The sequence below is a fragment of the Engystomops pustulosus genome, chromosome 10 (assembly GCF_040894005.1).
Source record: "Engystomops pustulosus chromosome 10, aEngPut4.maternal, whole genome shotgun sequence".
NCBI lineage: Eukaryota > Metazoa > Chordata > Amphibia > Anura > Leptodactylidae > Engystomops > Engystomops pustulosus.
The window spans coordinates 99408457-99552635 of NC_092420.1; the positions used below are offsets into that span (position 1 = coordinate 99408457).

At 47.3% G+C, this 144179-nt stretch overlaps 4 protein-coding genes across 6 annotated transcripts; 2 read left to right on the forward strand and 2 right to left on the reverse strand.

The window, feature by feature from the left end:
• Nucleotides 1-1273: 1273 nt before the first annotated feature.
• LRRC40 (leucine rich repeat containing 40) lies at nt 1274-23334 on the reverse strand. Its single transcript, XM_072128398.1, has 15 exons — nt 22968-23334; nt 21504-21685; nt 18136-18209; nt 17910-18039; nt 17569-17692; nt 16638-16780; nt 14921-15093; nt 14611-14701; nt 12689-12740; nt 10916-11024; nt 10663-10770; nt 4925-5035; nt 4738-4815; nt 3760-3945; nt 1274-3084 (listed from the first exon to the last, which is right to left on the reverse strand). Exons 1-15 carry the CDS (start codon nt 23116-23118, stop codon nt 2979-2981), a joined length of 1818 nt encoding a protein of 605 aa, XP_071984499.1. The 5' UTR covers nt 23119-23334; the 3' UTR covers nt 1274-2978.
• Nucleotides 23335-29569: 6235 nt separating this feature from the next.
• On the forward strand, nt 29570-47246 carry SRSF11 (serine and arginine rich splicing factor 11). Of its 3 annotated transcripts, none has more exons than XM_072128400.1 (13): nt 29583-29660; nt 29777-29910; nt 34516-34649; nt 41182-41291; nt 41727-41819; nt 42572-42621; nt 42710-42837; nt 42949-43015; nt 43566-43691; nt 43776-43865; nt 43955-44050; nt 45157-45295; nt 45404-47246. In XM_072128400.1, exons 2-13 carry the CDS (start codon nt 29789-29791, stop codon nt 45599-45601), a joined length of 1353 nt encoding a protein of 450 aa, XP_071984501.1. In that variant the 5' UTR covers nt 29583-29660; nt 29777-29788; the 3' UTR covers nt 45602-47246. The 3 variants fall into 3 exon arrangements, with proteins under 3 accessions (XP_071984500.1, XP_071984501.1, XP_071984502.1); XM_072128401.1 differs by lacking the exons at nt 29583-29660; nt 29777-29910; nt 34516-34649 and adding exons at nt 35235-38282; nt 38710-38867; nt 40702-40817; XM_072128399.1 differs by having other exon boundaries at nt 29570-29910.
• An 8472-nt stretch (nt 47247-55718) lies between these two features.
• On the reverse strand, nt 55719-89006 carry ANKRD13C (ankyrin repeat domain 13C). Its single transcript, XM_072127857.1, has 13 exons — nt 88573-89006; nt 81418-81459; nt 77473-77577; nt 76233-76318; nt 74790-74835; nt 74190-74256; nt 73556-73700; nt 69681-69812; nt 64437-64598; nt 64210-64289; nt 63923-64021; nt 60673-60773; nt 55719-57640 (listed from the first exon to the last, which is right to left on the reverse strand). The coding sequence occupies exons 1-13, from the start codon at nt 88832-88834 to the stop codon at nt 57510-57512; spliced, it is 1458 nt and encodes a 485-aa protein (XP_071983958.1). The 5' UTR covers nt 88835-89006; the 3' UTR covers nt 55719-57509.
• Nucleotides 89007-92593: 3587 nt separating this feature from the next.
• On the forward strand, nt 92594-110313 carry CTH (cystathionine gamma-lyase). Its single transcript, XM_072127858.1, has 13 exons — nt 92594-92722; nt 98325-98673; nt 100572-100653; nt 100744-100839; nt 102274-102383; nt 104049-104180; nt 104458-104515; nt 104632-104709; nt 105476-105628; nt 106665-106786; nt 107196-107248; nt 108065-108203; nt 109326-110313. Exons 2-13 carry the CDS (start codon nt 98497-98499, stop codon nt 109389-109391), a joined length of 1266 nt encoding a protein of 421 aa, XP_071983959.1. The 5' UTR covers nt 92594-92722; nt 98325-98496; the 3' UTR covers nt 109392-110313.
• The last annotated feature ends 33866 nt before the right edge of the window (nt 110314-144179 follow it).

The following is a 144179-nucleotide window of genomic DNA, read 5'->3' on the forward strand; positions in this document are numbered from 1 at the left end:
TCTAGTGGCGAGTCTGCAAACTGCAGTGACCTCAATTTTCTTTAAGGCATCTGCAATACAACACACTGCAAGGTTAAAAATTACATTTGAAATTTTGATGCTCACAAAGAATAGGATTAAAGGGGATGTCCAGCAGGATAACATTTTGCATAAAAGGCACAAATATAACTTGACGTCCATACTTGACGTCCTCCATACTTGACGTCCTCCATTAACCATCAGAATCCATCATGATAAACCAGGGACATTACTCATAGATCCAGGTACCGTGGCTGTACCAATATTGCTATATTTGTTATTCATGGCCTTCTTCCTTCTAAAATCAACTTTTAAAAATATGCTAATGAGCCACAAGGGCTCTGGGGGAGGGATGCTGCTGCTTCACAGACTGTTACACTGCTTCCCCCTCCTCTCTCAGCACTTCCCCCTCCTTCTGCCGGATGTCATCTCACGCAGTGGGATGGGGAAGTGTCCCTGCACAGTGTAACAGCATGTGAAACTACAACCTTCTGTGGACGCAGTCACTGAAATCCTTTTAAATTTGTTGGGCCCCAGTGTATTCCTGGCCCATCGATCATGGTCCTGGTCACCTGACATGGGAAATACATTTCCTTACAGCCCACTAAGGCTTCGGACCCAGGTGGAAGTACTGCCTCAAGTTCCACCCCTGGAAACGATGCTGCCGTCTACTTCATGGTACTGCCCAGGGACACAGAAAAAAACAGCGAATCGCTATGTAACCCAATGGCTGCCCATAGTGGTGGCCAACGTCAGAGTGTGATTGGCTGAGCTGCCACTTCCTGAGGTCACCGCCAGCAGTGATCCGTTAAACTCGGGCTGTTTCCGATAAATTTCCCACTAAGCAACTTATCAGGTTCAAAATTAATCTGTAATTATGGTAACACCTTGGTCAGCAGCGGGGCCACGTACACAAAAAGAATATATTTCCCATCAATTTAGATTGTTTTTGTTCTACTGTAGATACATTGTTGCTGTATGTTATAAGGCAGAAGGCAATACAGACGTATCTTACACCTGCAGAAGGAGACTTCTCATCAATACTGCAGATGCTGCGCTCCTCTCCTGACAAGCAGGGCAAGAAGAGGTTTCTATTGGCTGCCCTGCAATGTACAGAGGATGACTATGCAGAGACCTGGCTGTGGGGGGCAGTATACCCCTGCTGATCCTGCATGCAATCACCGTCTTCTGTTGGAATATCCTTCGCATATTTCACCTTTGCATAACACAGACACAGGAAAGTTACAAAGACATGCAAACAGGTGAAAGATTTTATTTATAACATTTAGTGTCAGTCCTAGACGAGAGGCCATTTTCCTGAAGTCCATTTTTTATTTTGTCACTTATGTTTTCTATAAAGAGAGTTGCATTCCAGCAAAAAAGAGGTCCCATATCCCCCAGAACCAAAAGAAGAATCCTCTCCTCGCCTCCACTGTAAATAAAGAGATAAGTATCCAGCAAAGAGGTCATAGGTCAAAGTGTTTCTTCCTGCACTTGTTACTAGAGCTCTTTATTTTTTTTACAGACCACCCCCAGAATATCTATAGTGTTAAATAATTAAAATGTTGCTTTGTGCCACCACCACTCGATTGAGACCAATGTATGGGTTCATTATTGATTTCAATGGGAACCAAATACATATTATATATATACAGGAGCTCCCCCTAGTGGCAGACAGAATGCACTTTCATTTTAGGTTTCTGCAGGCAATTTGGAGCTCTATGCAGGAAACTCAATTAGAGATTGAAAAATATGGCCACACCTGACCATGGTTTGTGCCAGGACTGCAACTTGGCTCCATTCACCTCTATGCGGCTGAGCTGCAATCCCGCCACAAGCGGTCAGGCGTTTTTGGAAGAAAGTAACCATGTTTTTCCACCTGTAGACAGCTCCTTTAAACTCTGACCACTATAAAGATATATTTTTAAATAAATTACGTGACAATTATTTTTTACATAAGTGCTCAATGTTCTTTCCCCCCCCCACCCCCACCCCTCTCCATAGGAATATATGGTGCACAGTGCCTTATTCCATAGAAATATAGGACATGTCCTATCTTTCTACGGGCTGTGAAGCGGAACGGTGCCGCTCCCGTACAGCGCCGTGAGGTCATAGAAGTGTATGGGGGATGCATATACATTGGCTGTATATACATCCCCCATAAGTTCGTCTGAATGTAGCCTTATCTTGTATGAAACTTCAAGTACAGAATCCACTATTTACCTGAGAGCTGCATTCAGAATTCCTGAACTCATGACCATCTGCGATCTCCTGCAGGTTCATGGTTTGTCCTATCTTATACATTACAGTGAGTTTTTGGATCATGGCTGATTGGGTCTGTTAGCACCAGGCTGCAAGGGACAGCTAAAAGTGATAGAGCAGATAGTGATGTGAATGGAAGGTAAAACTAGGCTGCATCTCAGATCGAGAACAAGATAAGGTACATGCAATAAAAGGATGGAAGAATTGTAAAATGGTCAGGAATTATTACCAATCCTTAGGACAAGACGCCAATAGTCGATGAGTCACGGACGGACGCCTGCCCCCCCCCCAAACCAATATCAGCTGTTCAGCCCTTGTAAATACAGGGAATGAGGCCAGAAGCAGCTCAATGTTCCTGCTGTTACCAAAGCCACGGCCTCCATTCACTTTCAGTGAGAGAAGCAGCCACAGTGACAACATGGAGCCAACAGGTTTTACAGAGCATCAAAAACAGCTTATCTGCTCTGGAGCCTGGTGTCAGCGCCGATACATCAACTACTAATGTCTTATCATGAGGATAGACCATTAATACTAATTCCTGGCTGAGTTCTAGTATAAGGAGTCCCAGTGCTTGGCAGCGGATGTAAGGATTATATGTAATATGAATATAATAAACAACAATAAAACATGTGAAGGCATTTCCAGCAATGTATGTGATTACTCTGCATCGTAAGAGTCCCTAATCTCCGGAAAAAACATCAGGTGGGAATCCGACTTCGTAGATATTCCAGAATGGCGTTGGTCCCTTTGGCTAAAATGGCAGCGCGGGGGTTTCTGAAAGGATTCCCTTCCAAGTTCAGAGATCTGTGGGCAACATAAAATTATTAGTAAGACAGCATAGTATATATGTATCCCCCGAACAGGAAATAAGTGTCTGATCCCTGGGGGGGGGGGGTTCCGATATCCGGTCCTCTACTAATCCCACACACCAAATTAAATGGAGCTCTAGTCACCAATACAGACTCCTTCCCCATTATAGTTCTGTACATCCAATGTCAATGCTAAAGGGAGAGAACTCAATGGGGCACATTTACTTACCCGGTCCAGTCGCGATCCAGCGGCGGGTTCTCCGACGCAGATTCGGGTCCGGCAAGGATTCACTAAGATCCCTGCGCCTGATATCCACCAGGTGTCGCTGCTGCGCCGAGGTCCGCTAGAGTTCACCTTCTATTTCTTGGTGCAGGTAAGTGCGTGTCAAGCGACTTTTTTTTAAATACCGCGATTTTTCTGAATCTGTAGGGTTTGCCGACAGCCACGCCCACCTGATTTCCGTCGCATGCATGCTGCGCCAAAAACCCGGGGCAATTCAGCGCAAAATCAGAAAAATTCGGGAAACCCGACGAAAAAAAGCAATTCGTGCCCCTAGTAAATGACCCCCAATGTGTGTGACAATCGCTCTGCTCAACCTCGTGGCTAGAGGTAGTTGGTGGATCACTGTGTATTAATGTGTATCAGGAAAGTCGTGTCATGTCTTCTCACCTAAGACTTTCACAGTTTCCCAGGGCCGGAGGAATCTGCAGGAGGTCATTATTCTTCAGATCCAAGGTAGAAAGTTTGGTAAGTTTTATAAGCTGGAGCGGATCAATGGATCCAATCTGATTGCTGCTTATCAGTATAGTCTCCAGCGTGGGGATCCGGTACAGGACATCGGGGAAAGTTTTAAACCTAACATAATGAAAGAATCAAAATATCTGAATATTAAAAAAATCTGAATACATGACAATTATAAATGTTATTTTATTATTTTTTTTTTAAATGGCTACTGATACGATCTTCTCTTTCAAATGAGTAATTTACGTTCGTGAACCTGTTGAGTTGTGAAAGACCTGAAAGCTAAATTTCAGAAGAATGGAGGGACAACGAACAGCTCCCAAAGTGCTGAACTTGAGAATTGTAGCCACAGGAGGTAGAGATGGCTGCTTACTAAGCATCTATATATACTGGTTACGTACACTGATCCTTCAAGTATCTTATGGCCAGCGAGTCAGAGCAGGATAATGTTTGAGTTTCGTTTCATTTCATTTCATCAGTGATAACCATTTTCAGAAACTCAGTGATGAGGCCCCTACCAAATGCTATAATGGAGGTGCTCAGTGGACCAATGTGGCCTTTTCACTGTGTGTACACAACATCGCTGCCATCTCCAGCCAAATATATATTATAGTATCAGGAAAAACTGCTGCCCCATTGTAATCATTGATCCTGGAAGTTCTCAGCACCCTCACCCTAACTGAACCTGCCATGTTAAACTATTGGTGAAGTTGGACAATGATTCGTTATATACTTGTCAGCACTAAAATGATTATGCAGAGCGGGGACCCTGGTCCCATTGGATCCCATCTTTTGAGGTTGTATCGGTTTCTCTCCTTCATTCTCCAAACTAATGTCCAAGTTTGGAAACAAGTTTGGAAACCAGGAGTACAACCTGCAGGCGAAATGGAGGGACGTTTTACTAACCTGTTAAAAGAAAGGATGATGGACTGTAGCCGGGTCATTGCCTCCAGCTTATCCGGGAGAGACACAAGCAAGTTGTTCCTGCATTGAAAAATATATACCCCTTTAAGGTATTTAAGACAACATAGCCCTTGAATCATTCCGAGAGGTAGAAAATGGGTAATGGAATAGAATAGATCACAGTACTTACCTCAGGTCGAGGTGTGTCAGTTTCAGTAGCATGCACAGATTGAGAGAAATTGTTGTTATTTTATTAAAGCCGAGGTTGAAGTCGCACAAAGAATCCTTCAGTTCCACAATTCTGCAAGGGAAGCACAAATATAATCTGAGGACCCCATGTCTTACATTACATTGCTATATATCCAATCAATCCCTCTATGAAAGGCCGACTCTATGTACATGACAGGGTATAAAGCACATTGGAGTTAGAAAGCCTCAAGGGTCCATCTTCATTTATGCATCATAAATCTCTGAGCTAAGAGGTCTGCGCTGTATGAAGAGCTTGCACTTTAGAAAGTCATCGTCAGAGATCATAGAAGTCGGTAATGTGATCTTTCATATGTATCCCTGATGGTGCCCTAAGCCACTGAACGGTGCAACCATCTCATGTTTATGGTGACTCAAGACTTTCCCCTGACGGCAGACGTTGGGGGTGACAAGTGATGAGAAATAAGCCCCTCGCGGAGGGTTTTGGCAGGGAATTTCTCTCCATTCTGCTAAGGATTATACGCGGATGTATTGAGAGTCAGAACAAGTGAAGTGTTTCCAAAAACTGCAATGGGAGACAAAGTCTGGTAAAATACAAAATAATAGAAACATATTAATGACACTAAGTAGAAAATGGAGATATAAAATGTTTCCATCCGCAGCCCATAAACCTTCCCTGCTGGATAAAGACACCCGGGAGAAAACTTGGGAATCTCTTTGCACTAAGTGGGAAGATTTTTAAAATTCATGTCAAGGACTCTTGATAAGACAGACTCTTGACTCTGAAAGTGCTGCAAAATTATCCGCCGCTTCCCCTGGCGGCTCTTAAGGAGCTTGGAATATCATTTGGATTGGATTCTCCATATTTTATCCATTCAGGCAATGCTGCTGAGGTTTATGCACAACATTAGTCTAGAAGAGGTGGAATAGACAGGGCAGCGGCAGAAGCTTCTAAGAATTCCTAGAAAGATGGGCAACAATATAGGCAACACAGGGGCAGGTAAAGTGTCAGGGGTCAGGTGACCAATAGGGCTCGTCACCAGCCTCAGCAGGAACATGAGTGAGAACAGTGACCTACAGCAGTAATGTCACCGTCCTCCCACTTTCCATCTTACCAACTAGAATCCAAATGCAAAACTGGAGAAATTAGGACTGTGCTGGCGAACCTGTGGCACTATAGTCCTCTCTTTGGGCACTTACCGTCATCCCAGCCCAGAGTTCACTAAACAAAACTCAAGTCCTCCTCCTGCAGTCCCAGACAGCCCAAGACGTGCTGCACTCAGCACCACTAGAAAGGGACAGTCCCTGGACTGCCCGACACTGCAGGAAGAAAGAGGAGGTGTGAACAGAGCTGGAATATCATTACTGATCCTCCCCCGGGTCTTGCTGAAGAGAAGATATAACGATCCAGTTTTCCCCTCCTCCTTTCAATGGTATTAGAGATTCAATTGAAAGAAGTGACAGAACAGGCTGCAAAAAGTTACTTCTTAAATTGCTGCTAGACGGTGGTTAGACGGTAGTTTTCCTCAAAGTTGCACACAAGTTTATTCCATGTCAGAGTAAAAACAAAGTATGAAATGTTTTTAATGGACTTGCTGGAAAACCTCCTTTTTTTCCTTGATACCTGCATTATACTCACCTGAAGCAGCTCAGCGTTCCCTCTCCGTGCGAGATCTTCCTTGATTCCAGTCCACAGAACCTTCAAAATCCTGTGAGCTGTATCTACATCATTGTTTTCTTTTTTTCTCCATTAAAGAGAACCCGTCATGCAAAATAACCCCCTAAACTAAATATATTTTCATAAACTGCCATTAGAGAGCATTGCCTCTATCCCTTTATTGTCGCTCTACATGCCTGTAAACCTAAGCAATGAGGTCCTAAAGCTGTATGCAAATGACCGGTGAAATGTCCAATGAAGCATTAGCATATTCAAGCTGTCCACTCTATTCATGAGTGGGAGGCACAGCCACACCCCCAGTGCTTGACTGACAGCCTGTATAATGATGTGAGGCTGTATAATGATGTGCTTCCTGGTGCTGGTGGCCACACCCCCTGCAGCCCATGTGTGTATGAGATACTCCTATACACATGACTGACAGCCTGTATAATGGTGTGAGGCTGTATAATGATGTGAGGCGGTATAATGATGTGCTTCCTGGTGCTGGTGGCCACACCCCCTGCAGCCCATGTGTGTATGAGATACTCCTATACACATGACTGACAGCCTGTATAATGGTGTGAGGCTGTATAATGATGTGAGGCGGTATAATGATGTGCTTCCTGGTGCTGGCGCCCCCTGCAGCCTGTGTGTGTATGAGATACTCCTATACATATGACTGACAGCCTGTATAATGATGTGAGGCTGTATAATGATGTGCTTCCTGGTGCTGGTGGCCACACCCCCTGCAGCCCATGTGTGTATGAGATACTCCTATACACATGACTGACAGCCTGTATAATGGTGTGAGGCTGTATAATGATGTGAGGCGGTATAATGATGTGCTTCCTGGTGCTGGCGCCCCCTGCAGCCTGTGTGTGTATGAGATACTCCTATACATATGACTGACAGCCTGTATAATGGAGTGAGGCTGTATAATGATGTGCTTCCTGGTGCTGGTGGCCACGCCCCCTGCAGCCTGTGTGTGTATGAGATACTCCTATACATATGACTGACAGCCTGTATAATGATGTGAGGCTGTATAATGATGTGAGGCTGTATAATGATGTGCTTCCTGGTGGTGGTGGCCACACACCCTGCAGCCTGTGTGTGTATGAGATACTCCTATACATATGACTGACAGCCTGTATAATGATGTGAGGCTGTATAATGATGTGCTTCCTGGTGCTGGCGCCCCCTGCAGCCTGTGTGTGTATGAGATACTCCTATACATATGACTGACAGCCTGTATAATGGTGTGAGGCTGTATAATGATGTGCTTCCTGGTGCTGGTGGCCACGCCCCCTGCAGCCTGTGTGTGCATGTGTGTGTGTGTTTAGGAGAGATACAGCAGCTCCAGGCAGCCATGATACAGCAGAACATGTCAGATTCATGTGTAGCTGATGTCTGTGTCTCTCACCTGTATATTAGGAGGATGCAGCATGTCAGCAGATGCAGCACAGATACCAGCAATTCTTTACTATACATTACACACAGACATGAGCAGGGGGAGGAGAGGGGAGGGGTAACAGGGGTGACATCACTGCCTCTGACCATGTGACAAAATAAAGAATAGATGATTTTACAATGAATAATGTATGAAATAACTAGATAAAGGCTGGGATGGGATCCTTGTGAGCTGCTCCAACAGGTAGAGGTGACAGGACAAGTGACAGAGACCTGATGACAGGTGTCCTTTAACCCCTTCACGCCACGGCGCTTATGCCGGCTCGGCTCTGGATCAGAGCCGAACCGGCATCGGGAAACACGGGGTGCCGGCTGTAACTAATAGCCGGCACCCCAGTGTAACACCCGCGGTCGGAGTCGGCTCCGATCGCGGGTGTGTAACCCGTTAAATGCCGCGGTCAGCACGACCGCGGCATCTAACATGTCTCTGGGGTGTCTTTCCCCCACGAAAGGCCCCCCCGAACCGTTTTCGGGGGGCACCGATCGCTGCTATGGAAGTGCTGGGGTCCGATCTGGTCCCCAGCACTGCCTGCAGGCACTGCCAGTAAGATGGCGTCTGTGACGTCATCTTACTGGCATAGTGCCAGCCTATGCAAGTGCATAGGCTAACACTGATAATACCCTGCAATACATGATTATTGCAGAGTATTATCATGAACAAGCAATCAGATGATTGCTTGGTCATTTCCCATGGTGGAAAAAGTGAAAAAGTAAAAAAAAAAAAAAATGTTATTCAATAAAAAATAAAGTAATAAATCAATAAAAATGCCCATAAGCCCCATAACATATAAAGAGACATATAACCCCAAAAAAGTCTAAATCATAACAAAAACCCCACATATATAGTATCACCGCGTCCGTAACAACCCGTAGAATACAAGTAAATAATTATTGAACCCCCACGATAAACGCCGTAAAAAAAAACTGCTATAAACCTTCCAAAAATTATGATTTTTAGCTATTCAATCCCACAAAAAATGCTATAAAATGTGATCAAAAAACCATGTGTACTCCGACATGATACTGGTGCAAAGTACAACATGTCCCGCAAAAAATAAGCCATCAACCAGCTCCGTAGCCAAAAAAGTAACAATGTTATGCCACTTGGAAGACGGCAATACATAAATGATAGATTTGTCCCCACATTAGGGTTTTGTTTGACAAATTTAGTAAAACGTAAGAAAATATATTCATGTCTGGTATCCCCGTAATCGTATCGACCCATAGAATAAAGGTAACATGATTATTATGCTATACGGTGAACACCAAAAAAAAAAAAAAAAAAAAAGAGTAAAAAATCCAGTACAGAATTGATGCTTTTCTACTCCTGCCCTCAGAAAAAGTTCCTAAATTTTCAACAATAGGTGATACCAACCCCAAAATGGTAACACTGGAAAAAGCATCTCATCGCGCAAAAAAAATGGCATCACATGGCCCCAATAACGAAAAAGCGAAAATTTTATAGCCTTCAAAAGGGGCCAATGAGGAAACTAAAATCCTGGCAGCTGCAGGTCCCTCCTTCCCTTCTGCGTCTCGCTGTGCGACCATAACACAAGTAACGGCCACATGTGGGGGGTCTCTGTACTCGGGAGAAATGGCAGAACAAAGTGTATGGTGGGTTTTCTCTTTTTATATTTTGGAAATGTGTAAATTTTAGTGCTAAATGAACGTATAAGGGAACAATTTGACCATTCTAAATTTCACCTCCATTTTGATTCAATTACTATGAAGATCTCAAGGGGTTAACAATCTTTGTAAATGCTGTTTCTGATAGCTTGAGGGGTGCAGATTTGAAAATGGGTTGGTTATATAGGGGGTTTTGATGCTAAATATGTAAAATTTCATTCAAAACTGTATTTATCCCCAAAATAGTCAATTCTGAAAATCCGGAAAAGCGATATTCTTTTTGTAAGCCGCGTGACATCAAAATAAATTATCCAGACATTTCAGAAATTATGAAAATGTAAAGTAGACAAATGGGAAATGTTATTCAGCAACTTATTTAGGTGGTAAATCTATCTGCCTGAAAACGCAATGATTTTGAATTTCGAAAATGGCAAATTTTAAAAAAAATTTATCATATTTCCTTTTTTTTTGTAAGTAAACGCAAAACTTACCAGCCAAAATTTACCACTAAAATGAAGTACAACATGTGGGGAAAAAAAAAACAATCTCAGAATTGCTTTGATAAGTAACAGTGTTCAAAAGTTATAACCATATAAAGCGACGCAGGTCAGAATCCAAAAAAAATCGGGCTGAGCCTTAAGCTACAAAATGGCTGCGTCCTTAAGGGGTTAAAATTTAAGTCTGAGTCATTCCCTTAATCAAAAATGTTATTTGCCCATTTCTATTTGATTTGTGTTTTTTGGGAAAGCTGGGTAACTGATCCAAGTATAGAGAGAGGATGCAGGGGAGGTATAAGCCCAGGAGCCATAAAAGTATCTAATGTAAAGAATACAGAATCATTTGGACCGGATACAGATTTTGCAGAAGCTTTGTCCGGCCCAAGGCTCTGAGGTCCACAATTGTGGTTACACTGGGTTCCGGTTTATTTTGTGGTAAATCATACAGAACACAGTAATCTAGATGTATTTTACCTTAATGGAACCTCAATAAGCTGATTTTTGCTGAAATTTACACTGGTGATGGGGGAACCTCCGACTGCATTGAAGACGGCGTCAGGGATGACCGGAGCCTGCTTATCACTACAGGAGAAATATAGAACACAAAATGTTATCAGAGAAAAAGACTTCTTACTTAACAGGCTCCTTCCTCACAAACTGCTCTACAATTGTGAATTCACTGCTAAATCAGTCTCTTGATATACATCAGCCTGTATACATGTAATACCTGTATTCTAAGGTCTTCAATGTGGCGATAGCATGAGTATTCACAAGAGAATCACTTGGCATGGTCATGGCGGTGACACCTGGGGCTTCTCCCTGCTCAGACTTTGCCTCTGTAACACAGACAGTCACGTTTGTTAGCATTTTTTTTTTTCCTTAAAAAGGTTTTCTTCTAGTAAAAAGTTCTCTTTTAGATATGTCATGATGAGATATTATTACGATTATTAAGACCAAGCCACATTAATGGCCCACAGCGCTACTTGATGACCATTTCTCCTGCAGGGTGTGGCCACACGTTCAGCTTGCAAGGCGTTTAGAAACACAAAGCGACCGTAACGGGGAGGGGCTTGTGCCAATCGCATCTGCGTCTCAGAGGAAACCGCATCATCATACAATCACCATGTGTTTTGCATTGTTTACATGCAAAACATGTGCTGCTAATTACCCATCGCATGAGTTTCCTCCGGAAGGCAGGCATGATCAGCACCAGCTCCTCCGTGTTCATTGCAAGCGGAACTTGTTATTTAGCAATCTGCAAAACTTGGAGATTTAGGCCCCTTTCACGCGCAGAACTTGCATTGCACTCTGACCCATTGTAACCAATGGGTCTTTTCAGACTTGCATTTTTTTTAACACGCGTTTAAATCTTGACATGCTCTACTTTTGCAAGTCACGCGAAAAACGCACCATACAAGTCTATGGAGATGCATCAAAAACGCATCGCACTCTGAGACACTTGCAAGTGCAATGCGTTTTTCACGCATCAATTGCCATAGAAAAGATAGAGCTCAGTCCTGAGTCCATTTCACGCGTATTTTCTGCGCGTGAAAAACGCATTGAAATTGCATTGAAAACGCTCGTGAAAAACTGAGACACTGAACAAACTCTGACTGAAAACCGATTGCACTGTTTTTCACTGACCAAACCCTGATCGCACCCTGATCAAACTCTGACGTGATCTGAAACGCAAGTGTGGAAGGGGGCTTACAGGCACATCATTTACACTGTGAACCTACCACAGATTTTAGTCTTTGCAAAAGCCGTGAACATAGAGCAAACTCTGCATCAGATTCATGCAGCACATATTGCTCTTACTCAAGAAAAAAAATGCACTTTTGAAGGGGTATGGCCAAAATTACATGAAACTCAGCAAGGGACAGCAGATTAAAAATTAAAAAAAATTATATTCATATCTTCGAAGGTCCCCCAAATGGAACAGATCACATGTACATGATGGCTGAGCCCATCCCTGACCTCAGTGGGGCAGATTTACTTACCCGGTCCATTCGTGTTCCAGCGGCGGCTTCTCTGACGAGCGTTCGGGTCTTCCAGCGACTCATGAAGGTCCTGTGCCCGATGTCCACCAGGTGTCGCTGCTGGTCCGCCGAGTTGCGTCGGAGTTCACTGATCTCTTCCTGGTGCATGTAAGTATGGCGCGTGCAACCAAATTTTTTTTTTTTAACGCAGTTTTTCCGAATCCGTCGGGTTTTCGTTCGGCCGCACCCCCCCCATTTCCGTTGCGTGCATGCAGGCGCCGATGCGCCACAATCCGATCACGTGCGCCAAAATCCTGGGGCAATTCAGGGAAAAAAGGCGCAAATCGGAAATATTCGGGTAACACGTCGGGAAAATGCAAATCGGACCCTTAGTAAATGACCCCCAGTATACATGACCACTGAGACCTCTGTTGCAATGTGACTGGAAGTGCTATAGACCCTGCAGGTAGGTCCTCCAGAGAGGATGGTAAGTAATGTGTAAAACATTCTAGAAAAAGTACCTGGGACTTGAATTCGGCCTCGTAAATACTTCAGCAGTTCCTGGGTTCCTTTCTAGGATTGGAAATGGGACAAATAATAAATAAATAATAAGTTTATATCAAAGCATTCTGCGTATGATTACTGATCTTATGATACTGTAACAGCTCTGCAGATCATTATGGATACAGTATCTGTACAGACGATATAACATTAATGTTTCAAATTAAAGAAAGTGACGGTATAGATTAGAATATAGTGTAACAGACATAGATTTCTTCATTGTACGTTAAGAGGTTAAACCCTAAAGAACCACTTTAGGGCTTCCGGACCGAGCCCAATTCTTTAAATATGCCCTGTGTCACTATAAGTGGTTATAACCTTGAAACTGTAAAGCCATAGTGATTTTACCAAATTATTACATGTGATAAAACAGCAATAGCCATTTATAGAGCATTTTGTGGTTGCCTTGTCTTGCAGAATATAGAACTTTGAAATTTGCTTGCTTTTGCACCGCCATGTTCTAAAAGGCATAACATTTTTATTTTTTTTATAGATGAAGCTGGTTTAGGGCTTTTTTTTTAGCTGTACTAGTATTATGTCGGGGTAAATGTTACCTTTTGATCACTTTTTATCCTTTTTTTTTTTTAATGAGATTGAATGTGAAAATATCTGAATTTTTGCAGGTTTTTTTTTAAAAAAACTTTTTTTTTTACAGCATTCACTGTTCACCGTAGTGTGGTGATTTTTTCACTTGTTTAAAATGTAATTTTTATATGTGGTGGGGGACTTGTATTCACTTTGTCCCAGTGTGGGACATGAACAAGTGATCAATGCCATGTACTGAAATACTAATTTATTTACCACAATCCAAGAACATGAGAGTGTGAACTGGTTCCCATAAATTAAATCTCCAAAAGAGAAAATCCTTAAAAATTCAGTTTTTTATTGAAAATAGTTTAAAAAGACTATGCACTTGCACTTATTTAGAGATTCAGTGATATGCACATATTGATGCCTTATACTGATGAATTATATGGACCTTCAGGAGTGATCGAAAGGAATTTTTTGTGGTCATCCACAAATGTTGTAATGAGTCTTTTTAAACTATTTTCAATAAAAAACTGTATTTTTAAGGATTTTCTCTTTTGGAGAATTAATTTATGGGAACCAGTTCACACTCTCGTGTTCTTGGATTGTGGTAAATGATTTATGGAGTGGGTTCGAATAAGAAGAAATATCTTGGAATTATTGTTACTTTTCTGTTCTGTGCTGATAATTTGGTTTTGAATATTCTGCATAGGCTGACAGACACGATGTTAGATCTTGCTGTAAGCAGGCACCTACTGCCGGCACCCCAAGGCTGCCATGGAAGCAGTTGGCACAAAGGATGGCGACCCGCCGGGTGAGTACCTGGCACTGCTCCGTAGCCGTTACTGCGGGATCCCGGCTGTCACATAAAGCCGAGCTCCCACAGTGATCGCAAGTTATATGCAACGTTACCAAAGAGACTACAGGGACGTGGAGTAGCCAGAGCTGAGGTTACACGGAGCGGCTACTCCTTGCCCCAGTAGCCTCTTTGATCCTCCTACCCCCCTTCAGCTCGCAGCTAAGAAGGGCTATCCTTACATATATTAGATGCACATACCACCGGATCTACCTATTATGGTAGTAGGGTTCCTTTAAGCTATAAACTGGCTGTGTCCTGAAGAGGATAAAGATGTTGAAATTGGTTTTAATTTAACCTGGTTTGTTGTTATGTATTCTTGTATGTTGTTTTCCAAGTCTTTTTTAATCATGCGTAACTTCTATGTCAAGTCTATTCGTATTTTGTACAGAGTCTGACCTCCTATTTTCCCCAGCTGGGAACAATAAATGGTTATTATTATTATTATTATTATAAGCATCTGTTCAAAATTTATAGATAATTTCCAGTTTTACTTACACTGAGCAGATCCCTCCTGATGCCCCTCAGTGGATTTCCTTCCAATTGAAGGGACTTTAAATTTGGCAGATTTGCAAGGGAGTTTGGGAGGCTGCAGGAAAAGAAATGGTTATAAGACTTCATGCACACACTGATGTTTTGACGGTAGACAGGGAGTAGGTGCATCACTTCTATGATGCAAGGACTCATGTCCACCTCTGTGGGAACTGATGAGCACATGGGTCAGGGAGCCAGCCTGCCTGAGGAGGTAGAGTGTCCCATAACAAAGATCTGAGCAGTAATGTTGTGGTGCTGTGTCAGTAACCCTTACCTGCTCAGGTCATTATTGGTCAAGTCCAGCCGCTCCAGACCTTTAAGTAAAGCTATTTCATCGGGTAAGCTCTTCAGTTTATTATCCCGTAGTTCCAGAATATTCAGGCAACTCAAATGTGACAAGTGCTGGGGGCCCAGTGTATTTATCTGGTTGTTACCAACATGCAGCTCCTGGAGAGGGAAAGTGGGAGAAGTTCTGACACTTATTATGGAACAGATTCTAAATGTTCATGTAAAGGGTTATTCAACTACGGGCATGTATCCTCCATCTTCAGGATAAGTGTGTGTGTGATAGCTGGATCTCTGGGATCCCAGTGATCAACAAAAAAAAGGAATCTGTAAGTGCCCCAAGTGCATGGAGTGATGGTGCACAAGGTTAACTTCTGCTCTTTTTACTTCCATTGGACTTCCAGAATAGCTATACCCAGCAGTCTGCTGGACCTTGAAAGGGTTTTCCCACTAATACAAGTTAGGCCCTATCCACAGGCCACGGGCCTAACTTGCTAATCAGTGGGCTCTCAGTGAGGAGACCCCCACAGATCACGAAAAACGAGGGGTCCCACTTACCTCAGTCGGACCCCTCATCACTCCGGGAGAGGAATGCAGCAGACGACCGTGTATGACCGGTCTGCTCCATTCATCTCTATGGAGCGGACAGAGATCGCCGAGCTGGCAAGCAGCAGAGTGCTAAGACTTACTCTAGAAGCTACAGACAGATAAGGTCTTTATATCAGAGCCGACTGTATGTTTTATTGATTAGGGGAGTTTGAGAGCTGAGAGCGTCATTGTGTATTATATCCATCTCTTTCTCTATGTCGCAGATACTAGTGAATGTTCAGAAGATAAATAAAGTGTAGATAAACCCTGTACCCTGATAATATTAGCACATTGTCGCCACACAGCAGTAGAGGAATCATGAAGGGTCTGGTTATAGAGTCCCCGCTCACACTCTGGAATTTTACACTGACCATCACTGAGTGATGACGGCAATAACACAGAGTAAGGCTACATTCACACGATGTATGCCCGCCGTACCGTAGTACGGCGGGCATACATCAGCGCTGCGGAGAGGAGCAGAGGATGAGCGCTGGTCACCCCCGCCCCTCTCCATAGGAAAATATGGCGCACGGCACCGTATGTCCTATCTTTTCCCAGGCTACAGAGCGGTATGGTGACGCACGTGTGCTGCACCGTACCGCTCCCGTACAGGGCCGTGAGCCCATAGAAGTGTATGGGGGACGTATATCGGCCGTATATACGTCCCCCATACGTGTATGTGAATGTAGCCTAACATTATAAGTAAGGGGGTTATAAATAATCTTTATTGTGTAAACATCACTAGGGGATTAAAATTAGAGAACTTTCTTAAATGGGCAAACGCCTTTAAAGGAAATGTGGACCACTAAACTGCCAACAGCTGTGTTCCCAAACATTCGGCTCACCAGTGCCCGCTGCTGCTATGAAGCGAGATCCAGGAGGAAAGTAGCTCCAATGAGCAGGTTCTGCGTGTGCCAGATGTAGCCAAGGGCAGTACATGTCACCCAGCATCCACAGGACAGAGGGGAACTAGAACATTTTGGAACCTGAACCCCCAGCTGTGTAAAAGCATGCTCGCGGTTTAGTTATACCAGACTCCCTGACAGTTACACGATCAGACATTTATCCCCTATTCTGAGTATGGGTGATAAAAAGTTGTCACTGGTAAGACTCCTAACCTTCAGAATCCTGCAGTCGGGAAGCTCGGGCAGGAACGTCAGCTTGTTCTGTCTCAGATAAAGCTGCTCCAGAGAATCCATCCCAGCCATTGACGTGGGAACTTCTTCCAGCAGATTTGATGTACAGTCCAGCTGTCTGAGTCCTTCAGGATTTATAGAAATACAACAGTAAATTAGAGAAACCATAGGGTACAAGGAAACTAGATGTAACAAAACTTGACAGTGAGGTCCAACTCCATATAGAGCTGTAAGAGCTTTTGTCTGGTTCATAATCAGGAAAATGTTTAGGTATTTTTAACACGCAATTTGTCAGCAAGAAGTCAACATCCTAGTTACCATCAGTCACCACTAGAGGGAGTGTTCTGCACAATGGGGCGGATTTATCAAGCAGTCTGAAAGTCAGAATATTTCTAGTGGTTACCCATGGCAACCAATCACAGCTCCCCTTTAAAATATTCATGAGCACTGGTAAAATGGATGCTGAGCTGTGATTGGTTGCCTTGGGCAACTAGGAATATTCAGACTTTCAGACTGTTTGATAAATCTGTTTACCAATATGTTTACCACCTCTCCCTAGTGATGACTGCTGGTAGCTACAATTTTGGAGAATAATAATAATTATTATTTATATAGCGCCTGCAGATTAAGCAGCGCTGCACAAAGCTTGTCAGATCAGTCCCTGTCCCCATGGGGCTCACAATCTGATCACCTACCAGTATGTATGGAGTGTGGGAGGCAACCGGAGGACCCAGAGGAAGCCCACGCAAACACAGAGAGAACATACAAACTCTTTGCAGATCTTGACCTGGGACTAGAACCCAAGTCCCCAGCACTGCAAGGCAGAAGTGCTACCCACCGAGTCACCATGCTACTATTTATCTGCATTTTACAGGAAGTGAAAACCCATTAGCGACCTAAATGAAATTCTTACTTTTCAGGGAGCCGATTTCAGCAGGCAAGGCTTTCAGCTTGTTGTTGGACACGTTGAGCCGGGTAAGGTGTGTGAGACTTCCAAGGCCTCCGGAGATGTTCTTTAGACAATTATTGGAAAGATCCTGCAATTGGAGATCATTGCACCCATTATCACATCAACCATCGCCCTACACATTTACTTCCTTACCCACCCAACTGCAGCCGCAGAACAGGGGAACTAAAGGCTCTGAGCATGGGATCTAGAGACCGGACCCCATCACCCAACACACATCCTGCCATCACTTATCACAATGAGATCCCCCTGACACACAGGGCTACGAGTACAACCACAGAACACACCAGCTCCTCCAGATCCGTCATCTGTCCCAGCGCCTCCGGGATCTCCTCCAGCTGGTTGTGCTGTACCAGGAGGCTCTTCAGATTCTGCAGCTGCGACACCTCTTGCGGCAGAGACCGAAGTTTATTGTGACTGGTGAAATTATAAGATAAGAAAAGAATCTGGAAGTAAATCACCGGCTGGGAAAAAACACAAAGAATTCCACGAGACGCGTGTGACCACAAATACCTGATATTCAGCTTCTGCAGGTGAACCAGCTCTCCGATGGCCGCAGGAAGCTCCGACAGCAGGTTGTCATGGATCTGCGAGCACAATACAGCATTAAGTCCATCATCAGTGCCAGTCCTATCAGGAATATACATAGCAGAGCAATGCAGGGCCCTGTACACACCAGTGTGTCAATCTCCTCTATTAACTTCAATCACAATAACGCCCCTACTATAGAGGACTAGAATAATATGAGTACAACTGCAGTCCCCACCATAGAGGACTAGAATGATGGAAGTAGGACTGCAGGGACTCCCCCCACCACAGAGGACTAGAATGATGGGAGTGGGACTGCAGGGACTCCCCACCATACAGAACTAGAATGATGGAAGTAGGACTGCAGGGACTCCCCCCACCACAGAGGACTAGAATGATGGGAGTGGGACTGCAGGGACTCCCCCACCATAGAGGAATAGAATGATGAGAGTGGGACTGCAGGGACCCCCCCACCATAGAGGACTAGAATGATGGGAGTGGGACTGCAGGGACCCCCCCACTATAGAGGACTAGAATGATGGGAGTGGGACTGCAGGGACCCCCCCACTATAGAGGACTAGAATGATGGGAGTGGGACTGCAGGGACCCCCCCACTATAGAGGACTAGAATAATATGAGTACAACTGCAGTCCCCACCATAGAGGACTAGAATGATGGAAGTAGGACTGCAGGGACTCCCCCCACCACAGAGGACTAGAATGATGGGAGTGGGACTGCAGGGACTCCCCACCATACAGAACTAGAATGATGGAAGTAGGACTGCAGGGACTCCCCCCACCACAGAGGACTAGAATGATGGGAGTGGGACTGCAGGGACTCCCCCACCATAGAGGAATAGAATGATGGGAGTGGGACTGCAGGGACCCCCCCACCATAGAGGACTAGAATGATGGGAGTGGGACTGCAGGGACCCCCCCACTATAGAGGACTAGAATGATGGGAGTGGGACTGCAGGGACCCCCCCACCATAGAGGACTAGAATGATGGGAGTGGGACTGCAGGGACCCCCCCCACTATAGAGGACTAGAATGATGGGAGTGGGACTGCAGGGACTGCCCCCACCATACAGAACTAGAATGATGGAAGTAGGACTGCAGGGACTCCCCCCACCATAGATGACTAGAATGATGGGAGTGGGACTGCAGGGACCCCCCCCACTATAGAGGACTAGAATGATGGGAGTGGGACTGCAGGGACCCCCCCACCATAGAGGACTAGAATGATGAGAGTGGGACTGCAGGGACTCCCCCACCATAGAGGACTAGAATGATGGGAGTGGGACTGCAGGGACCCCCCACCATAGAGGACTAGAATGATGGGAGTGGGACTGCAGGGACCCCCCCACCATAGATGACTAGAATGATGGGAGTGGGACTGCAGGGACTCCCCACCATAGAGGAATAGAATGATGAGAGTGGGACTGCAGGGACCCCCCCACCATAGAGGACTAGAATGATGGGAGTGGGACTGCAGGGACCCCCCCACTATAGAGGACTAGAATGATGGGAGTGGGACTGCAGGGACTGCCCCCACCATACAGAACTAGAATGATGGAAGTAGGACTGCAGGGACTCCCCCCACCACAGAGGACTAGAATGATGGGAGTGGGACTACATGGACTCCCCCCACCATAGAGGACTAGAATGATGGGATTGGGACTGCAGGGACTCCCCCCACCATAGAGGACTAGAATGATGAGAGTGGGACTGCAGGGACTCCCCCACCATAGAGGACTAGAATGATGGGAGTGGGACTGCAGGGACTCCCCCACCATAGAGGACTAGAATGATGGGAGTGGGACTGCAGGGACCCCCCCACCATAGAGGACTAGAATGATGGGAGTGGGACTGCAGGGACTCCCCACCATACAGAACTAGAATGATGGAAGTAGGACTGCAGGGACTGCCCCCACCACAGAGGACTAGAATGGTGGGAGTGGGACTGCAGGGACTCCCCCACCATAGAGGAATAGAATGATGAGAGTGGGACTGCAGGGACCCCCCCACCATAGAGGACTAGAATGATGGGAGTGGGACTGCAGGGACCCCCCCACCATAGAGGACTAGAATGATGAGAGTGGGACTGCAGGGACCCCCCCCCCCCCACCGTAGAGGACTAGAATGATGGGAGTGGGACTGCAGGGACTCCCCCACCATAGAGGACTAGAATGATGGGAGTAGGACTGCAGGGACTCCCCCCACCATAGAGGACTAGAATGATGGGAGTGGGACTGCAGGGACTCCCCCACCATAGAGGACTAGAATGATGGGAGTGGGACTGCAGGGACTCCCCCCACCATACAGAACTAGAATGATGGGAGTGGGACTGCAGGGACTCCCCCCACCATAGAGGACTAGAATGATGGGAGTGGGACTGCAGGGACCCCCCCACCATAGAGGACTAGAATGATGAGAGTGGGACTGCAGGGACCCCCCCCCCCCCACCATAGAGGACTAGAATGATGGGAGTGGGACTGCAGGGACTCCCCCACCATAGAGGACTAGAATGATGGGAGTAGGACTGCAGGGACTCCCCCCACCATAGAGGACTAGAATGATGGGAGTGGGACTGCAGGGACTCCCCCACCATAGAGGACTAGAATGATGGGAGTGGGACTGCAGGGACTCCCCCCACCATAGAGGACTAGAATGATGAGAGTGGGACTGCAGGGACTGCCCCCACCATAGAGGACTAGAATGATGGGAGTGGGACTGCAAGGACTCCCCCACCATAGAGGACTAGAATGATGGGAGTGGGACTGCAGGGACTCCCCCCACCATAGAGGACTAGAATGATGGGAGTGGGACTACATGGACTCCCCCCACCATAGAGGACTAGAATGATGGGAGTGGGACTACATGGACTCCCCCCACCATAGAGGACTAGAATGATGGGAGTGGGACTACATGGACTCCCCCACCATAGAGGACTAGAATGATGGGAGTGGGACTACATGGACTCCCCCACCATAGAGGACTAGAATGATGGGAGTGGGACTACATGGACTCCCCCACCATAGAGGACTAGAATGATGGGAGTGGGACTACATGGACTCCCCCACCATAGAGGACTAGAATGATGGGAGTGGGACTGCAGGGACTCCCCCCACCATAGAGGACTAGAATGATGAGAGTTGGTCCCTGCTCAGTGTTCAGTCTTAGGGCTCATTCACATGGCCGTGTGCTCGCCCGGACTGGATTCTGGAGGGGAGATGGTTGGGGTGAGCCCTCTTCACCCCTCCTCCCTCCATAGGAGGACGAGCAGCCTATACTTTGGGGCACGGCCGCCTGACCTGGTCACGGTGCGGCCACGTGTGAGCAGAGGCCACGTACATCTAACAGCACGAGGGCCGGGAGCAGCCGGAGGTCATCGGGAAGAGACTGCAGCTTATTGGACGACAGGAACAGCTTCACCAGATCCGTCTGCTCCCACCAGCGATCCGACGCATCAAACTGCACATTGGAGTGCGCCTCCTCCGGGGTGTCCACATTTATTCTCCAAACACTCGCCGGAACTGGAAGAAAAACCAAAAATAAAAACTCAGATAATGTATGATTTACAAATAGGCGGCAGACAGTGATACAGTAAGGGTTAATATCACAGGGTTGATGGGGGGGTCGCACGTTTCTGACAATCATCAGACCCCCCTTCATCAGGCAGATCATGGACTTGTAAGGCCGCGTTCACACCTAACATTTATATTGCGTTTAACACCCCAATTCAAAGTCAAGTTTGTCCTGATTGCGCTAACAGCAGATTTACGTAAACGCAGCGACGACGCGATGTAAACCCAACGCAATCGGGGGCCCAGCTCCTCCCCGCGGTCTATGAACTGCACTTCAGGGCGCAATACAAACGCTACATGTGAAGGCGTCTCAGGGATAGTCACACAAGAAGCAGCGCTCTCCGTGCCGCACCCTCGTGCGATTTTACTCCAAAATCATCCGTACGTCTTCACAGGTAAAAGAGCTCAGAAAAGGCAAAAACTGTGTCAAACCGCACAGCGCCAGGTTCCCCGCCGGCACGTGAGCGCCGTCATACACTTTTACCTCACAAATAATTAAATCCTACTTTGCACGTATAAAAAATGTTCGATAATTGGCGCTAATTTTCATTTAGCCGCCACGGTGATGCTTCGTTCGCCTCTAAGTGATTGTTTTCCGTGTTTCTGTTCTTTTGCGAACGTGTCCACAGTTACGTGATGACGGATATTGTGGGTTAAAGTCGCAGGACCCCCCTCACCCTCCCTCAGGACCCCCCTCGCCCAGGACCCCCTCACCCTGGCTCAGGACCCCCCTCACCCTGGCTCAGGACCCCCCCTCACCCTGGCTCAGGACCCCCCCTCACCCTGGCTCAGGACCCCCCCTCACCCGGGCTCAGGACCCCCCCTCACCCGGGCTCAGGACCCCCCCTCACCCGGGCTCAGGACCCCCCCTCACCCGGGCTCAGGACCCCCCCTCACCCTGGCTCAGGACCCCCCCTCACCCTGGCTCAGGACCCCCCCTCACCCTGGCTCAGGACCCCCCCCTCACCCTGGCTCAGGACCCCCCTCACCCTGGCTCAGGACCCCCCTCACCCTGGCCCAGGACCCCCCTCACCCTGGCCCAGGACCCCCCTCACCCTGGCCCAGGACCCCCCTCACCCTCGCTCAGGACCCCCCTCACCCTCGCTCAGGACCCCCCCTCACCCTCGCTCAGGACCCCCCCTCACCCTGGCTCAGGACCCCCCTCACCCTGACCCTGGACCCCCTCACCCTCGCTCAGGACCCCCCTCACTCTTCCTCAGGACCCCCTCACCCTCGCTCAGGCCCCGTCCTGACAGGTTCAGCTGTCCGCTCTTCCTGGCCGCCCTGATCAGTCCCTGAGGCACCGGCGGCTCCTTGTCCCTGTGGTCCCTGAAGCCGGCGCGGGGGTCCCCGGTCATTGCGCCCCTCCTGAGGCGAGACATGACAGGAACGATTCAAACACGCGGAGCGCGCCCACCACAGCCGGCGGCCTGCAGTACCGGGGGGAGGCGCGAGGGGGCGCTCCTCACAGGCCGCGCTATACGCGGTGTATATACACGTTACATACTATATATATATACAGTGTATACACGGGGCTTGTATCCCGCCCGTCACCTCCTTCTGTACAGGGGAACCTAACAATATAAATGTAAGGAGATGCGGGAACGATCAGGGAACTACAACTCCCGGCATGCCTCAGCCACGCGCGCCGGCCAGGGGATTCTGGGAGTTGTAGTTTTAACATAGATGACATTTTCTCTCTCTGTGGAGAATCCTGTGCGGTTCTGCAAATACATGTTAGGCTATGTTCACACCAACGTATGATTTCTGCAATGTGCTGTTTGTAACCCATAAAAAAAAAAACGGTTCTGTACGGGTAGGATACGGCCATTTTCATAAACTGGTGTGAATGTAGCCTAATGGTGGCGTTTTGTACCCGTTTTTGGGCCGTTTTTAAGCAGACTGTTAAAAAACGTATGCGCTTCAAAAACGCATCCGTTTTTGTCCTTTTTTCCCCAATTATAATCATTGGGAAAAACGCATACGTTTTTTTTTGCGGCTTGCTCAAAAACGGGTTCAAAAACGCCACGTGTGCCGCCGTTCACATGTTCAGTTTTTCTGATGAAGTTTTTGAAGCTAACGGTTGAGAACATATCATTAACCCAAAAAAAATCTGAATGTGGTGAAATTGGCGAAAAAACACATTTGTGTCACGTTCTTGTGGCTTCAGTTTTTACGACTTTCACCGTGCGCTCCAAATGATGCGTCTACTTTATTCTTCGGTTACCAGATTTATAGGTTTTATTGTGTATTAATACGCCGCTAATAACTTTTTCATTCTTCGGTGCACGGAGCTGGGGGAGGGGGTAATTTTTTGCTTAATCAGCTGATTTTTTCATTGCTACCATTTTGAGGACTGTGCGACATTTTTATCACCTCGCATTCGGACGCTATCTTCCGTTATGGGGGTCACCGCCAGCAATAACCATTTTTATATTTTGATACATAAGGCATTTTAGGACGTGGTAATACGTGGTGTGTTTGTGATATTGAGGGCGCGTTCGCACGTTGCGTTTTGACCTGCGTTTTCATTGCGTTTGAAACGCATATACAACAGCTGATGAGAGGTGATTTGCCTAATTACATCACTGTTAACATTTCCGTTTACAAAACGCATCGTAAACACGATGTTAACACACGTTAACATTGCGTTTACAAACGTAAACGGTAATGCAATTAGGCAAATCACCTCTCATCAGCTGTTGTATATGCGTTTCAAATGCAATCAAAACGCAATGTGTGAACGCGCCCTTACTGTTCACGATTAAGTTTTATATCAGTTCCAGGGAAAGAGGGGTGATTTCAATTTTTGGTTTTATTTAAAAAAAAATAAAATTATTTTATTTTTTACTTATTTTTTATTTATCCTCTTCTATTCGCTCCACTCCTGGTTTGACATCAAAAACTGCATTTGAAAAAAAAAGACTTGTGAACACAACCTTTAACCCCTAGGCGCACCCGGTGGCTAGATGCTTAGCGCACCAGGACGCACTATAATGTCCAGCTTCTGGCACCGGCTCAGTACCAGAAGCAGCGGCTGTCAGCTGTCTATCACAGCTGACACCGCACTGTAACACCCGTTACAGCTCCGATTAACCCCTGTTAATCCTGTTAACCCCTTACATGCCGCGGTCAAGCATGAACGATCCATGTCTGGGCAACCCCGAAGACTGCCTAGTGCTCCGGGGCTGCCCGATGTCCGAGGCAGTCAGATCCCTTCCGAGCCTGACTGTAAACTGTCCGAGCATACGTCTGCACCGCCAGACCGTGTACACTGCTCTACAATGTAACAGTATTGTAGAGCAGTATACAGGCAGTCCCCGGGTTACATACAAGATAGGGTCTGTAGGTTTGTTCTTAAGTTGAGTTTGTATGTAAGTCGGAACTGTATATTTTATCATTGTAATCCCAGACAGAACTTTTTTGGTCTCTGTGACAATTGGATTTTAAAAATGTTGGGTTGTCATAAGAATCAGGAGTAACACTAAAGCTTCAATACAGACACTTGTGATAACTGTTACAGCTGATCATTGTAGCCTAGGGCTGAAGTACAGGAAATTACCAACATCCAGAGGTCCGTAACTAGGGGTCGTATGTAAGGCCCCTTCCACACTAGCGTTGCATTTCACGTCAGGGTGCAATGCGTGAAAAACTGACGTTTTTGGCTGCGTTTTTGTTCCATTTTTCCTTGGAGTCATTAGCATTTTTGTGTTTTTCACGCGCGTGTTGTTCGTGTTTTTTTTGCGTTTTTCACGCGCATTTTTTAAGTCAATGGGAGACTCGAGCATTTTTCAAAGGGACCATGGTTCAGGAATAAAATGTGTTATTTAATTGAAAAAGAATGTCTTCTGATAAGTTATCAGATGTATGCAAACATCTGCAATCTATTCTTCACTGTTCTGCGCGTATATTATCTCCCGACAAGTTATCAGATGTGAAGAACAGTGAAGAATAGAATAAAAACAGTGAACGCAGGATCATTTAAGTGAAGAACACAGTGAAGAACACAGTGAAGAATAGATTACAGATGTTCGGCACATCTGCTTACTTGTCGGGAGATACGCGCGGAGCGGTGCGAACAAAATAGCATGTGAAGAACAATATATATGTGTGAAGAACACATTGCAGATGTATGGAAACATCTGCAATGTGTTCTTCACACATATATATATTGTTCTTCACTGTGTTCTTTACTGTGTTTTTCACTTAAATGATCCTGTGTTCACTGTGTTCACTGTTTTTATTCTATTCTTCACTGTTCTTCACTGTGTTTTTTTAATGAAATGCTCGATCGCGAGCAGGGGAATTATTCATGTCACCTAGCAACCCATCCGTTTAAAACGCATTGCACTCGCATTGCACTTGCAATGCTTGCGAGTGCAATGCATTTTTGATGCGTCTCCATAGACTTGAATGGGGCGGGAGAAACGCGCGTGAAACGCAAAAGTAGAGCATGCTGCGATTTTGACGCGCGCCAAAACAAACGCTAAACACTACACATTATAATAAATAAAAAATAAATACATAAAAATATAAGCCCCATAAATGTCACTTTCCCATAAAAACACTTAATAAAGTATACAAAAACACAAAAAAAACCCCCACATATTTGGTATTGCCACGTCCGTAACAATCTGTATAATAAAACAGAATCGTTACTGGACCCGCACGGTAAACGCCGGAGGAAAAAAAAAAGGCAAAAAAACACGTTCCGAAAAAAGATCATTTTTAATTAATACCTTTAAAAAAAATACTCTAAAAAGTGATGAAAAAATGTTCCACACTCTAAAAAAAGCCTACTAAAAAGAACAACTCTTCTCGCAAAAAAGAAGCCCCTAACCAAATGCGTCAACCGAAAAAATAAAAAAGTTCTGCATATGAAAAGATGGTGAGGCTAAAATGAACAAGATTTTCTCCAAATTAGTTTTTATTCAATAAAATTGAATAAAATACACAAAACCCCCACATATTTGGTATCGCTACATCAGTGACAATCTGCATAATAAAACAGAATCGTTATTGGACCCGCAAAGTGAACCCCGTAAAAAAAACGACATAAAAAAACGCTCTAAAAAAGATAATTTTTGATTAATACCCTTTAAAAAATGCTCTAAAAAGTGATTTTAAAAATGTTACGCAATCTAAAATAAGACCACTAAAAAGAACAATCCTTCTCGTAAAAATAGATCTGTGAGGCGAAAAATAAAAAAATTATGCCTATGAAAGACGGTGATGCTAAAATTGACAACATTTTCGCCAAATTACTTTTTATTCAGTAAAAATGGGGAAAAAATTCAAAAAACGATATAAATTAGGTATTTTCGTAATCGTGGCGACCCATTGAATAAAAATAATATACTATTCTTATAGTATGGATAACGGCCAAAAAAAAAAACACAAAAAAATCTTCCTAAAAATTGATGATTTTCATTTCCAATCTCACCAATTAGCTATGGACACCCCAAAATTATGTACCAGAAAAGTGCATCTCATGTGGCAATAAAAACTTAGCTCGTATAGGTCCACAATAAAAAAAAACAAAAAAATTATAGCCTGTACAATGTGAAATAGCAAATCTGCTCTGGATGGCTCCTCCCATTCCATGCTCCTCCCCCTGTTCTATGCTCCTCCTTCTCTTCTATGCCCGGCCGTGCGCCCATACAGCAGGTTACCACCACATATAGAGTATCCGTGTACTCGGGAGAGATTGGGTAACAAACTTTGTGGAGCCTTTTTTCATTTAATCCATTGTAAATGTTTCATTTTCCACCCAAAATGACAGTGTATTGTCAAAAAATCTTACAATTTGTAGACTGCACCTCCGTTTTGTTTTAACCCCTATAAAACACCTAAAGGGTTAACAAACTTCTTTAAAGTGTTTTTTCATACGTTGAGGGGTGTAGTTTCCGTAATGGGGTAATTTACGAGTCCCACTATTATTTAGGCCTCTCAGTGTCAATTAGAAGTCGAGCAGGTCCCTATAAATACAGGTTTTGGTGATATTTCAAAAAATGCGAAAAATGGCCCCAAAATTCTGAACCTCATAACATTCTAGTAAAATATGTGGAATCTTAAAAAAAACCATCCAACATAAAGCAGACATTTGGGAAATGTAAGTTATGAATTTATTTAGGTGCTATCACTATCTGCATCAAAAGTAGGGAATTTAGAACTTTGAAAATAAAGAATTTTTGCCAAATTTAAATGTTTTTTTTCATAACTAAACACAAAAGATATGATCCAAATTTTTTAACTAATTTGAAGTATAATGTGTCACGAGAAAACAATCTCAAAATCCCCTGGATCCCTCATGGCGTTCCAAAGCTACAACCACTTATAGTGACACAGGGCAGATCTGAAAACTGGGACCGCGTCCTAAAGGCCAAAATAGGCCGAGTCCTGAAGGGGCTAAATTAGTCGGATCGTCTGACGGCTCCCGGGGCTTTCACTTTTTAAGGGGCCCTCACCAGTTTCCGACAGTCGCTGTGTGTCTCTGTGTGCAATGTGCATGGGGTGGCCGGCTATATACTACAGGGGGCTGGCAGGCTATACACTACAGGGTCTGGCAGGCTATATACTACAGGGAGCTGGCAGGCTATACACTACAGGGGCTGGCTGGCTATATACTACAGGGAGCTGGCTATATACTACAGGGTGCTGGCAGGCTATACACTACAGAGGCTGGGAGGCTATATACTACAGGGGCTGGCAGGCTATATACTACAGGGGGCTGGAGGCTATGTACTACAGAGGCTGGGAGACTAAATACTACAGGGGGCTGGCAGGCTATATACTACAGGGGCTGAGAGGCTATACACTACAGGGGGCTGGCAGGCTATATACTACAGGGGCTGGCTGGCTATATACTACAGGGAGCTGGCTATATACTACAGGGTGCTGGCAGGCTATATACTACAGGGGCTGGCTGGCTATATACTACAGGGAGCTGGCTATATACTACAGGGTGCTGGCAGGCTATACACTACAGAGGCTGGGAGGCTATATACTACAGGGGGCTGGCAGGCTATACACTACAGGGGGCTGGCAGGCTATATACTATAGGGGGCAGTAGGCTATATACTATAGGGGCTCACAGGTTATATACTACATGGGGGCTGCAACTTATATACTACAGGAGCTGACAGGCTATATACAGAGGCTGGCAGGCTATGTACTACAGGGGGCTGGCTGGCTACATACTTCCAAAAACATTGTTGGAAGGGCCCCCACCAGTTTGCGCCCGGGGGCCCCCACCACCCTTAATCCGACCCTGCGTGTGCGACACAATCCCAGCGCAGACACCTGTTAAATACCTGTCAAAGCTGCGCAAATCCCAAACAGTCCAACGAAAGTGCGATCCGCGAGCCTTAGTAAATAAGCCCCATTGGCTTTTCTGCCACCAATCCGGCAGTTTTTCCGCGCCAAACCTGAAGTTTTACGCTGGGTTCACTCACCTCTACTGCCCACCTCTGTGGTATCGGATCAAGATTTGAAAGAACGAAGTTGCAGGACCTGGCGCTTCATTACACGAATTCGGTGGATAACAGGGACAATCCCTTTAATTCGCTGCATAGTTATAGTTAAAGGGGATATTTCTTTTTTTGTTACTAAATATTATTTCTCAATGACGTTTAGTATTACAGCATCAGTATAACTCATTTATTTACATATTAATAGAAGATTTCCCGCTGTTGCCAAACTACAACTCCCATCATGCACTGCGGCAGAGAGGCTGTATCCCAGTGAAGGGGCGTGGCTTGTAGACACTGGGTTGGTTCCCTGGGTGGGGCTGCGGGGCGTGTCGGGGCGGTGCGCAGGCGCAGGGGCGCACACGCGCGCGCGCTGCATTGTGGGACAGTGCGGCCCAGTCAGCTCGTTGTGGTAGTTTCATGGCAGCGGCGGCGGCGGCTCGGTTGTCATCGCTGTGAGCGGCCGTTGTCCTGCCGGGGGCGCCCTGACTGACCCGTCCTCACATTACTAATCCTGTGTTGTTACTCTTGTGTTTTTTTTTTGTTTCCGTATTTTAATGTGTTAAAGCAGGAGGCTCGGAAAATGACTTCCAGCACAGACGTGATCCAGGTGACGAACGTGTCCCCCAGCACCAGCACCGAGCAGATGAAAACCCTCTTCGGGTTCCTGGGGAAAATCGACGACCTGAGGCTCTTCCCGCCAGAGTAAGTGACGGCGGCGGCGGCGGCTGAGGGAGAACATGGCGGGGGACAAAATGGCGGCGGCCGGAGAATTTACCTCACGGCTGCGGTCACTGGGCCCGGGGAGAGGATGCTGGGGCTTGTAGTCCTGCGGGGACCCCCACCCTGATCCTTTGTCACCCCCCGCCGCGATGTCAGGGCTCCGGGACGGGAAATTTTAGTGCAAAATGTCTTTTGTGTGGAGAAAATGTGGAAACCTGAGGTAAAAGTGATCCCCCCCGGGTTATTCTTACCCCAAGGGGCTGCAGTACCAGGTGTGATGGGATGGTGGCGCTCCGCTGACACTTCACCTTTAATAACATTTATCTCTGTGATGGATTTTAAGCAAATTTTAGTTTGTGCCATTTTGGTGAAAATGACTGTAAATACAACCCCCGGTATTTTAACCCCTCCCTGGCCGAGGAGAGACTTTCAATTAATAATTAGAATTTTATTTAAAATAACGAAAACTTCTTGTTCTAATTTTATCCTTTTCCTATGACATATTTCCTAATAAGCAGTAAAATCTGTTCTGGAATATTGTAAATGTGGTGCTCCACGCTGAGGGGCAGAGGGTGCATGTACTTCTGCAGCTCCATCTGCCTTGGGTTCTCTTCAGACGTTACATTTGGATTGTGTTTCTAAACGCGATTCAGACGGAATGGGAAGGGTCTCGGCCGGATCACATGTGACATTTCAGGATAAACGCATGTGATCGGTGAGGAGCACCCGGTGTATTTCATTGTCTACATACAAACCACCAGGCGCTGGTTACTGATCACATCCAGGTCTATTGAGAACATGTGATTGGCCGGAGCCCCTCTGCGTTACGGAGCGTGTGAATCTTCTGAACTGTGGCATCTTGACACACAGTTCTGGTGTCCTATTAAAGAGGAGAATCTCAGGATTGTGTTTCTAGGTGACAGTCGGTAGATATCCGCTGTTAGTCAGGAATTAAAAAGCAAAAAAACATTTTTACAACCCCTTTAACCGTGGATATCTCCGGAGGAGAACACACAGGAGATTCTCCTCTTTAGTATGACAGCAGAACTGTGTGTCCCGGTGCTACGGTTCAGACTGTTTATGTGCGACACTATCTTGGTGTGTGATATATTATCTGCATGCGGCATCTGCCGTTGTGGGGTATACGACAATTGAGAAGGGGTTAAAGGTGTTTTTTTTCCCCCTAACATTTTTGGTTTTGACTGCGGTTGCATCCAGATCTTGGAAGGGTTGTACTAATGTCGATTGTCCTGATCTTTGCTAGGACCCCCATGAGGTCACTAGGCGGCATGTACGATGATATTGGGGAGCGCGTGGCTGGGGTGTCTCCTGCACTCACATATACAGTTCAAGGAACGCTAAAGTCACAACCTATTGATTTGAATAATATTTTGTGTAGGGCCTGTAGGGAGCAGCAGGACTTGTGGGTCTCAAGGTTTGGGGGATACAGTGCTGCCCCCTTCAGCCCCTGCACCGTGTATTATTCAATGAAATGACTGTGACTTGATATTTCCTGTGATGGAGGCGCCAGGAGATCCCAGAGCTCTGTACAGGCGGTCCCCTACTTAAGGACACCTGACTTACAGACAACCCATAGTTACAGACAGACCCCTGTGACCTCTGGTGACCTCTCTGGATGTTACTACAGTCCCCGGCTGCAATGATCAGCTGTAAGATGTCTGTAATGAAGCTTTATTCATAATCCTTGGTCCAATTACAGCAAAAAATTTGAAACTCCAATTGTCATTGGGGCAAAAGAAAACAATTTGTCAAGAACTTCAATGATAAAATATACAGTTTCGACTTGCATACAAATTCAACTTAAGAACAAACCTCCGGACCCTATCTTGTATGTAACCCGGGGACTGCCTGTACTCTGCAGTTTCCAGGCCTCTAGTACTGGAGCTGCAGGGGGCATATGCTGTACCTGCTCATTCATTCAAGGGGGGGAATGGGATCTGTTGGGGTCCTGTCTATGGATTGGGGATAATAAAGTTCATTGATGTGTAATAATCATCCGTCTGATTGGACTGGATGACCCGGCTGTGGGATAATGACCGGCAGTGTGTGGCTTTACTCCCGGGGGCAGACTAGCCTTTTATTATAATGTCAGGCCTGTGTCTTATAAACACCAGGATAGATGAAAAGGTCCTTGACTTGTATTGTGTGTATGGACTTTGGGCTGCACGGAGTCCCTGGGGGAACAGACTTTCTAGATTTCTGACACTTTTGCAGCAGGTTTTGTTTTAGGGACTCAGACTGGTCCCTTTCTGAGGATTTGTATCCAGACTGTCCATAAATCATCATTAATCTTGCTATTTTACCCAAAAACTTAGCGTTAGTAATGATTGTATCCAGTTTTGTTACGGTTTGGTCCTGGATTTGCAGCGGTCTCTTGCTTGGGGGCCGCATTGTGTGACTGAGCGCTCTGCAGCAATGGATCTTCGTGTGCCAGATGTTGATTCAGTGATACAATGTGTCTGCAATCCGAGGAGATGAAGTCATCTGTGGTGATGTAATGTGTGGAGGGGGTCCCTGATGACGCAGCGCAGGAAGTGCTCATGGTCTAGCTTTAACTCTTTAAATTCTGCAGCCAATTGCATCGTTCACAGTTATGCAGCTAGAGACTCGGGTGGTTGATATAGGCCTCAGCTGTATGACTAGTACAGACATATAACCTAAGGCTGACTGTGAACTATGAGTACAGGCGGTCCCCTACTTAAGAACACCCGACTTACATACGACCCCTAGTTATAGACAGACCTCTGGATATTGGTAATTTACTGTACTTTAGCCTTAGGCTACAATAATCAGCTGTAACAGTTATCACAGGCGTCTGTAATGAAGCTTTATTGTTACTCCTGGTTCTTATGACAACCCAACATTTTAAAAATCCAATTGTCAAAGAGACCAAAAAAGTTCTGACTGGGATTACAATAATAAATATACAGTTCTGACTTACATACAGATTCAACTTAAGAACAAACCTACAGACCCTATCTTGTATGTAACCCGGGGACCTCCTGTATATAGTGAGCAGTATCATCCATATAGAAAAGCAGCAGCATTATATGGTTGCTGATGTTGGATGCTTTTTTTTTTTTTTTTTTTATGGATGTTTCTAGAAATTTCCTCTTGGATTTTTCAATGACAGATTTGAAGCCTTTTATCAATGTGTTTGATATTGTTCTGCCCTCAGATTAGTTTGTGGGTAGAAGATCTATGCTTACAATTTTGTAGTAGTTAAATGGTTTCTGTCTTTAAGCGGTTAATCATTGGCATACACTGGTTTTGCATTAGCCGGAGAAGCTATAAAACCACTGGTTTATAAGAGCCAATAAGTGAGGGCTCAAGTGGCTTTGTAGAAATCTCTGTGGTTTTCCAATACTATCTGAGTAATGATATTCTGGAATATACCTTGACGTTGGATCTCTATGTGCTATATTTAATTTGGAGGCAGCGGGAGCAGTGTACACTGTGTCATAGTACAGAGGGGCGCTGTGCCAGCCAGTTTTGTTCCAGCAATGATCGCACCCGCTGTTCACTGCTGCCAAACCTTTAATGTGGATTCATATCATCTATTGTATTTTACAATACAGATCTCGTGCTGACAGGTTTTTCATATTCTGTATGCTGCTCGCAGCCCCTGGATTTCTCTGAGATTGCTGTGGGCTATCATTAGTGTATATTGTAATATAACACTTCTGCAATGTCAAATCTATGTCACGATGTAAAGCTGAAATGGGTGACGCGATCATATCCCGGGCTGTTCAGTCTCCTATTCTGTCCTCATTTCTGTAGGATTGAACACGTGTGATTGACATAAATGATCCGGTGCACTACGGAGAATAGGAAGGCAGATGTGCTGTAAGCAGAATATACAGACTTGATACTCGCACGTATCTACAGCCACATCTAATAAGGATGCGTGGGATCATGGATTATATCCATCTCTTAGAGATGAAATTGTTGGTGATCCAACCTCTCTGACATCCACAATCCCATCTTTCCTTTATTTTGTCCTGTGCAGGTAAAGTGCAGCGCAGCTGAATCTAAGTGCATAGGGCTATGCTGCAATTCTCATTGATGCTGCGGCTAAGCCCAAATTGCACTTAATGCTTCATTATACCTTTACTTTCAAGACACAGATGTTCTCCAGAAATCCATGAACGCTTCACCCACACGGCCATCTGTTCAGTTTATATGTAACCTGGGAGCTGACCTAAATTGCAAAATTCAGGGGGAATCTCTAGAATTGTCACTGAAGTAATGTCTGTAGAAATGGGGGGGGTTGTGAATTTTCTTTTAGTCTTATAACTCCAGTCTTTGCTTTCTATTGATGTATCCAGTCCATCCATTGCCATGTCTGAAGGCATGAAATGCTTTCTCTAAAATGCGCTGTTCTTATTTATTTTTTTTTAAATATATATTGTGCTTTGTACAATGCAAATCTGTTGTGGACGGTGAGTAATGTGCCATGTATGACCCTGTGAGCGGACACCTCATGTTACATACCAAGTACTTCTGTTCCCGAGTCACACAGCTGGAATCATGTATTCACCTTGGTTTTTCCTTTTCCTTTTTTAGTGATTCTCCTTTGCCTGTAACATCTCGTGTCTGTTTTGTAAAGTTCCATGATCCAGAATCTGTCGTGGTCGCTCAGCATCTGACCAACACCGTGTTCGTGGACCGAGCGTTGATCGTGGTGCCGTATGCAGAAGGTTTGTACAACGCTTGCTTTTTCACATTGCTACACAAGAAGAGGTAGAGGGCGTCTTTTCTAGGTTCTGAGTGAGCACGGTCTGCATGCTACAACCTGTGTGTTCTTATTGGTGATCCCTGGTATACTATGAATCTTAGAAGAATCATTGTCTCCTAATGAGACGTTGTCAGTTATGTAACGACCTTTAGTCAAAGTATATATTAAGTCTACTTTTGAATGTCATGTAATATCTATCATGTGGCTTTCCATTGCAGTTCTCCCCTTAATATGCGCAGTCTGCAATGATGAGCACTAGATGAGTCGGGTATACCACGGATCACTTGTGGTGTATTTGTACGTCTGTATCTTTTCAGTGTGCAGGATGGGAAATAGGGCATTTAATTCTCCTCTCTCTCCCTCTGAAGTTTTGCATCCTTTTATACTTCACAGTATTTGCAAAATAACAAACTCTCTTCTCTGTTATTTGTGTGTGTGATTTTTGTAGTGGAGAAGGCAATTGCAAAGCCCTTCCTGATGGCAGAAAAACTGGGTCCTCTTCTGCTTCAGGGGATTGTAGACATAAACTAGACGCCAGCAAGCACTCGCGTCCCCAAGTGTTTTTCATGGTGTAACTACTCGTTACTGACGTGCTCTTTCTTTACACGTACATGTATGACTTTATCTGTTTTTCATTGGGCATGTTAGTTTAGATGTTTTCTTCTGTACTTGGGGGAATTGTTCTCCACTGACTTATCCAGTTTTCTTTGCAGCGGTATTCATCACATGGAGGCCCTTTATTAGCCTGAATAGGTAGCATGTGGCACTAATGTTTTTCTAATACTCATATCTAATAATCTTTTGCACTGCACTACACCATCTAGTTTATCGCTTTATATTCCTTGATGAGGGGAGTGTAAATGGGATTTTATGCGTCCTCCTCTCCCCAGTGGAACATGGAGAATTGGCATATTATCCACTAGACAACGGATCAGTGTCCCAATCACTAAAACTCGCATAAAGGGCTCTTTCACATTGGCACTGATGTTCAGTTTCAGTTGTGCATCCGTTAGTTTGTCCACAAAAAAAAAACTTTCCTTGAAAACATCACACCTGGTTTTTCCGCCTCAACAGTGAAAAAAAAACGGATGTTGCATTCATGTTTTTTGCAGAATCATAGACTTCTATTGCCTTCTGTGATCCACATCAGTGAAAATGTTTCATAATTTTTTTCCCACGGACAAAGGATCAGTAAAAAGTATACAGGCCAGTGAGAAAGCGCTTATACAAATCAATTAATTTGTGAGGCATACGTGGAAATCCCTGAACTGCAGGCGGAAAAACAGCGCCAACGTGAAAGAGCCCAAAGAGTGACTGGGAGAGTCGGATATAAACTATATGATCCATACTATTGAATGGTGCATTAGGACATATGCCCCACCAATCACCTTATGGATCACTTCCTAACTCGGTACAACCCCTTTAACATGGCTGCTCTCCTTTTCAAGTGCAGGTATATTGTTTGGATATGCAGTGATTTTCATTAGTGCAGGTTTAACTACTAGGGCTACAATTGATATTTAGAAAAGAGCTGCAGCGATTTGGCGCTGAACTATATTTTAGGCCTCATGCACAAGACAGCATATGACTACCCTGAGGTAGCCGCAAAGAACAGCAGCTGGCTCATGGCTGCCATAGCACACCGCTCAGCTCCCAAAAAAAGGGGAGAGCCGGAGAAACTCTTTGCACCCCCTCTTTGCACGTGTCCGTGTGCATGAGGCTTTAGGGAGTTTTGCTTCAGTGTCACTGTACACAGTATCCTGCACAGTGGACGACCAGGGGGAAGAGTGCTGAAGGGCAGAAACATTGCAGACCTTTAACTCTCATTGGTGGGAATCCCAGAGGTTTGACCTCCACTAGTCAGAAAGTTATTGCATATACTGGCAGTGTATAAAAGTGATGTCTCCTTTGTACAAGCTGGTGATGTAATGAGTACAAGATGTACAGTTTTTTTAAGACTTGCTGCCAAGTTCTCCTTAGCTCCGCGTCCATGCCATACTGCTTAATCAATTTAGGGATGTCTAGGTGTTCCATATTATAGATACATTAATAATGGGCAAAATGCAACAACATGCCAAGACACAAGGCTGTTACTTGTAAAAGCTTCTAGACATGTACATTCCTGCATCTTTGTAGTGTAAGAACATTGATTATGGAAACTATGGCTTAAAATTTAGCCTCTTAGAGTGTGGAAGGGCAATATATATGTTTTATGTTTACAGCCACGTATTGATTACATTTTCAGGGTAAGGGTATTTATATTTGCTGCTTGAGAATAAGCATATACATTTTATATTATTATAGAAATTAGACCAAAAATATCACTTTATTTGGATGTATCAGTAATTTTGTTAGTGGTTAGAAGTGGAATTTCCTATGTAGGACGATTCATATTCCTGTCCCAGGCTATATGGAAAGAACAGAAAGAGAGATCACTGATGTGGCCTCTGTTCTTATAGGCACATGTTAAAAATAGCTTCTCCAAAAATGTTCTCACCGCCCACATTCATCCTACTGTCATGTCACGCAACATAGAGATACATAGATCAGGTAACCATAATGTAACAGTGGGGCGGTGGGTGGTATAGTCAGGTTTATTTGGTTAATTTAAGACTTCATAATAATAAAATTTGTGCTATAACGCCATTTGTCAAGGTTTATTTTTGAAGAGTCACAACCAATGTCTGTGGTGATCAGACTTATGGTACAAAGAGAGAGGGCGCTCAAACCTGCTCTACTTATATTAATCATTCCTGGACTATGCAGGCGAATCCATCAGATAAATTCCCCCTCATCTCTTACCAAAACTTGACCACAGTGTTGAATAATAGATCAGCCATTGGCCTCGCTTATCCCTGTTTAGACCACTTGGTATTTGTTACAAATTAAATTATAACACAGTTGTAGACCCCTCTGTGTGTAACTGGAAAAAGCATTGCTATGCCAGGATTGTAACTTTTCCTAGTCCTTGGGGGTGTCCTCACATGGTTGTGCGATTGGCCATTGAACTGCTCCACAGCTCCTCCATTGTGTTAATGTTTTTATGCATAAGGGAGAGGGTGTATGTAACATTAGAATGCTGTGAGGACATATCCTCGGTGCTCTTGAGAAGCTTCAATCCTGGAATATTACTCCATATTTTACAGTCCTGCTGCTACATACACTCTAAACCACTGTGTGGTTACTCTCCAGGGACAATACCTAACACTGGCTGCAGACTGTATGGTCACACCTTAAGGTTAGATGTGATCAGTGGTCTCCATCCTGTGGATTTATAATATAGTCATATCTAGAACTCCCAGCATGCTCTGAGCCTACGCCTTTTAGACCCTGCTGGGAGTTGTAGTGTTCCTTGCAGACGATGCTCCTCTATACATTGTCATGTGGTGTGTGGCTTGGAGGGCGGTGGGGAATAGAGGATCTGTCAGCTGTGGGTCTTCTGGGGGCTGCTTTTTGTAGGCGTACTGGTTAATGTTTGTTTCTTTTGTCTGTTTCTTTTTTGTTTCTTTTCATTTCCACATATCCACGCAGTATTTCATGGTTGTAACAAAGCGGCAGTGTAAAAATAAAAACCATGACGCATGAAAATTACCTGGTGAGGGTCCTCATTGCTTTTTTTTTTTGTTTTTAAATTTGTATCTTTAATTTAAATTTGCGCTTTTAAAATTGTTAAAGTGGTAACTGGGAAGTCCAGTGCATGATTTATGTTAGATGCTGTCTCTCGATAAGAACTTCTCTTTTTTTTTTTTGTGTTTTCTATTACTTATGACCACTTTGGTTTTAACCCGGACATTTGCATGACTGCCCCCGTGAGTTAGATGATAGACATATGCAATGTTTGGTGAGACCCCTATAAAGACCACCGAAATTCTCGGACTCCCTGCCCCTTGCTCCGAGCTCAGCTCTCTACCACACGCAGTGTAATATCTATTTGCTTAAGATCTACAGCGCACAGCTTAGGTGGAAGGAACCATGATCTTTATTTAACAGTGGTTTTTCTTTTTTGTTGTTGTGTTTTACAGTTCTTTTCCCTGGTTCAGCCTGAACTATATACCAGGCCCTGCTGAAAATGCCACTCAACCGTTTTCTTCTCCAGCTTGTCCAGTTTCTCTTAAGTGCCCTGTACATGTTGTATGTTTTATGCTGACATGCACTTTGTTAAGCCAAGACAAAATTACTGGTATTTGCAAATCTATAGTTACATTTTGATTTCCTTTTGTTTGTTTTTGGTTTTTACTTTTTAGTTTTTCTCTCATTTCTTTGCTCACGATCTGAATTTTATTATTATTTTTGGTGGGGGCTTTGGACAAGGCAAATCCTTTTTCTTTTTTTCCTGAGCGTAGCCTAGCTCTCCCTGACGTCCCTGGTAAATATAGCCGACCTCTCCACAAAGGGAGGCAACCGCTCTGGAATGAATACAGCTTAAAGGGGTTCTCTAGTTGTTGGGAATGTGGGTGAAAGGACTGAGTGTTTTGCATAGTTCTGACTTGCATTAATTAGATGTTGCATTGTGATAATCTGTGGCTTAGTTAGTGGATAAGGCGTTTTGTTATTCATGTACCTTCCTTGACAGCTATCCCTGCAGACTCTTATATACACTCTCTATAGAAGGCCCTATATGCGGAACTTTACACAGAGCTGCAGACTTTCTTGTATATTCCCTGTGTGTAAGTCTACGCCTTAATGGCGCGTCCATGATTTAAGCATGTTCGGTCTCCTGGCATTGGTGTCGAGCCACAGCTTGGCTTCTGACTGCCCTGACATGTTCTCTCTATATACACGATATCAGTATTGCACATACTATTGATGAGCATTGGCTGTAGCCACATCACACTGTTAGGCCATTAAAGGGCCTACCTCCTAAAATAGCCTAATATAGTAAGATGAATGCATAGACATACCTGCCTGTTTACCCTGGGACCCATTACTGCCTGTCTGTATGCCCTCTTATTCCCTGCATGATATATTACTGTCATCCTGGCTCTTGTCAGAAAGTTATGGTGTCAGTAATACGGCCACTAATATATACAGGGTCTGGGAGGTCAGAGGTTGGTTCCAGGGGGCACGGCCGGGTAGATTTGCCTTCTTTTATTCTGTACAATTATAAACTTGACCACCCTTATGTTACTCTTTAAAGGGCATATGGATAGGGCTCGATTACAAAACCAGTTTTTGAGCAGAGATTGATGGTTTCTTCTCTTCTAGACTTTCCTCAATAACCAGGCTTTAAATACGAATCATGTTCCCGGAGTTTGCTTTGAGTGAAAGCCTTTATACATCAGACCTCGCTTCTTTGCTTCTCTCTAAAGTTGTTGGAATATTTGGTAGGACTTGTTGCTGGGAGTGCATCAGAGCTCGAGGCGCTCAGTCGTCTTCACCTCATTCACATCAAACTATACAACGCCTTTCATTTTTTTTTTAAGTCTATTTAAACAGCGAAGGGTAGAACCATTTTGTAAAGTGATTGTATATTGACGTGATCTATGAGGGGCCGACCTGTACCTCTCCTAAGAATGAAGGGGCTGCTTGGCACTTTATTACAAGCCTCTCCAGCCGATTGCATGTGCTTCAAAATAATTCTCACGTGAGGCCATGGTATCTGGCTGGGGGCCGAAAAACTGCTCCGCAGCCTTTGTTCTCTGGATTGCTACTGACCCCGTTGGCATATTTTAGCAGTCACTTGACAAAAACGTCCTTCCCCTTTAATGCCCTGTGCCACCAGAAGTGGCTGCCTTCGCTTTGTGAAGACTATTACATGACACGGTGGCATAAATCAGATCCCACGTCTCTTAGCGCCGCTGCTCAGGTAAGGAAATGTGTCCTGTGTCCCCTCCACAGCCAAGGCATGGCCTCATACTAAACCCATAGACACCTCTCCTACACACCCCTCTGTCTATACTCACCTCTATGGTAGGTATGCTAAAAGCGCTAGTGAACTGTTCCATATGATGAACTCCTAAACCAACCTTATTTTTTTTGTCTTGTGTATCTTGATTTTTCTGTGTGCTTTATAGTGAAGCGGCCGACTCCGAGTCGTTGTTCATTAAACAGCTTTTGAAAAGTTGAGAGCACAAAACCCCGGAGAGCCGACTGTGCTTGCTTACGTTTGGTTCATAAAAATCCAGTACAGGTGATGAAATCTTGGCAACGCAAACAAAAAAAAAAAAAACGAAAACGCAATAAAAACTATTAGTGTGTATTGTGCAAGTATCTTTATTTCTTAGAATCTCTTTGACCGTTTTTGTAGAAAAAAATAAAGCTATTGTGCAAGTGGAATGATTTCTCTCTCTCTGCAATGTAATGTTCTATAGAGCGTAGACTATGGCAGTCAGATCAGTACTTTCAGCAAGCTGGAGTGGTGGATGAGAGGCAGATTATCTGGGTGTTTTTTTTATTTTCTGGATTTTATTTGTTTTTGTATTTTGCGTGTTATTTTTTTTTTTCTGAGCGTCTTTCTTGGAGCGGTGTCTAATACAGATGTGGTTTTTCTACAGGAATAATTCCTGATGAGGCTAAAGCCCTATCACTTGTGGCCCCGGCTAATGCAGTCACTGGACTGCTGCCTGGCGGAGGACTTCTGCCCACCCCCAATCCACTGGGACAGGTAAGTGCATGGCGGAGACTACTTACATAGTGTTGTTTTAACTTGGGTTGTATTCGCATAAGCGCTATGATATTATCTGAACAAAATAAGCGACTGATTTGTTAAGACGGGCACCAGTGATGCCTAAAAAAAAAAATCTTTTACTGTATTCGGTATAATAGGGCTCCATTCAGTTGTCTATCATATTTTTTGGATTAAAAAGAGGTTCTTCCTTAGGGGAGATTCATACTGCCATGGTGAGACTATGGATCAATCCACTATATATATATATCACTATGACGCTTTGTGGTTGGTCTGTGAAACGCTGCACGGCCTGTGATTCATGGACTAACCACGGCTTTATGTTTTAGTTCTTAGTCTGAAATCTCTGCACCATGATTTATTTTTCGCTTGAATTTCCTAATAACATGTATACTGGTAATCTCTGGTCTCTAGATTGGCGCTGTACCACTCGCAGCTCTCGGAGCTCCTGCACTGGATCCTACACTTGCAGCCCTTACTCTTCCTGGAGCCAACCTAAACTCACAGGTACACCCTATATCTTTCTCTTATTGTGGATATAAAGGCTTTCTGGGGCACAGAGTGGTCCATACAGCTTCTCCCCAGGCCACACACCTGCAGGGTTTGCTCAGTGTGAGCATGGAAAGGGGGGGGGGGGAGCCAATTCCTGAAATCTTTGAAAGATCTTTCTTATAAGGAATTAACGTTGGACATGAATGTGCCAGTACGGCATAGCTTATCCTTTACCCTGATGTCCACCATTGTTGGGAGAGTTGGTCAACATAGTCAAGGTCTGGTCATAGTCTCTTTCCACATATTTGTCGTCTGTTGTTGGCCACAAACTCATTGTCCATACAATGATTGGACAAAAGGAACACAAAACTTGGTGAAAGCCGTAGATGCCTTTAGTTCTACACCAGGGGTGTCAAACACACTTGCACCGGGGCCACCTTAGCTTTGTGGTTGCTTTAATACTGCAGAAGACACAGGTGCTAATATGCACAGTATTTGATTGGGGAGGTTTGTTCTGCAGCAGATGGGGATGGGCTCCTGCTGCTGACATGGGCCTAAGGGCGGATTCACAGGACTGTGGCCACAGTGCCGAGGACAATGCACAGAGTCCTGTATTCACTGTGGTCCATGATTCATGTACCAACCAACTTCCAAAGTTTCAGGGTAAAGAGGGAGTTGGGGAAATCATATGTGGAAGGAATCTTGTCTGTTGTCTTTTGCTGCTGTATTTTTTATTTTTTATTAATTGTACATTTTCTTTTCTCCAGTCACTTGCTGCAGATCAATTATTGAAACTTATGAGCACCGTTGATCCAAAGTAAGTGACATTCCATGTTTGTAAATGCCCATGGTATGTAAATGCCTTTGCTCTTTGACAGAGCAGTAAATTTGTATTTGTCTTTTAGACTGAACCATGTAACGGCTGGGCTGGTGTCTCCAAGTCTGAAGCCCGATGCTTCCAACAAAGATATTGAAGAAGCCATGAAGAGGGTCCGTGAAGCCCAGTCCTTGATCTCTGCTGCCATTGAGCCCGGTGAGTCACTGGGAAATCACACTTTTCCCTCTAATGTTATGAACACAACAGATGGAACTGGTTATTTACACCTTATCTCCCCCCCCCCCCCCCCCCCCCCCCCCCACTTAGATAAGAAGGATGCAAGGTCACGTTCCCGATCCAGGAGAAGGAGAACCCCCTCATCTTCCAGGCACCGGTGAGAAATCTCTTTAAAGTTTTGTCTACAGAAATATTTGTTTTTGCTTCATTTATTGATCTTGTCCTAAACATACATTAGCCCCCACCCCCCTCATAAAATATTGATAGGCCATCAATTGACATTTCTTACTAACCCCTAAGGCTACATTCACACGGCTGTAGGGGGAAGTATGTACGGCCTTAAGCTTGCAGTTGTACATATGTTCCCCACAGGCTGGCAACGGGCGCGTGGAGCAATACGATGCGGCACTGTACCGCTCCTTACACGGGGAAAAGGTAGGACATGTCCTTCCCCGTGTTATGGCGCCGTGCATCGCTATGGAGAGAGGAGGTCACGTATAAAGCTAAAAATCGCCCAGAACAACCTGAACAGAAATGTTTACAGATCTGCTCGGCATCTTATGCTGGATCTTCCTTTAGTGTATAGGATGCTGGCTGCAAAGCTCATACAGGGATGTAGTTAGATGGACATGATGTCCGGCCTTCCCCAAGTGTATGTTTAGTAATTATCCCAAATAACATTTGTGAATATCTTTAATTTTCTGTAGACGCTCTAGAAGTAGGTCAAGAAGAAGATCTCACTCAAAGTCTAGGAGCAGACGACGATCTAAGAGCCCAAGAAGGCGCCGCTCCCACTCCAGAGACAGAAGCCGCCGTTCTCGATCCAAATCCAGGTAAATGTACAGTTTTCATTCTTCTCGGGTCATAAATTCCAATTCTCGTCAGTGCGAAATTTCATCCTGACTTTATAATCGTAGGGATAAAAAACGTGAAGAAAAAGAGAAAAAGCGATCCAAAACTCCACCCAAGAGCTACAGCACAAGCAGGCGATCCCGGAGCGCGAGCAGGTATGAGGACTGACGGGTCACTGCGCAGATCACTGGCCGCGCTGTCCAGTCCGACAATCACATTTACTTTGTATTCCTTTACGTTGTAGGGACAGGAGGCGCAGAAAGAGTCGCAGTGCATCTCGTTCCCCCAAAAAAATAAGATCGCCTAAGAGGAAAGCATCTCGCACCCCATCACCAAGAAGGTTTGTGTATTTTGCTAATTTGGTAGAGGGCGAAGTTTTCTGTACTGATGAGAATGTTCCCGTTCATCACAACATTGGATACACGTCAGAGCGGTTAGACGCTGTCCTTTCCCTGATCTCTCTGTTTAGTGTTGCCCGTCATTAATACAGAATACTGGTGCACATAATGTTCCCACAAAACAGTCTCCTCTAACACACAGGTTTATGTCCACCATACTGAAAGCGGAATAATGTAACACATGTTCTGGTCCTAAAAGGAAATCTACAGTTGGTTTATTGCTGTATTCGCCCTTAAAAGGAACATGTCATCAGTCCTAATACCCCATCTGTATGTTGTCAAGCAGGTGAAAACCTTCTAGATCTTGTTTCTTTCATGTCCCAGCTGGGTGGAATCCTCCAAAAAAAATGTAACTTTTGAAGTCAGATGTATAAAGTCCAGCTCTTCCCATGACTGACGGCATGCGCTGGACTTCAGGAGATGTGATCAATGATGTCCCTGGACACAGGACCATCAGTTACAGTGAATGGGGCATTTTAAGGCAGGGAAAGTGCCACTTCGTTAAACTCTCCATCTCCTTGACTTTATTAAACCAATTTACATCTCACTTCGAAGTTGATTTTCATGCCACCGCACTAAGCCATGAAAGAAACCTCATGTAGAACAGACAGCTAGTGGTTTATTAGGCCAATTTCTGATGACAAGTTCCCTTGAATGCAACTGGGGAGCTCCAAGCACGGTGAATCCCCGGTGAATATGCGGAGTTTGTTAGGAGCTCTGTTCCTGTAGTTACTTTAAATGAAATCTACCATCAAAATCCATCCTCATAAGCCAGGGACATTACTCATAGACCCAGGCACCGGGAGTGTAATAATCTTATGGTTGTTATCCATGGTCATGTTCCTGTGCTGCACTTTATAGCTATATATCTATGTATCTGTCTGGAGAACATTTAGTCGCGCTCCAGGAGGACTGAACTGTGGATGTGTTGCATAGTTTCCTCTCTGGTTGTGTCTGTATAGATCATGTAAACCCTCCATCTCTTGTTTGGCAGCGCGATGCGTCGTGTTTGTCATCTCTCATCTGACTGGTAACATTTGTGTTCTAGACATAAAAAAGAAAAGAAGAAGGATAAAGACCGAGAAAAGAACAGAGATGAAAGGGAGAGATCCTCCAGCAAGAAGAAGAAAAGCAAAGACAAGGAGAAGGAAAGGGAGAGGAGATCAGAAAGCGAAAAAGATGTGAAAGTAAGTTACGTATAGATCCCTTCCCCCCTCCCCTCTCCTGTGTGAATACATTGTCTCTCCTCCTCCTCCGGCCATGAGCTTTACCTTCCTGTCTTCTATGCACAAAAGCAGGTGACGCGCGACTATGATGAAGAGGAGCAGGGCTACGACAGCGAGAAGGACAAGAGGGAGGAGTATATGGTGACAGAGGCCAGCCCCCCGCTGGAGAACGAGGCCCTGGCTGAGAGGCCCATCCCCGAATCCACAAAGGACTCCAAAGTGAACGGAGATGACCATCACGAGGAAGACATGGATATGAGTGATTGAGTTGCTTCCCCTCCCCCGACGATCGCCCTCTGTGATTATTATTTTTCATTTTGTATTTAAAGAGGAAAAAAAATGTTCTAATTTGGTTGTGAGCAGCACAGAGCGATCGGTGAATGTAAAACCTCCAGAAGTCACTAGATTTGTACCCAAGGGTTTGTGGATAAACTTGTCTCGTGTGATTTTAAAGAGAATCCGTAAAAAACTCCTCCCCCCAATTCTTTAGCGTGACGCGACTTAGCCGATGGGTTGCATGCGTCTCACACCTCGCATGTCTCGTATCATTTCGCTGTGTAGATGCCGCTCCCCTCGTGTGCTTGACCGCAGATAGTTCACCATAACCAGGACATGGCGGAGGCTTCCTCCTGACACGGGGAGATCGCTAGTACAGCGCCATCCTCTGGGGGGTCTTCAAACTTCAGTAAAGACGTAAATCTCTTATTGTTTTGTCATTTTGGAAGATGTGATCTAGAAGGGAATTTCCAGGGTGGAAGGGGGGTGGGGGGTGTCCGGAAGTGATGGCGTCCCCTTTATTCTCCACGGGACACAACTGAGCCAATCCCCTGGTCTTGGTGGTCATGGCCACCAGGGTCTGGAATTGGGGAGAATGAATGTGACTGAAGCTGGGGGGAGGGGGGCCCGCCCCCCCCCATCCTTAGGGGCTGCTTTTAACCAGTTACTGCCCCATACAGGAGCAGTCGGGTGAGTATGCGGTATGAATTTTCGGCTACTGACCCCATTTTTTAAGATGGGCTGGAGACCTCTATAGTCGGACCCCAGTCTTGATGTATATGGTAAATACAGCTACAAATTAGAAACCTGTGGCTGCGCCTTTACAGAAACTGCAACACACTTGTCTGTACTGTGATATTGCAGCTTGGACCCATTGGTTGCGCTGCAGAACCTGGTCCAGTGTGAGAAAATCCCATCTTAAAAAAAGCAGCTGTGGGGAATCCCTTTAAGGATCTTGTTAAGCTATTTTTACGTTGTGACCTTCAGATAATCTTCCTATGGGGCAGGCATCAGCATCGGTGTAATCACATCCCCCCAGAAGCAGGTGTCCAGGGCATGCTGGGGGTTGTAGTATCGCCGCCCCCAGCAATAGGTGGCCAGGGAATGGCAGGGGTTATGGAGTCGCCGCACCCAACATTAGGTGGCAAGGGCATGCTGGGGGTTGTAGTATCGCCGCCCCCAGCAGTAGGTGTCCCGGGCATGCTGGGGCTTGTAGTACCCCACCCCAGGGGTGTAATGGATTTCTTTCTGGTTGCTTTTTATTGTATCTCAACGTTCACAAGAAACTTTTCTTTTGCAAATGATTGGAGAGACTTTGTGCGTTTTAATTGGATGTTTGCGTTTCAGGATTTTTTTTTTTTTGTTCTTTTGCCCATCAGACCAACAAGTGTTTTTGTGTTTTGCCCCCCCCCCCTCCCCCCCCCCCTCCCCCCCCCCCGGTGCCGTAGACTCCATCCTCTTATAGGCCGAGTAGTTTTGGTGCATTTTGTTTTTCCTTCTGACCTTTTTCAAGGCTTCACTTATTTTGGTTCATTATCAAATAAACTACGTAGGTTCCCGTCTGTGCCATCTCCATGTACAGTCCCTGAAATTTTGTTTTATGGAAAACTTTGATAATAAAATGTATAAATGTAAATATTTTGATTTTTTTTATTGGGGTTTGTCTTTTTCTGAACATGATTCCCCGTGTATGGAGCGGTATCGCATTGCTCCGTGCATTGCTGGCCTATGGGGGGGGGTTGTGCGTACGACCGGGAGCTTGCAGCTCTACATACGGCCCCCTATGGTCTCGTGTGAATTCAGCCTTACGGTTTCTCCATTGTCTCAGAGCTGGTGGATGGGGACTGGTTGCTATTAGGTCTCCAATTCACTGAACACAGAAAGGAGAATCGGTTACATGACCGATAATTCTGATTTGGTTTCCTGTCCTTGACGGGGACCCGGGGAACCTCTGTGAGGCTTACCACAGTAAAGAGATGCCTCGGCGGGGTGCAGTCGCGATGCTGCGTCTGGAGGTGTGGAAGGGCTCCGCTGCGTCCCTCGGCACCAGTGGGGGATCACACGGAGGAGCAGCGGCTGAGCTGGGAACGCTGCCGGCCGGTACCGCGTTATAATGGAATGTGGTGTGCGGTGGGGGCGTTGGGGTCCCACGTGTCTGGTGATGTCAGAAGGCGGCAAATGGGAGATCCCACACAGGAGTCTGTGTGTATTCTACACCTGCAGCCGACCACAGGATCTGTCCAGCTCCAATCTGCTGCTGTGCGTAGCTCGGAGGACCCTGCAGAAACCTCCCCACGAGATGAGGAAGGTGGTAGAGATTCAGTGAACACAGCCACGGTAATTGCAGATAGTGGGATAGTCCGCAGAGTGGTGAGTGCGGCCTTACCAAGCCTTTAAACTGGTTCTGATTTTGTCTCTTATGTGATTTTTTTTTTCTTTCTTGTATAGAGGGAAGAGACGCATAGGATGAAACCTACTGCTAAGACTAAGGATCGTGTGTGGAGATGACTCGTAGCAGAAACAAAATTGTGATCAGTGTATTCCGCGTATGATCGCCCAGGATCAGTCTGCTTTGAGTCTACGCGCACCTTTAGTCAACAAGAAGTGTGCAGGGAATGAAGAAATCCTTCAGGTCCCAGAGTTCCCCCGGCACTTCCGTCAGATGATTCAGACTCAGGAGAGCGATCGGCAGATTCTGAAAGGGAAGATAAGTCGGCCAGGCCTCCGTATCCAGTGGAGGATACTGACCATTTAATAAAGCCGGTCAGAGCAACGATGGAACTAGAGGATGAAAAAGAGGAACGTTCTGTGACTGATGTCATGTTCCAGGGTTTAGGGGAACGGAAGAAAAGATAATTCCCCATTCGTGAAAACAGTTCCTCGCTTACCAATGCTGAGTGGACGAAACCAGAGAATTTTTTTCCCCCCAGGGTTTTGGAGAGGAAGTATCTCTTTACAGAGAAGGATACAGACTTGTGGGATAAGGCGCCCAAGGTGGACGTTGCTATATAAGTGTGGACAGTTTTCTGCGTCGTTCCTAGAAGGAACTTTCAAGCCTCCTATCGCTGCCACTTGTGTCTCAAGATCGCTTTCGGCTTACTCAGCTGGAAAAAAAAATTAAGTCGGGGGCTCCAAGAACGCAACTGCATACGGCTGTCACTAGAGCACAGAAAGCCGCAGCCTTCTTGGCGGATGCATCGGTTAATGCTCTCTGGTTGTCAGCAAGATCATCTGCCCTATCAAATTCGGCCAGAAGAGCTTTATGGCTGAAGAATTGGTCAGGGGACTTGTGCAATATCCCTTGTGAGGGAGAGTTCCTTTTTGGGTCAATGCTGGACAAGATTTTAGAGAAGCCGTCAGATAGGAAAAAAGGTTCCCAAGCACAAAGCCACAGGGGGAAGTTTTTTGTCTCTCAAAGAACTTTAGGTCACCACAGAGACCTGGTGACAGAAAAGGATGGAAATCCTCCAAGAGGTCCAAGGGCTTCATGTTGTCTCGCCCTTCCGACTCCAGCAAACGTCCCAGTCAGCAATGACGCCGGAGGACCAGTGGGGGGGGAGACTTTCTCTGTTCAAGGAGGAATGGAGGAAGATCACAGGAAGTGGCAGGATCCTGGGGATCATCCAGGACGGTCTAAAGTTGCCTTTTGTATCTCTTCCCTCGCTGCGCTTCAAAATAACATCAGTATCGGGTCTGGAAGCTCTATAGGCCGTAGAGACGGAGGTGAAGACCCTCCTGGGAAAGGAAGTGCTCAGAAAGGGCTCCCCTTCAGGAGCGCGAGGCACATGGTTCTATTCAACCCTTTACGTCACAAAGAAACCGGATGGTTCCATTCGTAGCCTTATAAACCTGAAGCCTCTAATCAATACCTGAAAATAGACAGGTTCAAGATGGAGTCTATAGAATCGATGGTAAACTTGCTTTTTAAAGTTTGTTCCCATTCATCAGAGCTGCCAAAAGTACCTGAGAGTGGCAGTGATGCTGGAGGGCAGTCTTACACCTCTCTATTGCTCCAAGGGTATTCACAAAGCTAATATCGGAAGTGGCAGCTTATATATAAGAAAGCATCACAGAATTTTTGTGCCATATATCTGGACGATTTTCTCCTAGTAGGAAGATCGATAGAGTTAACAGTCCAGATAAATCTAGTTCTGGAAATCTTACACCGTTTGGGGTGGATGGTGAATCTAAAAGGTTCTGAGGATAAGAGCCTCAGTGGGACATTTATACATGAAGGAGTCTCGTACAATAAGGTCGATAATGAAAGTTCTAGGCCTCTTCACGGCAGCCGTAGCAGCAGTATCTTGGGCAATGTTCCACACAAGACCCTTGCAGCTATATACACTCACCGGCCAGTGTATTAGGTCCACCATGCTAGTAACGGGTCGGACCCCCTTTTGCCTTCAGAACTGCCTCAATTCTTCGTGGCATAGATACAACAAGGTGCTGGAAGCTCCTCAGAGATTTTGCTCCATAGTGACATGATGGCATCACACAGTTGCCGCAGATTTGTCGGCTGCACATCCATGATGCGAATCTCCCGTTCCACCACATCCCAAAGATGCTCTATTGGATTGAGATCTGGTGACTGTGGGGGCCATTTGTGTCCAGTGACCTCATTGTCATGTTCAAGAAACCAGTCTGAGATGCTTCCAGCTTTATGACATGGCGCATTATCCTGCTGAAAGTAGCCATCAGATGTTACAGGGTACATTGTGCTCATAAAGGGATGGACATGGTCAGCAACAATACTCAGGTAGGCTGTGGCGTTACCAAGGGGCCCAAAGACACCATGACACCACCACCACCAGCCTGAGCCGCTGATACAAGGCAGGATGGATCCATGACACCCCCACCACCAGCCTGAGCCGCTGATACAAGGCAGGATGGATCCATGACACCACCACCACCAGCCTGACCCGCTGATACAAGGCAGGATGGATCCATGACACCAGCACCACCAGCCTGACCCGCTGATACAAGGCAGGATGGATCCATGACACCACCACCACCAGCCTGAGCCGCTGATACAAGGCAGGATGGATCCATGACACCACCACCACCAGCCTGAGCCGCTGATACAAGGCAGGATGGATCCATGACACCACCACCAGCCTGAGCCGCTGATACAAGGCAGGATGGATCCATGACACCACCACCAGCCTGACCCGCTGATACAAGGCAGGATGGATCCATGACACCAGCACCACCAGCCTGACCCGCTGATACAAGGCAGGATGGATCCATGACACCAGCACCACCAGCCTGACCCGCTGATACAAGGCAGGATGGATCCATGACACCAGCACCACCAGCCTGAGCCGCTGATACAAGGCAGGATGGATCCATGACACCACCACCACCAGCCTGAGCCGCTGATACAAGGCAGGATGGATCCATGACACCACCACCACCAGCCTGAGCCGCTGATACAAGGCAGGATGGATCCATGACACCACCACCAGCCTGAGCCGCTGATACAAGGCAGGATGGATCCATGACACCAGCACCACCAGCCTGACCCGCTGATACAAGGCAGGATGGATCCATGACACCACCACCACCAGCCTGACCCGCTGATACAAGGCAGGATGGATCCATGACACCACCACCACCAGCCTGAGCCGCTGATACAAGGCAGGATGGATCCATGACACCACCACCACCAGCCTGAGCCGCTGATACAAGGCAGGATGGATCCATGACACCACCACCACCAGCCTGAGCCGCTGATTCAAGGCAGGATGGATCCATGACACCACCACCACCAGCCTGAGCCGCTGATACAAGGCAGGATGGATCCACGACACCACCACCACCAGCCTGAGCCGCTGATACAAGGCAGGATGGATCCATGACACCACCACCACCAGCCTGACCCGCTGATACAAGGCAGGATGGATCCATGACACCACCACCACCAGCCTGACCCGCTGATACAAGGCAGGATGGATCCATGACACCACCACCACCAGCCTGACCCGCTGATACAAGGCAGGATGGATCCGCGCTTTCATGTCGTGGACGCCAAATTCTGACCCTACCATCCGAATGTCGCAGCAGCAATCGGGACTCATCAGACCAGGCAACGTTTTTCCAATCTTCTACTGTCCAATTTCAATGAGCTTGTGCAAATTGTAGCCTCAGTTTCCTGTTCTTAGCTGAAAGGAGTGGCACCCGGTGTGGTCTTCTGCTGCTGTAGCCCATCTGCCTCAAAGTTGGATGTACTGTGCGTTCAGAGATGCTCTTCTGCCTACCTTGGTTGTAACGGGTGGCGATTTGAGTCACTGTTGCCTTTCTATCAGCTCGAACCAGTCTGCCCATTCTCCTCTGACTTCTGGCGTCAACAAGGCATTTCCGCCCACAGAACTTCCGCTCACTGGATGTTTTTTCTTTTTCGGACCATTCTCTGTAAACCCTAGAGATGGTTGTGTGTGAAAATCCCAGTAGATCAGCAGTTTCTGAAATACTCAGACCAGCCCTTCTGGCACCAACAACCATGCCACGTTCAAAGGCCTCAAATCACCTTTCTTCCCCATACTGATGCTCGGGAGAACTGCAGGAGATTGTCTTGACCATGTCTACATGCCTAAATGCACTGAGTTGCCGCCATGTGATTGGCTGATTAGAAAGTAAGTGTTAACGAGCAGTTGGACAGGTGTACCTAATAAAGTGGCCGGTGAGTGTATGTTAAAGGCCTGGGACGGGGACTAAGCCAGCCTAGACTGGAAGATTCCACTTCCTCAGGGCGTTCTAGACTCCCTAGGGTGGTGGTTAAAGGAAGAGAACATCCAAGTGGGCAGATCTTGGAGAGAGGAAAGACCTCTGTCCATGGTGACTGACACAAATGCCTGGGGATGGGGAGGTGCTTCTTTACCAGGGGGCATGGAGTAAGGAGACTCAGAAGATGTCCTCAAATTACAAAGAATTAAGAGCCACCTTGGAGGCGATCAGACAATCCTTGCCAGTAGTTCAAGTGATGGATCTGAAGATTGTCGGCAGTAGTCTTCATAAATCACCAGCGAGGTACCAGGAGCAAACGTTTGATGGGCTTGACAGATAAGTTGGTCTCTGCAAGTTTGAAGATCTGGAGATCACTCTCGGCAGTGCACATAAGAAGAAAAGGATCTAAAGGCAGACTCACTAAGCCGTCATCTCCTACGGCAGGGGGTCCCTTCACAGGGATGTTTTTCACAAGATATCAAGCCTTTGGGGGAGATAGACCTAGTCACCACCAGGAAGAACAGGCAGGTCGGGTGATTCTGTTCTCTAGACCCGAAGGATCACCCAACGAGCCTGGATGTCTTCACAATAAAATGGGACTTGAGCCTCTCATGTGCTTTTCCTCCTCTGTCAGTTCTTCCAAAAGTTCCAAGAAAGAGAAGGCAAGACCAGACCAGTGTCTTCCTAATAGCCCCCTTCTGGCCCAGGAGGCCACGGTTGTTCGATTCAGAGAGCTCTTTGTTGGATCCTTCGATCTCCCCCAGAGAGGAAAGATCTTCTCTCCCGGAGACTTGCAGAGTGTGAGTCTCCATCTGACGGCCGGGAATTTGAAAGGCGCCTCCTGATGGGGAAGGGCCTATATGACACGGTAATTACAACCCTACAGAGAAGTAGAAAGGTACTTACCTCGAATGTTTATTTTAGAGTTTGGAGAGATTTGGGATTTTTTTTGCACCTCCCTTTTGCCTCCTGTCCTTGTAGCCCGGTTTATAAAAGCGGCATCTCATATTTCTCCCTTTTAAGAGATGTACAGTCCCTCCTTGGGACCTCACATTGGTCCTAAATCTCGGCCTATCCTGTAGATCTCCTTGCACCAAGATTCTGGAGGATAGGGTTGTACTGACAACAGACCCGGCATTTCTACCCAAGGAAGCCTCAAAGTGTCACCGGTCGCAGGAGATGAGGCTTCCGTCCTTCTGTAATAATCCATCTACAGACAGGGAAGCTGTGGAAGGAACCATTGAAATCTACGGAGCCAGGTCCTAGGAATGGAGGAGCTCCGACGCCCTGTTTCTTCTTACCCTTCTTCTCCTCCAAAAAGAAGGCCTCAGCTATGGCTATGTCCAGGAGGATGAAGCTATTAGTTCAGCAGCAGAACAGCCAGTGCCGGAGCCCATTCCACCAGGGGAGTTTCCTCTTCATGGGCAGAATGTAGAGGTTTCGGATCTGTCCGGCTGCCGCCTGGTCTTCTCCACACACCTTCTACAAGCTCCATGGCCTGGAAGTTAGGGGCGCGAATGAATTGACTTTTGGGCTATGAGTGTCATCTCCGGTGATCCCTCCCTAATTTATATGCTATACTCTCCGGATGGGTGCTGTCGTGGTGAGCGGGGGAAACCGGTTATTGTGTTTCCTTGAACCACGACAGCACCCTGAGGTATTCCCACCCTTTGTTTTTCCCCCCGGGGGTGTATATCATAACTTAGGTGATGGTGGTCCAGTTATAAGCGTTTGAATCAGTCCGGTGGTCAGAAATAACCAAGCATTGGATCCCATACAGTCGCTGTAATCCACTGAAGGATGAAGGTGGGGCAGCGCCTTTAACATCCTGGGTTTCTGGTCCCTGGGGGCGGACCCCTCTCTCCTGTTGGGTGCTGTCGTGGTTCAAGGAAACCCAATTACCGCTGTTTCCAATATACATTCATTACCTTAGTGCAGCCATTTTCCTCTCCCTTCAGTCCTGCATTCTGGTTATGATGAAACTGATGCAGGAGTCACAGGGGCGGGGCTATGCACTAACAGCTGTTTCTTGTCCTTCTCTGGACTCCCCCACTTGTGCAAAAGCTCAGTATTATGGGAAGTGAAGTTGCACCCCCCCCCCACCTTGTTCAAATCAAATTTTCATTTCTGCCGCTATCGTTTTTAAGATAATAAGTTTCCAAAACAAAACTGCTAGCAATCTATTCTGCTACATTTGTGCTGCTTTTGTTTTGAAGATATTAACTAAATTGAAAAGGTCAGCCAGTCGGAAACCCCCCTCCCCTCCCCCCCAAAAAAAAGAGTGGTATCAAATGTTTGTGCTACATTTGTGCAGCAACATTTTTTTGTTTACCGCTATCATTTTTAGGTGTTGACACAAGTTAAGGTGTTTAGGAGGAACTACTCCTGTGTGTGCTGACCTTTACAACTTTGTCAATATCTTCAAAACAGCATTGTAGTACATTGACCTTCTTTCTTGGAATTCTGCTGTTAAAGACTGAATGTGGTTGAAACGGCAAACTTTTTTTTCACTGCAATAAAGATATTATCACTGGATATAACCAAACCACGAAGGGTGTGAGATGCCCTGAGGTGGGCAGAGACCTCAGACCCTGAACCTTCCCTGCTCCATTACCAGAGATCTGTCTAATCCCTCCATGGATTCCCACTAGTGGGATCTGTACTGCTCCATGAAGAGCTTAGTCCTGCTCACTGGTGACTGAGGTCCGGCATCTTCTTGGAGATTGTTCTGACTCAATAATTTAACGTCTTGTAACCCTCCAGTGTTCCCAGTCACAGGTCCGGTAGATTCTGGTTGTGCGCAATTCCTGGATTGTTTCATACGTGCGTTGTCCTGCCTCACCCGCTGAACATACTGCTGCGGGTGGGATTCCTTGTATCAACTCCATCTGTGATGCAAGGAGCCCCTACTTTGTCAATGATTACACTACAGTGTTGCCATTTGGGGACTCATCATAGATGAAGATGATTTTAGGAAACCCTGGCAGTGTGATTGGCCTGCACTCCCACTGTTGACCCCCAGGTGGAGTATCAACCATGTATTGCATCATTGAGAGCCTGCCCCATCTTCTATGACATCATGATGGGGGAGGAGCCAGATCAGAAACCTACAGATCCTTGCATCACTTGTTCCCTCACGCTCAGGACCCTCCTCCTCAATGACATCATCTAAGGTCCTTTTATCACATTAGCCCGCACTCTGTACACAGATGGAGCTCCCCCTAGTGGCCAAAACTATTCTATAATTTTATTAAACTTCCCCAAAGAAACTTTATATTTAAATTATTTTTAGCAGCACATTCCCTTTTTCCATCCCTCAAAGTGATGGGCGTGTCCAGTCCGACCCGTTACAGCGGATACAAAGCGCACAACGCGAGGACGGAGAGATTTTTCCTTTGTTTAATGAAACCAGTTACTATGTTGTGGATCCAGCAAGAAATGGTCATTAAATACAAGTTACAAAAAAAGAAAAGAAATGAAGGAGTTAAAATCCCTCCACAACGCAGCGGCGCGGTGTAACGCGGGGGAGGGGAGGCCTCATTCCCTTTAAGTATAAAGCAGCAATTTGGAAGACCCGAATGTTAGCCTGAAGATCTGCTTCATATTACCCAGGGTGCATTGCAGCGGCCAATCAGGATGCAGGACTTGCCGCTACCGATCATTCCCCACCCCCCCATATTGAAAAGTGCCCTCCCCCATAGAGTTCTGGTATGTTATATAAAACCTCTGCTTGCTGAGATACAGGAAAAGGATATTGCAATATTAAAAACGCCAGAGGAGGGTCAGGTACAAAAACAACAACAACAGCAGCTCATCTCATCCCCATAACGGGAGCCTTAAAGGGATCCTTAAAGCTTCTGCCAATCAGTGGCTGCATAAGAGTCTGCGGAGGAGGAGGAGGAGTCAGTGTACGGTAGAAAAACAATGCGACGAATTCGAGCATCGGAAAAAGCAGAACATAAACCCTGCAGAGCATCGCGCACACACACAGCCACCAGGGGGCGAGCTCAGGGAACATTACCTATACTTTCATGTTCTGGGGGAAGCTGGGTAATTACCCACAAGCCTCAGCTAGAGGCCATGGCCCCACTGGAGGGGACCCAGCTTTCCCTGTGAAAAGAGAACTCTTTGAGCTGATTAGGAGGCGCCTTAAAGGGATTGTCCAAAGATGGTTAAGCCAAAAATGAATATGGGGGGTTGTGGGAAGGGTATGTGAACCCCTAATGCTGGTGATAGGCAAAGGCCCCCAAGTGTTTGATTATTTGGGGTCCAACCACATCAACCACCGCTGATCATGTGATCTCCATGAGAACAGCAGCCAATGGACAGCAAGAAACCGCAAGTCCCAAATTGGTGGCTGCTTTTACATACAAGAAACTCCCCTCCCTTCTCAGGATCAATGGGGGCAGATACTAAATAATTGGTCAGGGGCAAAAGACGTCACTCCTGCCGGGACAGGAGGGTGCACCTCCAGCTCTCTCCAGGACCAATCATCTATTTAGTCATTAGAAGTGGATAATCCCTTTAAGGTGCCCCCCCCCCACCCCCGCTGTATGAATGCAGAGCACTGCTCCAATCTGCTCTGTGTAACTGCTGCACTAACCTAAAGCGGATTCCACATACATGACCCCCCCTATACAAATAGGGAGACTCCGCATCCCATGACGGCTCAGCAGTGCACCCCACATCAGCCAATGTGACAAGGAGTCGTCTTACTTGTGGGGAGAGTTTTTGCACCCAACTTATAAAAACAAAAATATTACTGCCGCTACTGAAACTACAACAAAGAAAACATCAAACCGTGTAAAACATCTACAAAATAAAACGTAAAAAAAAAACCCGCAGCGGCCCCCACAATAACCAGCGCGGAGGTCGTGTCCCGCCTCCTCTGTACATATATATAATATATCCAGCAATCAGGAATCTATACATAATATTACATGGCGGAGGAAATGATTAAAAAGTCCCAAGTGTAAAAGACCAGGATTGGGGGCAACAACGGAAAACGTAAGACCGGAGCGTGGAGGACGGGGCCCGGGGCCCCCAGAGCGTGGAGGACGGGCCCCGGGGACCCCCAGATCCTCCTCCCCCTTTATGCTTGGCCTGGGAGAGATCCGTGGCCGGTGCCGTGTCCTGTGTGGCCACTGGGCTGGAGGAGGACAGAGAATCCCTGAAATTATAAGTCAGGAAAGCGACTTGGATCCTCCTTGTAGTCGTCCGGTATCGTGAAGATTGACTCCTCGAACTCTCCGTAGCGGAATTCTTGGAACGTTACGGTGGCCGTGATGGTGGGGAATACGGGGATGTCTGCGGAGACAAAGAAGGGGAGTGAGAGATTGGATGTATCCAAAGTTTTCAGCTTCTACAAGACGCTAAGGACATGTCCTCACACTGCTGTGCTCTGAGCATCCTACACTGAACGGCTCCACAACCCCTCCCCTCGCTACCATGACGCACATTTTGAAGATCAGTGTGAACCTCAGAGATGGCAAATAAACAAGATTATAAAATCACTTCAATTTAGAGCACAGAGCACAGCAGTGTGAGGACACACCCCCTGTGCACTTGGAGAAGCTAATCTAAGTTTGTATTTCACAGTCCTGCTGCTACTAACATGCACAAGTGTCCGATTATACACATCTCCCCAAGGAGGCTGCAGAGAGCACAGCAGTGTGAGGTCTGATTACACATCTCTCCAGGGACAATACATAACACTGGCTGCAGAGTGCACAGCAGTGTGAGGTCTGATTACACATCTCTCCAGGGACAATACATAACACTGGCTGCAGAGAGCACAGAGCACAGCAGTGTGAGGTCTGATTACACATCTCTCCAGGGACAGTACATAACACTGGCTGCAGAGAGCACAGAGCACAGCAGTGTGAGGTCTGATTACACATCTCTCCAGGGACAAAACATAACACTGGCTGCAGAGAGCACAGAGCACAGCAGTGTGAGGTCTGATTACACATCTCTCCAGGGACAATACATAACACTGGCTGCAGAGAGCACAGATCACAGCAGTGTGAGGTCTGATTACACATCTCTCCAGGGACAAAACATAACACTGGCTGCAGAGAGCACAGAGCACAGCAGTGTGTGGTATGATTACACATCTCTCCAGGGACAATACATAACACTGGCTGCAGAGAGCACAGATCACAGCAGTGTGAGGTCTGATTACACATCTCTCCAGGGACAAAACATAACACTGGCTGCAGAGAGCACAGAGCACAGCAGTGTGAGGTCTGATTACACATCTCTCCAGGGACAATACATTACACTGGCTGCAGAGAGCACAGAAGCGTGAGGTCTGATTACACATCTCTCCAGGGACGGTACATAACACTGGCTGCAGAGAGCACAGAGCACAGCAGTGTGAGGACACACCCCCTGTGCACTTGGAGAAGCTAATCTAAGTTTGTATTTCACAGTCCTGCTGCTACTAACATGCACAAGTGTCCGATTATACACATCTCCCCAAGGAGGCTGCAGAGAGCACAGCAGTGTGAGGTCTGATTACACATCTCTCCAGGGACAATACATAACACTGGCTGCAGAGAGCACAGAGCACAGCAGTGTGTGGTATGATTACACATCTCTCCAGGGACAAAACATAACACTGGCTGCAGAGAGCACAGAGCACAGCAGTGTGAGGTCTGATTACACATCTCTCCAGGGACAATACATAACACTGGCTGCAGAGAGCACAGAGCACAGCAATGTGTGGTATGATTACACATCTCTCCAGGGACAATACATAACACTGGCTGCAGAGAGCACAGAGCACAGCAGTGTGAGGTCTGATTACACATCTCTCCAGGGACAGTACATAACACTGGCTGCAGAGAGCACAGAGCACAGCAGCGTGAGGTCTGATTACACATCTCTCCAGGGACAATACATAACACTGGCTGCAGAGAGCACAGAGCACAGCAGTGTGTGGTATGATTACACATCTCTCCAGGGACAATACATAACACTGGCTGCAGAGAGCACAGAGCACAGCAGTGTGAGGTCTGATTACACATCTCTCCAGGGACAGTACATAACACTGGCTGCAGAGAGCACAGAGCACAGCAGCGTGAGGTCTGATTACACATCTCTCCAGGGACAATACATAACACTGGCTACAGAGAGCACAGAGCACAGCAGTGTGAGGTCTGATTACACACCTCTCCAGAGACGGTACATAACACTGGCTGCAGAGAGCACAGAGCACAGCAGTGTGAGGTCTGATTACACATCTCTCCAGGGACAATACATAACACTGGTTGCAGAGAGCACAGAGCACAGCAGTGTGAGGTCTGATTACACATCTCTCCAGGGACAATACATAACACTGGCTGCAGAGAGCACAAAGCACAGCAGTGTGAGGTCTGATTACACATCTCTCCAGGGACAAAACATAACACTGGCTGCAGAGAGCACAGAGCACAGCAGTGTGAGGTCTGATTACACATCTCTCCAGGGACAAAACATAACACTGGCTGCAGAGAGCACAGAGCACAGCAGTGTGAGGTCTGATTACACATCTCTCCAGGGACAATACATAACACTGGCTGCAGAGAGCACAGATCACAGCAGTGTGAGGTCTGATTACACATCTCTCCAGGGACAATACATAACACTGGCTGCAGAGAGCACAGAGCACAGCAGTGTGAGGTCTGATTACACATCTCTCCAGGGACAGTACATAACACTGGCTGCAGAGAGCACAGAGCACAGCAGTGTGAGGTCTGATTACACATCTCTCCAGGGACAATACATAACACTGGCTGCAGAGAGCACAGAGCACAGCAGTGTGAGGTCTGATTACACATCTCTCCAGGGACAATACATAACACTTGCTGCAGAGAGCACAGAGCACAGCAGTGTGAGGTCTGATTACACATCTCTCCAGGGGACAATACATAACACTTGCTGCAGAGAGCACAGAGCACAGTAGTGTGAGGTCTGATTACACATCTCTCCAGGGACAATACATAACATTGGCTGCAGAGAGCACAGAGCACAGCAGTGTGAGGTCTGATTACACATCTCTCCAGGGACAATACATAACACTGGCTGCAGGGAGCACAGAGCACAGCAGTGTGAGGTCTGATTGCAGCCTCTCTGGGGAGATGTATAGAGAGCACAGAGCACAGCAGTGTGAGGACACAGCCCCAGTGCACCTCGAGATGCTAAATCCATTTTTTCACAGTCCTGCTGCTAAAACCACACACAGGAGGTTGTCTGTGAATACCTGCAGGAAGGTACAGAATCTGCCCCTCAGATTACACAGTGAGGCCACAGGCTCAGGTCAGGACATTATATTGGGGCTCGGGGCCCCCACTTACCTAACTTTACAGGGAATCCTGGGGGAAGCTTCATCTGTACAAATTCTCGGAGCTTATTAAAGTGCTTGAAGGGTGCAATGACCTCTAGGACATTCAGCAATCTGGAAGACAAGACATCACATGACCCACCTGTGACCCGGTGATATAGGGTCAGGGGTCACAAGCTCCAGACCTCACCCGTAACTAGTCTGTAACATCAGTTTATGTATCTTAAAGGGAATGTCACCCCGTGCAGTGGAGCGCGCATCAGTTAGTAAATACAGATTTCCATTAAGGTTTTCCCCTGTCAGGGTTTATATGTGACCTGGAGACATGAATAGGCCCCCTACACACTGGTAACATATGTGCCCCCCGTATAGATCCTACACACTGGTAACATATGTGCCCCCCGTATAGATCCTACACACTGGTAACATATGTGCCCCCCGTATAGATCCTACACACTGGTAACATATGTGCCCCCCGTATAGATCCTACACACTGGTAACATATGTGCCCCTCCCCCCAGATCCGACACACTGGTAACATACGTGCCCCCCCATAGATCCTACACACTGGTAACATACGTGCCCCCCCATAGATCCTACACACCGGTGTAATGTACATGGCCCCCTATAGATCCTACACACCGGTATAATGTACGTGCCCCCCCTATAGATCCTACACACCGGTATAATGTACGTGCCCCCCCTATAGATCCTACACACTGGTATAATGTACGTGCCCCCCCTATAGATCCTACACACTGGTATAATGTACGTGCCCCCCCTATAGATCCTACACACTGGTATAATGTACGTGCCCCCCCCCCTATAGATCCTACACACTGGTATAATGTACGTGCCCCCCCTATAGATCCTACACACTGGTATAATGTACGTGCCCCCCCCTATAGATCCTACACACTGGTATAATGTACGTGCCCCCTATAGATCCTACACACTGGTATAATGTACGTGCCCCCTATAGATCCTACACACTGGTATAATGTACGTGCCCCCTATAGATCCTACACACCGGTATAATGTACGTGCCCCCTATAGATCCTACACACCGGTATAATGTACGTGCCCCCTATAGATCCTACACACCGGTATAATGTACGTGCCCCCCTATAGATCCTACACACCGGTATAATGTACGTGCCCCCCTATAGATCCTACACACCGGTATAATGTACGTGGCCCCCCTATAGATCCTACACACCGGTATAATGTACGTGGCCCCCCTATAGATCCTACACACCGGTATAATGTACGTGGCCCCCCTATAGATCCTACACACCGGTATAATGTACGTGGCCCCCCTATAGATCCTACACACTGGTATAATGTACGTGGCCCCCCTATAGATCCTACACACTGGTATAATGTACGTGGCCCCCCTATAGATCCTACACACTGGTATAATGTACGTGGCCCCCCCTATAGATCCTACACACTGGTATAATGTACGTGGCCCCCTATAGATCGTACACACTGGTATAATGTACGTGGCCCCCTATAGATCGTACACACTGGTATAATGTGCATGGCCCCCTATAGATCCTACACACTGGTATAATGTACGTGGCCCCCTATAGATCCTACACACTGGTATAATGTACGTGGCCCCCTATAGATCCTACACACTGGTATAATGTACGTGGCCCCCCTATAGATCCTACACACTGGTATAATGTACGTGGCCCCCCTATAGATCCTACACACCGGTATAATGTACGTGGCCCCCCTATAGATCCTACACACCGGTATAATGTACGTGCCCCCCCCTATAGATCCTACACACCGGTATAATGTACGTGCCCCCCCCTATAGATCCTACACACCGGTGTAATGTACGTGCCCCCCCCTATAGATCCTACACACCGGTGTAATGTACGTGCCCCCCCCTATAGATCCTACACACTGGTATAATGTACGTGCCCCCCCCTATAGATCCTACACACTGGTATAATGTACGTGCCCCCCCCTATAGATCCTACACACTGGTATAATGTACGTGCCCCCCCCCTATAGATCCTACACACTGGTATAATGTACGTGCCCCCCCCCTATAGATCCTACACACTGGTATAATGTACATGCCCCCCTATAGATCCTACACACTGGTATAATGTACGTGGCCCCCCTATAGATCCTACACACTGGTATAATGTACGTGGCCCCCCTATAGATCCTACACACTGGTATAATGTACGTGGCCCCCCTATAGATCATACACACTGGTATAATGTACGTGGCCCCCTATAGATCATACACACTGGTATAATGTACGTGGCCCCCCCTATAGATCCTACACACTGGTATAATGTACGTGGCCCCCCTATAGATCCTACACACTGGTATAATGTACATGCCCCCCTATAGATCCTACACACTGGTATAATGTACGTGGCCCCCTATAGATCCTACACACTGGTATAATGTACGTGGCCCCCCTATAGATCCTACACACCGGTATAATGTACGTGGCCCCCCTATAGATCCTACACACTGGTATAATGTACGTGGCCCCCCCTATAGATCCTACACACTGGTATAATGTACGTGGCCCCCCTATAGATCCTACACACTGGTATAATGTACGTGGCCCCCTATAGATCCTACACACTGGTATAATGTACGTGGCCCCCCCCTATAGATCCTACACACTGGTATAATGTACGTGGCCCCCCTATAGATCCTACACACTGGTATAATGTACGTGGCCCCCTATAGATCCTACACACTGGTATAATGTACATGGCCCCCCTATAGATCCTACACACTGGTATAATGTACGTGGCCCCCCCCTATAGATCCTACACACTGGTATAATGTACGTGGCCCCCCTATAGATCCTACACACTGGTATAATGTACGTGGCCCCCTATAGATCCTACACACTGGTATAATGTACATGGCCCCCCTATAGATCCTACACACTGGTATAATGTACGTGGCCCCCTATAGATCCTACACACTGGTATAATGTACATGGCCCCCCTATAGATCCTACACACTGGTATAATGTACGTGGCCCCCCCTATAGATCCTACACACTGGTATAATGTACGTGGCCCCCCCTATAGATCCTACACACTGGTATAATGTACATGGCCCCCCTATAGATCCTACACACTGGTATAATGTACGTGGCCCCCTATAGATCATACACACTGGTATAATGTACGTGGCCCCCTATAGATCATACACACTGGTATAATGTACATGCCCCCCCTATAGATCACATCTCTGCTGTTACTTACGATTCAATCCCCAGAGGGAAATCCTGGCTCACGGCGATTGTGGCTTTGAAGGTTTTCTTGTTCTCTTTGCAGACGAGTTCCCTTCCCAGATGGGGGGCCCTGGGGGGGGGGGAGAAACACAGGGGGGCAATCACTACGGACCCAGCGGAGGAGGGAAGTAACAGATCTCTGCACTGATTGGATAGATGGGAGCAGCGATGGGATCCAGTGCTGAGCACATTGGAGGCGTGGCCAGGAAATAAAAGGGGCGGTGGCCTAAATGATCCAATCAGCGGAGAGATACTTACTTGCCGTTTTCTGCGGACATGTACTCCTCCCACGTGATGGTGTTGGGGGGCGGAGGGGTCAGTGACGGCCGCCGTACAGGCTGAAAGGGAAAGGAGAGGTTACAGGAGGGACAACGAGTCCGGGTCATTCAGTCCTAATTAAAGGGATTTGTATAAAAAGTCCAACGGCTCAGAGTCAGAGAGTGAGCGAAGGGCTGCAGCGGCGGTGGCGCAGCACGGACACCTACCTCAAAGTTCTGCTCCATCAGGCTGCCGCCCTTGCTGAGGCTTTCCATGATGGCTTTATTCCGCAGGATGTCCTCCTCGCTCAGATGTTCCCTCCTCTTCCGAGACTCCAATATCAAACCATTCACCAGGTAGAAGTCGGCCAGAAAGTTCCCCACTCGCTCCTAGAGACACAAAGCGGGTGAGAGGGGAGAGACGCACAGCGGGTGAGAGAGAGGGGGGAGAGACGCACAGCGGGTGAGAGGGGAGAGACGCACAGCGGGTGAGGGGAGAGACGCACAGCGGGTGAGACAGAGGGGGGAGAGACGCACAGCGGGTGAGACAGAGGGGGGAGAGACGCACAGCGGGTGAGAGAGAGGGGGGGAGACGCACAGCGGGTGAGAGGGGAGAGACGCACAGCGGGTGAGAGAGAGGGGGGAGACGCACAGCGGGTGAGAGAGAGGGGGGAGACGCACAGCGGGTGAGGGGAGAGACGCACAGCGGGTGAGACAGAGGGGGGAGAGACGCACAGCGGGTGAGACAGAGGGGGGAGAGACGCACAGCGGGTGAGACAGAGGGGGGAGAGACGCACAGCGGGTGAGAGAGAGGGGGGAGAGACGCACAGCGGGTGAGAGAGAGGGGGGAGAGACGCACAGCGGGTGAGAGAGAGGGGAGACGCACAGCGGGTGAGAGAGAGGGGAGACACAGCGGGTGAGAGAGAGAGGGGAGACGCACAGCGGGTGAGAGAGAGGGGGGAGACGCACAGCGGGTGAGAGAGAGGGGGGAGACGCACAGCGGGTGAGAGAGGGGGGAGACGCACAGCGGGTGAGAGAGAGGGGGGGAGACGCACAGCGGGTGAGAGAGAGGGGGGGAGACGCACAGCGGGTGAGAGAGAGGGGGGAGACGCACAGCGGGTGAGAGAGAGGGGGGAGACGCACAGCGGGTGAGAGAGAGGGGGGAGACGCACAGCGGGTGAGAGAGAGGGGGGAGACGCACAGCGGGTGAGAGAGAGGGGGGAGACGCACAGCGGGTGAGAGAGAGGGGGGAGACGCACAGCGGGTGAGAGAGAGGGGGGAGACGCACAGCGGGTGAGAGAGAGGGGGGAGACGCACAGCGGGTGAGAGAGAGGGGGGAGACGCACAGCGGGTGAGAGAGAGGGGGGAGACGCACAGCGGGTGAGAGAGAGGGGGGAGACGCACAGCGGGTGAGAGAGAGGGGGGAGACACAGCGGGTGAGAGAGAGGGGGGAGACACAGCGGGTGAGGGGAGACACAGCGGGTGAGAGAGAGGGGGGAGACACAGCGGGTGAGGGGAGACACAGCGGGTGAGAGAGAGGGGGGAGACACACAGCGGGTGAGAGAGAGGGGAGACACAGCGGGTGAGAGAGAGGGGAGACACAGCGGGTGAGAGAGAGGGGGGGGAGACACAGCGGGTGAGAGAGAGGGGGGGAGACGCACAGCGGGTGAGAGAGAGGGGGGAGACGCACAGCGGGTGAGAGAGAGGGGGGAGAGACGCACAGCGGGTGAGAGAGAGGGGGGAGAGACGCACAGCGGGTGAGAGAGAGGGGGGAGACGCACAGCGGGTGAGAGAGAGGGGGGAGACGCACAGCGGGTGAGAGAGAGGGGGGAGACGCACAGCGGGTGAGAGAGAGGGGGGAGACGCACAGCGGGTGAGAGAGAGGGGGGAGACGCACAGCGGGTGAGAGAGAGGGGGGAGACGCACAGCGGGTGAGAGAGAGGGGGGAGACGCACAGCGGGTGAGAGAGAGGGGGGAGACGCACAGCGGGTGAGAGAGAGGGGGGAGACGCACAGCGGGTGAGAGAGAGGGGGGAGACGCACAGCGGGTGAGAGAGAGGGGGGAGACGCACAGCGGGTGAGAGAGAGGGGGGAGACGCACAGCGGGTGAGAGAGAGGGGGGAGACGCACAGCGGGTGAGAGAGAGGGGGGAGACGCACAGCGGGTGAGAGAGAGGGGGGAGACGCACAGCGGGTGAGAGAGAGGGGGGAGACGCACAGCGGGTGAGAGAGAGGGGGGAGACGCACAGCGGGTGAGAGAGAGGGGGGGAGACGCACAGCGGGTGAGAGAGAGGGGGGAGACGCACAGCGGGTGAGAGAGAGGGGGGAGACGCACAGCGGGTGAGAGAGAGGGGGGAGACACAGCGGGTGAGGGGAGACACAGCGGGTGAGAGAGGGGGGAGACAGCGGGTGAGAGAGGGGGGAGACACAGCGGGTGAGAGAGGGGGGAGACACAGCGGGTGAGAGAGAGGGGAGACACAGCGGGTGAGAGAGAGGGGAGACACAGCGGGAGAGAGAGGGGGGAGACACAGCGGGTGAGAGAGAGGGGGGAGACACAGCGGGTGAGAGAGAGGGGGGAGACACAGCGGGTGAGAGAGAGGGGGGAGACACAGCGGGTGAGAGAGAGGGGGGAGACACAGCGGGTGAGAGAGAGGGGGGAGACGCACAGCGGGTGAGAGAGAGGGGGGAGACGCACAGCGGGTGAGAGAGAGGGGGGAGACGCACAGCGGGTGAGAGAGAGGGGGGAGACGCACAGCGGGTGAGAGAGAGGGGGGAGACGCACAGCGGGTGAGAGAGAGGGGAGAGACGCACAGCGGGTGAGAGAGGGGAGAGACGCACAGCGGGTGAGAGAGGGGAGAGACGCACAGCGGGTGAGAGAGAGGGGGGAGACGCACAGCGGGTGAGAGAGAGGGGAGACACAGCGGGTGAGAGAGAGGGGAGACACAGCGGGTGAGAGAGGGGAGACACAGCGGGTGAGAGAGGGGAGACACAGCGGGTGAGAGAGGGGAGAGACGCACAGCGGGTGAGAGAGAGGGGGGAGACGCACAGCGGGTGAGAGAGAGGGGGGAGACGCACAGCGAGTGAGAGAGAGGGGGGAGACAGCGGGTGAGAGAGGGGGGAGACGCACAGCGGGTGAGAGAGAGGGGAGACGCACAGCGGGTGAGAGAGAGGGGAGACACAGCGGGTGAGAGAGAGGGGAGACACAGCGGGTGAGAGAGAGGGGAGACACAGCGGGTGAGAGAGAGGGGAGACACAGCGGGTGAGAGAGAGGGGAGACACAGCGGGTGAGAGAGAGGAGACGCACAGCGGGTGAGAGAGAGGGGGGAGACGCACAGCGGGTGAGAGAGAGGGGGGAGACGCACAGCGGGTGAGAGAGAGGGGGGAGACGCACAGCGGGTGAGAGAGAGGGGGGGAGACGCACAGCGGGTGAGAGAGAGGGGGGAGACGCACAGCGGGTGAGAGAGGGGGGAGACGCACAGCGGGTGAGAGAGAGGGGGGAGACGCACAGCGGGTGAGAGAGAGGGGGGAGACGCACAGCGGGTGAGAGAGAGGGGGGAGACGCACAGCGGGTGAGAGAGAGGGGGGAGACGCACAGCGGGTGAGAGAGAGGGGGGAGACGCACAGCGGGTGAGAGAGAGGGGGGAGACGCACAGCGGGTGAGAGAGAGGGGGGGAGACGCACAGCGGGTGAGAGAGAGGGGGGAGACGCACAGCGGGTGAGAGAGAGGGGGGAGACGCACAGCGGGTGAGAGAGAGGGGAGACACAGCGGGTGAGAGAGAGGGGGGAGACGCACAGCGGGTGAGAGAGAGGGGGGAGACGCACAGCGGGTGAGAGAGAGGGGGGAGACGCACAGCGGGTGAGAGAGAGGGGGGAGACGCACAGCGGGTGAGAGAGAGGGGGGAGACGCACAGCGGGTGAGAGAGAGGGGGGAGACGCACAGCGGGTGAGAGAGAGGGGGGAGACGCACAGCGGGTGAGAGAGAGGGGGGAGACGCACAGCGGGTGAGAGAGAGGGGGGAGACGCACAGCGGGTGAGAGAGAGGGGGGAGACGCACAGCGGGTGAGAGAGAGGGGGGAGACGCACAGCGGGTGAGAGAGAGGGGGGAGACGCACAGCGGGTGAGAGAGAGGGGGGAGACGCACAGCGGGTGAGAGAGAGGGGGGAGACGCACAGCGGGTGAGAGAGAGGGGGGAGACGCACAGCGGGTGAGAGAGAGGGGGGAGACGCACAGCGGGTGAGAGAGAGGGGGGAGACGCACAGCGGGTGAGAGAGAGGGGGGAGACGCACAGCGGGTGAGAGAGAGGGGGGAGACGCACAGCGGGTGAGAGAGAGGGGGGAGACGCACAGCGGGTGAGAGAGAGGGGAGACACAGCGGGTGAGAGAGAGGGGGGAGACGCACAGCGGGTGAGATGTGACCACGAATTAGGGGACACGTTGTGTAGGAACATAAGACCACGAGGCTCCGCACAATACGCAATCACTGGAGAATAGCATGCACATGATTCATCTCAGCTGCTGCAGAACCTCGTGGCCCCCTCCTCACACAAGCCGTGAATTATTCTGCAGACGCCTCTTAGCACTTTGTGACACTAAAACTAAGTCCCATCCCTACAGTTTAACTCCTCGGATGCCACGGAATTAGCATTGATGTGAACGTCCACCGCTTACAGCTCCATAGGGATCAATAAGGCAAAGCGCTCAGCAGCAGCACAGAGGGTTTCAGGAGCAAGAAACAGGCCCGAATATTTACTACCAAAGACAGACAGAGCCGATTCCTTCCCGTGCAGCGTCTTATCTCTAATCCCTTCCACACAGAGGGCGGCTGTCGTGTCCTCACTTACCCTCCTGGGGAGACCGTCAGAGCGGGGGTGGGGTGGGGGGACAGGCGCACCAGCACCCAGTGCTAATAAACTACATAAACCTCCAAGGACCAAAAAACACAAGCAAGAGATAAGCAGCTGCCACACGTCTCGTGCCGCTTATCACACACAAGTCAGGCATCGCCCAGCAGATAGAATGGCTCCTGCGTGGGGATAATCCCTCGGGGTCCATAGCCGGAGGTGTCAGAAGGTGCGCGGCTAAATGTCCAGTTGTGGACAGACGTACAAAACCATCACAGACATAAAAGGGTTTGTCTGAATTTGAAGGGTTTTCATGATTCTCCATATCAGACTAGTGACAGGCGACCCCCTGCACCCCCCAGATGAGGGGATACACAGAGAATGGGCAGGAAGCAGACAGCGCCGTGCTCAGCATAGTGGCTGCACATGGCATCTACGTACTGATCCATTCTCTCCATCAGGTGCTGAGGGCAGTGGATGTGGATGGTTCCTGGTATTGGACGACTTCTGGTGTTAAATCTTCTCCTCTAAGAGAATTCCAGACCCCGTGTCCGCAGCCTCCGGTAAGACCCGGCAGCCGTCGTCAGACACACATCATAGTTCTGGCATCAGACATGTGCATTTAACCCCTTACCGTCTTATCCTCCCTGAATAACCAGCCGGTTTGGGCGCGCGAGAACGTGATGGATTTTGTGGACAAGGTTGCGGAATAGATGTCGCTGCTCATTAGGATGTCCACTTCTTCCTCCGTCTCCATCTCAGATTCCTGTAAACGAGACAAGGTGATCGTTAGCGGCGAGGGACGGAAACGCCGTCATCCCAGGGACAGCAGGCACCAGGCCGCGAACACACAGGGACAACCCAAGACGCTGCAAAACTACTACCCCCAGCATCCCTGCTCCTATAGCCAGGGCCACATGAGGCAAAGTGAACCTCGGCTTATAGTAAGTATATGGCATCAGTGACATCAGACCCCACTACAAAGTGCACAGGTCACTACTGCTGCATCCGGAGAGAAGTAACCCCCGAAATCAGCCAATTGTGGAGGAACCAAGAGGACTCCATTCACATTAATGACCTAGAGGATTGATACGGATCATATCGACACTGCGAATAAAACCTGCAGTAAATCCGCTGTGTGGCCATTATTGTACCAAGTTAGGAAGTTCTCCTCTTCTCCACAGGAAAGGAGATAACCGGCTGATCTTGAGGTTACGGCTGTCGGGACCCCCATCGACCACGAGAATGGGACCCCAGCAATCTGACCCTCACCAATGAGCTTGTTATGCAGAGTACAAGTGAAGATACAAGATACATTCCAACGCAGTTTTGTATTTCCACAGCCAAAAAAGAATGGCAAAGGATTTACAAACTGCAGCAATAATCAACATCCCGCGCATGCGCTGCAGGTTTTATTTGTGGATACGATCAATCGTCTAGGCTGCGACCTATGACCTTGCGGCTATCGTCCAGCAATGCCTGGGGACGCTGCACTGAACGGCTGCAGGATATCCCTAGTATTACCATAGCGGATCTCATCTGCACCGTGACACTTCTAGCTGTGGAGTCCTCAGGATATCATGGATGAAAGCCGCAGCTCAGCACTATGGAGCATTGGAGGGGTTAATCCATCTCTTCATAACTGGTCGGGGGTCTGACCTTTGCGCCTTCATGATCCTGATTTAATCCCCTTCCCCCTGCGATGAGCTCTACAGGGAACCTCATATCCCCTGTGCAGAGGAGAGAAGCAAATGCTAAATCTGTCCCTTTAATCTCAGACGCCCAATCTGCTGCCGTAGACCCCAGAGGAGCAATCACTGTATAATATGGGGAGACGCTATGAACGCTGCACTGGGGAGAGGGTGCACGGACTGTATAATATGGGGAGACGCTATGAACACTGCACCGGGGAGAGGGTGCACGGACTGTATAATATGGGGAGACGCTATGAACACTGCACCGGGGAGAGGGTGCACGGACTGTATAATATGGGGAGACGCTATGAACGCTGCACCGGGGAGAGGGTGCACGGACTGTATAATATGGGGAGACACTATGAACGCTGCACCGGGGAGAGGGTGCACGGACTGTATAATATGGGGAGACGCTATGAACGCTGCACCGGGGGGAGGGTGCACGGACTGTATAATATGGGGAGACGCTATGAACGCTGCACCGAGGAGAGGGTGCACGGACTGTATAATATGGGAAGACGCTATGAACGCTGCACCGGGGAGAGGGCGCACGGACTGTATAATATGGGGGACGCTATGAACGCTGCACCGGGGAGACGCTATGAACGCTGCACCGGGGAGAGGGTGCACGGACTGTATAATATGGGGAGACACTATGAACACTGCACCGGGGAGAGGGTGCACGGACTGTATAATATGGGGAGACGCTATGAACACTGCACCGGGGAGAGGGTGCACAGACTGTATAATATGGGGAGACGCTATGAACGCTGCACCGAGGAGAGGGTGCACGGACTGTATAATATGGGGGACGCTGTGAACACTGCACCGGGGAGAGGGTGCACGGACTGTATAATATGGGGAGACACTATGAACACTGCACCGGGGAGAGGGTGCACGGACTGTATAATATGGGGAGACGCTATGAACACTGCACCGGGGAGAGGGTGCACGGACTGTATAATATGGGGAGACGCTACGAACGCTGCACCGGGGAACCGGGTGCACGGACTGTATAATATGGGGAGACGCTATGAACGCTGCACCGGGGAGAGGGTGCACGGACTGTATAATATGGGGAGACACTATGAACGCTGCACCGGGGAGAGGGTGCACGGACTGTATAATATGGGGAGACGCTATGAACGCTGCACCGGGGGGAGGGTGCACGGACTGTATAATATGGGGAGACGCTATGAACGCTGCACCGAGGAGAGGGTGCACAGACTGTATAATATGGGGAGACGCTATGAACGCTGCACCGGGGAGAGGGTGCACGGACTGTATAATATGGGAAGACGCTATGAACGCTGCACCGGGGAGAGGGCGCACGGACTGTATAATATGGGGGACGCTATGAACGCTGCACCGGGGAGACGCTATGAACGCTGCACCGGGGAGAGGGTGCACGGACTGTATAATATGGGGAGACACTATGAACACTGCACCGGGGAGAGGGTGCACGGACTGTATAATATGGGGAGACGCTATGAACGCTGCACCGGGGAGAGGGTGCACAGACTGTATAATATGGGGAGACGCTATGAACGCTGCACCGAGGAGAGGGTGCACGGACTGTATAATATGGGGGACGCTGTGAACACTGCACCGGGGAGAGGGTGCACGGACTGTATAATATGGGGAGACGCTATGAACACTGCACCGGGGAGAGGGTGCACGGACTGTATAATATGGGGAGACGCTACGAACGCTGCACCGGGGAACCGGGTGCACGGACTGTATAATATGGGGAGACGCTATGAACGCTGCACCGGGGAACCGGGTGCACGGACTGTATAATAAGGGGAGACGCTATGAACGCTGCACCGGGGAACCGGGTGCACGGACTGTATAATATGGGGAGACGCTATGAACACTGCACCGGGGAGAGGGTGCATGGACTGTATAATATGGGGAGACACTATGAACGCTGCACCGGGGAGAGGGTGCACGGACTGTATAATATGGGGAGACGCTATGAACGCTGCACCGGGGAGAGGGTGCACGGACTGTATAATATGGGGAGACGCTATGAACGCTGCACTGGGGAGAGGGTGCACGGACTGTATAATATGGGGAGACGCTATGAACGCTGCACCGGGGAGAGGGTGCACGGACTGTATAATATGGGGGAGACGCTATGAACGCTGCACCGGGGAGAGGGTGCACGGACTGTATAATATGGGGAGACGCTATGAACGCTGCACCGGGGAGAGGGTGCACGGACTGTATAATATGGGGAGACGCTATGAACGCTGCACCGGGGAACCGGGTGCACGGACTGTATAATATGGGGAGACGCTATGAACGCTGCACCGGGGAACCGGGTGCACAGACTGTATAATATGGGGAGACACTATGAACGCTGCACCGGGGAGAGGGTGCAAGGACTGTATAATATGTGGAGACGCTATGAACACTGCACCGGGGAGAGGGTGCACGGACTGTATAATATGGGGAGACGCTATGAACGCTGCACCGGGGAGAGGGTGCACGGACTGTATAATATGGGGAGACGCTATGACCGCTGCACCGGGGGGAGGGTGCACGGACTGTATAATATGGGGAGACACTATGAACGCTGCACCGGGGGGAGGGTGCACGGACTGTATAATATGGGGAGACGCTATGAACCCTGCACCGGGGGGAGGCTATGAACGCTGCACCGGGGGGAGGGTGCACGGACTGTATAATATGGGGAGACGCTATGAACCCTGCACCGGGGAGAGGGTGCACGGACTGTATAATATGGGGAGACGCTATGAACACTGCACCGGGGAGAGGGTGCAGGGACGATGGCGTCGCAGTCACTCACCTCGTGGTGTATTCTCTGGTAAACCTTCTGCTCGTTATCTAAGACTACGAATGACTCGGAGGGTATAGCGTCTCCATTGAAGATGAAGCTGAGGTCCCCGCGTTGGCACTTCATATCGGTGAAGTCTATGAGAGTAGTGTCGAGCCTGGAAGAGGAGAATGAGCTGTAGTATTGCCCACGTGCCACGTATCTACATAACAGCTGCCCTGCCCTGGGTACAGAGCAGTTACCGCAGAACCTGATGAACTACTACATCAAGGTAACCGGAGGAGACAAAGAGGTGGTGCAGGAACCAAAGACCAAGGCCGGGATCCTTGAGTGGTGGAATGTGTTATGCCTCAGCTTCATAGAAGAGATCAACACAATCACATCCCACAAACAGTGGTGGCGCTTATTTTGGTAGAAAACACCCACGGTTTCCAATCCTGAGCCGCCAGATTGGCTGAGATCACTAGAACATTGGTCTCACTGCACAAGACTGAAAACACAAGCAGATGCACGGAAAATGCCTCCATAATTAGACGATGCTACAGGAAGGAGAAGGGGCACAGTGACCCAGAACATCCTGTGGAGGAATCGATCATTACACCGCAGACAATACCTGAGGGGTCCGGGTAGCGGAGATGACACCCACCTGATATTAATACCTTGTTTATAGATCTTGCATGCATCAGAAGGCAGGATACGGGACAGTAAAGGCACTGGACAGGAGAGAAACACAACACAAGTCAGCAGACCGCGGCATAGAAGGGGTTACACCAGGCAGGCGGCTATCAGGCATTGGGTGTTTGGTTGCTGATCTCAGGACAACGCTGGGCACAGATGGGCACATACACTCTGGAAAGTTGCCTCCCAGGACACACTGCAGCCACTTCAGCTGATTTGGGTCGAGGTGGAGACGAGATTTTTCAGGACTGTACATAAGTTTTCTGCAAATTGCAGCCGCCAAGTATTGTGATTACTATCCCCTATAAGCGAGGGGCACGCCAAGGCCTGGAGGGGCACGCCAAGGCCTGGAGGGGCACGCCAAGGCCTGGAGGGGCACGCCAAGGCCTGGAGGGGCACGGCCGGCAGCAGTAATGGCAGGACCTGGCAGAGAACCCACGCCATGCAGCCCGGGACATCAAAAGGCCGGAGCCTCCTGATGTATCTGGAGGTGTAAGGACCTTGTGGCTGGCAGACCGGGGTCTCCGTTTGTTGAAGGGATCCTATAAGGAGGTAAGTGACTACTTACCCCAACTTTGAAAATCCCAGTGAAGCTCCAGGTAGAAGTCCCCCAGCTGCAAGTACAGAGAGGAGAAGCTGCCATCAGTACAGATGTATCGGATCTCTATGGAACACCTATCGGATCTCTATGGAACACCTATCGGATCTCTATGGAACACCTATCGGATCTCTATGGAACACCTATCGGATCTCTATGGAACACCTATCGGATCTCTATGGAACACCTATCGGATCTCTATGGAACACCTATCGGATCTCTATGGAACACCTATCGGATCTCTATGGAACACCTATCGGATCTCTATGGAACACCTATCGGATCTCTATGGAACACCTATCGGATCTCTATGGAACACCTATCGGATCTCTATGGAACACCTATCGGATCTCTATGGAACACCTATCGGATCTCTATGGAACACCTATCGGATCTCTATGGAACACCTATCGGATCTCTATGGAACACCTATCGGATCTCTATGGAACACCTATCGGATCTCTATGGAACACCTATCGGATCTCTATGGAACACCTATCGGATCTCTATGGAACACCTATCGGATCTCTATGGAACACCTATCGGATCTCTATGGAACACCTATCGGATCTCTATGGAACACCTATCGGATCTCTATGGAACACCTATCGGATCTCTATGGAACACCTATCGGATCTCTATGGAACACCTATCGGATCTCTATGGAACACCTATCGGATCTCTATGGAACACCTATCGGATCTCTATGGAACACCTATCGGATCTCTATGGAACACCTATCGGATCTCTATGGAACACCTATCGGATCTCTATGGAAAACCTATCGGATCTCTATGGAACACCTATCGGATCTCTATGGAACACCTATCGGATCTCTATGGAAAACCTATCGGATCTCTATGGAAAACCTATCGGATCTCTATGGAACACCTATCGGATCTCTATGGAACACCTATCGGATCTCTATGGAACACCTATCGGATCTCTATGGAACACCTATCGGATCTCTATGGAACACCTATCGGATCTCTATGGAACACCTATCGGATCTCTATGGAACACCTATCGGATCTCTATGGAACACCTATCGGATCTCTATGGAACACCTATCGGATCTCTATGGAACACCTATCGGATCTCTATGGAACACCTATCGGATCTCTATGGAACACCTATCGGATCTCTATGGAACACCTATCGGATCTCTATGGAACACCTATCGGATCTCTATGGAACACCTATCGGATCTCTATGGAACACCTATCGGATCTCTATGGAACACCTATCGGATCTCTATGGAACACCTATCGGATCTCTATATAACACCTATCGGATCTCTATATAACACCTATCGGATCTCTATATAACACCTATCGGATCTCTATATAACACCCATCGGATCTCTATATAACACCTATCGGATCTCTATATAACACCTATCGGATGTGTTACCTCTTTGAGGGCGTTCAGCAGGCGAGGTCTCTTCTCCTCCACACTTTCCCGGGATTGCTGCTTCAGCTTTCTCAGTAACGCGGTGACTGGAATAGAGACACATGGACGGAGACGTCGCATTAGATGGGATTTTACAGAAATGAATGCAGAGGTTTTACTGCAGCCGCTCGTCTTTTCGTGGGAGAGGGGGAAAGTTATTGTCCGGAAACTGGGCCGCGCAGTGACAGAACCCCCCCACATCATCATCCTCCTGCTCCAGATAACCCATCTCAGCCTCTCACCATGCATGGAGCCAAACAGCGCTGTGCAAACATAGAGGCCGCCCCAGGTAACTGCAGCCATCACCTGAACCAGAGCGGCTCCATCCCTATGGACAGCGCTTTCTGATCCGGATTTACATGTAAATCTAACCTCTCCGATGCAAAGGACATCAATATAAAGGGAGGTGTTAAAGGGGTGGCATCCACTTAGCAAGTTACCTCCTATCCAAAAGTTATAGGACTGCTGTTACCCCCACTGATCACAAAAACAAGACCCCAGCAAACCGCAAAACAAGGGTCCTGTCCTTCTCCATTCAATTCTATAGAGTATTGGAAACTGCTGTGGATGGGGGGATAACATGTAACCTTTGTGCAACCCCTTTAATTTCTGCCCTTGTGTTTCATATCCTCCCGGGCGCAGTCTTTGTAGAAGCCATTGCCCTGCCCCGGGCACAGTCAGTGTAGAAGCCATTGCCCTGACCTGCCCCGGGCACAGTCAGTGTAGAAGCGATTGTCCTGACCTGCCCCGGGCACAGTCAGTGTAGAAGCGATTGTCCTGACCTGCCCCGGGCACAGTCAGTGTAGAAGCGATTGTCCTGACCTGCCCCGGGCACAGTCAGTGTAGAAGCGATTGTCCTGACCTGCCCAGGGCACAGTCAGTGTAGAAGCGATTGTCCTGACCTGCCCAGGGCACAGTCAGTGTAGAAGCGATTGTCCTGACCTGCCCCGGGCACAGTCAGTGTAGAAGCGATTGTCCTGACCTGCCCAGGGCAAAGTTAGTGTAGAAGCGATTGTCCTGACCTGCCCAGGGCACAGTCAGTGTAGAAGCGATTGTCCTGACGTGCCCCGGGCGGTTGAGGCCTGACACGAGTTGTCAGTATTTCACGCTCAGCATTTACACATCAGGCGGGATCTGAGCGCTGCGCTCGTCTCCAGAGCTTACTGTCAGGCAAGGACACAACATAAGGGAAGCCGCTTACTCATCTGTCTGTCTCCATAGCTGATGGCCTCCGCCAGCGGGCTCCAGCCCTGCGCGTTCTTCACCTTCACCGGGGCGTTATGTGCCAGCAGGAGATGGGCGCACTCTGCAAGAAGTACAACGGTTACACAACTGCACACTCACTACGGAAATCATCACAAAAGAGCGACGAATCGAAACATCTACATGATCCTACAGGATAGCGCCGCCCTATGGGGTCATCTACATGATCCTACAGGATAGCGTCGCCCTATGGGGTCATCTACATGATCCTACAGGATAGCGCCGCCCTATGGGGTCATCTACATGATCCTACAGGATAGCGCCGCCCTATGGGCTCATCTACATGATCCTACAGGATAGCGGCGCCCTATGGGGTCATCTACACGATCCTACAGGATAGCGGCGCCCTATGGGCTCATCTACATGATCCTACAGGATAGCGGCGCCCTATGGGGTCATCTACATGATCCTACAGGATAGCGCCGCCCTATGGGGTCATCTACATGATCCTACAGGATAGCGTCGCCCTATGGGGTCATCTACATGATCCTACAGGATAGCGTCGCCCTATGGGGTCATCTACATGATCCTACAGGACAGCGTCGCCCTATGGGGTCATCTACATGATCCTACAGGACAGCATCGCCCTATGGGGTCATCTACATGATCCTACAGGATAGCATCGCCCTATGGGGTCATCTACATGATCCTACAGGATAGCGCCGCCCTATGGGGTCATCTACATGATCCTACAGTATAAAGCCGCCCTATGGGGTCATCTACATGATCCTACAGGATAGCGCCGCCCTATGGCATCATCTACATGATCCTACAGGATAGCGCCGCCCTATGGGGTCATCTACATGATCCTACAGGATAGCGCCGCCCTATGGCATCATCTACATGATCCTACAGGATAGCGCCGCCCTATGGGGTCATCTACATGATCCTACAGGATAGCGCCGCCCTATGGGGTCATCTACATGATCCTACAGGATAGCGCCGCCCTATGGGGTCATCTACATGATCCTACAGGATAGCGCCGCCCTATGGGGTCATCTACATGATCCTACAGGATAGCGCCGCCCTATGGGGTCATCTACATGATCCTACAGGATAGCGTCGGCCTATGGGGTCATCTACATGATCCTACAGGATAGCGCCGCCCTATGGGGTCATCTACATGATCCTACAGGATAGCGTCGCCCTATGGGGTCATCTACATGATCCTACAGGATAGCGCCGCCCTATGGGGTCATCTACATGATAGCGCCGCCCTATGGGGTCATCTACATGATCCTACAGGATAGCGCCGCCCTATGGGGTCATCTACATGATCCTACAGGATAGCGTCGCCCTATGGCATCGTCTACATGATCCTACAGGATAGCGCCGCCCTATGGGGTCATCTACATGATCCTACAGGATAGCGCCGCCCTATGGGGTCATCTACATGATCCTACAGGATAGCGCCGCCCTATGGGGTCATCTACATGATCCTACAGGATAGCGCCGCCCTATGGGGTCATCTACATGATCCTAAAGGATAGTGCCGCCCTATGGGCTCATCTACATGATCCTACAGGATAGCGTCGGCCTATGAGGTCATCTACATGATCCTACAGGATAGCGTCGGCCTATGAGGTCATCTACATGATCCTACAGGATAGCGTCGGCCTATGAGGTCATCTACATGATCCTACAGAATAGCGCCGCCCTATGGCGTCATCTACATGATCCTACAGGATAGCGGCGCCCTATGGGGTCATCTACATGATCCTACAGGATAGCGCCGCCCTATGGGGCCACCTACATGATCCTACAGGATAGCGCCGCCCTATGGCGTCATCTACATGATCCTACAGGATAGCGCCGCCCTATGGGGTCATCTACATGATCCTACAGGATAGCGCCGCCCTATGGGGTCATCTACATGATCCTACAGGATAGCGCCGCCCTATGGGGTCATCTACATGATCCTACAGGATAGCGCCGCCCTATGGGGTCATCTACATGATCCTACAGGATAGCGCCGCCCTATGGGGTCATCTACATGATCCTACAGGATAGCGTCACCCTATGGGGTCATCTAAATGATCCTACAGGATAGCGCCGCCCTATGGGGTCATCTACATGATCCTACAGGATAGCGCCGCCCTATGGGGTCATCTACATGATCCTACAGGATAGCGCCGCCCTATGGGGTCATCTACATGATCCTACAGGATAGCGCCGCCCTATGGGGTCATCTACATGATCCTACAGGATAGCGCCGCCCTATGGGGTCATCTACATGATCCTACAGGATAGCGCCGCCCTATGGGGTCATCTACATGATCCTACAGGATAGCGCCACCCTATGGGGTCATCTAAATGATCCTACAGGATAGCGCCGCCCTATGGGGTCATCTACATGATCCTACAGGATAGCGCCGCCCTATGGGGTCATCTACATGATCCTACAGGATAGCGCCGCCCTATGGGGTCATCTACATGATCCTACAGGATAGCGCCGCCCTATGGGGTCATCTACATGATCCTACACAGGATAGCGCCGCCCTATGGGGTCATCTACATGATCCTACAGGATAGCGCCGCCCTATGGGGTCTTCTACATGATCCTACAGGATAGCGCCGCCCTATGGGGTCATCTACATGATCCTACAGGATAGCGCCGCCCTATGGGGTCATCTACATGATCCTACAGGATAGCGCCGCCCTATGGGGTCATCTACATGATCCTACAGGATAGCGCCACCCTATGGGGTCATCCAAATGATCCTACAGGATAGAGCCGCCCTATGGGGTCATCTACATGATCCTACAAGATAGCGGCGCCCTATGGGGTCATCTAAATGATCCTACAGGATAGAGCCGCCCTATGGGGTCATCTACATGATACTACAGGATAGCGCCGCCCTATGGGGTCATCTAAATGATCCTACAGGATAGCATCGCCCTATGGGGTCATCTACATGATACTACAGGATAGCGCCGCCCTATGGGGTCATCTAAATGATCCTACAGGATAGCGGCGCCCTATGGGGTCATCTACATGATCCTACAGGATAGCGCCGCCCTATGGGGTCATCTAAATGATCCTACAGGATAGCGGCGCCCTATGGGGTCATCTACATGATCCTACAGGATAGCGCCGCCCTATGGGGTCATCTACATGATCCTACAGGATAGCGCCGCCCTATGGGGTCATCTACATGATCCTACAGGATAGCGCCGCCCTATGGGGTCATCTACATGATCCTACAGGATAGCGCCGCCCTATGGGGTCATCTACATGATCCTACAACCTGAGAAACAGTATCGCCCTATGGTGAAGCCTACAAGACCCGACAATGTGTGGGAAATAGTGCCGCCATATGGTGCCCCCTCCATGACCCTAGAAGGTGAGTGGCACGGCGCCGCCCTATGGGGCAATTACATTATAAACATTAACATTCGGCGGATCATCTCATGCACATCTAAGATCACAAGGAGGTCACTGCCCCCAGAAGTTATCATGTCATCCATTTAGTGTCCATACAGACGGGGGGTAAAGTCCGCACTCAACGAAGAGGAACCAGTGCAACGCTCTGCAGCCCCCGCTGGGTCAGCACATCCCCCACCGCACACAGGTCACCGGATGGGGTCACGCTCCGACCACCTGCCGTGACCTCGTGTGCCCTGATTATTACTGACCAATCTCAGCGCTTACATCTGGGGCCGCAGCGCGCAGACAAAATATTCAGTGACGCTTCCCATTGTACGGAGGCCAAAAATATATGACAGGAGCAGTAATATCTTACCGGGACCTCACGAAATCAACAAAACATGTGGGAGATTTCTAACATGTGGATCGGGCCTGTGACTGGAGGACCCCTTTAATAGTGACCAGTGGACCCCTTTACTAGTGACTGCAGCGCCCCCCTGCCCCGGAGGCACTTACCTTTATGACCCAACATGACAGCGAGGTGCAGCGGGGTGTTACCTGCAGGAATAGAACAGACACATCAGTTACGTGCAGTCACCATAGAGGGTTAAAGGGACGTCACAACATAAAGCAGGGGGTGTCACATGACCAGGCAGACGTCACCCCCCAACTGGCGTCATCCACAAATATTTTATTAAAGGAGAAGTCTTGTAACTGAAGACACTGCTACCATGAGCACAGCGCCGCTCAGTGTTCAGTGGCTGACCCTGGTATTGCAGCTGAAGGGAAAGGGTCACACAGGGGACAGGACATCAGGGGTCCGGTGAGAGGAGGTGGCTGTAGCTTCCAGTAGCTGATGGAGGTGGCACCGGACTGCGGACCCTCATGGGATATAACAGGAACCGTCTGTTTACCCAGATGATCCCTTTAATATCAGAGGTTTTTGCCCTACAGCCATCATGTACACGGGGTCTAATCTCATTATCACTTTCAAGATCTCTGTTTGCAGTCAGTGACTATCGTGTAACTACAACTCCCAGCAAACCCACGTTGAGCCTCAGGAGGTCTAGACATGTTGGGTGTTGTAGTATCACAACTCGGGGAATGGAGAGCGCGGCCATAACGATAAAACCTCCTGCTGGATGTCAGTAACGTAGGGAAACAGAAGGCGACGTGTCAGCGGCAGATTAATGGGTCGCCGATCATACGGAAATGGGAGAATCTTCTAGAAGGAAGGATGAAAGCGATGGAGGGCGACAGATCTGGGCCAGAGAACACGTAACTCGCTGCGATAAAACTGTAAGCAGCTCTTTATATGAATATTTCAGGTGCAGACGTAATAACCGGGGACGCGCAGGACGCCGGGGGGAGGGGCTTCTCATGGGACCACGAAATCCAAATACAAGACGAGAGGCCCTAGCGCGGGGTCAGATCATAAACTGTGTGGGTGCAGGAGCTGGACACCCCCAAAACCTGACACCCCAGGGCTCTGCACGTGCCCCCTCCACCACAGCTAATCCATTGCGATATAATCCGGTGGATTCCCCGGATACCGGTCGCTACAGACATCAACGGGCGCGACACAATCTATGCGACCGCCGGATAAAATTAGGGAGATAACTCAATGAGAAGGTGAGACAAGGCGAGACCGCGGCCGGAGAGCGAATGTTTGAATGGACAGAAGGTTCGGATATAGAGACGTGATCCAGAAATACCGCGGCACCCGGCGCCCTCCGCCAGCACCCTGCAGTCACCCAGAGGAGCCGCAAGGGGCTCAAATCTACAAGTGTGAACAAGCCCTTAAAGCCATGACCCCAGGGGCAGAGGTCAATAGGTCAGGGATAATTTTAGGTTTCTTTTTCCGGTAACAAAGCAGCAGCTGATACAGTTCTATAGACAATCACCATGGAACCTCCGTCCTGCAGATATCGGCCACCTAGGAGGAGGCGCAGCGCCAGGTGCAGAGGGTTCTCTCTGTAGCAGCTGTGATTCTCCGCGCCTCGTGTAAGGATCGGGTCACGTAACTGGGCGGATGCACATTTCTGCCGCTTTCCAGTTCATAATCGTCACATTCACAGATATCGCACAATCCATCACATCTACGAGCTGGTTGGAGGCTTCTGTGAGGTGCCAGGGACCCCCGGGGCTTATTCACATGCCCCCCGGGGTCTCCTCCAGGACAAGCTCCACATTCCCATGGGGAGAGTCAACAAGATTTTATTTCCGGAAAACTCTTTACAAGGTTCCTACTGTTCTGCGTCTCCATAGTGACAGACAACAAACCCTGAATAGTCACATCCTCTGACCCGGTGCTGACCCGCTGGTCCAAAGCGATGATAGAGGGGTCACTGAGCACTGAGAAAGGTCAGATGTGAGGTCACCGGTGCCACCAGGTCACAGCCACCCCCCCCGTGTAACCTCACACATGCTGCAGATGTCCCCCCCCCCGTGTAACCTCACACATGCTGCAGATGTCCCCCCCCCGTGTAACCTCACACATGCTGCAGATGTCCCCCCCGTGTAACCTCACACATGCTGCAGATGTCCCCCCCCCGTGTAACCTCACACATGCTGCAGATGTCCCCCCCCGTGTAACCTCACACATGCTGCAGATGTCCCCCCCGTGTAACCTCACACATGCTGCAGGTGTCCCCCCCCGTGTAACCTCACACATGCTGCAGATGTCCTCCCCCCCCGTGTAACCTCACACATGCTGCAGATGTCCTCCCCCCCCGTGTAACCTCACACATGCTGCAGATGTCCCCCCCGTGTAACCTCACACATGCTGCAGATGTCCCCCCCCCCGTGTAACCTCACACATGCTGCAGATGTCCCCCCCCGTGTAACCTCACACATGCTGCAGATGTCCCCCCCCGTGTAACCTCACACATGCTGCAGATGTCCCCCCCGTGTAACCTCACACATGCTGCAGGTGTCCCCCCCCGTGTAACCTCACACATGCTGCAGATGTCCTCCCCCCCCGTGTAACCTCACACATGCTGCAGATGTCCCCCCCCCGTGTAACCTCACACATGCTGCAGATGTCCTCCCCCCCCGTGTAACCTCACACATGCTGCAGATGTCCTCCCCCCCCGTGTAACCTCACACATGCTGCAGATGTCCCCCCCCCGTGTAACCTCACACATGCTGCAGATGTCCCCCCCCCCGTGTAACCTCACACATGCTGCAGATGTCCCCCCCCGTGTAACCTCACACATGCTGCAGATGTCCCCCCCCGTGTAACCTCACACATGCTGCAGATGTCCCCCCCGTGTAACCTCACACATGCTGCAGATGTCCCCCCCCGTGTAACCTCACACATGCTGCAGATGTCCCCCCCCCCGTGTAACCTCACACATGCTGCAGATGTCCCCCCCCCCCGTGTAACCTCACACATGCTGCAGATGTCCCCCCCCGTGTAACCTCACACATGCTGCAGATGTCCCCCCCCCGTGTAACCTCACACATGCTGCAGATGTCCCCCCCCCGTGTAACCTCACACATGCTGCAGATGTCCCCCCCCGTGTAACCTCACACATGCTGCAGATGTCCCCCCCCGTGTAACCTCACACATGCTGCAGATGTCCCCCCGTGTAACCTCACACATGCTGCAGATGTCCCCCCCCCCCCGTGTAACCTCACACATGCTGCAGATGTCCCCCCCCCGTGTAACCTCACACATGCTGCAGATGTCTCCCCCCCCCCCGTGTAACCTCACACATGCTGCAGATGTCCCCCCCGTGTAACCTCACACATGCTGCAGATGTCCCCCCCCGTGTAACCTCACACATGCTGCAGATGTCCCCCCCCCCCCCCGTGTAACCTCACACATGCTGCAGATGTCCCCCCCCCAGTAACCTCACACGTGCTGCAGATGTCGCCCCCCCGTGTAACCTCACACATGCTGCAGATGTCCCCCCCCCGTGTAACCTCACACATGCTGCAGATGTCCTCCCCCCCGTGTAACCTCACACATGCTGCAGATGTCCTCCCCCCCGTGTAACCTCACACATGCTGCAGATGTCCCCCCCCCCCGTGTAACCTCACACATGCTGCAGATGTCCCCCCCCCGTGTAACCTCACACATGCTGCAGATGTCCCCCCCCCCCGTGTAACCTCACACATGCTGCAGATGTCCCCCCCCGTGTAACCTCACACATGCTGCAGATGTCCCCCCCCGTGTAACCTCACACATGCTGCAGATGTCCCCCCCCGTGTAACCTCACACATGCTGCAGATGTCCCCCCCCGTGTAACCTCACACATGCTGCAGATGTCCCCCCCCCGTGTAACCTCACACATGCTGCAGATGTCCCCCCCCCAGTAACCTCACACGTGCTGCAGATGTCGCCCCCCCGTGTAACCTCACACATGCTGCAGATGTCCCCCCCCCCCGTGTAACCTCACACATGCTGCAGATGTCCCCCCCCCCAGTGTAACCTCACACATGCTGCAGATGTCCCCCCCCCCCGTGTAACCTCACACATGCTGCAGATGTCCCCCCCCCCCGTGTAACCTCACACATGCTGCAGATGTCCCCCCCCCGTGTAACCTCACACATGCTGCAGATGTCCCCCCCCCAGTAACCTCACACGTGCTGCAGATGTCGCCCCCCGTGTAACCTCACACATGCTGCAGATGTCCCCCCCCCCGTGTAACCTCACACATGCTGCAGATGTCCCCCCCCGTGTAACCTCACACATGCTGCAGATGTCCCCCCCCGTGTAACCTCACACATGCTGCAGATGTCCCCCCCCCAGTAACCTCACACGTGCTGCAGATGTCGCCCCCCCGTGTAACCTCACACATGCTGCAGATGTCCCCCCCCCCCGTGTAACCTCACACATGCTGCAGATGTCCCCCCCCGTGTAACCTCACACATGCTGCAGATGTCCCCCCCCCGTGTAACCTCACACGTGCTGCAGATGTCGCCCCCCCGTGTAACCTCACACATGCTGCAGATGTCGCCCCCCCCCCGTGTAACCTCACACATGCTGCAGATGTCCCCCCCCCGTGTAACCTCACACATGCTGCAGATGTCCCCCCCCCGTGTAACCTCACACATGCTGCAGATGTCGCCCCCCCAGGCTGGGGCGCGGTGTCCTTGTGGCACATTACATAGTAACCTCCTGGTACGGGCAGCGCCGCTCACTATCCGCTCCCCCGTAAGCACATCTATAGACCTCACAATGCCCCATCCCTCAGGATCTACCTACACAACCAAAACCAGGAGGCGAGGGCAGGGCACAGCAGCGCGAGGGCAGGGCACAGCCCCAGTGCACTCCAATCCTGGAATATAAATCCACATATCACAGTCCTGCTGCTACTAACAACATCCACAGTGGTCTGACTACACATCTCTCCTGGTGGCTTCACACATCCCAGACACAGCCCCTCCCATCCCGACTACCTGCAACCAAAACTGCCCCCCCCCCCAGCATGAGGTCATGTGACCTGCATCACTTCCTATAACACCCTGTACAGCGAGAGGTCAGGGGTCACTTTGTGTACACTGCGCTGCCGCACATTGTCATTATTGATCTCTCTGGCAGGTGCCGTGTACAGCAGTGACATCTACAACAACCCCCATCATCCCCAACACATTGGAAGCCTGAATAGCACAGTGGGAGCAGCGCTGCTTCATATAGTGATGGAGACGACGCTGATACCTGTGGCTGCGGGAAAAGAAACCAGCAGCAGTGACTCAGAGGAAGCAGCCGGTCACATGACCCGTGTGACCACAGGATGACTACTCCCATCAGCCTCTGTGTGATCACATGTACAGGGGAAGCCTAACAAATCCCACATCATTCTGATACCTACACAGGTCACCACCCTGACCCCACACTACCTGCCACCCTAACTGCCCCACCCATCTACCCCAGAGCAACCGACCCCCACCCCGGTGCCTGCCACCCTCACCCCACACTACCTGCCACCCCAACTGCCCCATCCATCTACCCCAGAGCAACCGACCCCCCACCCCAGTGCCTGCCACCCTCACCCCACACTACCTGCCACCCCAACTGCCCCATCCATCTACCCCAGAGCAACCGACCCCCACCCCGGTGCCTGCCACCCTGACCCCACACTACCTGCCACCCCAACTGCCCCATCCATCTACCCCAGAGCAACCGACCCCCCACCCCACCACGGTGCCTGCCACCCTCACCCCACACTACCTGCCACCCTAACTGCCCCACCCATCTACCCCAGAGCAACCGACCCCCACCCCACCGCCTGCCATGCCAAATGCCCCCGCTCAGTAGCTACCACCCTGACTCCACACTACCTGCCACCCCAACTGCCCCATCCATCTACCCCAGAGCAACCGACCCCCCACCCCACCCCGGTGCCTGCCACCCTCACCCCACACTACCTGCCACCCCAACTGCCCCACCCATCTACCCCAGAGCAACCGACCCCCCACCCCACCCCGGTGCCTGCCACGCCAAATGCCCCCGCTCAGTACCTACCACCCTGACCAAACTCACTTATCCCACTAGTCCCTCTCCCCCTGATGCCTGTCACCCCATGTGACCCACTCCCCAACCAGCCCATTCCCTCCCGCACCTGCTACAGACCCAAAACATTCCAGTGATGGCGAACCTGTGGCACTGGTGCCAGAGGCGGCACTCGGAGTCCTCTGTGTGGGCACCCAGGCCATCACCCCAGAATGAAGTGCACCAGACAGGACTCACAGAACCTTCCTACAATGATAGGGGAATATTCCCTCCTCCTTTCAGCTGTGTCGGTGTCTATAGGAGGCTGAACGACGGAAAGTTGTCAAAGAACGAGGAGGAATAAATGACTGCTCAGACTCCTGCGCTGGCACTGTGCTATAAATAAGTGGCTTCTGGTTAAAGATCGGGCACTCAGGCTCTAAAAGGTTAAACATCACTGCCCTATTCCATCCCGACCCCCCATCTACCCCTCACCACAACAACTCCTCTTGTATCTGCCACCCCACACTGTACCACCAGGACCACCTATCCCCTCCGGCCGATTATCCAAACCCCCTGGTGCCAGCCCACCCACCTCCAGCACCTGAATGCCACCGACAGTTACCCGGGGCAGGTAAGAGGTTCTCTGGCCAATCACCCTGCCCCTCCGCCGGGCAGTCACACCGGGGCCCGCCCCCCTCCGCCGGGCAGTCACACCGGGGCCCGCCCCCCTCCGCCGGGCAGTCACACCGGGGCCCGCCCCCCTCCGCCGGCCAGTCACACCGGGGCCCGCCCCCCTCCGCCGGCCAGTCACACCGGGGCCCGCCCCCCTCCGCCGGCCAGTCACACCGGGGCCCGCCCCCCTCCGCCGGCCAGTCACACCGGGGCCCGCCCCCCTCCGCCGGGCAGTCACACCAGGGCCCGCCCCCCTCCGCCGGGCAGTCACACCAGGGCCCGCCCCCCTCCGCCGGGCAGTCACACCAGGGCCCGCCCCCCTCCGCCGGGCAGTCACACCAGGGCCCGCCCCCCTCCGCCGGGCAGTCACACCAGGGCCCGCCCCCCTCCGCCGGGCAGTCACACCAGGGCCCGCCCCCCTCCGCCGGGCAGTCACACCAGGGCCCCCCCCCTCCCGCCGGGCAGTCACACCAGGGCCCGCCCCCTCCCGCCGGGCAGTCACACCAGGGCCCGCCCCCTCCGCCGGTAAGAGGTTCCGCAGCGGCTGTGCTCACCATGGCTGTCCTTTTGGCCGATGCTGTGGCTGCGGATGAGGGAGGACAGGCGGCGGATGTCGCCCTTGTACACGCACTCGTGCACGGGGTGTCCCGGCTCCGGGCTGGAGGGCGCGCGGCTCAGCCGGTGGTTGCTGAAGCTCTTGCGGTTCTTGCGGGTGAAGGTCCCGGCCGCCGCCGCCTCCTCCTCGGGCTCCAGCAGCTCCTCATCCTTGCACGGCTTGTGGTCCCGCCGCAGGGAGCGGATCTTTTCCCCGGTCATTGGAAGAGCGAGGGCGGGGAGAGACGAGGGAGAAGAAGCCGGGACATGCGGCTCACACCCGGGACACCGCGGCCACCAGCGCCTCCTCCTCTCCTCAGCGCAGCCGCTCACCCCCCGCCGCCATCTTACGGCGCCGCTATCGCGAGATCTGGGGGCGGGACAAAGAGCACTGACGTCACGACTGAAGGGTGCGCCTGCGCAGTCAGCCCCCTCGGAGAGCCGGAGCGGGCGTGCGCACGCAAGTGACGTCATGCGGGCACGCGCAGTTTGCTCTGTTTGCCACCCGTGAGTGGGCGGGCGCAATCTAGTGACGTAATGGGCAGCAGTCACTCTGGTTTGCTGACGCTATGCGGCGAGGGCCGTTATCACGGTAGTGGTCGCCATCGCTGGCGTCTGCAGGGTGGAGTATATATGCACTGGGAAGGCGGAAATGGCCCGCGCGCCGTAGCAGCCAATCAGAATCCAGCTTTTAGGATGTTTGAAGGGCGATTCTGAATGGTAGCGGCGATCTGATTGGCTGTTGAGCTCTAAAAACGTTTTAATGTGGAGAAAATGAGAAATTAGCAATTTCCTCCAAAGATTCCCAAAAATAATAATAATCCTGAATAACTTGTCTCCAGACAGCGCAGCTAGTTTTACCTGAAGGTAAAAATTTATAGGGGTATAAAAAAAAATCCTGATTATTTATTTTTTATTTGTAAACCTTAACTTTAAACCATCACAGGAGGGATATTTTTTAAAGAGGAGCTGTCACCCAGAAAGTAAGGCCGCGGTCACACGTACCGCTAGGCGTACGTCATAACACGACGCTAGCGCACAGGGGGAGGTCCTCGGCCCGATTGTTAAGCCGATCGCATGCGTTTCTCTGGAAACGTATGTGCGTTCGGGCCGAGGACCTCCCCCCTGTGCGCTAGAGTCACGTAAACGGCAATGTAATTAGGCAAATAACCTCTCATCAGCTGTTGTATATGCGTTTCAAACGCAATGAAAACGCGACCAAAACGCAACGTGTGAACGCGCCCTGGAGCTCAGATAATGCTAACAAACACTATGGCGGAGTACATGAAAATGCTGGACCGCTTAGAGGGGGCGGTCCGAGGTGCTGTCTCTTCCCCGGACCGCCCTGCTCCCTCTATAGTCTGGCGGTGATTGCCGCACATCATGCAGCAGTCACGCCCCCCTCATGAATACATCGTAAACAGAACGAAAAAACAACAAGAGAGGACGGCGCCTCGTGTAATACTGTTGGGATCAATGGTTGGTGAGAGAAGAGAGCACTGCTCACCTGAAAGCACCTGGTTACAGTGCAGTTTGTAGCCCACCCTGGGGAAGGGTTCCGGATCGTATGGCTAGTTGAAGCCAATAGCAGGAGTAGATGGATGGTTTGTGCTAAGCAGCTCCCATAGCTCCAAAATACCCAGACCTCGAATAGAGGCCGGTGTAGACAGTGGAGTAAAAAACGGGAAAAAAAAACAGGAGAAAGAAGCTATCGTGGGGCGCTAATAGGCCACATCGTATCTACAATAGTGATAAATAGCAGGAAATAATCTGTATTGAAAATCTTTTATTATGATATAAAACAACAAACAGTGATAAAAATAAAAGTCTAGACCAGTGATAGCAAAACTTTTAGACACCGAGTGTCCAAACTACAACCAAAACCTACATATTTTTTGCAAAGTGCCAATGCCACAATTCGAGCAGTAGCTTATTACTCCCTGCTCTTACACAGGATTAAGTTGTATAGGCCCCTGGGGACACCAATACAGTAGAAAGAAGGAGAAGAAGTTTGGATTATCATTGTAGCTCCTTCTAGGGTCCTGGGCTGCAAGAGGCCTCAAATCCTGACTGGCGAACTCTGCCCTGGGGTGATGGCGAGGGTGCCCATAGAGATGTGCCATAGGTTCGCCACCACTGGTCTAGACTTTTATTTTTATCACTGTTTGTTGTTTTATATAATGTTAGTTCTACATGTGATCAAGGTTGAAGCCTTTGGAATGCATCAAAAACGTGACGCAACGCATCGTGTGAATGCGCCCTTAATTTTTCTCTGCCATCTGAAACGCGCAATCATTCACTCACCGATAACTCAAATGGATTGGATAATTCCACTTGGCAGGAGATGAACATTCAGAAGGCCCCATAGGAGGCTCCGGGACTTACACCGTCACATCAGACCACCGCGTCTGAGGGGTTCATGGTCCAGCCCCTATAACTGTCAACTTATTATGTTTAGGTTTATTGCCCACGATCAAGTCTGATCAGGGGCGAAACTACAGTGGTAGCAGCCATAGTAGCTGCTATGGGGCCCAAAGTGTCAGGGGGCCCCAGGATCAGACCTGACACACTAAAGGATGTACACCATTGTATACATGCATAATATCTATATAACACCTTCCACAGTGCAGAGCATGAATCTTCAGTTTAGATAAGGCCGGCGGCGCATGTGGCGTTTGAACCCGTTTTTGGGCCATTTTGAAGCAGTCCATTAAAAAACAAATGTGTTTTTGTCCGTTTTTTTCCAATTATCTTAATGAGGATAATTGGAAACGGTCAAAAACACATGCGTTGTTTATGGGACTGCTTCAAAATGGCCCAAAAACGGTTTAAAAACGCCACATGTGCCGCCGGCCTTAAGATGACGGACATTTGATGGGGGCAGACAGTCTCTATCTGTGGGGTCACTGCTGCTGCCACGGACTGAAGTGACCACATGTCCTTAGCGGGACGCTCTCAATACTGATTCTTACAATTGCAGATGGAAAACCCCTAAATGTAATGGTCTGGGGTCTGGATATACTTAGCCACATTTTTTTGTATAAATAACCAATTTTATATGTTTGGGACATCGATGGAGGAAGCCACAGCACGCCGAAAAATCCAAAGTATAAAGGCTTTATTTACATAGAAGGCATAGAATTCGCGACGTTTCGATTCACAATGAATCTTTCTCAAGCATGCTTGAGCATTCTCATGCTTGAGAAAGATTCATTGTGAATCGAAACGTCGCGAATTCTATGCCTTCTATGTAAATAAAGCCTTTATACTTTGGATTTTTCGGCGTGCTGTGGCTTCCTCCATCGATGTCCCAGACTACAGGTTCAGGTACCAGAATCTTTGGCTGCGAGCACCCAACTATCTGAACTCATGTGCAGATTTTTTGATTGCTGTCTTACTTTCCTTCCTTTTTCAATTTTATATGTTTGCCAATTTAGTTTTCTGGTGGTTCTGACCGTCTATAACAACGGCTCCTGATACCAGGCGAAAGTCGGCATCGGGACAAGGCACAAGTGGATACAAAATATTCTCATGGGATACAAACGACTGTTCTAGAAGATTCTCTGAGCTGACGGAAAATGGGCACAAAAGTCAAATTTTGTGGGCAACTTTGAAGCCAGGGAAGAGGTTTGGCAGTGGGCACGGACAGGTGTAAGCGCGATATATGTGCAAACATATTTACTGAGATCCCATAAGAGCAATGCTGAGGAGGTGGCAGCGATGGGTAAGCAGCAGATGGCAGCAGGCGGCAGCATCCGCAAACCTCGTATTGTGGCCGTGTGAGAAGGCAATGGAGGAGTTTATTGAGGCAGAAGATTACAGGGGGATCCTGGCATCAGCGACTGAATGCCATCTGTACTGGAGAAGCGCTGGCACCATATGTCACACTATAATAGTCAGGCTGCTGCAGATACATCTCATATCCACATGATACAAAGTAACCTGCACGTCTTTATATCACAGGTCTCCGTATGGATGAGAAGATTTGCCCCTCTGATCCTCCAGGCAGCACACTGGTATATATAGGAACCCAGATCAACTATTCTTCATGTAGTGAATCCAGTGCAAAAGCTGAACAAAGCTGCACGTGTCTGACTGGCCTCAATGGTGGTGAGTTACTGAGGCCAGTGATTGGCAGTAGTAATGATCAGAACAGAAATGGAATGATTGGATTATTAATGATAAAGAACTGCCGGAGCAGGAAAAGAGGAGAAAATGGTAAGTTCTGGACCAGGGAGTGCACACGGCAGAAATGGAAGGTCAGGGGAACCATCAAGTGAGTATGGATTGTTACTATGTATTACCAAAGGATAGGGCATCAATATCATATCATAGGGCATCCTTATCAAATCATAGGGCATCCTTATCAAATCATAGGGCATCCATATAAAATCATAGGGCATCAGTATCAAATCATAGGGCATCAGTATCAAATCATAGGGCATCCATATCAAATCATAGGGCATCAGTATCAAATCATAGGGCATCCATATCATACCATAGGGCATCAGTATCAAATCATAGGGCATCAGTATCAAATCATAGGGCATCCATATCAAATCATAGGGCATCCATATCATACCATAGGGCATCCATATCATATCATAGGGCATCCATATCAAATCATAGGGCATCAGTATCAAATCATAGGGCATCCATATCAAATCATAGGGCATCCTTATCAAATCATAGGGCATCAGTATCAAATCATAGGGCATCCATATCAAATCATAGGGCATCAGTATCAAATCATAGGGCATCCATATCAAATCATAGGGCATCAGTATCAAATCATAGGGCATCAGTATCAAATCATAGGGCATCCATATCAAATCATAGGGCATCAGTATCAAATCATAGGGCATCAGTATCAAATCATAGGGCATCAATATCAAATCATAGGGCATCCATATCAAATCATAGGGCATCCTTATCAAATCATAGGGCATCAGTATCAAATCATAGGGCATCCATATCAAATCATAGGGCATCAGTATCAAATCATAGGGCATCAGTATCAAATCATAGGGCATCAGTATCAAATCATAGGGCATCAATATCAAATCATAGGGCATCAGTATCAAATCATAGGGCATCAGTATCAAATCATAGGGCATCCATATCAAATCATAGGGCAATTGGGACCAACAATCTGACCATAGCAGCCTCTAGCAACATGATCAATGCAGAGAACAAAACCAGAACAGCTCTTTTCTGTGCGTAGTGGCCAAGCCGTGTTACTGCAGCTCAGCTTTTATTCTATTGGGGCAGCACTGTGGCTCAGTGGTTAGTACTACAGCCTTGCAGCACGGTGGCTCAGTGGTTAGCATCACAACTTTGCAGCGCTGGGGACCTGGGTTGAAGTCCCAGGGTCAACATCTGCAAAGAGTTTGTATGTTCTCTCCGTGTTTGTGTGGGTTTCCTCCGGGTCCCCCAAGTTTTTTCCAACACTCGGAAAACATACTGGTAGGTGATTAGATTGTGAGCCCCATGGGGACAGGGAAAGCTCTGTGCAGCGCTCCATAATCTGTGTGCGCTATATAAATAAAGGAATTTTTTTGTTTTTTTTGAGCTGCAGTTACTCAAACTGGTCACTACTCAACAAATGGAGCTGTTCTTCTCTGTGCTGATGCCAGCGCCATAGGTAGGGTGGGTGTCCCAAGTGACCCCCGCTCTGTTCTGGTGGTGATTACCCGTCCGCTGTAACATGAATAAACTAGAGATTTGCCACATATTGACTCCCATCTGTCCCTGCACATCATTCACCTCCATGGAAAGGTGAGTGGAGGAGGAAGATCTGGAGGTGGGTCAGAGATATCACTGCAGTGTTACCGCACCCCAGGGTAATAAATCCACAGATATTCCAGCCCTCCCTGCGGCTTCAACCTTTGCATTGCAATAAAAATCTGCCATAAAAATCTGCAGCATTAGTTGCCTTGTAGCGTGAAAACATTTGGCGCTGCAGATTTTTTACGCATTGTGTGGATGAGATTTGTTGCCCTGACACCCGGTCCGGACCCAAAGTGGGTTTTTCCAGGAACGCCTTTAGATGATGACCTTGTGTGCTCCAGTATGGAACGGGTTAAATATTAACCCATCTTATTAATAAGAGTCATTGAGCCCAGTAGCCCCTCTAGATGTCTGGAGGATTTGTGATCTTTAACTCTATCATTTCCAGAGCGCACAGCTTAGAGTAATGAATGGGCCCCACCCCGGGGACCACAGCTGAGTATATGCACTGATCACATCAATACAGGGGACGTATCCTGGGTATACGGGCGTTCTCTCTGACCTCTGACCTTTGTGAGACCTTGGACTGTCCATATAAAACCATCTGCTCTGATTATAGCTGTAGCGCACCCCCTCCCATATCCTCTATCAGACCTGCGGCCATGACAGACTGGAGGATCTGGGGGCTGTGACTAATCCTGCGTGTCCGTAGAGTGCGTCCAATAACACAATCCTCATCTATATACCGGAATAATATAATCATAAGGCTAATGTCCTGACTCATCTGGAGACAATGGGAGTCATCGGCCCCGGAGATCTGCGCTTCACTTTTTACTTCCCTCCTTTCACATGCCAGAACTTCTTTCTCTTTAAGGGTGATGCCACACATGGCGTTTTTAGGCCGTTTTTGGGCCATTTTTAGGTAGTGCATTTTCAGATCGTTGAAAATGCATGCGTTAAAAAACGCATCCGTTTTTTAAAAACGCATGCTTTAAAAATTTACATGCTTGAAACAAAAAGTCTGAAAAAAATCAATTGAATACATTGGGGCACATTTACTTACCTGGTCCAGTCGCGATCCAGCGGCACGTTCTCCGGCGAGGATTCGGGTCTTCCGGCGATTCACTAAGGTCGTCCACCAGGTGTCGCTGCTGGTGTGCATCTAAGTGCGTGTCAAGCGACACTTTTTTTCTTTAAATAGCGAAATTTTTTCGAATCCGTCGGGTTTTCCGCCGGCCACGCCCTCCGTTTTTCGTTGCATGCACGCCGGCGCCGATGCGACAAGATCCGATCGCGTGCGCCAAAATCCCGGGGCAATTAGGCACAAATCTGTAAAATTCGGAAAACCCGGCGGAAAAACGCGATTCGGACCCTTAGTAAATGTGCCCCAATCGGTCAGAGTGCAATGCAAGTTTTGCACGTCAAGGGTTGGGTGAGACAGTGTAACAGTCTGTAAACCCAGATCACGGAGGAGCTACCCCTTAGGCTTCTTAGTATCATTTTATTTTATAAGGGAGGAGGTAATGGACAACATATATGAGAAGATCCCACAGTCCCGGTGCTTGGAGTAATGTCCCGGGTTTATCAGGATGGATTTTCCTGGTAGATTTCCTTTAGGTTATTTCCTATCCACAGGATATAACGAGTTCATCAGAGAGGATCCAGCCATGAAGCGTGATAATGGACCCTGCGACCTGGCCGAGATCTGCCTCTCCATTCTATAGTATAGGAATGGCAGAAATATTATATGGTCCTGCAACTAAAATACTTGGGAACATTTTAAGAACCGTGATCATTACTTTATGAGCTGAGCAGATTGTACATAGTGTCCTATCTGCAGGCAGCATGTTATAGAACAGGAGGAGTTAAGCAGATTGTACATAGTGTCCTATCTGCAGGCAGCATGTTATAGAGCAGGATGAGCTGAGCAGATTGTACATAGTGTCCTATCTGCAGGCAGCATGTTATAGAACAGGAGGAGTTAAGCAGATTGTACATAGTGTCCTATCTGCAGGCAGCATGTTATAGAGCAGGAGGAGCTGAGCAGATTGTACATAGTGTCCTATCTGCAGGCAGCATGTTATAGAGCAGGAGGAGCTCAGCACATTGTACATAGTGTCCTATCTGCAGGCAGCATGTTATAGAGCAGGAGGAGCTGAGTAGATTGTACATAGTGTCCTATCTGCAGGAGGCATGTTATAGAGCAGGATGAGCTGAGCAGATTGTACATAGTGTCCTATCTGCAGGCAGCATGTTATAGAACAGGAGGAGTTAAGCAGATTGTACATAGTGTCCTATCTGCAGGCAGCATGTTATAGAACAGGAGGAGTTAAGCAGATTGTACATAGTGTCCTATCTGCAGGCAGCATGTTATAGAGCAGGAGGAGCTCAGCAGATTGTACATAGTGTCCTATCTGCAGGCAGCATGTTATAGAGCAGGAGGAGCTCAGCACATTGTACATAGTGTCCTATCTGCAGGCAGCATGTTATAGAGCAGGAGGAGCTGAGTAGATTGTACATAGTGTCCTATCTGCAGGAGGCATGTTATAGAGCAGGAGGAGCTCAGCAGATTCTACATAGTGTCCTATCTGCAGGCAGCATGTTATAGAACAGGAGGAGTTAAGCAGATTGTACATAGTGTCCTATCTGCAGGCAGCATGTTATAGAGCAGGAGGAGCTCAGCAGATTCTACATAGTGTCCTATCTGGAGGCAGCATGTTATAGAGCAGGATGAGCGGAGCAGATTCTACATAGTGTCCTATCTGCAGGCAGCATGTTATGGAGTAGCAGGAGGAGCTCAGCAGATTCTACATAGTGTCCTATCTGCAGGTAGCATGTTATAGAACAGGATGAGCGGAGCAGATTGTACATAGTGTCCTATCTGCAGGCAGCATGTTATAGAGCAGGGGGAGCTCAGCAGATTCTACATAGTGTCCTATCTGCAGGCATCATGTTATAGAGCAGGAGGAGCGGAGCAGATTCTACATAGTGTCCTATCTGCAGGCAGCATGTTATAGAGCAGGATGAGCGGAGCAGATTCTACATAGTGTCCTATCTGCAGGCAGCATGTTATGGAGTAGCAGGAGGAGCTCAGCAGATTCTACATAGTGTCCTATCTGCAGGCAGCATGTTATAGAACAGGATGAGCGGAGCAGATTGTACATAGTGTCCTATCTGCAGGCAGCATGTTATAGAGCAGGGGGAGCTCAGCAGATTGTACATAGTGTCCTATCTGCAGGCATCATGTTATAGAGCAGGAGGAGCTGAGTAGATTGTACATAGTGTTCTATCTGCAGGAAGCATGTTATAGAGCAGGAGGAGCTGAGCAGATTGTACATAGTGTCATATCTGCAGGCTTAATGTTATAGAGCAGGAGGAGCTCAACAGATTCTACATAGTGTCCTATCTGGAGGCAGCATGTTATAGAGCAGGATGAGCAGAGCAGATTCTACATAGTGTCCTATCTGCAGGCAGCATGTTATGGAGCAGCAGGAGGAGCTGAGCAGATTGTACACAGTGTCCTATCTGCAGGCAGCATGTTATAGAGCAGGAGGAGCTGAGCAGATTGTACATAGTGTCCTATCTGCAGGCAGCATGTTATAGAGCAAGAGGAGCTGAGCACATTGTACATAGTGTCCTATCTGCAGGCAGCATGTTATAGAGCAGGAGGAACTCAGCACATTGTACATAGTGTCCTATCTGCAGGCAGCATGTTATAGAGCAGGAGGAGCTCAGCACATTGTACATAGTGTCCTATCTGCAGGCAGCATGTTATATAGCAGGAGGAGCTGAGCAGATTCTGCATAATCTCCTATCGGGAAGCAGCATGTTATAGAGCAAGAGGAGCTGAGTAGATTGTACATAGTGTCCTATTTGAAGCAGTATGTTGTGATGCATCTTCTGTATTGTTATACACATCGGATTCTTGCATCAGTGTAACATTGTATCTCTTTTACTTTCTGCCTATTGGCTGTGGTTGCAGTTGATACATTGTCACAGTGATGAAGCTGCTGCTGATGAAATCAGAGGAAAAGTGGGCGGTCCCATCCCCTCCTCCTCCACGCCTCCACCCTCAGCCAATGAGATCCAGCCCAGAGCCAGGGCCCTGCTCATAAGGAGGGGTAAGCAGAGGGCACGGTGCCACATCCCGCAGCATGCAGGACCAGGAGCAGCGGCAGTGCCCTACACAGGGCTACCTGGAAGCATTCAAGCACTTTGCCACGGAGGCTATCCACACGGGGCAGGAACCCGAGCAATGGAACTCCATGGCAGTGGTGCCCCCCATCTCCCTGTCCACCACCTTCAAGCAGCACGGACCCGGAGAGCATGCGGTGAGTGGCCACTACACACTTCTAGGAGGCAGAGTTTGAGGTTTTAGTTACGTGAGCTCGCAGATAACTATGGTAAGATTTCTCTGTGAAGAGGTTCTGCAGCAGTTTCCAGCATGTTCCTGCCTGTCTCCCCCCTCCCCCCCTATTGTCCTGCTCCCCCATTGTGTACATGTAGAGATCTCCAGCAGCTTCCATCGCTTTGTACATGGAGGGACGAGCATGATGTAACATTACATGAGACGCCGGTGCAACCTGCTTAGTCACTGCGGATCAGCACTTTCCAGGATCTGGGGGGGGTCCCAGCCGGGGGTGTAGCAGCTTCTGCCCAATGAATAAGGGATTTGAGTAGTTATAATACGAGGGCCATGTGATTACTGGACGCATTTTTGGATTTGGGATAAATAATAATCCGCTGACGAGTCGCAGATAACTTACAGTCATCATTATGTTGTACGGATTCAAAACGCTAAAAATCCAGCACCGGATCACATGACACGACATCATTTCATCCATAGCCACTGGAGCCCCTATAGGAGACGCTACGTGGCACCTATAGGACTGTATGCACCTGAGCAGGTGTCACCGCAGGGACCTGTGTCCCTCCATCAGTATCGCCCTGTATACCGTCATGTTGTGCTACTAAACCGAAATTTTGGGTCAGGTCTGTCAGAGCTGCTCTGTGATTGGCTGCGGTGGCCCAGTGCCCGACGCTTGTGAAATCCTCAGCTGTGGGGAATCGCTGACTATCGCTTGGAGATCTGCCCAAGGTTCTGTCAAGTCAAAGTTTAACTTCTTTATGACATTTATTACATCCAGCAAGAGCCATGAGGGGACACAAGGCTCCGAAGGAACTTAAAGGGATCTCCCGAGAGAGCATAAAAATCCATGAGTGCAGATTATGTATAAAAACGGGAACCTCTCCAGATTCTCTTATCCCCCCTGAGCTGCCGGTCTACGTGGCTTCTGCTTCCATCATATCACAGACACCTGAAAGCTTAGCCAATCCCTGACCTCTGCGGCCAAGTGCGCCCCTAGGACCCCTAGAGCGACATCACTACTGATAAGTATCAGTGCCTAATGGAGAGAATGTCCAGGTGATACCTTCAGGTTCTGAGAGAATGTTTCAGCAGTTCCGGTTGGCCCAGTGAGCTCCCTCTATAATGATTGGGGCCATTAATAATAATTCTTTATATAGCGCACACAGATACCGCAGCGCTGCACAGAGCCGCCAGATCAGTCCCTGTCCCCATGGGGCTCACAATCTAATCACCTACCAGGATGTTTTGGAGTGTGGGAGGAAACCGGAGGAAACCACACAAACACGGAGAGAACATACAAACTCTTTGCATATGTTGACCCAGGGACCATTGGCTTTTAGGAGTGAGACGCCTCTAATTCTACTAATTATCAGAGTAAATCCTGTGACTACTCGGAGCTGATGTGCTGGTGCAGTGTGTAATGCTGAGCAGGAGGGTTACACCCAGTAATGAGGCATTTTATATCCTCCTATACAAGTTTTATATCCCATCACGGCCGCGTCTCCCATTCATTCATCTCTGTGTAAAGCGACTCTAAGTCCAGTAAACCTCAATGAAGCCTTACAGATCTGCGCTCTGCTTAAAGGGGTGGGGACACCTATCAGAAGCTGCTGCACAGGGGATGCATTCATACAGACTGAAGGCGGCCTGTGCTCCTGCGGACTCTGGAGAGACTCCCGCTCTGCTCTCTACCCTCCACATAAACAGGTCTCGTCTTTATGTGACCGCCCCTTTAATATCCCCCGACTGTTCTTTACCAGCAACAATTTCCCCCTTTAAGTTGCTTTTTATTTTAACTAAGTAGTAATTTCTAGAAATCCTAACAGTAAAAGTGATTTTTGTGCCTCCTTTATCTTGTAGGGTTACGAGTACAGCCGCAGCGGTAACCCTACAAGGAATTGTCTGGAGAAAGCTGTCGCTGCCCTGGATGGTGCTAAATACTGTAAGTGTCCAGAACATGCCGGATCCGCTCACCCGAGGCCTCTTATCCTCTATGGGCAGGCTCGGTGACGTCTCTTCTCTTTCCCTCCAGGTTTGGCCTACGCTTCCGGCTTGGCTGCGACACTGAACATCGCGCATCTGCTGAAGGCCGGAGACCAGATCATCTGCACCAGTGATGTGTATGGAGGTACAGGAGCCTCTGACTAGGAGACCCGGGATCTCTAGGGGCTGCATCAATACAAGTGTCTATAAAGTATTGGAGTCCTTAAAGGAAACCTACCACTTGTTGTGGCAGGTTTCCGATGGCAATACCGGGCACCAGCTCAGGGTGAGATCAGGGTGAGCTGGTGCCGGAGCTTATTTTAGTTAGTGTTTTAAACCGCGGTATCGCGGTTTAAAACACTTTTTAAACTTTATAGCCGGCGCAGGCAGGTACGTGCTCGGCGCTTACCGTGCACGCGGCTCTCATTCACTTCCTATGTAGCCGCGCGCACGGTAAGCGCCGAGCGCGTACCTGCCTGCGCCGGCTATAAAGTTTAAAAAGTGTTTTAAACCGCGATACTGCGGTTTAAAACACTAACTAAAATAAGCTCCGGCACCAGCTCACCCTGACCTCACCCTGAGCTGGTGCCCGGTATTGCCATCGGAAACCTGCCACTACAAGTGGTAGGTTTCCTTTAAAGGGATTTTCCCCTGAAACATGTGAGGCCCTATCCACAGGATAAGGCTTAACTTAATGATCGGCAGGGGTCACAGTGATAAGACCCTCACAGATTCCGAGAAAGTGTTGCCTGATGTATCCCCATTGCTCCACGAGATGAGCAGAGAAGTAGGACGCACATGGCTGGACTGGCCCGTTCATCTCTATGGACCTGGAGGAGATTGCCGAGTATGGCGCTCGGCAATCTCCACCAGCTCCATAGAGATGAACAGGGCAGTACAGGGTCCTGCTGCTCTGCTCATCTCAGGGAAGTACGAGGGGTCCGACAGGGGTACATCGGACCCCTTGGTCTTGTGATCTGTAGGGGTCGCATCAGTGAGACCCCAACCGATCAAGAAGTTGGGCCCAATCCTGTGGATAGGACCTAACTTGTTTGGTGGGAAAACTCCTTTAACTCGTTCACTGTTTTGATGAATGGGGGTGCAGGTCCCAAATCGGCAGCGACAACTTCTGGGGAGAAGGTAGAATGGCTTTATTATCGCTTCTGCCTTCTCCTTTCCTCCCGCATAGCACTGAAGTGGCGCTGACCACGTGAACTTCCCATGCCTGACCACCCGACCGATGAGGCATCGCGGGTGTGCGACCTCGACCGGTCCCACAGGGAGAATGGGACCGGCAGCTGTTACTGTGGCAGAGCGGGGAGTAATACACCCCCCTCTTCTACACCGCTCACAGCAGCGTAATGATGGCTCTTACACCACTACATCCAAAAAATCACTGAACTATCACGATCTTTAAAACGTATTACAGACCTGGTCAGTAAGAGGTTAAAATGGTTTCCAAACTTTCACTACACATCAAATTGAACCAGAACGATCTTTTGGGTTTTGGAGCAGGGAAGGGGTTAACTTGCTGCGGCCTGTAATGACGGGGTCATCTGTAATCTGTATTTCCCGGCAGGTACAAACCGATATTTTCGGAGAATAGCAGCAGAGATGGGCCTGAAGGTGATCTTTGTAGACTGCTCCGATCTGAAGTGTCTGGAAGCTGCGATCACTCCAGAGACCAAGGTAAGTGGCCTGAGCCCCATATAGATGTGTAAGGGGGTGGGGGAGGTGTTGCACATTATCCTCCTTATTAAGGAGGGGGGCACACAAATTGTTCGAAAATATAACCTGTGCTCTCCCGGTTGGGGCAGAGCTGTGCACATCTAGGGCCCCAGTAACATAAGGGCCGAGGATCCGGAAAAATCCACCACTGAGTATAGTGACTCAGGACGAGCCGCACCGGTCCTATGTCTAAGGGCTGAGGATCCACCACTGAGTATAGTGACTCAGGACGAGCCGCACCGGTCCTATGTCTAAGGGCTGAGGATTCACCACTGAGTATAGTGACTCAGGACGAGCCGCACTGTCCTATGTCTAAAGGCCAAGGATCCACCACTGAGTATAGTGACTCAGGACGAGCCGCACCGGTCCTATGTCTAAGGGCGAAGGATACACCACTGAGTATAGTGATTCAGGACGAGCCGCACCGGTCCTATGTCTAAGGGCGAAGGATACACCACTGAGTATAGTGACTCAGGACGAGCCTCACTGTCCTATGTTTAAGGGCCGAGGATCCACCACTGAGTATAGTGACTCAGGATGAGCCGCACTGTCCTATGTCTAAGGGCCGAGGATCCACCACTGAGTATAGTGACTCAGGACGAGCCGCACTGGCCTATGTCTAAAGGCCAAGGATCCACCACTGAGTATAGTGACTCAGGACGAGCCGCACTGTCCTATGTCTAAGGGCCGAGGATCCACCACTGAGTATAGTGACTCAGGACGAGCCGCACCGGTCCTATGTCTAAGGGCCGAGGATCCACCACTGAGTATAGTGACTCAGGACGAGCCGCACCGGTCCTATGTCTAAGGGCTGAGGATCCACCACTGAGTATAGTGACTTAGAACGAGCCGCACCGGTCCTATGTCTAAGGGCTGAGGATCCACCACTGAGTATAGTGACTCAGGACGAGCCGCACCGGTCCTATGTCTAAGGGCTGAGGATCCACCACTGAGTATAGTGACTCAGGATGAGCCGCACCGGTCCTATGTCTAAGGGCTGAGGATCCACCACTGAGTATAGTGACTCAGGACGAGCCGCACCGGTCCTATGTCTAAGGGCCGAGGATCCACCACTGAGTATAGTGACTTAGAACGAGCCGCACCGGTCCTATGTCTAAGGGCTAAGGATCCACCACTGAGTATAGTGACTCAGGACGAGCCGCACCGGTCCTATGTCTAAGGGCTGAGGATCCACCACTGAGTATAGTGACTCAGGATGAGCCGCACCGGTCCTATGTCTAAGGGCTGAGGATCCACCACTGAGTATAGTGACTCAGGACGAGCCGCACCGGTCCTATGTCTAAGGGCCGAGGATCCACCACTGAGTATAGTGACTCAGGACGAGCTGCACTGTCCTATGTCTAAGGGCTGAGGATCCACCACTGAGTATAGTGACTTAGGACGAGCCGCACCGGTCCTATGTCTACAGTGATGTCTTATAAGGAGGAATTCTCCCTCCAAGGATTGGGTCGAGCTCTTCTGAAGCTATTTCTCGGTGCTGGGTGTTGGACCCCCAACAATGTAATATTAATGATGAATATTAATATTTTAATCCACATTACGCCCTTTACTTATGTGCATATTGGATTTTCCCAGCGTCCAAATCTCTGTTCTCTTTGTTCTTAGCTTGTGTGGATCGAGACTCCAACGAACCCGACTCTGACGGTGATAGACATACAAGGCTGCGCCGAAATCGTTCACAAGCACCAGGACCTCATCCTGGCTGTAGATAACACCTTCATGTCCGCCTATTTCCAGGTAAGTGATCCTTATTCATCCGGAAACATTGTGGATACATATCTCGTGGGAAATTGACAGGGAGAAAAGTCCCCGGAGTTCTCCTTCTTCTTCCTGGTGCATGTAACTTGTTCTTGCGACACAATTTGAAAGTTAAATTCCGCGCTCAGTACGAATCAGTAGGATGATTGAATACAAAGGTTTTGTACGGGGTCATATTTATAGATGCAGAAATGTAGCCGTGTGATATAATGTGTATAATATGTTGCACGTGACATAATCTTTGTCTTCCTTGCAGCGGCCTTTGGCTCTGGGAGCAGATATCTGCATGTATTCAGCAACCAAGTACATGAACGGTGAGAACAGCAGTAATAGATCCTCCCACCAGGGGGCGCCCTATGCCTGATAAATCCATTTATTACCCAAATGTCCCCAATGTCTGTATTTAAATGGTTAACTCTTGGTGTTCCAGGCCACAGCGATGTAGTGATGGGATTGGTTTCTGTAAACTGTGAAAAACTGTACGAAAGGTTAAAGTTCCTTCAGAACGGTGAGTAAGGAAGTCTTTTGGTTATGGGGTGATTGATATGTGCTGTGTGTATGAGGATTTAGAGGGGTTGTCCCAAGGTATCGCCACAGGATGGTGCCGCAGTCTGACCACTATCAGAACCAAGGACCCGTCCCCCACCCCCCTAATAATGGAGCGACGGGTCGAGTACACAAACTGCCGGTCCAGTGATCTCCAGAACAGACACAGGATGTTGTTGTATCTTGTGTCTCCTATTCACATTTAGTAGATAAAACCTGCAGATTGTTGGGCATCGTGTGAATCGTCATATCCAATACCCTGTATTATCAAGAAATCTGCATATACAGCGGCCCATAGCTATTCCTTCCACCTCCCTGTACACATGTATGCTTGGCTGAGTGCGTGCTGGGCTGAGTGCGCGCGTGCATGCTGGGCTGAGTGCGCGCGTGCGTGCTGGGCTGAGTGCGCGCGTGCGTGCTGGGCTGAGTGCGTGCTGGGCTGAGTGCGCGCGTGCGTGCTGGGCTGAGTGCGCGCGTGCGTGCTGGGCTGAGTGCGCGCGTGCGTGCTGGGCTGAGTGCGCGCGTGCGTGCTGGGCTGAGTGCGCGCGTGCGTGCTGGGCTGAGTGCGCGCGTGCGTGCTGGGCTGAGTGCATGCATGTGTCTTCAGTACAGAGAGGGGAATACCTTCATCACTCATGAGATTACAGGATGGGACGTGTTAACACTCAGTATGTCTGATCCGTTATCTCCCATCCCAGGAAGGTTCTGATCATCCTTGTGTCTTGCAGCTCTTGGTGCCATCCCCTCCCCGTTTGATTGCTACCTCTGCAACCGAGGTCTGAAGACCTTAGCGCTCAGAATGAAGCAGCACTTCCATAACGCTCTGGCCGTGGCCATGTTTCTGGAGAGAGACCCTCGTGTGGACAAGGTCCTGTTTCCAGGTAAAACTTGTCTCCCTGCTGATATTCTTAGTTGTGATTAAAGGGAACCTGTCACCAGGTTTTACCCCACTAAACTGTTAGACCCCTCAGGTCGGGTATGAAATGTTTTTTTTTTTTTAATAGAATTCCCTCTTTTTTGTGGAATTTCTCCCATTTACCTATAAAAAAAATCTTTCATAAAGTCCGGAAAATATGACTCTTTTCACCCCATTTTCACACATGAAATGAGTCAAGTTTGGTGGCTGCAGGGGGAGTATCAGTAACTTCTGTTCTATAGCACCTAGAAACATGCTGCTGGTGTCTTATTAAAGGTAAGAATCTCATCTTTCAGATCACTTGAGGCTTGTGACTTTGACTATAGAACTGGAGACTCAGGCGGCTAAAAACATAGTTGGAAATAAAGATCTAGCTCCTGCCTATTGCTTCTATGTCCAGTCTTGTAAATCCCAGAACCGAAAGCCGGATGTGATCTGAATGATGAGATTCTTATCTTTAAAATGACACCAATAGCATGTGTATGAGGTGCTATAGAATATAGGGGCATGAAAAAATGAAAAGTGAAATTGCCAAACTTGAGGTGAGAAGAGTCACATTTGCCTCGGTATGGAGGAGTTTTATTTTATAGGTAAGCGGGGTGAGATCTCACATTAGAGGGAATTGTATACTTTATCTGAGGGGGCTGGTAGTTTATTGGGGTAAAAGCTGGTAACAGGTTCCCTTTAAGGTCAGTCTATGGTTAGACACTGTCTTACATGGTCGCTGCCTATAGGTGGCACTAGAGTCCATTTTTTTCCCTATATAATTTGCATATTCCTGTCCCCATGAGTCATTCCTGTATAATTCTGTAACGTGGCGAGAAATGTTATCATCCAGGCCTCGTTACATCAATCACCAGGATGGGTAGAATTATTGGGTAATTATCAAGGTTTGAGGGTCTCGGGTGGGCATCAGGGCGCCTACAATGTTGCTCTGCAGAGATACATATTCCCCTTGTCTAGCTCTCATGTCCGGCTCGGCTGCTGTCCGTCTGTTTCAGGGCTCCCGTCTCACGCTCAGTATGAGATCACCCAGCGCCAGTGCACCGGGGTCCCCGGGATGGTCACGTTCTACATCAAGGGCAGCTTAGAGCATGCCAAGACCTTCCTCAAGAGCCTGAAGGTAAGTGTCCTTCTCCTCCGCTGCTTGTTATACTCCGGAATCTCCTCTACATATGATGGACTTAACCTGCACTAATCTTGTTACATTTTCTTGTGGAATATTGTCTGTGGGTTCAGGGGGGTAAAACCCCAAAGATCCCGCTCTGATGACCCGTCCTATTAGAAGTGCCTGGGGGGGGGGGGGGGGCATTGTCCTCTGTGGCTCTATGTGTTGTCCGGCTCCTCCTGGCACCAGATAGAAGCCTTTCCCGTATCACGTTGGCTCCGCGCTGAATATTTCCCATAATAATTGTTGTAACATCAAACATTCCCTGCTGATCCCACGTGGCGTCTGCTATGGCCTCACCTGCTCCAGATTATTCCTGTCATCACCTGCACGTCCGGTGACTTCTGCCTTGTTGTTTCCACAGCTTTTTGCCCTCGCTGAAAGCCTTGGAGGATACGAAAGTCTGGCCGAGCACCCGTAAGTATCTCCCACATGTGCACTGCACGGCCTCCAGCGCGGGGAGCCGGGGATCGCTGGGAATTGTAGGTCACCAATGGTGGATGAGCCACAGATCAGAGGTCACTGCTCACCGGGCAAGTGCCAGGGCCCAGAGCTGCTGGGGGGGGGGGGGGGCACATAAGGAATCCATAGGAGGTCAGGGGGGGGGGGGCTTTGTACAAAATAACCAGGAGGGGGCTGGAATGATAAACTAGGGAATATTTTAGGGATTCTGAGTCTATTTTATTTTCTGAATTTGTAATGCCACCATCACTGCAAAGGGGCCACTGAGGGTCTGCCGCCCAGGGGCCTACTGATACCTGGGGCTGGCGCTGTCTGTGGGAAACAGCAATGAAGTATAATGCATGTATATGGGGACTGCCCTGGCAGCAATGCCCTGATGTGTGCTGGATGTATATGAAGACTGCCCTGGCAGCAATTAGATTAACTGGTGGAGTGGCAAATGGAGCATTCATCATACAACTCTGTTCAGTAGTATGGGAGGGAGTGAGAGCCAAGTGCTGAGCTCAGCAATTTCCATCTAATTCTCCTAGACAGTGAATGGAAGTACCAGATATAAAAGTGCTGTGCTCAGCAACTTCTGACACTACCAGTCAATTAAATGGAGCAGCAGGAGGTCCGGTCCTCCTGATCAAGTCCCAGTAGTTGGACAATCTCCTGGTCCTGCCGCGTCCATTCTCCAGATCGTAGAGTGTAATGTCGCGGGGACAGATGGGGCTCCTCTGCTTCCAGCGTTCTTATGGTCGGTGTAATCCTCTGTTTCCTCCTGTGCAGAGCCATTATGACTCACGCCTCCGTGCCAGAGGAGGACCGAGCCGCCCTGAACATCAGCGACACCCTCATCCGCCTCTCCATAGGGTTAGAGGACCCAGAAGACATCATAGAGGACCTGGACCAGGCATTGCAGGCTGCGGTGAGTAGGGGTCCAGTGTAGAGACACCATTATCATTACAACCCGACCGGGTCACATCCAGCGCCATTATATTCTGATGCTTCAGGCAATCACATTGGTGCCATTAGGATGTGGAACGACCCCTGACCTCCGAGTGACCATGGTATAAGGTTCTCCATTCTGTCCATGGGGCCCTTATAGTAACCGGGTGCGCAGCAAGGACACACGTGTCTCCTGCCCCACCACCAGTCCACTTGTGCTTATAGCCCCAGGAGCGCCTCCTTTTATCGGTGCTACCCATGGGGAACCCATGAATCAGGCAAAATAACCAATGAAATCCCACAAGATCCTGTTAATATTGAGTCCTTCATCCTGCGCTGCTCCATTGTCTCCATCAGACCTCATGCATTGGGTGATGTTCTCCTGTAGGAGCAAATCTCCATCTACCGCTATGTACATGGATGTTGTGCTGCCTGCAGGTCTGTAAGGAGCTCGTGCTCCACCATGGAAGCCACAATTCAGTTCCGTGCACAGCGGGGCCCCGACACGGCTCCGTGCACAGCGGGGCCCCGACACGGTTCCGTGCACAGCGGGGCCCCGACACGGCTCCGTGCACAGCGGGGCCCCGACACGGCTCCGTGCACAGCGGGGCCCCGACACGGCTCCGTGCACAGCGGGGCCCCGACACGGCTCCGTGCACAGCGGGGCCCCGACACGGCTCCGTGCACAGCGGGGCCCCGACACGGCTCCGCGCACAGCGGGGCCCCGACACGGCTCCGCGCACAGCGGAGCCCCGACACGGCTCCGCGCACAGCGGAGCCACGATACGGCTCCGCGCACAGCGGAGCCACGATACAGCTCCATATACAGCTCCATGCACAGCGGAGCCCCGATACATCTCCATGCACAGCGGAGCCACGATACAGCTCCATGCAGAGCCCCGATACAGGCCCGCGCACAGCAGTGCCACGATACAGCTCCGCGCGCAGCATCGCCACGATACAGCCCCACGCGCAGCGCCACGATACAACAGTGTGAACGAGACCTTAGATCAAGCCCATGCTTGAAGGGTCCTGCAGGTCCTATAATCCCCATACATGAGGATGTTCTATCAGAGCCATAACCTATGATCTTATCTTACAGCATCCAGACATAACAAACCCAACCAAGGTGGAGGATTTACTGCAGCATCTGAAGTCCAATTGCTGAATCCAGACCAACGGAACATTCCTGACCCAATTCTCAGAAATTTTTAAATATTTTATTGAAAAAAAGAAAGTTGTGACAACTCCGACCTCGGAGACACAATGTAATTATTAACTAATATGTTACTTTAATGCACACATTACATAACTTATTCTGATCCAGAGCTGCACTCACTATTCTGCTGTACACACACATTTACATCACATACCTTATTCTGATCCAGAGCTACACTCACTATTCTGCTGTACACACACATTTACATTACATAACTACTGATCCAGAGCTGCACTCACTATTCTGCTGTACACACACATTTACATTACATACTAAATACTGATCCAGAGCTGCACTCACTATTCTGCTGTACACACACATTTACATCACATACCCTGTACTGATACTACACTCACTATTCTGCTGGTGGAGACCCTGTACATTACATTACATGCCTTGTAATAATACTGCATTTTTAGACTGTATCATACTCCAGAGCAGCAATCACAATTCTACTGGTTGTCTTTGGAAACGGTCAGCACGTTTGTGAACAAAAACTCTTCTACTCTTTTTCTCCACCGCAATTTAGCACTTATAATTCTCAGGGGAAGTTAATAAGGGGGCAATGACCCTCGTCTGATTGTAAATCATCCAAGTGAGCTCTGAAGATACTGATTAAGCAGGGAATTCAGGAAGATTTCAGCACTGTTAATGCAGCTTTGCCAAGTTAACTTGAGTAAATGTGAAGATCCTTGTGTAGAGCCTGGCTCAGGGATTTGTCATGGTTCACATGGAGCTCAGAAACATAAAAATTACTGTATCCCACAGTTCTGCTATGGAGAACCTGGAGAAGGGGCTGCTCTATAAAAAACGGTTGTCACGTGATCCAGTCCAGTATTTCCGAGCCTCAATAAATCTTATATCATTTTTACATGGACTTTGTGTTTTTATTTATGTGTCAAGAAGTTAAAATCAACGTTTTGCCAAATCTTGGGCCACCAGGGCCTAATGGGGGATGGGCAATAACAGCCCAGAAGGCAGGGGGTATCAGTGCTAGGCACCAGGTGAGTGACCTGCAGCGGCTGAAAGGAACCAGGCAAGCACGGAGGTAAGGATCCCCCCAGCACTCCCAGATGGTAATGGTCCCAGGCTGGGGTTAAAGGGGTGGCCTGTGATGCTATGTGGCTATCCCAGGAAAACATGTGAGAATATCCTCTAAATTTTGACTCTGAAGTCTGGAACTCTAGCTGTAGCTCACGTGGCGCTGCTACATCACACAATTCTCTCCTCTATAATTCCTCTACTCTTCTACACCCAGAATGAGAGCATAAACCATTGGATGCTACCTCTAGAATGTCTTGAGCTGCCAGCCTACGGTGCAGCCTGCTTACTACCAGGTGATATCAAACCGTAAACATTAAGCATATATATATATAAAAATATGTTAATTGAACGTAAATACCAATACACAGCAGTAGGCGGCAGTGGTGTTCCATCTTGCTCAAGCTAGACATGGGTTTAAATATAAACACATTGGGGCTCATTTACTAAGGGTCCTCGGTCTGCACTATCGTTGGAATACCTGACCATTTCCATGTTGTGCCGCATATAGAAAGAGTTTTTGGCGCACGCGGTCAGATCTTGGTGCACCGTGCCGGCTTTCGCACGACACAAATCGGGGGGGGGGGGGGCGTTGAAAGATCCGACGCATTCGGACAACGCACAGGATTTAACAAAGCAATTTGTGTCGCAAGACAATGCACTTACAAACACCAGGAAGAAGAAGGTGAACTCCGGGGACCTGAGTGGGGAAGTGACACATGCAGGAAATCGGGCGCATGAGCTACGTGAATCTCGCTGGACTTCATCATCGTCGGATCCTTCGGATCGGGGATCGTGACAGGACCGGGTAAGTAAATCTGCCTCATTGCTTTCCTAAAAAGCCTGTAGATCAGACCTACTCCCTAGAAATTAGTAGGGACCCTACTCTGGATCGCTACACAAACATTGGGGTTGGATGTCTTACACAACACACACTAACGCAGCCCAATGAAGCCTAATGGAGATATTTTGCAGTAACTCTTGCACCTTCTCGACTGTTTTTTGGACTTGTCATAACAAAGCCAGGAACACGTCCAGGAGTCTTACAGGAGCCAAAGGAAGTGGAGAAAGAAGCTCTTCTAGCAATTCTGCAATCCATTGAAAGTTTACTGACTATTCACTTATACACTTACTGCTTTTTACAAGATTTTACAGTGTAGGGAACAGACAGCCACTGCTAAATATATATATACGGTATATTGATCATCTGTAAGTGTGACCGCCTCTATAAAAGCTGAAGTTGAGGCAGTTTGCTGGTCAGAAGCAGTAAGGGATGTGTTAGCAAAATTCAGTCTGGAAAACTTAGTCCATTTGTGGTCTGATTACTATGACGAGTTCGACCTCGCAACATCCGGGTCATCATAGTCACCTGCCCCCAGTGTCCGCGTCATCATAGTCACCTGCCCCCCCCCCCCGTATTATAACAGAGTTGCTAGTATTGCCGGTGGTGGTATTTATAGATTTTAGTTCATTGAACATTCGCTACGACTCCTATGAAAGGTTTCTGGGATTTTTTTTGTTTGCTAAGAGCCTAGTAAAATACCCGGCACCATATGTCGTGTCTCTCGCGTATCTCGGACGCGCTTCAGTTGATCTCCCCGCGTGACGCTGTGCTGCGGATATATATAGACTCTCTCCCATGGGACGGGTTCTTACACAATTTATGTTGGTTGCGGCAAAGTAGATGTGACAACATGACCTAAAATCTCTGCCAGAATCAGGAGCCATGGAGCAACAGGTGTAAACATGGCCGAAAGAGAATACACGGGGGAGGGGTGATCATCAGGAAACCTTGGATTCGGGTTCTCCTGTAACCGACTGTGATACCGGCAGTCCCTCCCCATCCCTGACAGCAGGACATGTTACCCCCCTAGAGCCCAGGGCTACTGCCCTCCTCATTGTCACATGTCCCCTTCCTCTGGCCAATCCCCAGTGACCCCTCATTATATAAGTCTCCTCTCCTCCCAGGAAGGTTTGTTGCACACTGACGGTTTCCCATTGTCGATCTCTGGTGTTGACCACGACTTTGGACCTTTGCTTCCGGCGCTGACCCACAACCTGATTCTGCAAACTGTGTATCCTGCCTATCCTGACACTGACCTGTACCTTATTCTCACCCTCCTCTGCCTATAGCTCTTTGCATTTATCTGCTCTATAGCCCCTCCCCTCTGCTGTTAGTAAAAGCTGAAGCAGTACTCTGCTACAGCAGTCACTTAGAGTATAAAGGAGGAGCAATGAAACAGAACTGAGAGCACAGAAAAATACCATTGCAATCAAGTAGTAATAGGAAACAGCCTAATCATGCTTTGTGTATGTTGTTAGTAGCAGCAGAACTATCAAAATGGATTTATATAGCATATAGGATTGTAGGGTTTGCTGTATTAAGCTGCTCCACTGCTCCTCCCATCCAATGCTATAGCAGTTACTCAGACCAAAGGACTAGTTCAAGGGCACATCAGTGTGAGGAGATGCAGTCCTGGAATATAAACCCATATATCACAGTCCTGCTGCTTCTAACAGCATACACAAAGGTATGATCCACAGCTCTGCAGAGAAAATGCCTAACATTGGCTGCAGAGAGCACAGAGCACAGCAGTGTGAGGACACAGCCCCTGTGCACTTGCAGAAGCTTCAATCCTGGAATATAAATCCATATATCACAGTCCTGCTGCTACTAACAACATCCACAAAGGTCTGACTACACATCTCTCCTGAGACAATACCTGTAGTTTGCATGTCCACACCTGCTGACCCAGTTTGTACCAAAGTCATTCAAACTGTTCTTCCAGAAACAGCTCCACGTCTGTGCACAGGTTGTGCCTGGTACTGCAGCTCAACCACAATGAAGTAAATGGAACTAAGCTGCAATACCTGACACTACCCCAGGACAGTGGTGGCGGAAATCAGCCATGTTTTCCAATCCTGCACATTCCCCTGCAAATGCTACATATCTTAATCACTAGGTAGATGTAGGTAGATGTAGATGTCACAATTACTCTTCCGGGAACTACATTTTGGTTTCCCATAGGGGGCGCCACCTATGCTCAGTATATAGAAGTGCAGGGGGTCCCTAGCTGGGCCATATACATCACTGTCATAGGGACCAGTCCTTAGGGGTGCAGGGAAGGATCTTCTATCCCCTGGGGGTAACATATAGAGATGCAAATCCCAGGAGCCTCCTCCGTGCACAGATGAGGAGTGCGGATTATATCACCGGGAACGTGCGGCGCCTGACAATAAAACAACGCACAACCCCAAGCGCTGAACGTAATACTCTCATCAGCATAAGCAGCACGAGGAGCCGGATAATGGATGGAGGAGACAAATATCCATTGGAGGGGGAAGATAATGGGGGCGGATAATGGGGGCAGATAATGGGGGGAAGATAATGGGGGAAGCTAATGGGGGCAGATAATAGGAGCAGATAATGGGGGCAGATAATGGGGGCGGATAATGGGGGCAGCATGAACTGTACTGCTGGAGGATTGAGCTACAATTGTAGCAATGGCTGAGGAGTGAGATATAAGGAAGGATCATGGACAATGGAGAAGTCAGCAACAAGGGATAGAATAATAGGGATGATGGAAGTAGTGGTGATTGTGGGGGGGGGGGGTCTGGAGCACTGGGTAATACAGTAATACCTGCTGCGCTGGGGACCTGGGGTCAAGTACCAGGGTCAACATCTGCAAAGAGTTTGTATGTTCTCTCCGTGTTTGTGTGGGTTTCCTCCGGGTACTCCAGTTTCCTCCCACACTCCAAAACATAGTGGTAGGTGATTAGATTGTGAGCCCCATGGGCACAGGGACTGATCTGGCAGCTCTGTGCAGCTCTGCGGTGTCTGTGTGCGCTATATAAATAAAGGAATTATTATTATTAATACTGAGGGTTACAGAGAAGAAAGTGTCTAGAAGTGATAGTAGTGAGTGATAGGACACAACTGGCTAAAAGTAATCGAAGAGGATGATGGAGGAGTAGTCATTTATTAAGTGATAAGGCAGAACTGAGCTACAAGTAATAAAGGGGATGATGGAGGAGAAATGAAGTAGATGTAACAAAAGTGTGAGAAGAAGTGCTCATCAGATCGGGATGATGGGAGTAGTTATCTGCAAGTAATATTATAGATGATGGAGAAGAAGAGCTCATCAGATGGGGATGATGGGAGTAGTTATCTGCAAGTAATATTATAGATGATGGAGAAGAAGTGCTCATCAGATGGGGATGATGGAGGAGTAGTTATCTACAAGTAATAGTACAGATGATGGAGAAGAAGTGCTCATCAGATGGGGATGATGGGAGTAGTTATCTACAAGTAATAATACAGATGATGGACAAGAAGTGCTCTTAAGGTTATAGTAACGGATTACAAAGTAGTAGTCATGCAGAAGTAACATGATGGAGAAGTAGTCATTTAGTAAGTGATATTGCAGAATTAATCTAGAAGTAAAAGCAGTTCATGATTGAGACGAAATGAAGTAAAAGTAACAAAAGTGTGATGGAGAGGAGATAGTCATCAGATGGGGATGACAGGAGTAGTTATCTACAAGCAATAGTACAGATGATGGAGAAGAAGTGCTCATCAGATGGGGATGATGGGGGAGTAGTCATGTAAAAGTTATAGTAGAGATGATGGACAATATATACTCTAGAAGTCCTAGTAGTGGAAGATGGAGGAGGAGTAGATGGAGGAGGAGTAGATGGAGGAGGAGTAGATGGAGGAGAAGTAGATGGAGGAGTAGTAGATGGAGGAGGAGTAATAGATGGAGGAGTAGATGGAGGAGTAGATGGAGGAGTAGATGGAGGAGAAGTAGATGGAGGAGCAGTAGATGGAGGAGTAGTAGATGGAGGAGGAGTAATAGATGGAGGAGTAGATGGAGGAGAAATAGATGGAGGAGAAGTAGATGGAGGAGTAGTAGATGGAGGAGCAGTAGATGGAGGAGGAGTAGATGGAGGAGCAGTAGATGGAGGAGGAGTAGATGGAGGAGGAGTAGATGGAGGAGTAGATGGAGGAGTAGATGGAGGAGAAGTAGATGGAGGAGGAGTAGATGGAGGAGTAGATGGAGGAGGAGTAGATGGAGGAGTAGATGGAGGAGTAGATGGAGGAGTTGATGGAGGAGAAGTAGATGGAGGAGGAGTAGATGGAGGAGTAGATGGAGGAGGAGTAGATGGAGGAGTAGATGGAGGAGTAATAGATGGAGGAGGAGTAGATGGAGGAGTAGATGGAGGAGGAGTAGATGGAGGAGGAGTAAATGGAGGAGTAGTAGATGGAGGAGGAGTAGATGGAGGAGGAGTAGATGGAGGGGTAGGAGATGGAGGAGTAGATGGAGGAGAAATAGATGGAGGAGAAGTAGATGGAGGAGTAGTAGATGGAGGAGCAGTAGATGGAGGAGGAGTAGATGGAGGAGCAGTAGATGGAGGAGGAGTAGATGGAGGAGGAGTAGATGGAGGAGTAGATGGAGGAGTAGATGGAGGAGAAGTAGATGGAGGAGGAGTAGATGGAGGAGTAGATGTAGGAGGAGTAGATGGAGGAGTAGATGGAGGAGTAGATGGAGGAGTTGATGGAGGAGAAGTAGATGGAGGAGGAGTAGATGGAGGAGTAGATGGAGGAGGAGTAGATGGAGGAGTAGATGGAGGAGTAATAGATGGAGGAGGAGTAGATGGAGGAGTAGATGGAGGAGGAGTAGATGGAGGAGGAGTAAATGGAGGAGTAGTAGATGGAGGAGGAGTAGATGGAGGAGGAGTAGATGGAGGGGTAGGAGATGGAGGAGGAGTAGATGGAGGAGTAGGAGATGGAGGAGGAGTAGATGGAGGAGTAGATGGAGGAGGAGTAGATGGAGGAGTAGATGGAGGAGGAGTAGATGGAGGAGTAGATGAGCAGTAGTAGATGGAGGAGGAGTAGATGGAGGAGGAGTAGATGGAGGAGTAGTAGATGGAGGAGTAATAGATGGAGGAGGAGTAGATGGAGGAGTAGTAGATGGAGGAGTAATAGATGGAGGAGCAGTAGATGGAGGAGTAATAGATGGAGGAGCAGTAGATGGAGGAGTAGATGGAGGAGGAGTAGATGGAGGAGTAGTAGATGGAGGAGTAATAGATGGAGGAGGAGTAGATGGAGGAGTAAATGGAGGAGCAGTAGATGGAGGAGTAGATGGAGGAGGAGTAGATGGAGGAGTAGATGGAGGAGTAGATGGAGGAGTAGTAGATGGAGGAGTAGTAGATGGAGGAGTAATAGATGGTGGAGGAGTAGATGGAGGAGTAGATGGAGGAGCAGTAGATGGAGGAGTAATAGATGGAGGAGCAGTAGATGGAGTAGCAGTAGATGGAGGAGCAGTAGATGGAGGAGTAATAGATGGAGGAGCAGTAGATGGAGGAGTAGATGGAGGAGTAATAGATGGAGGAGCAGTAAATGGAGGAGTAGATGGAGGAGTAGTAGATGGAGGAGTAATAGATGGAGGAGCAGTAGATGGAGGAGTAGATGGAGGAGCAGTAGATGGAGGAGTAGATGGAGGAGTAATAGATGGAGGAGGAGTAGATGGAGGAGTAGATGGAGGAGCAGTAGATGGAGGAGTAGATGGAGGAGTAATAGATGGAGGAGCAGTAGATGGAGGAGTAGATGGAGGAGCAGTAGATGGAGGAGTAGATGGAGGAGTAGATGGAGGAGTAGATGGAGGAGGAGTAGATGGAGGAGGAGTAGATGGAGGAGTAGTAGATGGAGGAGGAGTAGATGGAGGAGGAGTAGATGGAGGAGGAGTAGATGGAGGAGTAGATGGAGGAGGAGTAGATGGAGGAGTAGATGGAGGAGGAGTAGATGGAGGAGTAGATGAGCAGTAGTAGATGGAGGAGGAGTAGATGGAGGAGTAGATGGAGGAGGAGTAGATGGAGGAGTAGATGGAGGAGGAGTAGATGGAGGAGGAGTAGATGGAGGAGTAATAGATGGAGGAGGAGTAGATGGAGGAGTAAATGGAGGAGCAGTAGATGGAGGAGTAGATGGAGCAGTAGATGGAGGAGTAGTAGATGGAGGAGTAGATGGAGCAGTAGATGGAGGAGTAGATGGAGGAGTAATAGATGGAGGAGTAGATGGAGCAGTAGATGGAGGAGCAGTAGATGGAGGAGTAGATGGAGGAGTAGATGAAGGAGTAGATGGAGGAGGAGTAGATGGAGGAGTAGATGGAGGAGTAGTAGATGGAGGAGGAGTAGATGGAGGAGTAGATGGAGGAGCAGTAGATGGAGGAGTAGATGGAGGAGTAATAGATGGAGGAGCAGTAGATGGAGGAGTAGATGGAGGAGGAGTAGATGGAGGAGTAATAGATGGAGGAGCAGTAGATGGAGGAGAAGATGGAGGAGCAGTAGATGGAGGAGTAGATGGAGGAGTAGATGGAGGAGTAATAGATGGAGGAGCAGTAGATGGAGTAGTAGATGGAGGAGCAGTAGATGGAGGAGTAGATGGAGGAGGAGTAGATGGAGGAGTAATAGATGGAGGAGCAGTAAATGGAGGAGTAGATGGAGGAGCAGTAGATGGAGGAGGAGTAGATGGAGGAGTAGTAGATGGAGGAGTAATAGATGGAGGAGCAGTAGATGGAGGAGTAATAGATGGAGGAGCAGTAGATGGAGGAGTAGATGGAGGAGCAGTAGATGGAGGAGTAGATGGAGTAGCAGTAGATGGAGGAGTAGATGGAGGAGTAATAGATGGAGGAGCAGTAGATGGAGGAGTAGATGGAGGAGTAGATGGAGGAGTAATAGATGGAGGAGCAGTAGATGGAGGAGGAGTAGATGGAGGAGGAGTAGATGGAGGAGTAGATGGAGGAGTAGTAGATGGAGGAGTAATAGATGGAGGAGCAGTAGATGGAGGAGTAATAGATGGAGGAGGAGTAGATGGAGGAGGAGTAGATGGAGGAGTAGTAGATGGAGGAGTAATAGATGGAGGAGGAGTAGATGGAGGAGTAAATGGAGGAGCAGTAGATGGAGTAATAGATGGTGGAGGAGTAGATGGAGGAGTAGATGGAGGAGCAGTAGATGGAGGAGTAACAGATGGAGGAGCAGTAGATGGAGTAGCAGTAGATGGTGGAGTAGTAGATGGAGGAGTAATAGATGGAGGAGCAGTAGATGGAGGAGTAGATGGAGGAGTAATAGATGGAGGAGCAGTAAATGGAGGAGTAGATGGAGGAGTAGTAGATGGAGGAGTAATAGATGGAGGAGCAGTAGATGGAGGAGTAGATGGAGGAGCAGTAGATGGAGGAGTAGATGGAGGAGTAATAGATGGAGGAGGAGTAGATGGAGGAGTAGATGGAGGAGCAGTAGATGGAGGAGTAGATGGAGGAGTAATAGATGGAGGAGCAGTAGATGGAGGAGTAGATGGAGGAGCAGTAGATGGAGGAGTAGATGGAGGAGTAGATGGAGGAGTAGATGGAGGAGGAGTAGATGGAGGAGTAGTAGATGGAGGAGGAGTAGATGGAGGAGGAGTAGATGGAGGAGGAGTAGATGGAGGAGTAGATGGAGGAGGAGTAGATGGAGGAGTAGATGGAGGAGGAGTAGATGGAGGAATAGATGAGCAGTAGTAGATGGAGGAGGAGTAGATGGAGGAGTAGATGGAGGAGGAGTAGATGGAGGAGTAGATGGAGGAGGAGTAGATGGAGGAGGAGTAGATGGAGGAGTAATAGATGGAGGAGGAGTAGATGGAGGAGTAAATGGAGGAGCAGTAGATGGAGGAGTAGATGGAGGAGGAGTAGATGGAGGAGTAGATGGAGGAGTAGTAGATGGAGGAGGAGTAGATGGAGGAGTAGATGGAGGAGCAGTAGATGGAGGAGTAGATGGAGGAGTAATAGATGGAGGAGCAGTAGATGGAGGAGTAGATGGAGGAGGAGTAGATGGAGGAGTAATAGATGGAGGAGCAGTAGATGGAGGAGAAGATGGAGGAGCAGTAGATGGAGGAGTAGATGGAGGAGTAGATGGAGGAGTAATAGATGGAGGAGCAGTAGATGGAGTAGTAGATGGAGGAGCAGTAGATGGAGGAGTAGATAGAGGAGTAATAGATGGAGGAGCAGTAAATGGAGGAGTAGATGGAGGAGCAGTAGATGGAGGAGGAGTAGATGGAGGAGTAGTAGATGGAGGAGTAATAGATGGAGGAGCAGTAGATGGAGGAGTAATAGATGGAGGAGCAGTAGATGGAGGAGTAGATGGAGGAGCAGTAGATGGAGGAGTAGATGGAGGAGCAGTAGATGGAGGAGTAGATGGAGGAGTAATAGATGGAGGAGCAGTAGATGGAGGAGTAGATGGAGGAGTAGATGGAGGAGTAATAGATGGAGGAGCAGTAGATGGAGGAGGAGTAGATGGAGGAGGAGTAGATGGAGGAGTAGATGGAGGAGTAGTAGATGGAGGAGGAGTAGATGGAGGAGTAGTAGATGGAGGAGTAATAGATGGAGGAGCAGTAGATGGAGGAGTAATAGATGGAGGAGCAGTAGATGGAGGAGTAGATGGAGGAGTAGTAGATGGAGGAGTAGTAGATGGAGGAGTAATATATGGAGGAGCAGTAGATGGAGGAGTAGATGGAGGAGCAGTAGATGGAGGAGGAGTAGATGGAGGAGTAGATGGAGGAGTAGATGGAGGAGTAGATGGAGGAGTAATAGATGGAGGAGCAGTAGATGGAGGAGTAGATGGAGGAGTAGATGGAGGAGTAATAGATGGAGGAGCAGTAGATGAAGGAGGAGTAGATGGAGGAGTAGATGGAGGAGTAATAGATGGAGGAGTAGATGGAGCAGTAGATGGAGGAGTAGTAGATGGAGGAGTAGATGGAGCAGTAGATGGAGGAGTAGATGGAGGAGTAATAGATGGAGGAGTAGATGGAGCAGTAGATGGAGGAGTAATAGATGGAGGAGTAGATGAAGGAGTAGATGGAGGAGTAATAGATGGAGGAGCAGTAGATGGAGGAGTAGATGGAGCAGTAGATGGATGAGTAGATGGAGGAGTAATAGATGGAGGAGCAGTAGATGGAGGAGTAGATGGAGGAGAAGTAGATGGAGGGGTAGATGGAGGAGTAATAGAGGGAGGAGCAGTAGATGGAGGAGTAGATGGAGGAGGAGTAGATGGAGGAGGAGTAGATGGAGGAGTAGTAGATGGAGGAGTAATAGATGGAGGAGCAGTAGATGGAGGAGTAATAGATGGAGGAGCAGTAGATGGAGGAGTAGATGGAGGAGCAGTAGATGGAGGAGTAGATGGAGGAGCAGTAGATGGAGGAGTAGATGGAGGAGTAATAGATGGAGGAGCAGTAGATGGAGGAGTAGATGGAGGAGTAGATGGAGGAGTAATAGATGGAGGAGCAGTAGATGGAGGAGGAGTAGATGGAGGAGTAGATGGAGGAGTAGTAGATGGAGGAGGAGTAGATGGAGGAGTAGTAGATGGAGGAGTAATAGATGGAGGAGCAGTAGATGGAGGAGTAATAGATGGAGGAGCAGTAGATGGAGGAGTAGATGGAGGAGTAGTAGATGGAGGAGTAGTAGATGGAGGAGTAATATATGGAGGAGCAGTAGATGGAGGAGTAGATGGAGGAGCAGTAGATGGAGGAGGAGTAGATGGAGGAGTAGATGGAGGAGTAGATGGAGGAGTAATAGATGGAGGAGCAGTAGATGGAGGAGTAGATGGAGGAGTAGATGGAGGAGTAATAGATGGAGGAGCAGTAGATGGAGGAGTAGATGGAGGAGTAGATGGAGGAGTAATAGATGGAGGAGTAGATGGAGCAGTAGATGGAGGAGTAGTAGATGGAGGAGTAGATGGAGCAGTAGATGGAGGAGTAGATGGAGGAGTAATAGATGGAGGAGTAGATGGAGCAGTAGATAGAGGAGCAGTAGATGGAGGAGTAGATGGAGGAGTAGATGAAGGAGTAGATGGAGGAGTAGATGAAGGAGTAGATGGAGGAGTAATAGATGGAGGAGTAGATGGAGCAGTAGATGGAGGAGCAGTAGATGGAGGAGTAGATGAAGGAGTAGATGGAGGAGTAATAGATGGAGGAGCAGTAGATGGAGGAGTAGATGGAGCAGTAGATGGAGGAGCAGTAGATGGAGGAGTAGATGAAGGAGTAGATGGAGGAGTAATAGATGGAGGAGCAGTAGATGGAGGAGTAGATGGAGCAGTAGATGGATGAGTAGATGGAGGAGTAATAGATGGAGGAGCAGTAGATGGAGGAGTAGATGGAGGAGAAGTAGATGGAGGAGCAGATGGAGGAGTAGTAGATGGAGGAGTAGATGGAGGAGGAGTAGATGGAGGAGTAGATGGAGGAGGAGTAGATGGAGGAGGAGTAGATGGAGGAGTAATAGATGGAGGAGTAGTAGATGGAGGAGTAATAGATGGAGGAGGAGTAGATGGAGGAGTAATAGATGGAGGAGTAGTAGATGGAGGTGGAGTAGATGGAGGAGGAGTAGATGGAGGAGTAGATGGATGTTGGTAATAGTAGTGGATGATGGAGCAGCGGTAGCGATGGTCAGTGAAGTATTGGTTCCTTGGGAGTAGTAGTAGTGGATGATGGTAATAGTAGTGGATGATAATAGTAGTGGATGATGGAGCAGCTGTAGCGATGGTCAGTGAAGTATTGGTTACTTGGGAGTAGTAGTAGTGGATGATGGAGCATCGGTTACTTAGAAGATGGGGAGAAGTGATATTATACTTAATAGTTGGGAATATGAGGAGGAGAACATCTCATTATAAGGAACTCTTAAGGTAAAGCTCCTGATGACTTGTTTGTGCTGCAGTTACTCATCTGATACCTGTAATGTCTGTGCGGGCGGATAACACATTATACATTATACATTATACATTATACATTTGCTTCCAATTGCCTGATATTAGATGTGATCCTGATCCTCCCACTTGTATTATCAGCGCAGGATTCCCGGGGACTGAGCGCAATTACTGCACCAGAAGAAAAAGTTTCTAAAGTGGAGACAGAAATATCGTTTTTTCCAAACTTCTCGGGTTTATTTAAATTACTTTCTGAAACTTTGTCTTTCTGTGATGCATTTTTTCCCATTCTTTGTATCTCTGCTTGCTGTCAGGGAACTGGAACACTGGGACGGGTAGAGATGAGTAGAGCCGCAGGGCACATGTGTCATCAGCTGCTCTTGGGGACAAGAAGCCCCTTTTACATTATTGGTAGATGTCACCAGGACCCAAAGCAATCAGAAAGTCCCTACACTGTGGATAGGGAATAACTTAACCCCCTCCTTGCTGTTCCAGACTTTCTATTACAACATTTGCTGTGAAATATTGTAGCTTCTACGAGTGCACTGGGGGCATGTCCTCACACTGCTGTGCTCTTAGTTCCCTGAAACCAATGCTAGGCATTGTCTATGGACAGATGTATATTTGTTAGTAGCAGCTGGACTGTGAAATATGGGTTTATAATAAAGGATTGTAGCTTCTACACGTGCATTTATTAATATGCAGTTTTTGCCCTTAGATTAAACCTTTTGGGGCTGTAAGGAAATATATTGACCACTAGATGGCAGTGATGAGCCACAGTCTGAAAGGCAAGTTCTGTACGAGTGAAAAATATAAGCCCGTCCCTTTAAGAACAAAGAGCAAATGTAACTATATTAGAGCAAGGGATACAATGAAGGAAATAATTATTGGCTGATTTTGTGTGTTTGCCCCCTGACAGGGGCACAAGAAGTTTATAATTTTAGGGGTCGTTTAATTTTAACTATGAGAGATAGAGTAACGTCTCTGCCAAAGTCTTCCTCTGTCCCCAGAGTGTGGCTTAGGTGGCGTTCATTTTCCTCTGTGTTTTGTGTGTGAACTCTGGCTAAATGTTGCTGCTGTTTGGGATTGATTAAGCCACGCCCAGCTCTCTGCAGCCCAGCCCTGTCCTGCAAACAGTTAACTTGAGTGGTAGACGGCTGGTCCAGTCACCCGCTGGGGGCGGTGTCTAAGAATTCCTTTATGTATCTGACCAGTCCCATTACACCCTGCTGGTTCTACTAGTCTCCTTATACTTTTTCCCTATTACTGTGTGTTACTATGCTATTCTGTGTATTCCACCTCTGCCACGTTTACTCAACCCCTCTCTATAAAAGGAAATCAAAATCAAGCAGTGACTTACTCACTCGTAGATCCAGGCACCATGACTGGTAATCCTCTTATATTCATTGTGCTAAGGAGCCTGAGGGGCTCTGGTGGGTGTTTACAGAGCCCCTCAGTGCTGCAGATTCACAGGCTGAGCAGAACATGTCTCCTCCCCCCTCCCATTGTCTGTGTAATCTGGCAGCAGCAGGAAGTGCAGATGGAGGGGGAGACCTCCTGTGCTCATTGCAACGGGGAGTGAAAAGACAACACTGAGGGGCTCTGGAAACACCCCCAGAGCCCCTCAAACTCATTAGCATACTTTTAAAAGTTGATTTTAGGAGGAAGGAGGCCATGGATAACAGATATAAGAAGATCCCACAGTCCCGGTGCCGGATTATCAGGATGGAGTCTGATGGGAGATTTCCTTTAATCTCATTCAGTGTCTTCTAATTATTCCGTATTGTAGCCACATCATGATCGGCACTTCCCTGGGTCCATGTTTAAGGGATTCATCAATTATTTTTATTTATTTTTTTAATTTTGATTATTTAAATGTCAAAGAAAAAAATTGTATAATTGCTACAAAATCCGTCAGATTTGATATTTTTATTATTATTTTCCCAATTTTTTTTTCCGAATTTTTATTTGATTTTTTTGCAATGCAAATGAGTCTAACAAATCCTCGCGTTCATCATTTTCTCTAATTATCTGTTCTATAAGATTCAAAAAAGTAAAATCTTCCTCCTTGTTCCCCAATCATTGGAGACCGGGATAACGACTGGAGACGGAGGAGGATTTCTCCTTATAGAACAGACCAATCCGTGGGGTGAGATCCCAGGAGCCGGGAGCTGAGGATCTGCTTCACTAGTGACAGGAAGACTCTCCGTCCTGTGATATACGGAATATACGGCTCCCTGCATCACATTCCTCAGACTTCATAGCTTGTGCAGCCGCTGGATGATGGATCCCGGGATGTGACCGGAGATTTCTCGTCTTTGTGTCTTCTCCTCTGGTGCCTGATGATGTGCGGCGCAGGTTCTGGGAAACGCTTGTGTTTTATAGGACGCCTTCTATTATCACCGCACAGGTGTTACCTGATGTATCCAGGTGCTGGGAGCATTATAATTACATCCGTCTCTTCCTCGCTGCGTCTGAGCTCAGGAAAATATCTGCTTTGGGTCTTCAGCTCATCTGATGATATTGTATGTACAGTGCGGTATATTACAGTATGGACCATATGTATGTACAGTGCGGTATATTACAGTATGGACCATATGTATGTACAGTGCGGTATATTAAAGTATGGACCATATGTATGTACAGTGCGGTATATTACAGTATGGACCATATGTATGTACAGTGCGGTATATTACAGTATGGACCATATGTATGTACAGTGCGGTATATTACATACACACCATATGTATGTACAGTGCGGTATATTACATACACACCATATGTATGTACAGTGCGGTATATTACATACACACCATATGTATGTACAGTGCGGTATATTACATACACACCATATGTATGTACAGTGCGGTATATTACATACACACCATATGTATGTACAGTGCGGTATATTACATACACACCATATGTATGTACAGTGCGGTATATTACATACACACCATATGTATGTACAGTGCGGTATATTACAGTATGGACCATATGTATGTACAGTGCGGTATATTACATACACACCATATGTATGTACAGTGCGGTATATTACATACACACCATATGTATGTACAGTGCGGTATATTACATACACACCATATGTATGTACAGTGCGGTATATTACATACACACCATATGTATGTACAGTGCAGTATATTACATACACGCCATATGTATGTACAGTGCGGTATATTACATACACGCCATATGTATGTACAGTGCGGTATATTACAGTATGGACCATATGTATGTACAGTGCGGTATATTACATACACACCATATGTATGTACAGTGCGGTATATTACATACACACCATATGTATGTACAGTGCAGTATATTACATACCCCCATATGTATGTACAGTGCGGTATATTACATACACACCATATGTATGTACAGTGCGGTATATTACATACCCCCATATGTATGTACAATGCGGTATATTACATACACACCATATGTATGTACAGTGTGGTATATTACATACACACCATATGTATGTACAGTGCGGTATATTACATATACACCATATGTATGTACAGTGCGGTATATTACATACACACCATATGTATGTACAGTGCGGTATATTACATACACACCATATGTATGTACAGTGCGGTATATTATATACACGCCATATGTATGTACAGTGCGGTATATTACATATACACCATATGTATGTACAGTGTGGTATATTACATACACACCATATGTATGTACAGTGCGGTATATTACATACACACCATATGTATGTACAGTGCGGTATATTACATACACACCATATGTATGTACAGTGCGGTATATTACATACGCACCATATGTATGTACAGTGCGGTATATTACATACACACCATATGTATGTACAGTGTGGTATATTACATACACACCATATGTATGTACAGTGCGGTATATTACATATACACCATATGTATGTACAGTGTGGTATATTACATACACACCATATGTATGTACAGTGCGGTATATTACATACACACCATATGTATGTACAGTGCGGTATATTACATACACACCATATGTATGTACAGTGCGGTATATTACATACACACCATATGTATGTACAGTGCGGTATATTACATACACACCATATGTATGTACAGTGTGGTATATTACATACACACCATATGTATGTACAGTGTGGTATATTACATACACACCATATGTATGTACAGTGCGGTATATTACATACACGCCATATGTATATACAGTGCGGTATATTACATACACACTATATGTATGTACAGTGCGGTATATTACATACACACCATATGTATGTACAATGCGGTATATTACATACACACCATATGTATGTACAGTGCAGTATATTACATACACGCCATATGTATGTACAGTGCGGTATATTACATACACACCATATGTATGTACAGTGCGGTATATTACATACACACCATATGTAAGTACAGTGCGGTATATTACATACACACCATATGTATGTACAGTGCGGTATATTACATACACGCCATATGTATGTACAGTGCGGTATATTACATACACACCATATGTATGTACAGTGCGGTATATTATATACACACCATATATATGTACAGTGCGGTATATTACATACCCCCATATGTATGTACAGTGCGGTATATTATATACACACCATATGTATGTACAGTGCGGTATATTACATACCCCCATATGTATGTACAGGGCGGTATATTACATACACACCATATGTATGTACAATGCGGTATATTACATACACACCATATGTATGTACAGTGCGGTATATTACATACATGCCATATGTATGTACAGTGCGGTATATTACATACCCCCATATGTATGTACAGTGCGGTATATTACATACACACCATATGTATGTACAGTGCGGTATATTATATACACACCATATGTATGTACAGTGCGGTATATTACATACCCCCATATGTATGTACAGTGCGGTATATTACATACACACCATATGTATGTACAATGCGGTATATTACATACACACCATATGTATGTACAGTGCGGTATATTACATACATGCCATATGTATGTACAGTGCGGTATATTACATACACACTATATGTATGTACAGTGCGGTATATTACATACACACCATATGTATGTACAGTGCGGTATATTACATACACACTATATGTATGTACAGTGCGGTATATTACATACACACCATATGTATGTACAGTGCGGTATATTACATACACACTATATGTATGTACAGTGCAGTATATTACATACATGCCATATGTATGTACAGTGCGGTATATTACATACACACTATATGTATATACAGTGCGGTATATTACATACACACCATATGTATGTACAGTGCGGTATATTACATACATGCCATATGTATGTACAGTGCGGTATATTACATACGAGCCATATGTATGTACAGTGCAGTATATTACATACACACCATATGTATGTACAGTGCGGTATATTACATACGAGCCATATGTATGTACAGTGCGGTATATTACATACACACCATATGTATGTACAGTGCGGTATATTACATACATGCCATATGTATGTACAGTGCGGTATATTACATACGAGCCATATGTATGTACAGTGCAGTATATTACATACACGCCATATGTATGTACAGTGCGGTATATTACATACACACCATATGTATGTACAGTGCAGTATATTACATACACACCATATGTATGTACAGTGCGGTATATTACATACACACCATATGTATGTACAGTGCGGTATATTACATACGAGCCATATGTATGTACAGTGCGGTATATTACATATACACCATATGTATGTACAGTGCGGTATATTACATACGAGCCATATGTATGTACAGTGCGGTATATTACATACACGCCATATGTATGTACAGTGCGGTATATTACATACGAGCCATATGTATGTACAGTGCGGTATATTACATACACGCCATATGTATGTACAGTGCAGTATATTACATATACACCATATGTATGCACAGTGCGGTATATTACAGTATGGACTATATGTATGTACAGTGCGGTATATTACAGTATGGACCATACGTATGTACAGTGCGGTATATTATATACACACCATATGTATGTACAGTGCGGTATATTACATACACGCCATATGTATGTACAGTGCGGTATATTACATACACACCATATGTATGTACAGTGCGGTATATTACATACACACTGTATGTATGTACAGTGCGGTATATTACATACACACCATATGTATGTACAGTGCGGTATATTACATACACACCATATGTATGTACAGTGCGGTATATTACATACACACCATATGTATGTACAGTGCGGTATATTACATACACACCATATGTATGTACAGTGCAGTATATTACATATACACCATATGTATGTACGGTGCGGTATATTATATATCCCCATATGTATGTACAGTGCGGCATATTACATACACACCATATGTATGTACAGTGCGGTATATTATATACACGCCATATGTATGTACGGTGCGGTATATTATATATCCCCATATGTATGTACAGTGCGGCATATTACATACACACCATATGTATGTACAGTGCGGTATATTACATACACGGCATATGTATGTACAGTGCGGTATATTACATACACACCATATGTATGTACAGTGCGGTATATTACATACACACCATATGTATGTACAGTGCGGTATATTACATACATGCCATATGTATGTACAGTGCAGTATATTACATACACACCATATGTATGTACAGTGCGGTATATTATATACACACCATATGTATGTACAGTGCGGCATATTACATACACACCATATGTATGTACAGTGCAGTATATTACATACACGGCATATGTATGTACAGTGCGGTATATTACATACACACCATATGTATGTACAGTGCGGTATATTATATACACACCATATGTATGTACAGTGCGGTATATTATATACACACCATATGTATGTACAGTGCAGTATATTACATACACACTATATGTATGTACAGTGCGGTATATTACATACACACCATATGTATGTACAGTGCGGTATATTACATACACACTATATGTATGTACAGTGCGGTATATTACATACATGCCATATGTATGTACAGTGCGGTATATTACATACACACCATATGTATGTACAGTGCGGTATATTACATAAGAGCCATATGTATGTACAGTGCAGTATATTACATACACACCATATGTATGTACAGTGCGGTATATTACATAAGAGCCATATGTATGTACAGTGCGGTATATTACATACACGCCATATGTATGTACAGTGCAGTATATTACATATACACCATATGTATGCACAGTGCAGTATATTATATACACGCCATATGTATGTACAGTGCGGTATATTACATACACACCATATGTATGTACAGTGCGGTATATTACATACACACTATATGTATGTACAGTGCGGTATATTACATACACACTATATGTATGTACAGTGCGGTATATTACTTACACACCATATGTATGTACAGTGCGGTATATTACATACACACCATATGTATGTACAGTGCGGTATATTACATACACACCATATGTATGTACAGTGCGGTATATTACATACACACCATATGTATGTAAAGTGCGGTATATTACATACACGCCATATGTATGTACAGTGCAGTATATTACATACACACCATATGTATGTACAGTGCGGTATATTACATACACACCATATGTATGTACAGTGCGGTATATTACATACACACCATATGTATGTACAGTGCGGTATATTACTTACACACCATATGTATGTACAGTGCGGTATATTACATACACACCATATGTATGTACAGTGCGGTATATTACATACACACCATATGTATGTACAGTGCGGTATATTACATACACACCATATGTATGTACAGTGCGGTATATTACATACACACCATATGTATGTACAGTGCGGTATATTACATACGAGCCATATGTATGTACAGTGCGGTATATTACATACACACCATATGTATGTACAGTGCGGTATATTACATACACACCATATGTATGTACAGTGCAGTATATTACATATACACCATATGTATGTACAGTGCGGTATATTACATACCCCCCATATGTATGTACAGTGCGGTATATTATATATCCCCATATGTATGTACGGTGCGGTATATTATATATCCCCATATGTATGTACAATGCGGCATATTACATACACACCATATGTATGTACAGTGCAGTATATTACATACACGGCATATGTATGTACAGTGCGGTATATTACATACACACCATATGTATGTACAGTGCGGTATATTACATACACACCATATGTATGTACAGTGCAGTATATTACATACACGGCATATGTATGTACAGTGCGGTATATTACATACACACCATATGTATGTACAGTGCGGTATATTACATACATGCCATATGTATGTACAGTGCAGTATATTACATACACACCATATGTATGTACAGTGCGGTATATTATATACACACCATATGTATGTACGGTGCGGTATATTATATACCCCCATATGTATGTACAGTGCGGCATATTACATACACACCATATGTATGTACAGTGCGGTATATTACATACACGCCATATGTATGTACAGTGCGGTATATTACATACACACCATATGTATGTACAGTGCGGTATATTACATACACACCATATGTATGTACAGTGCAGTATATTACATACACACCATATGTATGTACAGTGCAGTATATTACATACACACCATATGTATGTACAGTGCGGTATATTACATACACACCATATGTATGTACAGTGCGGTATATTACATACACGTCATATGTATGTACAGTGCGGTATATTACATACACACCATATGTATGTACAGTGCGGTATATTACATACACACCATATGTATGTACAGTGCGGTATATTACATACACACCATATGTATGTACAGTGCAGTATATTACATGCACGGCATATGTATGTACAGTGCGGTATATTACATACACACCATATGTATGTACAGTGCAGTATATTACATACACACCATATGTATGTACAGTGCGGTATATTATATACACACCATATGTATGTACAGTGCGGTATATTACAGTATGCGCCATATGTATGTACAGTGCGGTATATTACATACACACCATATATATGTACAGTGCAGTATATTACATACACGGCATATGTATGTACAGTGCGGTATATTACATACACACCATATGTTTGTACAGTGCAGTATATTACAGTATGCGCCATATGTATGTACAGTGCGGTATATTACATACACACCATATGTATGTACAGTGCGGTATATTACATACACGCCATATGTATGTACAGTGCGGTATATTACATACACACCATATGTATGTACAGTGCGGTATATTACATACACACCATATGTATGTACAGTGCGGTATATTACATACACGCCATATGTATGTACAGTGCGGTATATTACATACACACCATATGTATGTACAGTGCGGTACATTACATACACGCCATATGTATGTACAGTGCGGTATATTACATACACGCCATATGTATGTACAGTGCGGTATATTACATACACACCATATGTATGTACAGTGCGGTATATTACATATGAGCCATATGTATGTACAGTGCGGTATATTACATACACACCATATGTATGTACAGTGCGGTATATTACATACACACCATATGTATGTACGGTGCGGTATATTACATACACACCCTATGTATGTACAGTGCGGTATATTACATACACACCATATGTATGTACAGTGCGGTATATTACATACACACCCTATGTATGTACAGTGCGGTATATTACATACACACCATATGTATGTACAGTGCGGTATATTACATACCCCCATATGTATGTACAGTGCGGTATATTACATACACACCATATGTATGTACAGTGCAGTATATTACATACACACCATATGTATGTACAGTGCGGTATATTACATACCCCCATATGTATGTACAGTGCGGTATATTACATACACGCCATATGTGTGTACAGTGCGGTATATTACATACACGCCATATGTATGTACAGTGCGGTATATTACATACACACCATATGTATGTACAGTGCGGTATATTACATACACACCATATGTATGTACAGTGCGGTATATTACATACACACCATATGTATGTACAGTGCGGTATATTACATACCCCCATATGTATGTACAGTGCGGTATATTACATACACGCCATATGTGTGTACAGTGCGGTATATTACATACACGCCATATGTATGTACAGTGCGATATATTACATACACACTATATGTATGTACAGTGCGGTATATTACATACACGCCATATGTATGTACAGTGCGGTATATTACATACACACCATATGTATGTACAGTGCGGTATATTACATACACACCATATGTATGTACAGTGCGGTATATTACATACCCCCATATGTATGTACAGTGCGGTATATTACATACACACCATATGTATGTACAGTGCGGTATATTACATACCCGCATATGTATGTACAGTGCGGTATATTACATACACACCATATGTATGTACAGTGCGGTATATTACATACACGCCATATGTATATACAGTGCGGTATATTACATACACGCCATATGTATGTACAGTGCGGTATATTACATACACACCATATGTATGTACAGTGCGGTATATTACATACACACCATATGTATTTACAGTGCGGTATATTACATACCCCCATATGTATGTACAGTGCGGTATATTACATACACACCATATGTATGTACAGTGCGGTATATTACATACCCGCATATGTATGTACAGTGCGGTATATTACATACACACCATATGTATGTACAGTGCGGTATATTACATACACGCCATATGTATATACAGTGCGGTATATTACATACACGCCATATGTATGTACAGTGCGGTATATTACATACACACCATATGTATGTACAGTGCGGTATATTACATACACACCATATGTATGTACAGTGCAGTATATTACATACACACCATATGTATGTACAGTGCGGTATATTACATACACACCATATGTATGTACAGTGCGGTATATTACATACCCCCATACGTATGTACAGTGCGGTATATTACATACACACCATATGTATGTACAGTGCGGTATATTACATACACACCATATGTATGTACAGTGCGTTATATTACATACACACCATATGTATGTACAGTGCGGTATATTACATACACACCATATGTATGTACAGTGCGGTATATTACATACACACCATATGTATGTACAGTGTGTTATATTACATACACACCATATGTATGTACAGTGCGGTATATTATATACACGCCATATGTATGTACAGTGCGGTATATTACATACACACCATATGTATGTACAGTGCGGTATATTACATACACACCATATGTATGTACAGTGCGGTATATTACATACACACCATATGTATGTACAGTGCAGTATATTACATATACACCATATGTATGTACAGTGCGGTATATTATATACACGCTATATGTATGTACAGTGCAGTATATTATATACACGCCATATGTATGTACAGTGCGGTATATTACATACCCCCATATGTATGTACAGTGCGGTATATTACATACCCCCATACGTATGTACAGTGCGGTATATTACATACACACCATATGTATGTACAGTGCGGCATATTACATACACACCATATGTATGTACAGTGTGGTATATTACATACACACCATATGTATGTACAGTGCGGTATATTATATACACGCCATATGTATGTACAGTGCGGTATATTACATACACACCATATGTATGTACAGTGCGGTATATTACATACACACCATATGTATGTACAGTGCGGTATATTACATACCCCCATATGTATGTACAGTGCGGTATATTACATACACACCATATGTATGTACAGTGCGGTATATTACATACACACCATATGTATGTACAGTGCGGTATATTACATACACACCATATGTATGTACAGTGCAGTATATTACATATACACCATATGTATGTACAGTGCGGTATATTACATACACACCATATGTATGTACAGTGCAGTATATTACATACACACCATATGTATGTATAGTGCGGTATATTACATACACACCATATGTATGTACAGTGCGGTATATTACATACACACTATATGTATGTACAGTGCGGTATATTACATACACACCATATGTATGTACAGTGCAGTATATTACATATACACCATATGTATGTACAGTGCAGTATATTACATACACGTCATATGTATGTACAGTGCGGTATATTACATACACACCATATGTATGTACAGTGCGGTATATTACATACACACCATATGTATGAACAGTGCGGTATATTATATACACACCATATGTATGTACAGTGTGGTATATTATATACACACCATATATATGTACAGTGCGGTATATTACATACACACCATATGTATGTACAGTGCGGTATATTACATACACGCCATATGTATGTACAGTGCAGTATATTACAGTATGCGCCATATGTATGTACAGTGCGGTATATTACATACACACCATATGTATGTACAGTGCGGTATATTACATACACACCATATGTATGTACAGTGCGGTATATTACATACACACCATATGTATGTACAGTGCGGTATATTACATACACGCCATATGTATGTACAGTGCGGTATATTACATACACACCATATGTATGTACATTGCGGTATATTACATACACACCATATGTATGTACAGTGCAGTATATTACATACACACCATATGTATGTACAGTGCGGTATATTACATACCCGCCATATGTATGTACAGTGCGGTATATTACATACACACCATATGTATGTACAGTGCGGTATATTACAGTATGGACCATATGTATGTACAGTGCGGTATATTACATACACGCCATATGTATGTAGAGTGCGGTATATTACATACACACCATATGTATGTACAGTGCGGTATATTACAGTATGGACCATATGTATGTACAGTGCGGTATATTACATACACGCCATATGTATGTACAGTGCGGTATATTACATACACACCATATGTATGTACAGTGCGGTATATTACATACACGCCATATGTATGTACAGTGCGGTATATTACAGTATGGACCATATGTATGTACAGTGCGGTATATTACATACCCCCATATGTATGTACAGTGCGGTATATTACAGTATGCGCCATATGTATGTACAGTGCGGTATATTACATACACACCATATGTATGTACAGTGCGGTATATTACATACACACCATATGTATGTACAGTGCGGTATATAACAGTATGGACCATATGTATGTACAGTGCGGTATATTACATACACGCCATATGTATGTACAGTGCAGTATATAACAGTATGGACCATATGTATGTACAGTGCGGTATATTACATACACGCCATATGTATGTACAGTGCGGTATATTACAGTATGGACCATATGTATGTACAGTGCGGTATATTACATACACGCCATATGTATGTACAGTGCAGTATATAACAGTATGGACCATATGTATGTACAGTGCGGTATATTACATACACACCATATGTATGTACAGTGCGGTATATTACATATACACCATATGTATGTACAGTGCGGTATATTACATACACACCATATGTATGTACAGTGCAGTATATTACATACACGGCATATGTATGTACAGTGCAGTATATTACATACACGGCATATGTATGTACAGTGCGGTATATTACAGTATGGACCATATGTATGTACAGTGCGGTATATTACATACGCACCATATGTATGTACAGTGCAGTATATTACATACACGGCATATGTATGTACAGTGCGGTATATTACATACACACCATATGTATTTACAGTGCGGTATATTACAGTATGGACCATATGTATGTACAGTGCGGTATATTACATACACACCATATGTATGTACAGTGCAGTATATTACATACACGGCATATGTATGTACAGTGCAGTATATTACATACACGGCATATGTATGTACAGTGCAGTATATTACATACACGGCATATGTATGTACAGTGCGGTATATTATATACACACCATATGTATTTACAGTGCGGTATATTACAGTATGGACCATATGTATGTACAGTGCGGTATATTACATACACACCATATGTATGTACAGTGCAGTATATTACATACACGGCATATGTATGTACAGTGCGGTATATTATATACACACCATATGTATTTACAGTGCGGTATATTACAGTATGGACCATATGTATGTACAGTGCGGTATATTACATACACACCATATGTATGTACAGTGCGGTATATTACATACACGTCATATGTATGTACAGTGCGGTATATTACATACACGCCATATGTATGTACAGTGCGGTATATTACATACACACCATATGTATGTACAGTGCAGTATATTACATACACGCCATATGTATGTACAGTGCGGTATAATACATACTCGCCATATGTATGTACAGTGCAGTATATTATATACACGCCATATGTATGTACAGTGCGGTATATTACATACACGCCATATGTATGTACAGTGTGGTATATTACATACACGCCATATGTATGTACAGTGCGGTATATTACATACACACCATATGTATGTACAGTGCGGTATATTACATACACACCATATGTATGTACAGTGCGGTATATTACATACACACCATATGTATGTACAGTGCGGTATATTACATACACACCATATGTATGTACAGTGCGGTATAATACATACACACCATATGTATGTACAGTGCGGTATATTACATACACGCCATATGTATGTACAGTGCGGTATATTACATACACGCCATATGTATGTACAGTGCGGTATATTACATACACACCATATGTATGTACAGTGCGGTATATTACATACACACCATATGTATGTACAGTGCGGTATAATACATACACACCATATGTATGTACAGTGCGGTATATTACATACACGCCATATGTATGTACAGTGCGGTATATTACATACACGCCATATGTATGTACAGTGCGGTATATTACATACACACCATATGTATGTATAGTGCGGTATATTACATACACACCATATGTATGTACAGTGTGGTATATTACATACACACCATATGTATGTACAGTGCGGTATATTACATACACACCATATGTATGTACAGTGCGGTATATTACATACACACCATATGTATGTACAGTGCGGTATATTACATACACACCATATGTATGTACAGTGCGGTATATTACATACACACCATATGTATGTACAGTGCGGTATATTACATACACACCATATGTATGTACAGTGCAGTATATTACATACACACCATATGTATGTACAGTGCAGTATATTACATATACACCATATGTATGTACAGTGCGGTATATTACATACACACCATATGTATGTACAGTGCGGTATATTACATACGAGCCATATGTATGTACAGTGCGGTATATTACATATGAGCCATATGTATATAAAGTGCGGTATATTACATACACACCATATGTATGTACAGTGCAGTATATTACATACACACCATATGTATGTACAGTGCAGTATATTACATATACACCATATGTATGTACAGTGCGGTATATTACATACACACCATATGTATGTACAGTGCGGTATATTACATACGAGCCATATGTATGTACAGTGCAGTATATTACATACACACCATATGTATGTACAGTGCAGTATATTACATATACACCATATGTATGTACAGTGCGGTATATTACATACACACCATATGTATGTACAGTGCGGTATATTACATACACACCATATGTATGTACAGTGCGGTATATTACATACACACCATATGTATGTACAGTGCGGTACATTACATACACACCATATGTATGTACAGTGCGGTATATTACATACACACCATATGTATGTACAGTGCAGTATATTACATACACACCATATGTATGTACAGTGCAGTATATTACATACACACCATATGTATGTACAGTGCGGTATATTACATACACACCATATGTATGTACAGTGCGGTATATTACATACACACCATATGTATGTACAGTGCGGTATATTACATACACACCATATGTATGTACAGTGCGGTATATTACATACACACCATATGTACGTACAGTGCAGTATATTACATATACACCATATGTATGTACAGTGCGGTATATTATATACACGCCATATGTATGTACAGTGCAGTATATTACATACACACCATATGTATGTACAGTGCGGTATATTACATACACACCATATGTATGTACAGTGCGGTATATTACATACACACCATATGTATGTACAGTGCGGTATATTACATACACACCATATGTATGTACAGTGCGGTATATTACATACACACCATATGTACGTACAGTGCAGTATATTACATATACACCATATGTATGTACAGTGCGGTATATTATATACACACCATATGTATGTACAGTGCGGTATATTACATACACACCATATGTATGTACAGTGCAGTATATTACATACACCCCATATGTATGTACAGTGCGGTATATTACATACACACCATATGTATGTACAGTGCAGTATATTACATACACACCATATGTATGTACAGTGCGGTATATTACATACACACCATATGTATGTACAGTGCGGTATATTACATACACACCATATGTATGTACAGTGCGGTATATTACATACACACCATATGTATGTACAGTGCGGTATATTACATACACACCATATGTATGTACAGTGCGGTATATTACATACACACCATATGTACGTACAGTGCAGTATATTACATATACACCATATGTATGTACAGTGCGGTATATTATATACACGCCATATGTATGTACAGTGCAGTATATTATATACACGCCATATGTATGTACAGTGCGGTATATTACATACCCCCATATGTATGTACAGTGCGGTATATTACATACCCCCATACGTATGTACAGTGCGGTATATTACATACACACCATATGTATGTACAGTGCGTTATATTACATACACACCATATGTTTGTACAGTGTGGTATATTACATACACACCATATGTATGTACAGTGCGGTATATTATATACACGCCATATGTATGTACAGTGCGGTATATTACATACACACCATATGTATGTACAGTGCGGTATATTACATACACACCATATGTATGTACAGTGCGGTATATTACATACCCCCATATGTATGTACAGTGCGGTATATTACATACACACCATATGTATGTACAGTGCGGTATATTACATACACACCATATGTATGTACAGTGCGGTATATTACATATACACCATATGTATGTACAGTGCAGTATATTACATATACACCATATGTATGTACAGTGTGTTATATTACATACACGCCATATGTATGTACAGTGCGGTATATTACATACACACCATATGTATGTACAGTGCGGTATATTACATACACACCATATGTATGTACAGTACGGTATATTACATACACACCATATGTATGTACAGTGCAGTATATTACATATACACCATATGTATGTACAGTGCGGTATATTACATACACACCATATGTATGAACAGTGCGGTATATTATATACACACCATATGTATGTACAGTGTGGTATATTATATACACACCATATATATGTACAGTGCGGTATATTACATACACACCATATGTATGTACAGTGCGGTATATTATATACACGCCATATGTATGTACAGTGCAGTATATTACAGTATGCGCCATATGTATGTACAGTGCGGTATATTACATACACACCATATGTATGTACAGTGCGGTATATTACATACACACCATATGTATGTACAGTGCGGTATATTACATACACGCCATATGTATGTACAGTGCGGTATATTACATACACACCATATGTATGTACATTGCGGTATATTACATACACACCATATGTATGTACAGTGCAGTATATTACATACACACCATATGTATGTACAGTGCGGTATATTACATACCCGCCATATGTATGTACAGTGCGGTATATTACATACACACCATATGTATGTACAGTGCGGTATATTACAGTATGGACCATATGTATGTACAGTGCGGTATATTACATACACACCATATGTATGTGCAGTGCGGTATATTACATACACACCATATGTATGTACAGTGCGGTATATTACATACACGCCATATGTATGTACAGTGCAGTATATAACAGTATGGACCATATGTATGTACAGTGCGGTATATTACATACACGCCATATGTATGTACAGTGCGGTATATTACAGTATGGACCATATGTATGTACAGTGCGGTATATTACATACACGCCATATGTATTTACAGTGCGGTATATTACAGTATGGACCATATGTATGTACAGTGCGGTATATTACATACACACCATATGTATGTACAGTGCGGTATATTACATACACGTCATATGTATGTACAGTGCGGTATATTACATACACGCCATATGTATGTACAGTGCGGTATATTACATACACGCCATATGTATGTACAGTGCGGTATATTACATACACACCATATGTATGTACAGTGCGGTATATTACATACACACCATATGTATGTACAGTGCGGTATATTACATACACACCATATGTATGTACAGTGCGGTATAATACATACACACCATATGTATGTACAGTGCGGTATATTACATACACGCCATATGTATGTACAGTGCGGTATATTACATACACGCCATATGTATGTACAGTGCGGTATATTACATACACACCATATGTATGTATAGTGCGGTATATTACATACACACCATATGTATGTACAGTGTGGTATATTACATACACACCATATGTATGTACAGTGCGGTATATTACATACACACCATATGTATGTACAGTGCGGTATATTACATACACACCATATGTATGTACAGTGCGGTATATTACATACACACCATATGTATGTACAGTGCGGTATATTACATACACACCATATGTATGTACAGTGCGGTATATTACATACACGGCATATGTATGTACAGTGCGGTATATTATATACACACCATATGTATGTACAGTGCGGTATATTACAGTATGGACCATATGTATGTACAGTGCGGTATATTACATACACACCATATGTATGTACAGTGCGGTATATTACATACACACCATATGTATGTACAGTGCGGTATATTACATACACGGCATATGTATGTACAGTGCGGTATATTATATACACACCATATGTATGTACAGTGCGGTATATTACAGTATGGACCATATGTATGTACAGTGCGGTATATTACATACACACCATATGTATGTACAGTGCGGTATATTACATACACGTCATATGTATGTACAGTGCGGTATATTACATACACGCCATATGTATGTACAGTGCGGTATATTACATACACGCCATATGTATGTACAGTGCGGTATATTACATACACACCATATGTATGTACAGTGCGGTATATTACATACACACCATATGTATGTACAGTGCGGTATATTACATACACACCATATGTATGTACAGTGCGGTATAATACATACACACCATATGTATGTACAGTGCGGTATATTACATACACGCCATATGTATGTACAGTGCGGTATATTACATACACGCCATATGTATGTACAGTGCGGTATATTACATACACACCATATGTATGTATAGTGCGGTATATTACATACACACCATATGTATGTACAGTGTGGTATATTACATACACACCATATGTATGTACAGTGCGGTATATTACATACACACCATATGTATGTACAGTGCGGTATATTACATACACACCATATGTATGTACAGTGCGGTATATTACATACACACCATATGTATGTACAGTGCGGTATATTACATACACACCATATGTATGTACAGTGCAGTATATTACATACATGGCATATGTATGTACAGTGCGGTATATTATATACACACCATATGTATGTACAGTGCGGTATATTACATACACACCATATGTATGTACAGTGCGGTATATTACATACCCCCATATGTATGTACAGTGCGGTATATTACATACACACCATATGTATGTACAGTGCGGTATATTACATATGAGCCATATGTATATACAGTGCGGTATATTACATACACACCATATGTATGTACAGTGCAGTATATTACATACACACCATATGTATGTACAGTGCAGTATATTACATACACACCATATGTATGTACAGTGCAGTATATTACATACACACCATATGTATGTACAGTGCAGTATATTACATATACACCATATGTATGTACAGTGCGGTATATTACATACACACCATATGTATGTACAGTGCGGTATATTACATACCCCCATATGTATGTACAGTGCGGTATATTACATACACACCATATGTATGTACAGTGCGGTATATTACATATGAGCCATATGTATATACAGTGCGGTATATTACATACATACCATATGTATGTACAGTGCAGTATATTACATACACACCATATGTATGTACAGTGCAGTATATTACATACACACCATATGTATGTACAGTGCAGTATATTACATACACACCATATGTATGTACAGTGCAGTATATTACATATACACCATATGTATGTACAGTGCGGTATATTACATACACACCATATGTATGTACAGTGCGGTATATTACATATGAGCCATATGTATATACAGTGCGGTATATTACATACACACCATATGTATGTACAGTGCAGTATATTACATACACACCATATGTATGTACAGTGCAGTATATTACATACACACCATATGTATGTACAGTGCAGTATATTACATACACACCATATGTATGTACAGTGCAGTATATTACATATACACCATATGTATGTACAGTGCGGTATATTACATACACACCATATGTATGTACAGTGCGGTATATTACATACACACCATATGTATGTACAGTGCGGTATAATACATACACACCATATGTATGTACAGTGCGGTATATTACATACACGCCATATGTATGTACAGTGCGGTATATTACATACACGCCATATGTATGTACAGTGCGGTATATTACATACACACCATATGTATGTATAGTGCGGTATATTACATACACACCATATGTATGTACAGTGTGGTATATTACATACACACCATATGTATGTACAGTGCGGTATATTACATACACACCATATGTATGTACAGTGCGGTATATTACATACACACCATATGTATGTACAGTGCGGTATATTACATACACACCATATGTATGTACAGTGCAGTATATTACATACATGGCATATGTATGTACAGTGCGGTATATTACATACATGGCATATGTATGTACAGTGCGGTATATTATATACACACCATATGTATGTACAGTGCAGTATATTACATACATGGCATATGTATGTACAGTGCGGTATATTATATACACACCATATGTATGTACAGTGCGGTATATTACATACACACCATATGTATGTACAGTGCGGTATATTACATACCCCCATATGTATGTACAGTGCGGTATATTACATACACACCATATGTATGTACAGTGCGGTATATTACATATGAGCCATATGTATATACAGTGCGGTATATTACATACACACCATATGTATGTACAGTGCAGTATATTACATACACACCATATGTATGTACAGTGCAGTATATTACATACACACCATATGTATGTACAGTGCAGTATATTACATACACACCATATGTATGTACAGTGCAGTATATTACATATACACCATATGTATGTACAGTGCGGTATATTACATACACACCATATGTATGTACAGTGCGGTATATTACATACACACCATATGTATGTACAGTGCGGTATATTACATACACACCATATGTATGTACAGTGCGGTATATTACATACACACCATATGTATGTACAGTGCGGTATATTACATACACACCATATGTATGTACAGTGCGGTATATTACATACACACCATATGTATGTAC

Excerpts from the sequence above, each read along its gene's own strand:
- LRRC40 (XM_072128398.1), bottom strand. The coding sequence starts at position 23,118 with ATGTCTCGCCTCAGGAGGGGCGCAATGACCGGGGACCCCCGCGCCGGC. Across the intron at positions 14,702-14,920 it reads ACCAATAATGACCTGAGCAG|CCTCCCAAACTCCCTTGCAA; the intron begins GTAAGGGTTACT and ends CTTTTCCTGCAG. Across the intron at positions 10,771-10,915 it reads TTGAAGACCTTAGAATACAG|TGATAAGCAGGCTCCGGTCA; the intron begins GTATTACATGTA and ends TTTCTCCTGTAG.
- SRSF11 (XM_072128399.1), top strand. The coding sequence starts at position 29,789 with ATGACTTCCAGCACAGACGTGATCCAGGTGACGAACGTGTCCCCCAGC. Across the intron at positions 29,911-34,515 it reads CTGAGGCTCTTCCCGCCAGA|TGATTCTCCTTTGCCTGTAA; the intron begins GTAAGTGACGGC and ends TTCCTTTTTTAG. Across the intron at positions 44,051-45,156 it reads CGCACCCCATCACCAAGAAG|ACATAAAAAAGAAAAGAAGA; the intron begins GTTTGTGTATTT and ends TTTGTGTTCTAG.
- ANKRD13C (XM_072127857.1), bottom strand. The coding sequence starts at position 88,834 with ATGACCGGGGAAAAGATCCGCTCCCTGCGGCGGGACCACAAGCCGTGC. Across the intron at positions 77,578-81,417 it reads TGTCATGTTGGGTCATAAAG|AGTGCGCCCATCTCCTGCTG; the intron begins GTAAGTGCCTCC and ends TACTTCTTGCAG. Across the intron at positions 57,641-60,672 it reads AGGATTCCCTGTAAAGTTAG|ACATCCCCGTATTCCCCACC; the intron begins GTAAGTGGGGGC and ends TTGTCTCCGCAG.
- CTH (XM_072127858.1), top strand. The coding sequence starts at position 98,497 with ATGCAGGACCAGGAGCAGCGGCAGTGCCCTACACAGGGCTACCTGGAA. Across the intron at positions 98,674-100,571 it reads ACGGACCCGGAGAGCATGCG|GGTTACGAGTACAGCCGCAG; the intron begins GTGAGTGGCCAC and ends TTTATCTTGTAG. Across the intron at positions 107,249-108,064 it reads GAAAGTCTGGCCGAGCACCC|AGCCATTATGACTCACGCCT; the intron begins GTAAGTATCTCC and ends CCTCCTGTGCAG.